Source organism: Phyllobates terribilis, unplaced genomic scaffold, assembly GCF_046119375.1.
Source record: "Phyllobates terribilis strain yellow unplaced genomic scaffold, ASM4611937v1 Scaffold_11__3_contigs__length_659146591, whole genome shotgun sequence".
In the NCBI taxonomy this organism is placed as follows: Eukaryota; Metazoa; Chordata; class Amphibia; order Anura; family Dendrobatidae; genus Phyllobates; species Phyllobates terribilis.
The window spans coordinates 51,208,813-51,352,991 of record NW_027362771.1 but is presented as its reverse complement, the minus strand read 5'-3'; the positions used below and the strand labels follow the sequence as shown (position 1 = coordinate 51,352,991).

General features: G+C 44.5%; 1 protein-coding gene across 3 annotated transcripts; it reads left to right on the top strand.

Moving 5' to 3' along the window:
* The first annotated feature begins 34,637 nt into the window (after nt 1-34,637).
* Nucleotides 34,638-131,261, top strand: AFF4 (ALF transcription elongation factor 4). 3 transcript variants are annotated; one of them, XM_073651239.1, is made up of 22 exons: nt 34,639-34,945; nt 59,425-59,514; nt 81,835-81,961; nt 88,874-89,635; nt 94,484-94,528; nt 96,113-96,199; nt 97,685-97,721; nt 97,875-97,926; nt 99,299-99,353; nt 100,857-100,894; nt 103,239-103,401; nt 106,154-107,068; nt 115,644-115,726; nt 116,418-116,643; nt 116,971-117,059; nt 117,713-117,776; nt 118,894-119,030; nt 120,470-120,541; nt 120,796-120,889; nt 121,204-121,247; nt 122,205-122,425; nt 122,542-131,261. In XM_073651239.1, the coding sequence occupies exons 3-22, from the start codon at nt 81,839-81,841 to the stop codon at nt 122,667-122,669; spliced, it is 3,435 nt and encodes a 1,144-aa protein (XP_073507340.1). In that variant the 5' UTR covers nt 34,639-34,945; nt 59,425-59,514; nt 81,835-81,838; the 3' UTR covers nt 122,670-131,261. The 3 variants fall into 3 exon arrangements, with proteins under 3 accessions (XP_073507341.1, XP_073507340.1, XP_073507342.1); XM_073651240.1 differs by lacking the exon at nt 81,835-81,961 and having other exon boundaries at nt 34,638-34,945; XM_073651241.1 differs by lacking the exons at nt 34,639-34,945; nt 59,425-59,514 and having other exon boundaries at nt 81,835-81,977.
* The last annotated feature ends 12,918 nt before the right edge of the window (nt 131,262-144,179 follow it).

Here is a 144,179-nt window from a genome sequence, read left to right as displayed (position 1 = left end):
AAGCTTGTAACACCTGCCTCTCTCTCTGTTGTTTTTACATCCAACAGATGGTATCTAAAAACATAGTAGGTATATAAAAACATGCGTGTATTCGAATGCAACATTGTGTCAAAATTTCAAAGCAATTGGTGAAGAACTTTCGGAGATTTAAGATTTAGAGCAAACGAACATTTACATTTTTATTTATATAGATCTATTTGCAGTCTGGTTTGTAGCCAAAGCTTATTATTCAGTGGACAGTGCACATATACAATCTATTTTCTTGTTTTTACTGTGATTTTATTGGTGTTCATTTACATATATCCTTTTTGTGCTGTTGATGTATACATAAAGTTTTTTGCAATTTAGCACACTTGTTGTGGGTCCTACGTGCTCTTGGGAAGGACATACTAGTGCAAAGGTATATAATTATTTATTATTTCTTAAATGTATCTTTTTTAAGTTTGCACACGTTTGACAGGGTGTGCAGCATACCTGTTTGCAGCTTTTGTGTTCTCCCACAGGCTGTCCTTTTCTGGAGGCTTTTAGAGTAGGTGTCTCTCAGTTTGTGTCTAGTTTTCCAATTCAGTCAGGAAAAAAAAAACAAGTGTGTGCAATCTCATAGCTTTTGCTGGTACTTTAAAAAGCAGCTTTTAATTTCCATAAACAAATCGCAGTAAAAACACAATATGTGAACGCAGCATGATTTTCTGCACCTATTATATAAATTAGGTTACTAGTAGTGATGAGTGAGCACTAAAATGCTCGGGTACTTGTTGTTCAAGTTGAACAAATTGGAATGCTCGAGTGCTCGATTTGAGAACGAGCCCAATGTAACTCTATGGGAAACTCGAGCATTCTTCCGCCCCACCCCCACCCCCGGAGCCTAAAAATTGTCGAAATCGATGGGAACAGTGCTGAAAAGACATGGAAACAGCATGGGGAAGACCCCTGGAAGCATTTCTGACTCCCAGGTTACTGCTGTGAACAATGTTGTCAGAGTATTACCCCACTTTTACGGACTCACAATAAAACATACAAAAACAAAACCAAAATGGATTTTCCTGGAAAAAATGTTAAAGAACATCTTTTCCAGGGTAATGACTTCTATATAAAGTAAAATAAATAAACAACAATGCTCCTCCACATCTTGGGCTATGTTCACACCTAGCGTTTTTGATGCGTTTTTGCACTTTTGCATTGCTTTCAACGATGAAAAATGCATTCACCGGTAAATATCATTTTAACATTTTATTACCTTGTCTGGCCATTTGGTGTGTGAGACATCATCAGACACATTCATACAGTACTGAAAAGACATGGGAACAGCATGGGGAAGGCCCCTGGAAGCATCTCTGACTCCAAGGGCACTGCCTAAAACCGTGGTCAGCAGAAGTTACCCTATATTACTGCACTAATAATACAGACATTTTTGGCAACGTGACAAATATTATACTCCATTTAAAATGGGCAAGGCACGTGGTAAGGGACAGGGAAGTGGACGTAATGGTGATGCTGATGGTGCACGCAGAGGCCGAGGCAGTGGGCAAGATGAAACTGTGCCTGCTGAGGGAGCACAACAAACGCCCACATCATGTTGAACTACCTTCCTGTCCCAATTTCTACTGGGCCGCGGAACACCACTCTTGAAGGCCGAGCAGTGTGAAAAGGTTGTTGGTTGGATAGCAGATAATGCTTCCAGTCAGTTTGCCACCACCACCTCCCTGTCTTCCACAGGGTCCAGTGTCAGTAGCAGTGAGTCTGGACCACATTATTATTATTACGTTAGCACCATTTATTCCATGGCGCTTTACATGTGAAAAAGAGGGTATATATCGAGTGTTAGAAGGGAGGTCACAGAGCAGGAGGTTGCAGTCGTCGAGACAGAAGATTATGAGGGCGTGCACTAGTGTTTTTGTAAATTCGTGGTTGAGGAATGTCCGGATCCGGGAGATTTCTTTTCTTGAAGTTGGCATCTTCTTCACTCTGATCCTCCTTCCTCCCACCATTCCGAGTGACCTGAGACAACTGATCCCACACTTGGACACTCTGAAGAGCTGTTTTGTTCATCTTTCCATTTATAGATTCTGGCCTCTCGCTTGGTCAGCTCAGAAGTGGAAAGAGCTTAGATATGTGGTTTGAAGGAAAGATTAGAGTCCGGGATTACCCCAAGAGCTGTTCACTTTTCCATTGATAGATAAGGGCCTCTAACCCAGCAAGCTTCAAGCAGGGCAACAGAAGCTCGCATGTAGCGATTTGAGCAGCCATGGTCACTGGAAGGTGACGGTGGGAAAGTGCAATTACTGTCGCAAGAGGTGGATAATGATGAGACACAATGGACAGAAAGTCAGGAGGAGGACCAGGGTGCGGAAGTGGAACACGAAGCGGTGGACGATGAAGTCACTGACCCAGTCTGGCAAGGGGACATGCAGAGTGAGGAAAGCAGCACACAGGGGGAGGGAGGCATAGCACCACAACAGGCAGGAACAAGCAGTGTGGCGCCACAGAAACAAGGCGGACAACTGTTCCCCGGAACACCAACATGACGGAAGTTGCCAGTACAGCTGTTAGGTCTTCCCGAGTCTGGTTCTTTTTTAAAGAATGTTGATTAGATAACCCCAAAAAAGCCATTTGCAACATCTGGCAAGTCAGCATCATCAAGAGCACTAAAACTACCAGACTGACCACCACCAGCATGCTCAGGCACATGACAGCAAAGCACCCGACTAGATGGGCCGAACGCCAAGGTCCAGAAACAGTGTCTACGAGTGACACCACTGCCTCTTCCGCTGTTGTGCATGCCCGTCAATCCCCTGTCCATGGCACTTGCGAAGATGCCTCCTGCCCTGCACCTGTCATTGCAGACTTGCAACCATCACCGTCCATGTCCTTGTCCCAGCGCAGCATTCAGTTGTCCCTGCCCCAGTCCTTGGAATGCAAGCGCAAGTATGCAGCCAACCACCCACCCACAGGCTGCTATACTAAACTGACACATTTCTGGACTGCTGCTTGCATGTGAAATGTTGCCTTTTAGGCTCGTGGAGGCGGAAACTTTCCACAATGTCATGGCAGCGGCGGCCGGGTGTCCATACTCGGTCCCCAGTCGCCACTATTTCTCCACCTTCCATAAGCACGGGTCCCAAAACATTACCTGTGCCCTCCCCAGCGCACTTAGTGGGAAGGACCGCCTAACCACAAACACGTGGACGGTACATCTCACTGACGCATTCCACTGGGTTAATATTGTGGAAGCTGGGACCCAGTGGGACTCTGGGTCAGAATACGTCTTCCCGAAGCATAGGATTGCAGGCCCTGGATCAATCAAGCTTGAAGACAGCAATGTTCACAAGGGAGACAGCAGCAGTGGTCGGTCTCCTACTCAACGAGCAAATTATTCATGATGGATCATCCATCTCCTTAGCTTTGTGTTACTTGGAATGTAAGTGCAAGAATGCAGCCAACCAACCAGACAGGCCACAATAGTAAACTGTCACATTTCTGGACTGCTTGCTTGCACTTGAAATGTTGCCTTTTAGGCTCGTGGAGGTGGAAGCTTTCCACAACCTCATGGTGGCCGCGGGCAGGTGTCCATATTCGGTCCCCAGCCACCACTATTTCTCCCGGTGTCGTCTCCGCCTTCCAGAACATTACCCATGCCCTCCACAGCGCACTTAATGAGAAGGACCGCCTAACCACAAACCCGTGGACAAGTGAATGTGGCCAGGGACGGTACAGCTCACAGATGTATTCCACTGGGTTAATATTGTGGAAGCTGGGACCCAGTGGGACCCTGGGACGGAACACGTCCTCTCGACACAGAGTATTACGGTCTACGGGTCAATGAAGCTTCAACACAATGTTCAGAATTTAGACAGCAGCAGTGGTCGGTCTCCTAGACAAAAAGAGCAAAATATTCATGATGAGGCCATCCATCTCATTAGCTTTCTGTTACTTGGAATGCAAGCGCAAATATGCAGCCAACCACCCACCCACAGGCTGCAATGCTAAACTGCCACATTTCTGGACTGCTGCTTGCACTTGAAATGTTGCCTTTTAGGCTCGTGGAGGCGGAAGCTTTCCACAACCTGATGGCAGCGGAGGCCGGGTGTCCATACTCGGTCCCCAGCCGTTACTATTTCTCCCGGTGTCGCCTCTGCCTTCCACAAACACGAGCCTCAGAACATTACCCATGCCCTCCCCAGCGCACTTAATGGGAAGGACCGCCTAACCACAAACACGTGGACAAGTGAGTGTGGCCAGGGACGGTACATCTCAGTGATGCATTCCACTGGGTTAATATTGTGGAAGCTGGGACCCAGTGGGGCTGTGGGACGGAACACGTCCTCCCAACGCAGAAGATTACAGGTCCTGGGTCAATCAGGGTTGCCCCCACATTCAACAGCTCCTGCTCCTCCTCCTTCTCTTCTCAAGCCTCCATCTCCATCACTTGATTCATTTTTTTCAGGAGATATTCCAGATTATGTACTTAAAGTTCGTGGTTGCCAATAACAATAAGCAGGACTGTATGCTTAGGCGACAAACTGCACACCGTTGCAGAGCTGTTGAAAGCTGTATCAGAGAACCTGGTGGAGGCTCTGAAGCTAGGCAAGCTCACACACGTACCATGCTTTGCCCATGTGCTCAACTTTGTGGTTCAGCGGTTTTTCAAAACCTACCTGGATCTGCCACAGCGGATTGTGAAAGTACGCCGAGTGTGTGCCCATTTCAGAATGTCAGCTACAGCTTCCGCCGCCAGGGCTTCAGCAGCATTTGCAGCTTCCAGCTCACCGACTGGTGTGCTATGTGACCACGAGCTGGAAATCAAGGTTGCAGATGTTTGGAATGATTTTGAGCAGCAGAGAGCAGTTGTTGAGTACCAGCTTCAACACACCTGTAAGATTTCATGTCAGCCTCCGCACATAAGAGTTGATGAGTGGGCATGGATGTCTGACATCTGTGCTGTCCTTCAAAACTTTGAGGACTCCACCAAGATGGTGAGTGGCGATGACGCCATAATTAGCGTCACCATCCCGCTTCTCTGTCTACTGAAACGCTCGTTGCTCACATTTAAAGAGGAGGCATTGCAGGCAGAGTCAGGAACTATACAGGGTGATGCTACTCAGCCCAGCCTCATCTCATCTCAAAGCAGATTGGGTGATAATGAGGAGGAGGAGGAAGAGAACATGGACAGTTGTCCTCTTGGTGAGAACAGGGAAGTTTTGACTGTTGGCAGTCTGGTACACATCGCTGACTTTATGTTTCGCTGACTTTACCATGACCACGTTGTACGCATTTTGGGCATTACAGAAAACTGGCACGGCACGAGAGAATTCTTGGAGACGGAGGTGTGAGGTTCTGATTAAGGAGGATGCAAGTCTTAGATCAGTTGCAGAATGGAGGGCACGGGAGGGGTGATACACAGAAATGAGAGACGAGATATAGGGCGGTGCAGAACTGTGGACAGCTTGGTGGGTGAGAGAGATGAGTTTATATTGTATTCTGTAGTGATTGTTTAACCTAACCAGTGCAATGACTGGCACAGGGCAGAGGCGTCGGTGAAGCGGCTTGATAGAAATACGACCCTGGCTGTTGCATTCAGAAGGGAATGGAGAGGAGACAGTTTGTTTAGAGGGAGACCGATTAATTAGAAGAGAGTTGCAGTAGTGAACATGAGCGACAGTAAGAGTTTTTGCAGTATCAAAGGTGAGAAACGGTCGAATTCTGGAGTTGTTTTTAAGGTGCAGGTGACATGAGCGAGTGAGTGATTTTCCACGTTTAATAAAGGAAAGTTGTGTGTCAAATATGACTCAAAAACAGCAGGCGTGCCGAGTGGGAGTTATGGTGGCACCACCTAAAGGAAATTGCAAAGTCAGGTACAGGTAGGTTAGTAAAAGTCAGGTATAGGTAGGTTAGTAGAGGGAGGAAACCGAAGGAGTTCATTTTTGGAAATATTAAGTTCAGGCTCTTGTTGAAGATAGGATTATAATAAAAAAAAACATTCCCATCTGACAACGCTGGCGGCAGAGGTCACGACTCACAGACAGTTCATTGGACAACCACGGAGTACAAGCGAGGGAGACACAAACCAGATGCGGCAGAGGCAGGGGAACGCTGTCAAAGGTCTGGGACAGTTTTCTCAGACCCTCCCAGCGCCCAGGCCCTGATACACGGGGTACTCTGACAGGGAGGGAAAGGTTTTGGAAGATGCTGAAGGACTACCTTAGCGACCGTACCAGTGTCCTCCAGACTGTTGGGTAACCAAGCTGGACATGTGGCATGAACTTTCTCTCTACGTCTTGGAGGTCCTGGCCGCTAGCGTTTTATCAGAGATAGTTTTTAGTGCCGCCGAGGGAATTATAACTGATAGGCGCATCTGCCTGTCAACTGAAAATGCTGACAGGCTGACTTATCAAAATAAACAGACTTCTCAACACCAGCAGATGATATCATCGAACATAAACTCAAATCCAGTGGTTATTTTTTTTGTGGTCTATTCCCATGCACCCATTCACACCCAGACATAGGTATACCCTTCAGGAATTGTTCTATTTTATGTCGCTCTCCTCCTTCTCCTCCACCATATCACCAGGATGACCGTGATTCAACACCCCAGGACCGGCTCCAGGTTTTTGTGGGCCCTGGGCGAAAGAGTCTCAGTGGGCCCCTTTAACACATACCATGATTCATGATGCACAGATACCGCAGAGAAATATATATACAGTACAGTCATCAAAGCAAAAGGTGGCTACTTTGAAGAACCTAGAATATAAGACATATTTTCAGTTGTTTCACACTTTTTTGTTAAGTGTATAATTCCAAATGTCTTAATTCATAGTTTTGATGCCTTCAGTGTGAATGCACAATTTTCATAGTCATGAAAATACAGAAAAATCTTTAAATGAGAAGGTGTGTCCAAACTTTTGGTCTGTACTGTATAATACAATGCCGAAGATTTTACTTCTTACATTACATGAGCGATATCTATTGTAAATTCTACAACAGCTCAGAAACCGGCGAATTCTCTCAATGCACAGTGCAGACCGGACAGTACAGTCCTCCATACAGTATTATGGGCCCCATATATTTCTCCATGCAGAATACTGGTCCCCATATAACGCTCCATACAGGATACTGGTCCCCATATAACACTTCATACAGGATACAGGTCCCTATATAACGCTCCATACAGGATACTGGCCCCCACATAATGCCCCATGCAGGATATCACCCCCCCCTTATAATGCCCCATGCAGGATGTCACCTCTTCCCCACATATAATGCCCCATGCAGGATATCACTTCTCCCCCCCATATAATGCCCCATGCAGGATGTCACCTCTCCCCCCTATATAATTCCCCATGCAGTATGTCACCTCCCCCCCATATAATGCCCCATGCAGGATGTCACCTCTCCCCCCCATATAATGCTCCATGCAAGATGTCACCTTCCCCCCCATATAATGCCCCATGCAGGATGTTACCCCCCCATAAAATGCCCCATGCAGGATGTCACCTTTCCCCCCATATAATGCCTCATGCAGGATGTTACCTCTCCTCCCATATAATGCCCCAAGCAGGATGTCACCTCTCCCCCCATATAATGCCCCATGAAGGATGTCACCCCCCATATAATGCCCCATGCAAGATGTCACCTCTCCCCCCATATAATTCCCCATGCAGGATGTCACCTCTCCCCCCCTTATAATATCCCATGCAGGATGTCACTTGTTCCCCCCATATAATGCCCCATGCAGGATGTCACTTGTCCCCCCCCCATATAATGCCCCATGCAGTATGTCACTTGTCCCCCCCCATATAATGCTCCATGCAGGATGTCACTTGTCCCCCCCCCATATAATGCTCCATGCAGGATGTCACTTGTCCCCCCACCATATAATGCCCCATGCAGGATGTCACTTGTCCCCCCCCATATAATGCCCCATGCAGGATGTCACTTGTTCCACCCCCCACCATATAATGAACCACGCCTCCATACATATATAAAAAAAAAATCAAATACTCACCTCACTTCTCACCTGCTGCCGCTGCTCCGGACCCCTCACCCACGTCTTCCCGCTCTGCGCTGCCTATGACGGCTTAGGAGAGAGCGCAGTGTAAAGATGTCACCCCGCCCTCTGACCTGAGTGGTCACATTGCAGCAGCCGCGGAAGAGACCGGAGCTGCTGCAGAGGCACGGAGAGAGGTAAGTATTGTGCCGGGGCCCTGAGCAAGCGGGAAAGGCGGGCGCTGACACTGGCACCGCACCGCTCACAGGTGCCATACTGCACCGGAGTGCCCGACGGTGAGAGGGCCCCCCCGCCTGCTCAGTGCACCGGTACTTGCCCAGGTGCGCCGGGTGCTGACGCCGGCCCTGCAACACCCACATAAGGGCTACCTCTAACATTCTGTATGTTATGCAGTATGTTCATGTATACCCCCCATGGATAAATGTAAATGTTTTTCAGTCTATGCACTTAGTGCATGGGCATTACCAGTATAGGAGACCCACTCTTTAAAGGAATTCTGTCACCCCCCTGGGATCTATCAGACCGCTAATATGGGCATACAGGCGATAGAAATATGAATCTATACTTACCTGTATGGCCCATATTAGCGGTCTGATTGCTGTGTAATAGCTTTTTATTAAATTATTTCTGTCAAGCTTCGCGTCCAGGGGGCGCCAAGAAGTGCCCGCCTACTTGCTTCGTTTACATACTCACCCCACCTCCCCTACACGTCACAGGGCCCTGTGACATGCAGGTCCCGGCCAGATCCCACGCCTGCGCAGTCTCCGCTGTACAGAAGGCACTCTTCTCTCTACCGTCTGTATAGCCTTGTGGAGCAGTGAACTTGTGTGCAGGCGCCGGTGAGTCACTCTGCCTTCTAGTGCCTGCGCATAAGTTTCCTGCTGCACCACACTACACGGACGGCAGGGAGAAGAGCGTCGTCCGTACAGGGGAAACTGCGCAGGTGCGGGATCTGGCCGGGAACTGCACATCACAGGGCCCTGTGACGTGCAGGTGAACTGGAGTGAGTACTGGAGTCTCTGGGCAATGGGGAGCCAGTGAAGGGATCTTATAGATTGCAATCTTCTAGATTGCTGGAGGCAGTCCACAGTCAGGGTTGGACAGGCCCACCAGAGAATAGGAGACTTCTCCGGTGGGCCCTGGCTTCTCCTTCAGGAGAGTTCATAGTGCAAACTTTGCAGGTCGTGAAGATGATAAAGGCCACCATCTCCTTAGCTCGCAGCTGGTACTTTTCTGTGGGAATCAGCTTGGCTCCTACCAGGCTAAAATATTTCCATTCAACTATGGCACAACGTCATGGTATTAGCAGTGCCCCCAGTAACAGTAGCTCCTTCTCAGGAATTTTATTTGGTAGACTGAGTGGCTGCCCAAATATATTAGTTTCTTACAAAGTACCTGAATATTCTGAGTGGCAGAAAACAGAAGGCCCAAAACATAATCAATTAAAAAAAAAAAAGCGTGACTGGTCCGATGGAATAATGAGGACACAGAACGCTATGGATGACCAACTCCAATATCAAAGAAGGAGAAAAACGGAGTAATATTGGTAAAACACAAATTTTTATAGAATACAATATAAAATACCTCAATAGGTAGAAAAGACACATAATATTTGGATGAAATAACATCAGAACCAAAGTGGACAGAACACCACATCTCATCCACCTGGGCCACAGGATAGTTCTTAGCATCCCCATGGATATACCTACCACCTTCCCAGGAACCAGTCGATGAGGGACTGTGGCCCTTATCAGGGTCACCAAACTTCCTGAGTCCAATAGTCCAGAGACTTGTACCCTATTTACTGACACTGAGCATGCATGAGGGCCCTCGCCATGTTGAGGAACCGTGCTGCTGGCGGGGTAGGCAAAATAGGAGCAACGCCGGCCCATGTTGCAGTCCATTGGCTCAGAGTTTATGGGACACAGGGCGGCAATATGGCCAGGGGTATGACATCTCCAACACACTATATTATGGGGCGGGACCTTGGGCAGCAACTCAGAACCCTCCTGAACTCTAGGACGCCCCCCAGGTGTGGTTCTAGTTCCCTTCTTTTGGGTGTCTGCCCCCTTTTGGGAACCCCAGTATTTAGAGGCTACGACCCCTTGTTTTCCCAACGAACTCTCAACCGCCTGGTATCTTTCCACCAACCCCACCAAGTCATCGGCATTATGGGGATCTCCCTGGGCAACCCAGGATTGCACCGAATTCGGAAGAGAGTGTATAAACCTGTCTATAACGACCTTCTCCACCATCTGTGCTGGGGAGGAAGATTCAGGTTGCAACCACTTTTGGACCAGGTCTTGGAGGTAGAACATCTGGGACCGGGGAGGTTTGTCACTGCAATAGGCCCAGTGGTGCACCCGTTGCGCCCTGACAGTCAGAGTCACTCCCAAGCGTGCCAAAATCTCAGTTTTCAGCTTGGCGTACTCTTTCGTGTCCTGCAAGGCTAAGCCATAATAGGCCTTCTGCGGCTCGCCTGTCAAATATGGCGCCAGTACCTCTGCCCACTGCTCTGGAGGCAATTTCTCCCGCTATGCCACCCTCTCAAAGACCATCAGGAACGCCTCAATGTCATCACCCGGGGTCATCTTTTGTAATACTCTTCTTACCATCTTCCTGACGTGTGAGTCATCACCTGGATTTGAGGATGTGGCGGTTGTCCAGCCACAGATCTGCTTTGCCAGGAATTCCATTTGTCTTTGCTGCTGTTGGATCTGCTGCATCAGAAGTTTATTTGTTTCCTGCTGCGGCTCTTGTTGCTGCTGTAGCATGCTCTGCTGCATGCTCTGCTGGCTCTGCTGCATGCACTGCTGGCTCTGCGGGTACTGCTGCTGGAACTGCACCTGCTGGGCCTGCTGTTGCTGAAGTTGGTGGTGCGCTTGTTGCGCCTGCAACAGATGTTTAAGCAGGTACTCCATTTTGTCCGGCGACACTTGCTGGCTTATGGCCGACTTCACCCAGGACATATACGTTTTCTTGTAGCAGTCACACTGCCGCTTGGGATCTGTGCCCGTGCTTCTAGCACCAATTGTAGGGATTTGTACTCACTGAGCCGCGTTGGAGGTAGGCACAAGTTCACACAGTGATGCAGTCCGCGGGTTCAAACAAACTGGTGGTTTACTTAGTGTCCATACACTAGTGAGGAAACAAAAGTAACAGCCTTTTCCTGGCACAAAAAGAAATAACAGAACAAAGCTCAAAATAACAAGTCCATGCTGCACGGCCTCAGCCGTTTAAACAAAGTGCCTTCCTCTGCCTGCAGCAGAGTCTGAGCAGCACATGCAAGGTCTGCTCACCTTGCCCAGCACACACAGACAGACTGAGACAGGCGCAGCTGTCTTAAGGCTGTGTGCCCACGATGCGTTTTTAAGTGTTTCCGCAGCGGCAAAAACGCTGCAGAAACGCTTAAAAAACGCATGGTAGAAGGCCTGCCATGTTCCCTAATGATAATCCGCATGTGCTGTGCACATGCTGCGGAAATTTTCGCTGCAGGTTATCATTGTGGAAAAAAACGCAGCACTACCAATTATTTTGCGGAAGTGCTGCGTTTTCGTCACCATTGACTTGCATTAGAACGCGCCAATTCCGCAAGACTGCATCTGTACTTGCGTAATTGGCGCGTTCTAATGTGCGGACGGTACCCGGGTGTGGAGGACAGGAGACTCTCCTCCACACCCAGGTACCATTAAAAGCTGTAAAAAAAAGAATAAAATAAAAAATAAAGATTATATTCACCTTTCGATGGCCCCCGGACTCCTTCTCTTCGCTTGCCTGCAGATCGCGCAGGACTGAAGGACCTGCGGTGACGTCACAGTCATGTGACGGCAGGTCCTTCAGTACAGTGTAGCGCGATCTGCCGGCAGCCAGCACAGGAGCGCACCCTACCTCAGAACCACCAGAGGAAGCCCTACAGGGATATATAAATAGGGATGGTGGAGCTAGGCAGGGAGTGACTCAGCAGGTTTCTGCAGAGAGAGAACAGTCTGGAGTCTGCTGCAGCCAGAGACAGAGAGACAGTGTGTCAGCAGGTTCTGCAAGCAGTCTAGCAGAGCAGAGAAGGAGACAGCTAGGAGCGTTGCCGACGCTCTAGAGAGCGGCAGAAGAGGCAGCCAGCTAACTGCCAGTGTGTACAGCCTAGTGAGGGCCCAGAGTAGGCCGAAGGCTAGTGGAACAGTAGTATTGGGGACAGAGGAGCTTCATAAGCTCACCCCAGAAATATACCGGACACCGGCTCCGAGTCTGCAGAGCAGTATACCCTCTGTGGAAAACAGCCGGATCTTTCCTGGAAGACTTCAGGTCTCAGGATAGCCCAGGAGCTGACCCGTAGCAGGACCAGGAGGCACGGAGGCTCCGCCATACCAGGAGCGTGCTCTTCAGCAAAAGGCCCTAACACCAAGTCAGCCGGCGCATCACAAGGACTAAGTTAAGCCTAGTTTCAGATGGGCCATAAACTACACGAAGCGGCAAGGATACAGGCGGCCCTATACCTGCTCACTGGGGAGAGACCTGCAGTGCACCCCTCAGCCTACAGTGCTCCGGGCGGTACCGCAACTCCACCAGTAAAAAGGTACTGAAGTCAAACGTGAGTGTGTCTCCCATTATTCCTTAGACCCGGCTGGGTCACCGCCATATCGTGCACCTCGTCAAACATCGCTGCCCTGAGGCCTAGCTCCACCTGTGGGGAGCTACACCATCAAAGCTGCCGTAACACCGGCCTCAGTGGACTGCTGCAGCGCTGGTGATCCTCACCAGACACCACAGGTGGCGTCACGAACTTTGACATTTCAATATCCCCTTTTTTAAGAGAGACCCCAGGGTACGGGCCAGGGAGCAGACCACTGCGACATCCCCCCCAAGACCAGGCATTAAGGCCCGGGCGCCGAGTAGTCCCCATCCCCTGGGCGCTACATCTCTCTAACAGGCGTCACGAACAGGATTGCGTGCCCGCGGCAACGGAAAGAGTTGTGCCCGTTGCCACCGGGTACTGTGCGCCTTAAGAAACTGTAAAACTCACAGTGGTGAAGCTTTTCCCGCCATTTTCTGGAGTTTCCCGCCACTGGCCGCCATCTTTCCGGTCACCGCGCGAGAAGAAGGGCGTAACTGCGGGAAAACTAGGGGGTGTAACCGCTGAAAGCGCGCAAAGTTGATGACACGCCCCACGCACTGACGCAGCGTCAGGTCCTGGCAGGAAAACCCAGCGAACGCGCTGACGTGGAACGTAAGCGACGCAAGGTCCTATCAGCAGACCGTCACCTGCGGAGCTGCGGCCTACAGAAGGAAGATAGGCCACGGTTCACTAGGGGGGCGCCAAGATGTTGCAGCAACAGCCCGACGTCACTGCCCAGGCTGACAGCCCCGATGATGTACCCGCCGCTGCGCAGGACGGAGCAGCCGCCCCATTACCAGGGCCTGTACCATTGACTTTACCGTACATTCCTGGAGCAAAGTGGCTCCCCCAGTACAGCGGCAAGCCGGACACCCTGTCTGAATTCAAACGCAAAATATGCAGCATCCTGGACATGTATTCTATGACGGGCAAAAAAGAGCTGCAGTAGTAGTGGGACAATTGACTGGTGCTGTGGAGAGGGAAGTAGAGACTTGGACGGCCGCAGACCAGGAATCAGTGTCCGTAAAAGTTACAGACTGCCTTCGAGGACCGCACTGAAGCAGACCTCCGGATGAGGTTCTACCAATGCTCTCAGAAACTGGAGGACAGCGTTCGGGACTATGCCTGCCGCTTACAAGGGGCCCTGCGGGCTCTAAAACAGGTTAGTCCAATTAGCATAACTAATGAAAGTAAAATGCTAAAAGAACAATTTGTCCGGAGGCTGAGGTCCCAAGCGGAGAGCAGGACTGTGCGTTGGTGGTCCTTGGACCATCCAGATGCTACCTTTGACACCCTTAAGGACATGGCTATCAAGGGACTGCAACCCCTGGAGACAGCAAATACGTCTATCCAGCGTTATCAGGGTGGGGCCACTCCAACGCCAGCAGCACCCACCTTTTCCCCGCTGGCTGCTGAAGCCAAAGTCCAGGCAGCGCCCCCTACTGAGCTGGACTGTCTGCGCTCAGAAATGCGCCAGCTGACCAAAAACCTGGCCACTGTAATGAGTGCCCTGCAACTACTGACGGAGCCAGAGATGGTGGGAAAGATCCTGCTAGCCGACTGCCCTGAGGATGTCCCCTGGATGAACCGGAGGAGAAGGAGGACGTCGCCACCCCGGAGGAGGACGTCGCCACCCCGGAGGAAGACAACGCCACCCCCAGGAAGGACCAACAACCAGCATCATCCTCGCCAAGAGTTCGTCTGCCACCGCTGCCAGAAGGCAGGTCACACAGTGCACCAGTGTCCTTTAAACGAGCAGACCCTGGGTCCGAGGGCCAGCACCCAGGAATAGACTCAGCAGGCCCCTCAGACTGGCACCGCAGGTTCGTGGGAGGAAGACCTTTCCTATCCATCATACTGGACGGCATTGCGATACCTGCCCTGCTGGACACCGGATCCCAGGTAACAATCATACCTGATATCCTCTATATCAAATACTGGTCCATGGACAGTCTCCAGCCCCCAAACTCAGACTTTTCAGTATACGCCTCTAACGGCCTCCCTCTTGACCTACTTGGGGTTAAGAATGTAGCAGTAAAAGTGGGGAGAGTGGAGTTAAAGGACTCATTGTAGTGAAGACTGCCCATGAGGAAAATGGACTGAATATGGTACTAGGCACTAACATTGTTGGTAACTGTTTGGAGGAGGTTGTGTTTTTACTCCAACAGCTCGCTGACGTTGCCAGACCAGGGCAGAAGAGAGCGATCCAGAAGGAGATCCGAGCCCTGATGTACCAGCAGCAAGTGAAGCTGACCGGTGGTGAGATTGGTAATGTGCGGGTAACAGACCCGATACCCATTGTAATTCCCCCAATGATTGAAATGCTTATCTGGTGTAGAGCAGCAATAGATCTTAAAGGACAGAGCTACCAGGCGGTAGTAGAACCCCTTAGCTCAGAGCACAGACCTACACTCTTAACTGCCAGGGGGGTAGTAGATGTACGCAATGGGAGGGTTCCCATCCGTCTTCTCAACTATGGGGAAGACGAGGTTAGATTACTACGTTATGCCACTATTGCCAAACTCTACACTGTAAATAATAACTCTATTCACACGGCAGAGTCCTTAACCTCCCCAGACCAAGTGGAGGATAATGACCCTACAACACAGGAGGAGGATTGGTGTCAACAGCTCCACGTTGGGACAGACACCACTCCTGCCCACCAGAAACAGGGAGTACACCGGGTGGTTCAGGAATACGAGCAGGTATTCAGCAAATACCCACTTGACTTTGGGAGGATTAAGGGGGTACAACATCACATCCCCACAGGCAACCAGCCCCCCATCAAGGAACGGTACAGGCAAATACCTAAAGCACACTACCAGAAAGCCAAGGAGATGTTGCATGACATGAAGAAGGCAGGGGTAGTAAGGGATAGTTGTAGTCCCTGGGCAGCTCCCCTAGTTCTAGTCAGGAAAAAGGATGGAAGCATGAGAATGTGTGTAGATTACAGACAAGTAAATCGCATTACACATAAAGATGCATACCCTTTACCCCGTATTGAGGAATCCCTGGCTGCCTTGAAGTCTGCAAATTACTTTTCCACCCTTGACCTCACTAGTGGGTACTGGCAAGTAGCTGTGGCTGAGAAGGATCGGGAGAAGACTGCCTTCACCACCCCGATGGGACTCTGCGAGTCCAACAGTATGCCGTTTGGACTCTACAATGCCCCCGGAACGTTCCAGAGATTGATGGAGTGCTGCCTGGGACACCGCAACTTCGAGACTGTGTTACTATACCTGGATGACGTGATTGTGTACTCCAAGACGTATGAGGACCACTTGAAGCACCTGGCGGAGGTATTTGAGTCACTGTCCCAGTATGGGATGAAGTTGAAGCCCTCCAAGTGCCACCTGCTCAAGAAGAGGGTACAGTACCTGGGACACATTGTTAGTCCAGAAGGGGTAGCACCAGACCCGGAGAAGGTCACTGCCATCCAGAAATGTCCGGAGCCGAAGAACCTCAAGGAGGTGCGTCAGTTCCTGGGACTGATAGGATACTACTGGAGGTTTGTAAAAGATTACACCAAGAGAGCAGCACCTCTGCAAGACCTCCTGGTAGGACAGTCCCCCAAAGGCAGAAATCCCCCGTTCTACTGGGGTAAAGAACAGGCTGAATCATTTCAAGAAATTAAGCAGATCTTGACAGGTGATGAGATCCTAGCCTACCCTGACTACAGCCAACCGTTCCTGCTGTATACTGATGCCAGCAATGAAGGATTGGGAGCTGTCCTAAGTCAGAAGCAGAATGGCCAGGAGAAAGTCATCGCGTATGCAAGCAGGAAGCTCCGCCCGACCGAGAGGAACCCAGAGAACTATAACAGCTTCAAGTTGGAGTTCCTGGCCTTGGTCTGGGCCATCACAGAAAGGTTCAAGCACTACCTAGCCTCCAGCAAGTTTACTGCCTACACTGACAATAACCCCTTAACTCATCTTGAAACAGCCAAGCTGGGAGCCATGGAACAACGATGGATGGCTCGGCTGTCAAACTACCAGTTCACAATTAAGTACTGGGCGGGCCGCAAGAACGCCAACGCCGATGCCCTGTCCAGGATGCCTCACCAGTCAGACACAGAAGAAGAAGTGGATGACCTGGAAGAGGTTGAACTACCTGCCTTCCACTGGAATGGGATGGCCCACGAGCTACGAGCCTCCAGGAAGCAACGTGGTAAGACGTTAAATCCCTTGCCTCACCACAGCTGGAAAGAGACCCAGGACAGCGACCCAGTTGTCAGCCGTATCAAGGAGCTGATAAACCAAGAAGGTTCATCGCTGGAGAAGGATGCGTCCCTCCAAGCAAAGCAGCTGTGGAATGAGAGAAGCCGGCTGTTTATCTACCGTGAGAAGTTGTGCCGGAGGTACGTCAATCCCAAAACCCACGAGATGGTGTGGCAGATAGTGGTCCCCAAGACGGACATCCAGATGGTGTTGGAGGCCTACCACGATCAGGCGGGGCACTTTGGCTGGAAAAAGCTAGAGACCCTGTTGAAGTGTCGATTCTACTGGGTGGGGATGCGCTGCTCCATTGAGAGGTGGTGCAGAGACTGTGGACCCTGTAGCCTCAGAAGAAAAGACTACAGCAGCCAGAAGGCACCCCTGCAACCCATCAAGACGACTCGACCCCTGGAGATCGTGGCCCTGGACCATGTCAAGCTGTCACCCAGCAGGTCAGGATACTCCTATGCCCTGACTATGGTGGATCAGTTCTCCAGGTTCCTGGTGGTCGCCCCTGTCAAAGACCTGACGGCAGAGACAGCAGCGAAGACGTTCCAAGCATACTTCTGCAGACCCCATGGATACCCTGAGCAGGTACTGACTGACCAAGGCCCGGCATTTGAGGCTGAATTGTTCAAAGAGTTCTGCCATCTGTACGGGTGTAAAAAGATCAGGACTACACCGTACCACCCCCAAACTAACGGCCTCTGTGAAAAGATGAATAACATCATCATCGATCTACTGAAGACCATACCACTAGAAGAGAGAAACCAGTGGCCAGACCTACTACCTGACCTAGTGGATCTGTATAATCACATACCAGTAAGTTCCACCAATTGCACTCCGGCATATCTCATGCGGGCAAGACCAGGGAAGTTGCCCATGGACCTGGAGCTTGGTGTGGTAGAACCTGAAGCTGATGTGACCACTGAGGACTGGGACATGACCAGACAGGAGCAGTACAGGAGAGTCCAAGCCTGTGTCGAAGACAGTCTCACTCGGGTGAGGGATAAACAAGAGGCACAATACAACAGAAGTGCACCAGCAGAACCCTTCACACCAGGAGAAGTGGTATTGAAAAGGAAGAGGAGGAACCACAAGCTTGATGACCAGTGGGAGAGAGAACCCTACACTGTGTTGAATTCAAGGTTTGACAACAGGAAGACGTGTTTGATCAGCAAAGACGGAGGGAAAACCACTGCAACAGTATCTCGGGACCACCTGAAGTCGTGTCCGGATCTGCTCAAACCCCAAGAAGAAGTGCCTCTCATCATCCAGAAGGAACCTGAAGAAGCAGTAATTCATACTGACTTAGGCGACTTCCCGGCAGATTGGCCTCAAATAGGAGGAGCGGTAATCGTCCCAGTACTCCACTTCTTCCAACAACCAGAAAACTCCCCACAGCAAGTTGAACCTGCTAATACTGAAGAAGAGCCTGCTCAACAAGGATCACCGGCGGGAGCAGAGCAGGAAGGCCCAGCAAGCGGTACACTTGCCAGTCGGTTAGGGAGGTCAAAACACACCAGCAGTCCATCTATATCTAGTATTGACCACATGGGAAATAGTGCAAACACTAGTGTCTCACGCATCCCGTTCCTGCGCAGATCAACACGCACCACACAAGGTCAAACCCCTGCTAGATATAGAATCTAAAATAGAAGCAATGATTCATGTAGATAGTTACCCCTGAGGTATTATGTATTATACTGCATATTGTATTCATGTGTGCATTTAACTTATATTTCTTCCCTTTGATTGGACAATCTAAGTGAAATGGACACTTTAACCCTAACCTGCTTATGGACAGCCCAAAGACTTTGTATTGTAAATATTTGCGCTCCCTGGAGTGCCCCTTTGAGCAACCTCTCCGGAAGAGACTTGGACTTTCTAGTTGTTCATTGCCAATTATTTATTGCATTATATATATGTATTCATTACTAACTTGTTATGCAACATTCAAGTGTCCTAACCTCCCATAAAGGGAAGCTTGTTATTTTTGTTATTACAAAATGTGCTTCAGCCCGGGAGTGCTGAGTTCAACTAGGGGGGGAATGTGACGCCCTGCTGTGCATGGAGTCACAGATCCAAGGGGGGGTGCATTTCAGGTTTTCTCCACAAGAGGCCCTCAAAGCATGCACACACCTCCACCCTACCTCAGAACCACCAGAGGGAGCTCTACAGGGATATATAAATAGGGATGGTGGAGCTAGGCAGGGAGTGACTCAGCAGGTTTCTGCAGAGAGAGAACAGTCTGGAGTCTGCTGCAGCCAGAGACAGAGAGACAGTGTGTCAGCAGGTGCTGCAAGCAGTCTAGCAGAGCAGAGAAGGAGACAGCTAGGAGCGTTGCCGACGCTCTAGAGAGCGACAGAAGAGGCAGCCAGCTAACTGCCAGTGTGTACAGCCTAGTGAGGGCCCAGAGTAGGCCGAAGGCTAGTGGAACAGTAGTATTGGGGACAGAGGAGCTTCATAAGCTCACCCCAGAAATATACCGGACACCGGCTCCGAGTCTGCAGAGCAGTATACCCTCTGTGGAAAACAGCCGGATCTTTCCTGGAAGACTTCAGGTCTCAGGATAGCCCAGGAGCTGACCCGTAGCAGGACCAGGAGGCACGGAGGCTCCGCCATACCAGGAGCGTGCTCTTCAGCAAAAGGCCCTAACACCAAGTCAGCCGGCGCATCACAAGGACTAAGGCCTAGTTTCAGACGGGCCATAAACTACACGAAGCGGCAAGGATACAGGAGGCCCTATACCTGCTCACTGGGGAGAGACCTGCAGTGCACCCCTCAGCCTACAGTGCTCCGGGCGGTACCGCAACTCCACCAGTAAAAAGGTACTGAAGCCAAACGTGAGTGTCTCTCCCATTATTCCTTAGACCCGGCTGGGTCACCGCCATATCGTCCACCTCGTCAAACATCGCTGCCCTGAGGCCTAGCTCCACCTGTGGGGAGCTACACCATCAAAGCTGCCGTAACACCGGCCTCAGTGGACTGCTGCAGCGCTGGTGATCCTCACCAGACACCACAGGTGGCGTCACGAACTTTGACATTTCAATTTCCCCTTTTTTAAGGGAGACCCCAGGGTAAGGGCCCGGGAGCCGACCACCGCGACATCCCCCCCAAGACCAGGCATTAAGGCCCGGGCGCCGAGTAGTCCCCATCCCCTGGGCGCTACATAAGTATAGGTTTATTTTTTATTTTTTGACATTCTCTCGGGTCACACTATATAAATCCATGCCGTTTGCATGGATTTATATAGTGTGACCAAGTTGTCAAGCACTTTCCAAGTGATGCTAAAATCGCTTGGAAAGCGCTTGACACCCGCATGCAGAAATACCAGTGAAGAACACTTCATTTCCGCATGTCCATGGCAGGAAAAACGCATGTACAATCCGCATGCGTTTTTTTCTGCCAAGGAGATGCAGAAACGCTCAGGAAAAAATCCTGAGCATTTCTGCATCGTGGGCACATAGCCTAAATCAGCCTTCCAAGACCTGGACTGGAGGTAAGTGAGCAGCTGTCCCCCCCCCCAGCTCTTTCAGCTGCTCGTAAAACCCGGCCCTGTAATACGGGCACATTCAATTCCTCTCAGCACTATGTGTGCTGGAGCCTGCTTCTCCGGGTCCTACATCACCGAAGCCTGGCACTTCGGGGACACATACCTCCCGTCCATGACCTGTCCGGCAGCCACCTTACAATGGGAATAGAAAGAGTGACATGCCACACAAAGTGACTATATATGTATATCTGTCGGTATAGTGGGACAAAGACTCCTTATCACCGTGCTAGCTGGGTAATACTGCAGAGAAGGAGGATGGAGCTGATGCATGGATGCTGAAAACGCCTCGACGCGAGTTTCGCCAACCAAGAGACCGACTTTATCAAGAGGCTGTAGGGCAGCATGTATAGAGGACCTTGATATACGTGATCAGACCGGTCTTGTAAGCATCACATGACTAGTCATGTGAGCGTGGCCCAACCCACCTTCCAAGTGCATGATGGCGCATGCGCCGGGCATCTGGACTCACGCCGCTGTGCGCCCGACGGACGTCAAATCTGTCGCGTATGCGCGGTACCACAGTTTGCTGATCCCGATGATGCGAGGCAGACTGGAAGACGGCCGAGGGCGTGCGCAGCCGGGCAGAACCCCGACACATGTGCACCGCACATAGAAGGAGAGGAGGGACAAAGACCGGACAAAAGTGCATCAAAACAGGCAAGAATGACAAATCAAAAGAATAAAAGTATACACATGAATCGCACATATGAAAGATTAAATAGTAAAGTCTGGTCTTGGTCCTCAAAATATGCTGGATGGTAAGGGATGGATCACAAGAAAAGAGCCGAAGCAGGGGGAAGGGAAGGATGGAAAAGGAAACCCGCAACATGCAAAGCCCTATGGTAAAAGATAAAGTAAGGAGAAAAACAAAGAAAAAGTTAAAAACAAATTAAAAAACGCGTCGAGGCGTTTCCAGCATCCATGCATCAGCTCCATCCTCCTTCTCTGCAGTATTACCCAGCCAGCATCGTGGTAAGGAGTCTTTGCCCCAACTATACCGACAGATATACGTACATATATAGCCACTTTGTTTGGCATGTCACTCTTTCTATTCCCATATAGTGGTTAAGGTTCCTTCCCACCTGTAGTATATTCTTTATGGCTGTAGACTTGCACTATTCTCTGCACTTTAGCGAGGATGACGCTGATGTTCTGTCCACTCTGGTTCTGATGTTATTTCATCCAAATATTATGTGTCTTTTCTACCTATTGAGGTATTTTATATTGTATTCAATAAAAATTTGTGTTTTACCAATATTACTCAGTTTTTCTCCTTCTTTGATATACTGAATGGCAGTAGGTGCAAGTTTCTCCAGCATGTTAGATATCAGAGGGAGAACACAGAGGACAGCACAGTGGCTCAGTGGTTAACTTAGCACTGAAGCCCTGCAGCGCTGGGGTCCTGGGTCCAAATTCCACCAAGGACAACATCTGCAAGGATTTTGTATGTTCTACCCGTGTTTGCGTGGGTTCCCCCCTCAGTAAAAAAGCATCCATAGCGTGTCCAGGAACCTTCACACAGACTTTTCTTAGCCAGGACTGCTTCTCAGCAGGGTTGGACGGGCCCACCAGAGAATCCTACAGTGGGCCCTGGCTTCTCCATCAGGAGAGTTCAATCATAGCGCAAACTTTACAGCTGCTATGGGGCTCTCTTGAGTGGGGGAGAAAGGTGGGCCCTCAGAATCAAATCCTCTGGTGCGCCCAATGTTCTTCAGTCTGACACTGCTTCTCAGTGAGAGTTGTATTTCACCACAGCCATATTTTTTAGCTCGGAGAAAGGACTGGCAGAGAGGAAAAACGTATCTACTCCGGCTGTCATTTCTCCCAGGAAGTCCTCTAATGCAGCTTGTTGAATAAGCAATGGCAGCCCATCCAACATCAGCTCACACTTCTCGGTGGTGCTTCAACACACAAAGATCTTTCTTTGGGCCTTGAATTTCATGACTACAGAGTTGCACAATGGCCTGATCTGCAATTCGGTTTTCACACAGACTTTTCTTAGCTAGGGCTGCTTCTCGGACAGAGTTGTATTTCACCACAGCCATATTCTTTAGGTCGGATGAAAGGACTGGCATACAGGGAAACCGTATCAACTCCAGCTGTCATTTCTTCGACACCAGGCTGATCATTGTCACACACGACCATACCTGGCTGTATGTTCAGCGGTGAGAGCCACAGATCGGCACGCTGTGTTACAGCTTTCAACGACTCTGCAGCGGTGTGCAGTTTGTCACCTAAGCATTAAGCATATTATCTTCAGCACAGCCTGTTGCCGCTTGGCCAAGGTAGTGCTGCAGTGCTTCCAGCTTGTGACTGATGTGGTCATTTCAGAGATGGAGGCCGAACAGGAGGAGATGCAGGAGCTGATTACATTGAGGTTACATTGGCGAGTCTGGTTTTTATACTAAAGAAAGATCCTACTGTGTTTTTATTTATGTATTTACTAGATGGTGGCCCGATTCTAAAGCATCGGGTAATCTAGCATATGTCTCCCGACCCTCCTTTATAATGCCCCATGCAGGAAGTCACATCCCCCGTATATAATACCCCATGCATATAATACCCCATGCAGGATGTCACATCCCCGGTATATAATACTCCATGCAGGATTTCACATCCCCCCCTATATGATGCCCCATGCAGGTAGTCACATCCCACTATAGTGCCCCATGCAGGATGTCACATCCCCCCTATATAATACCCCATGTAGGATGTCACCTCTCCCCCATATAATGCCCCATGAAGAATGCCTCTCCCCCATATAATGCCCCATGTAGGATGTCACCTCTCTCCCCATATAATGCCCCATGCAGGATGTCACCTCTCCCCCATATAATGGCCCATGTAGGATGTCACCTCTCTCCCCATATAATGCCCCATGCAGGATGTCACCTCTCCCCCATATAATGGCCCATGTAGGATGTCACCTCTCCCCCCATATAATGGCCCATGTAGGATGTCACCTCTCCCCCCATATAATGCCCCATGTAGGATGTCACCTCTCCCCCCATATAATGCCCCATGCAGGCTGTCACATCCCCCCTACATAATACCCCATGCAGGATGTCACCTCTCCCCCCATATAATGCCCCATGTAAGATGTCACCTCTCCCCCATATAATGACCCATGTAGAATGTCACCTCTCCCCCCATATAATGGCCCATGTAGGATGTCACCTCTCGCCCATATAATGCCCCATGTAGGATGTCACCTCTCCCCCCATATAATGGCCCATGTAGGATGTCACCTCTCCCCCCATATAATGCCCCATGTAGGATGTCACCTCTCCCCCCATATAATGCCCCATGCAGGATGTCACCTCTCCCCCCATATAATGCCCCATGCAGGCTGTCACATCCCCCCTATATAATACCCCATGCAGGATGTCACCTCTCCCCCCATATAATGCCCCATGTAGGATGTCACCTCTCCCCCCATATAATGGCCCATGTAGGATGTCACCTCTCGCCCATATAATGCCCCATGTAGGATGTCACCTCTCCCCCCATATAATGGCCCATGTAGGATGTCACCTCTCCCCCATATAATGCCCCATGTAGAATGTCACCTCTCCCCCCATATAATGGCCCATGTAGGATGTCACCTCTCGCCCATATAATGCCCCATGTAGGATGTCACCTCTCCCCCCATATAATGGCCCATGTAGGATGTCACCTCTCCCCCCATATAATGCCCCATGTAGGATGTCACCTCTCCCCCCATATAATGCCCCATGCAGGATGTCACCTCTCCCCCCATATAATGCCCCATGCAGGCTGTCACATCCCCCTTATATAATACCCCATGCAGGATGTCACCTCTCCCCCCATATAATGCCCCATGTAAGATGTCACCTCCCCCCCATATAATGCCCCATGTAGGATGTCACCTCTCCCCCCATATAATGGCCCATGTAGGATGTCACCTCTCGCCCATATAATGCCCCATGTAGGATGTCACCTCTCCCCCCATATAATACCCCATGCAGGATGTCCCATCCCCCCATAGTGCCCCATGCAGGTCCCCTATGGCCCTATAGAAAAAAAAATAAAAAATCCAATACTCACCTCCCTTCTCAGCTGCTTCTCTGGACTCCAGCGTAGCCAGCATCTTCACGCTGTGCGCTGTGATCGGTCAGGAGAGAGCGCGGTGTAAAGATGTCACCGTGCCCTCTGACCTGAGACGTCACAGAGCTGCAGCGGAAGACACAGGAGCTGCTGCGCAGGCACGGGGAGGGGTAAGTATGACGTCGGGGTCCTGATCGAGTGGGGGGAGGGACGGGAGGAGAGGAGAGGAGAGGGGAGGGGAGAGGAGGGGTAAGTATGACGCCGGATCAAGCGGGGGGAGGGACGGGAGGAGAGGACAGGGGAGGGGAGAGGAGGGGAAAGGAGGGGAGGGGCGTCACACTTGTCCTCAGGAGATGAGCGGCCGTAGCCGCTGATCTCCCGACGATAGCCGCATGTAGGTCAGCGGCGCCTGCGGTCGGGGGACTTATGCTGCGAGCAGCCGGCTGCATCGGAGCTGACCTCCGTGCCTCACATGAGCCACTAACGGAAGCCATGTTTTTCTGAAATGCCGGGTCGCTGATTGGTCCGGCCGGACCAATCAGCGACCCGGGATTTCCAGGACAGACAGACAGAAAGACAGACAGACAGAAAGACAGACAGACAGAAAGACAGACAGACGGGATAAGACAATTATATAGATAGATTTGAACCCACAACTGCAATACTTTAAATGGAATGTAATATTTGACATGCTCACAATTTCTGTATTATTACGGCATTCATATGAGATCACGTCTGATGGCCACGGTTTCAGGCAGTCACATAATAGTATGGTATTTGTCAGCGACAAAGTGTCAATTGGTTCAACAAAATACAGCTGGCTGTCTTTAAATTCAGTGAAATATTTGGCACGCTCCACAAAATTTCTGTATTATTAAGGCAGTCATATGAGATCACATCTGATGGCCACGGTTTCAGGCAGTCACATAACAGTATGGTATTTGTCAGAGACAAAGTGTCAATTGGTTCAACAAAATACAGCTGGCTGTCTTTAAATTCAGTGGAATATTTGGCACTCTCCACAAAATTTGTGTATTATTACGGCAGTCATATGGGATCATGTCTCATCAGGGGCGGACTGGCCCACCGGAGGATCAGGAAAAACCCCGGTGGGCCCCGGGTCCCTTAGACCACGCCCCCAAGCCCCACCCTCTACCCCCCTGGGCCCTGTACAGAGAACAGAGGGCCCCCCCCGGTTCGCTAATCATATCGGCAGCACTGCCGATGTGATTAGTGATGGGCCCTCTGCAGCGGCAAAGCAGGGAGAGCGATCTCCCTGCTCTGCCTGCTGCCGCAGTGCCCCTCTGCCTCCTCTGCGCAGCGCGACACTGCCAGCGTGTGCACAGGAAGTCAGTCTCAGGGCGATGACGTCATCGCCCTGGGACGGCTTCCTGTGCGCGCAGTGGAGGACGGACCCGGCGTCGCCACAGGCAGTGGCAGCAGAATCCATGGGCTCCTGTCAGGTATGTATTATTGGAGGCAGCAGAATCCATGGGCTCCTGTCAGGTATATAGTATTGGAGGCAGCAGAATCTATGGGCTCCTACCAGGTATATAGTATTGGAGGCAGCAGAATCTATGGGCTCCTGTCAGGTATATATTATTGGAGGCTGCAGAATCCATGGGCTCCTGTCAGGTATATATTATTGGAGGCAGCAGAATCCATGGGCTCCTGTCAGGTATATATTATTGGAGGCAGCAGAATCCATGGGCTCCTGTCAGGTATATAGTATTGGAGGCAGCAGAATCTATGGGCTCCTGTCAGGTATATAGTATTGGAGGCAGCAGAATCTATGGGCTCCTGTCAGGTATATAGTATTGGAGGCAGCAGAATCTATGGGCTCCTACCAGGTATATATTATTGGAGGCAGCAGAATCTATGGGCTCCTGTCAGGTATATATTATTGGAGGCAGCAGAATCTATGGGCTCCTACCAGGTATATATTATTGGAGGCAGGAGAATGTATGGGCTCCTGTCAGGTATATATTATTGGAGCCAGGAGAATCTATGGGCTCCTGTCAGGTATATAGTATTGGAGGCAGCAGAATGTATGGGCTCCTATCAGGTATATATTATTGGGGGCAGCAGAATGTATGGGCTCCTGTCAGGTATATATTATTGGGGGCAGCAGAATGTATGGGCTCCTGTCAGGTATATATTATTGGAGGCAGGAGAATGTATGGGCTCCTGTCAGGTATATAGTATTGGAGGCAACAGAATCTATGGGCTCCTGTCAGGTATATATTATTGGAGGCAGGAGAATGTATGGGCTCCTATCAGGTATATAGTATTGGAGGCAGCAGAATCTATGGGCTCCTGTCAGGTATATAGTATTGGAGGCAGCAGAATCTATGGGCTCCTGTCAGATATATATTATTTGATAATCATGCCCATTGCCCAGCTCCCGCCATAAGTTGATTGCCAGCCAGATAAAACAAGGCAGCTGGGGGCTGGGATTCGCAGCATGGTAAGGCCCAAGCGTTCTTGGCCCCCCACGCTGAAAATCGCAGCCTGCAGCCACCCCTGAAAATGGCGCATTCATCATAGCACCATTTCCAGGTGCTTTACCCGGCTCTTCCAGCGGCCCTGGTGGTAAGTGGCACCCTGGGTAATAATAGGGTTATTACCAGGCCAGCTTTGTATTATCAGCTGGTACTTAGCCCGAAATTCATGGTGTCACGCCAAATTAGACATAGCCACCATCAATTTCTAGTAAACAGGAAAAAAAAAGACAGAATTTTTTTTTTTAAATTAAAAATAAAACACATTTAGGGACTCCATCTTTAATAAAGAAAAATCCTCACTCCAGCGTAATCCATAGGTCTTCTGTCTTCAGCTCTGCTACATCTTTGCCATCAGACAAATATGTCTGCTGACAGAGATGAGCAGGCACAGAATGACACTGGACAGTGCGGCACTATGTTTCTTTTTTGTCATTTCATGCAGTGTAGAAGTCTTGGGAAAAGTGTGGATTGTGCTCTGGAAGTGATCAGTTATAGTTAACTATGTTATTTTCTGCAGAGATAAGTCCTGCATAGAAGATGTGATATATCGGTCTGCGGCAGATAAAGAACTTCACCTAGAGACATCACTGGTGAGTATGTGTATTACCTATACACACACACTGACACTATATACTGAGCTCCTGTGCATAATGTCACTGGTGACCACTATATTACCTCTACACTGACACTATACACAGAGCTCCTGTGCATAATGTCACTAGTGACCACTGTATTACCTCTACACTGACACTATATACAGAGCTCCTGTGTGTAATGTCACTGGTGATCACTGTATTACCTATACACACACACTGACACTGTATACAGAGCTCCTGTGTGTAATGTCACTGGTGATCACTGTATTACCTATACACACACACTGACACTATATACAGAGCTCCTGTGTGTAATGTCACTGGTGATCACTGTATTACCTATACACACATACTGACACTATATACAGAGCTCCTGTGCATAATGTCACTGGTGACCACTGTATTACCTCTACACTGACACTATACACAGAGCTCCTGTGTGTAATGTCACTGGTGATCACTGTATTACCTATACACACACACTGACACTATATACAGAGCTCCTGTGCATAATGTCACTGGTGATCACTGTATTACTTATACACTGACACTATATACAGAGCTCCTGCGCATAATGTCACTGGTGATCACTGTACAGTATTACCTCTACACTAACACTATACACAGAGCTCCTGTGCATAATGTCACTGATAATCTCTACATTATCTGTACACTGACTCTATATACAGAGCTTTTTTACATTTTCATTATCAGTCAGTATCTGGTGCCATTATGTGTCATGGTCATGGCATGGCATGGCGGAATTTGTCCCTTGTATGTGGTATTATTCGGACAGTCACTATGTGGTGGTAATATGTGGTCTTCTCATGCTGTGGCAGTATATATACCTTGTACTTGGTAGTATTTGATCACTATGTGGTGGTATGTGTTCTGGTCATAGTGTGGCGGTATTTCTCTCTTCTATATGGTATTATTAGTCTAGGGATGGTTGTCAGTCATTTGTTTTTTCGGATATTAAGAATGGGAACATTCTTTATTTGCAATACATATTAAATACTTGGATGTTTAACCTCTCCCTGTGTTGGGACTACTACACAGCAGCAGAGATGCACGTCAGCTCAAGACACAAAAAATAAGACGTCACACAGCCCCAGATCCAAAAAAAATGAGAACACTACGGTGCGCAGAACATGGCGTGAAAAGTGTGATTTTTTTTCAAACTTATGAATTTGTTTTCACCACTTAGATACCAGTAAAGGTATACATGTTTGGTATCTACAAACTCGTACTGACCCGAGGCATCACCCTGTCACGTCGTTTTTTCCATATAGTGAACATGGTGACTAAAAAACCCAATAAACAAACGTGTAATTGCACTTTTTTGCAATTTTACTGCACTTGGAATTTTTGTTGCCATTTCCCTGTACACTATATGGTAAAATAAATGATTGCATCTGAAAGTACAACTCGTCCCGCAAAAAAACTGTCTTTCCTGCTGCTACAGACTTTTATATGACTACAATTTACATTCTGCTGCTTATGCAAACATTTTTGCAGTTTACAAGACACTTCTTATACTTGCTTGCACCCAGGTTTCATGTGAAAGAGTGTTCTCAAAGCTGAAAATTGTAAAAAAATCGTCTGAGGTCTTCGATTGGACGGGAGCTTTTAGAGTCACTCCTTCTGTTGAACATGGAGTATGACATTTCAAGGAACTTAGACTATGATGACATTATTAATAAGTATGCAATGTCATCTTCTGTTCTGAAAAAAATCTTTTGTAATTTTGCTGCTGATTGACTGTTAGTGTGTGTTTATTTGTTGTTTTGGGCCTTTCACTAACAATTGAATGGTATTGTATTATAGAGGAGAGGAAAACGTGCAATACAAACTTCCAAAATGCTTACAGAATTCTTTAAGTTTTCCCAGTGGGCCAAGTTTGGTGCTGCTACAATGATGCTGGCTGCTGGGATGCCAGATAGATGCAGGTTCAATTTGTGGCACTTATACTTTAAGGGTATGTGCACACGATGCAGAAATGCTCAGGATTTTTTCCTGAGCGTTTCTGCATCTCTCTGGCAGGAAAAAACGCATGCGGATTGTACATGCGGTTTCCTGCCAGGGACATGCGGAAATGAAGCGGTCTTCACTTTCATTTCCGCATGCGGGTTGACAAGCGCTTCCCAAGCGATTTTAGCATCACTTGGAAAGTGCTTGTCAACTTTACACTATATAAATCCATGCAACCGGCATGGATTTATATAGTGTGTGAATGTCAAAAAATAAAAAATAAATCTATACGTTACCATCTGATGGCCCCCGGTGTCCTGCTTCATCGGTCCCGGCTGCCGGCAGTGAAGACTGTAGGACCTTCCGACGTCAGCGTCACGTGACCCGTCACATGACTCTGACGTCAGCGAAGGTCCTTCATTCAACCGCGAAGTGCGCGGGAAGCCGGCAGGACGCAGCGCGGGCCGTCAGAAGGTGAGAATATATATATTTTTTATTTTATTCTTTTTTTTTTAATGGTACCTGGGTCTGGATGAGAGTCCTCTCATCCACACCCGGGTACCATCCGCACATTAGACCGCATGAAAAGCGCATCAACATATACAGTGATGCGGATTCCATGCGGTCTAATGCAAGTCAATGGCGGCAAAAGAGCAGCGTTTCCGCAAAATTAATTCACATGCTGCGGATTTTTGACCGCAGCGTTTACGCTGCGGAAAAATCCGCATCATGGGCACAGCACATGCGGATTTCAATTGGGGAACATTGCTGCCCTTCTACCATGCGTTTTTCATGCTTTTCCGCGGCGTTTACGCAACTGCAAAAACGCCGCGGAAACGCATGAAAAACGCATCGTGTGAACTCAGCCTAAGAGAATGTACCTTGAAAGTATTTATTGTTCTGTTATGGCACTTTATCACACACTGGTGTGAATAAGATAACAGTGTTCCTCTTTTGCCAGGAGTGTTTCTTTAGTTTGTTATTTATTCATTATATTGGTTATTTATTGGTTAATAAAGTTGATTCATTTTGAAAGAGTTTGTGGACTTATGTTATTCCTATATACGGTAACTGCATGGTGCTGGTGGGCCCCAAGATTGATTTTTTCCTGGTGGGCCCCAGGTACTCCAGTCTGGCGCTGAATGTATTATACTATATGGTGGACTATGGGGAGTGCATTATACTAAATGGTGGACTATGGGCTGTGCATTATACTATATGGAGGACTATGGCATGCATTATACTATATGGAGGACTATAGTATGCATTATACTATATGGAGGACTATGGGGAGTGCATTATACTATATGGAGGACTATGGGGAGTGCATTATACTATATGGAGGACTATGGGGAGTGCATTATACTATATGGAGGACTATGGGGAGTGCATTATACTATATGGAGGACTATGGGGAGTGCATTATACTATATGGAGGACTATGGGGAGTGCATTATACTATATGGAGGACTATGGGGAGTGCATTATACTATATGGTGGACTATGGGGAGTGCATTATACTATATGGTGGACTATGGGGAGTGCATTATACTATATGGTAGACTATGGGGAGTGCATTATACTATATGGAGGACTATGGGGAGTGCATTATACTATATGGAGGACTATGGGGAGTGCATTATACTATATGGAGGACTATGGGGAGTGCATTATACTATATGGAGGACTATGGGGAGTGCATTATACTATATGGAGGACTATAGGGAGTGCATTATACTATATGGAGGACTATGGGATGCATTATACTACAACCCCTGGCAAAAATTATGGAATCACCGGGCTCAGAGGATGTTCATTCAGTTGTTTAATGTTGGTCCTGGTACGGCTGAGGTACTGACAAAAGGTAACTGTGAGAGTGTACAGTTTAAAATTAACGTAGTTTATTCGGTTGTTAAAATATTCAAATAATAATTATATAAAGACAGGTAAAGGATAGAGTCCTGAGCAGAGTAAGAGTAGATAGATCTGATGGACGTGGAGGAGATACTGGATGGAGGTCACCCGTCAGTCCAGGCTGTACTCTACTCAGGACTCTATCCTTTACCTGTTTTCATATAATTATTATTTGAATATTTTAACAACCGAATAAACTACGTTTAAAATTAACGTAGTTTATTCGGTTGTTAAAATATTCAAATAATAATTATATGAAAACAGGTAAAGGATAGAGTCCTGAGTAGAGTACAGCCTGGACTGACGGGTGACCTCCATCCAGTATCTCCTCCACGTCCATCAGATCTATCTACTCTTACTCTGCTCAGGACTCTATCCTTTACCTGTCTTTATATAATTATTATTTGAATATTTTAACAACCGAATAAACTACGTTAATTTTAAACTGTACACTCTCACAGTTACCTTTTGTCAGTACCTCAGCCATATCAGGACCAGCGCAGATACCATACATACTTACAATCTATTTCCTTTGCAGTCTTTTTGGTTTACTGCCTTTATCCGCAGCAGGTCCGGGTCGTAAATCTAACAGCGCCCCCTCCTATAACCATATTTATAAGTTGTTTAATGTTGTTGAAAAAAAGCAGATCACAGACATGGCACGAAACTAAAGTCATTTCAAATGGCAACTTTAAGGCTTTAAGAAACACTAAAAGAAATCAAGATTAAAAATGTGGTACTCAGTAAGAGTAATGTTTTTCAGACCAAGCAGAGGGAAAAAATTATGGAATCACTCAATTCTGAGGAAAAAATTATGGAATCACCCTGTAAATTTTCATTTCCAAAACTAACACCTGCATCAAATTAGATCTGCTTGTTAGTCTGCATCTAAAAAGGAGTGATCACACCTTGGAGAGCTGTTGCACCCAGTGGACTGACATGAATCATGGCTCCAACACGAGAGATGTCAATTGAAACAAAGGAGAGGATTATCAAACTCTTCAAAGAAGGTAATTCATCACGCAATGTGTCTAAAATCTGGACCAAATACAAACAACATGGGAAGGTTGTTAAAGGCAAACACACTGGTAGACAAAGGAAGACATCAAAGCGTCAAGACCGGAAACTTAAAACAATATGTCTCCAAAACAGGAAATGCAAAACAAAACAAATGAGCAACGCACGGGAGGAAAATGGAGTCAATGTCTGTGACTGAACTGTAAGAAATCACCTAAAGGAAATGGGATTTACATACAGAAAAGCGAAACATAAGCCATCATTAACACCTAAACAGAAAAAAACAAGGTTACAATGGGCTAAGGAAAAGCAATCGTGGACTGTGGATGACTGGATGAAAGTCATATTCAGTGATGAATAGCGAATCTGCATTGGGCAAGGTGATGATGCTGGAACTTTTGTTTGGTGCCGTTCCAATGAGATTTATAAAGATGACTGCATGAAGAGAACATACAAATTTCCACAGTCTTTGATGATATGGAGATGCATGTCAGGTAAAGGCACTGGGGAGATGGCTGTCATTACATCTTCAATAAATGCCCAAGTTTACGTTGACATTTTGGACAGTTTTCTTATCCCATCAATTTAAAGGATGTTTTGGGATAATGACATCATTTTTCAAGATGATAATGCATCCTGCCATAGAGCAAAAACTGTGAAAACATTCCTTGAAAGAAGACACATAAGGTCAATGTCATGGCCTGCAAATAGTCCGGCTCTCAATCCAATTGAAAATCTTTGGTGGAAGTTGAACAAAATGGTTCATGACAAGGCTCCAACCTGCAAAGCTGATCTGGCAACAGCAATAAGAGAAAGTTGGAGCCAGATTGATGAAGAGTACTGTTTGTCACTTATTAAGTCCATGCCTCAGAGACTGCAAGCTGTTATTAAAGCCAGAGGTGGTGCAACAAAATACTAGTGATGTATTGGAGTGTTCTTTTGTGTTTGTTTTTCATGATTCCATAATTTTTTCCTCAGAATTGAGTGATTCCATCATTTTTTCCCTCGGCTTGGTCTGAAAAAAAATTACCCTTACTGAGTACCACATTTTTAATCTTGATTTCTTTTAGTGTTTCTTAAAGCCCTAAAGTTGCCATTTGAAATGACTTTAGCTTTGTGCCATGTCTATGATCTGCTTTTTTTCAACAACATTAAACAACTGAATGAACATTCTCCGAGCCTGGTGATTCCACAATTTTTGCCAGGGGTTGTATATGAACTATGGGTTGCATTATACTATATGTATGGTATTGTAGAATTTACAACAGATATCACTCATGTAATGTAACAAGTCAGTGAAATCTTTGGCATTGTTCTATATATATATATTTCTCTGCGGTATCTGTGCATCATGAATCGTGGTATGTATTAAAGGGGCCCACTGAGACTCTTTCGCCGGGGGTCCATGAAAACCTGGCCCAGCCTGCCCTCCTCTGCTATGAAGATGAGTCCACAGAGACATCACGTCTGCAGTTTATGGACGTGTTTAGCCTGTTTGTTTTAATACGGTCGTATGAACTACTTGCGTTAATGTGATTTTCCACTTCCAGTAAAGTGAACCCCAAACGCTGTGTATTGTAAGCACAGGTACTCCCCCTCCCCAGCTGCTGCTCAGGTCTGAGTGTTTTAGCTGCAATGGTGATGTCACATCGACAGCATGCATCACCGCTGCAGACAATCATTGAGCTCAGCGGTTCAGGCTGTCCACCTTGTGTCGTCTCATTTTCTGCCCCCAAAACTAAAAGGTCAATAAATTAGGTGTAAACTAAAATGATGTGAATAAAACTCATCCAGCTAGGAACAAGCCTTGGTACAACTATATGCAAGAGACTTATGTCTGAAGAAATGGCGGTTACACAACACTGCTGGTCTCCTGTGAAGGCCACATACTGTAGTAACGTGTAATACATTATTCTACCAGTAGGTGGCGTACACACCACACCTCAGCTGTACCAAAAACTAAAGCAACCAAATTATCATTTAATTAAAAATGTATTATACATTTTGCATGAATACTTTTAGGATACGTTACACTACAGATAAAATAAACGGCAAAAATTCGGGACTGCTAGCTACCACCAACAAAATGGCTATGTAATAGCTACCTCTGTGTAGCCGGTCACTGCACCAGTGCGCATGCGCTCCTCCACGTAATCTGGGACGCTCGCGCCAAGGCAGAACGAGACAGCCACGCCCAAAGTAGCCAGAAGCTCCTCCCGCGGCGCGTCACGTGACTGCATGGGAGCCCCTCCCAACGGTCACTGAGAGACACCGAGACCGGGAGACGCAGAGCTACCGGAGAGAGAACGAGTGCTCGCTGACTCACACAAAGGAGACGCCCGAGATTCCGTAGAGCGCAGAGAGACATGGGCCAGGCCACAAGAGGGGCAGCCGAGGCTCGGAGCAGCCGCTAAGGACAGGCGTCCGCACAGGGGAGGAGGAGGGAGACAAGTCTGCTGTGGCAGCGGCCGGCCCAGAGGCCTCACAGGAGGTAAGCAGCTCGCCAGTCCACCGCTGCGCCCCTCCCCCAGCCCTGTGTTTATGTATTGTCATGTGTGACCCTCCTCCATGTCTGCTGCTGACCCCATCACCTCCAGCTACACATGTGTACTCTGATGTCACATGACCAGTCACTGGGATGATTGCTGCTACTGCTGCAGAACCTCTTTCGGGCAGGGTCTCCCTGATTGAACGAGCCCTTATTGTTCTCCCAGACAGCCCCTGTGAGTGAGGTGAAGGAGGCCTTCTGGGCCCTGGTGGGATTGGACTCGTCAGGCCTGGAAAGTGTTCATATGTGCCCTGAGTCCTCCAGTGCTGGATTGTCTGTGTCCACCTCCCCCAGACCCTATTTATATCAGGCTCGGCCCTGATCTCACCCTGGGAGGGGGAGGAAGAGGAGCCTGGAGCTCCTGGGCAGGCCCTGGCACTGGGGGGGGGGGCAGTAACATCTGTATAGGTGTGCCATCCTCCAGCTTCTCCTGTGCGTGCTATTAACCCTTTTGACAGGACTATGCATGAGATCACATAAGTGTGTACATAAGAGGGTCTGCAGCCCCCGCCCCTTATCTTCTCATCAAGCCCTAACGGTTCTTTTGTGATGGTAAAGTGGTCCGCTGCGGCCCCCAGCTGGGTGAATGAAGCCCCTATTACCAATGACAGGCTGGCACGGGTTGCTCTTTTCCGCCTGGCCTCCTCTTTGAAATCCATGATTTTCTACCTTTGTGTGCTCCCGGAACAACATAGCGGTGTATGCTGTGATGATCGGCCTGTGATGGGCTGAATCTCCAGTAATTGACGTCAGGGCTTTGTTCCTCCACTTCAGTCCAGTGAGCATGTCTGTGGCATCACCGATGGGGGGACTCTGCTGGAGATGCTGGCGAGCGAGTACGGATTGTATAACTGCATATCTTGTCCATCCTTTATCTTCTCGTGGCCTCTTTTTTCTGATCTTAGCTGGAGGGATTTGGGAAGGCTTCCCTTTTGTCAGTGTCAGGTGTAATAGCAGCGACACTGTAATTCATTCTCTTCTCACGTGTACCATGCCTTCATTTTATTCGGGATTCCTTTTTTTGTAGGCTTTCTGTATTAAGGAGTATCTATGATTTGTATGTTTCAGTGGAAATGTCACATTAGGAGTAGATCTCAATTCATGTGCGCTGGGTGGCATCTGTCACCCATAGGCTCCAATGTTAGAAAACGAATGGATATAATGCAGTGTTTTCTATTGGATGCCTCTGTAGCATGGGTGCACATCCCACAGCCTGGGGGCCGCATTTGGCCCTCTGCATTTCTGTGCTGGTCTCACTGTTGTCACAGATGTGTCTGGTGGCTGCTCATATGTACTTGCCGTCCTAGGGAGTAGATGAGTGTCAGGTAGCAATATAGGGATGGCGAACTATTAATGGTGCCCTGTGTGGCCATGTCTGTAGCCATGTCATCTGGGAGAGAAGTACATGAAATAGTGGCCATGCATGAGTGCTGCCATAATCAATGTAATTTATGGGAGAAGCTAAAACTCAACTGTGTCAGCGTCTCACATAATCTACGATGGAGAATCCATGCTCTCTTTCTTCCTGGCTCTTGAATGGGAGAGAAGAGGACCTCTATCCTCTTGATAGGTGGGAGTCCTAAAAAGGGAATTGGCACCTATAAGATATGTTGTGGTGATTTCTGATGGGGTTGGTACAACCTGACTTTCAGAGCAATAAAAGGTTGCGAGCCCCTTCTTCAAAGAAAGGCAGTAACATATACCAGCCAAGATCTTAGTCTATGGATCTGCCTAATGCTATGTGTAAAGAGCCTAGCTCTGCGACAAGAGACACAAATCTTCCCATAATGGCAAATAAATGCCAAAGGGAAGTGATCGGTGGGAATTACCTATACCGCCATATGTACTACTTTGACTAGTCTACGCTGCGGATTTTTCATTTTGGATGGAAAATTTGCTACTTATTATGACTAGAGTTGTGCAGTGACATTTTTTTTGTAAATGTCATCTACTCTCTGCAGAGAAAATCCAGTGTAGGCTGCCCGGCGCTGCATATTTGGCATCTGCAATTTAGCTGATATTGCGGATATTTATCATGGATTACACCCTATGCAATTCCTTTTAATTCAAGGGCCAATTTTCAGAGCTTCATTGCACTCTTGGCGTGGCAAAGGGCTCAGTGCACCATTATGCTTTCTCAGTTTGCATATAGGAGACTTCGTACCACTTCTGTTTGACAGTGCTCTCTTGCCCAGAGCGAGCGCTGCCTGAACTTGGCCCGCTTGTCTGCATATGTGCACACCTACACTGGCTGTGCACAAAATGTGGGCAAGCCCAATCTCCTCCTTGGAAGCCGGTCAGAATAGGCAGAGCAGTGCGGACTGAAAGAGCCGCAAAGTTTGAACCAATGATGAGACCAGTTTTGTTAAAAAAAAAAAAAAATCAAGCAACCTCTGTTCCTATGCCTTATCAGATGTTGTTTTTTAACCTTAAAGGCGTCTTTTTTGCTTGGGACTGTCCTTAATTGGCAATGAGCGATGTGCCACTAAGAAAAAGCAGCTCCTGCTCTGACATTCTTCTTATATTGCAAAGGCCACCATTGCAGGTGATGTGTGGCTGTCTGTACCTCTCAGGTGATCAGTGGATTTTCATGACGTTGTGTATAGATTCATATAATGGTATAGAAGACTTCCATTTTCTAAAAATAAAGTTAAACAGGTATTCTCATTTCTGACATTTTATGGATTTTTCCAGGACTTGTCATAAATGTCTGGTAAATGCGTTCCTGACTTTTGGGGGCCTCACCTATCTTAAAACAGGCAGCTTATGTCAGTGGAGAGATGGCATGTGCTTCTCTCCATTTACTTCTATGGCAGTTCCATGGCTTAGCAAGTTGCTTTGCCTTTTTTTAGAACTTCTCCAGTGGACAGAAGACCCCACAAAAGTGGTGACATTTTGCTAGAATATTCCATCACTTTCTGATTGATCAATAACGTGCTAGGTTTGGGGAATACTCCTTTAAAGAGCAATTAAACATTTTTTATATGTGTGTATACATGGGTCCGGTCTGTACAGCATGTCTGGGCAGTTGAGTCTCCATATGGTGTGCTCGGTTTCTTTGTATATACCAGTCATAATGAGCGCTCTGAGCAGGAGCCAAGATCCTGGAGCACTTGTAGGAAAAGCAAAAGAGAAGTCTGTGGCCCCGGTGACCAACTCAACTTTAGCTTGTTCTTTCCTATGCAAGGGTGTATTATAGAGAAGAGAGTGATGTGCAGGTCCAACTCCAGCACTCCTCTCACTGTGACTGCTATATAGAAAAACACTGCGCACGCTCTCTGCTTCCCCCTCCCTCACACTCATAGTTGGGAAATCCGTACTCCAGACATGGTGGACAAATCTATGTACTCGTTTAAGCACGCAAGCACCTGTTTCATCCATAAATGCTGCTAAATGGGGTAATCAACACTGCTACAAAAAGTATTCCAAGTGCATTTGTAGTTTAAATAAATAAGTTTACTCTTTTAAGGCAGTCATTTTTTATGACACTGAATGTGTTATATATATATATATATATAATATTATTATTATTACTGAGGATTTAGCATTACATTCTCTGTGACCAAGCAAGGTCTGTCAGTGTAACCTAGTAATGGTTGATCAGAGTGGTAGGACTACAGTAGCCATTGCTGTTATGAGCACCATTTACAGAGCATGAACACAGCACAAGCCGCTGAGTGGCTGCAGTGCCGTCAGTGCTCCATACAAATAATGGCAGCGGCGGAGAGTCAGGGTGAGTTAGTAAGGGCTCTTTCACACGTCAGTATCTCCGGTATGAGTGGTGATAGTTTCCACACATACCAGAGACACTGACACAGGCAGGCCCAAATGAATGGGTCTATGCACATCTCAGTGTGTTTTCATGGACCTTGTGTCCATGTGCTTCACACGGAGACAAGTCTGTTCTTTTTGCAGACACACAGTCTGCAAAACGTCCCACACGGAAGACATCCGTGTGTCATCTGTGTTGCATGTGCCGGTGCTTGGGAATCAGCGCTACAGTTAGCGCTGTCCCCAATCGCCAGGTGCTGAACGCTGCCCTCATCATGGTTCCATGCCGACGCTGCGATCAACACCAGCAGGGACCATGATGTGGGTAGTAGTGTCTGCTCCCATAGTGTCCCCACCTGTAAAAATAAGCATAAAATCCATGTACTCTCCTCTCCTAGGAGTGCCCCGCTTTAATCCATGCGACCGCTGCTACCGGGGAGAAGGAGCAGCTCCGGAGCCCGTCCTTCTCCCCGGCAGCAGCGGTTGCATGGATTACAGCGGGGGACTGCTAGGAGAGGTGAGTACATGGATTTTATTATTCTTATTTTTTGGATACAATTTCTCTGACTTCCAATTTCAACTCCCCAGCTCTGCCTCACTACTAAGCATGTACATAAAGTGCAGCACAGATTCATCTCCAATAAAAGCCTAGATCCTTAGTTATGAAATGTTCTATTCCTCATCTTTCTCAAATTCTTATGAAACATTTACAACAAATACTGTACCCTATTTATTATATATTTTAGGAGTCAGTCGGTTAATTTTTATACCTACTCTGACTCCACCAAAATGCACACCAACTCCACAGCTCTGGTTCTGACACCGTGCAGCTCCTGCACTTAAAACCCCGCAGCATTTGGCGTACAATCATGGGAGTCAGCGCTCTGTGTATTGAGTGTGCCAGATTTAACTGCACCCCCCCAGCACTGACTGACAGCCGGCTCTAATGCTGAGCCCATCAGTCAGTAGTGGGGGTGCTTTTACAGCCGCCGCTCTCTATACACTGAGCTGTGACGGAAACCGTGCTGGCACGACAGCCATGACAGAGCACCGAACGCTGGCGGGAGGAATAAAGTTAATTTCCTCCCGGCAATGGGGCTCTAAGTGCAGGTGGCGGGCAGGGTTAGACTATTAACCTGCAGATCCCCTTCATATCTGCAGGTTAATAGTGTTTTTTCACATGGTAAATTCCCTTTACGACTAACTTCACTCAGTACGGCTATATACACATATCCAGTAATCACCCGTTAAAACTGATTCGACAGCAGTCCGTTGACAAAGTTGTGCAGAACTTTTGTCCAGCTGATAAAAACTGATCTCAACTGGATCGGATTTTGTTAACATTGAAGTCTATGGGAAACAGATCCGTTAATTAGCCATCTGTTTCCTTCCATTTGAAAAGGATCCGTTATTGCTTACTGGATCCTCTTCAAATGAAAGTAAAACGGATGATTAATTAGAGGATCAATTTTCCATAGACTTCAATGTTAAAAAAACTGATCTAGTTGAAATCTTTTTTTTTTTTTTTTTTTCAGCCGACAAAAAAATGTCTGCACAACTTTTTTTGATCTGCGGATTGCTGCTGGATCTGTCCTAACATGATTACTGGACATGTAATCATAGATTCAGTGTGTGGCTGTTACCTGATCAACCAGTCTCCCTGCTGGTTTTTGCACTCGGCGCTCTCTGCCTGTTGAATGTAATACCTTATAGATGTGGTGCCGTGACCTCTGAGCCAATCTGTGGGCCACGCTTGTTTACGTGCTTCCCTATGCCGCAGCTAGTTGAAGGTATTCTACGTTTTGTCTGGGGGCCTCTTTGTTTCCGTGGGTGCTGAAATAAGGAATTCTGCTGATGCTTATTGGGTGACCACTGCATAACACCCCCCCATACCCACTTGTAGTCCGGTTGCAGCCCATGAGCCTGTATGCGCCATGATGTGTGGACAATAATCAGACAACAGTAAATACCACACGTTTATCACACACCACTCGGTACTCTAGTTTTTTTTTACTGTTGTCACAAATAATCTTTCTGAAAAAGAAAAATTGGAAAGATTTTCTTTAAGTCATGAAAAGGTAATTGCAAATTGTAAGCAAGTCCCAAAGCTTTTTGGTTTACCTTAACGTGGCTATAGAAGTGTTGTTCTTTGCAATCCAGTTTCGGACCATTTTGCCCTCCGAGTACACTAGAAGAGGTGAAGATGCCAGGACTGGAGAATCGCTGATCTGTGACCGGGGGGGGGGGGGGGGGGGGGGGTGATTACAGCAGGAAGTAGTGAGTGCAGCTCCTATTGTTCACTTCCAGTGACCTGTAAATAGGCCAGTGACCATTAAGTGGCCAGTGACACGGCACTGGATCTTACTCATCACAAGGGGGATTTCAAAGACCATGAGTCAGGTAGTGTGGAAATCTGTTGCTGGCACCTGTGGAAGTCAGCAAAGGTTATTTTGGCTGGCTCCTGAATTCAATAGTAAATCTGACCATCATTGATTACTTGTCAGCACATTGTAAAGGGGTGATTGGTGCTGCAGATGGTCAGGAGAAATGTTAAAAGCATTGCTGTAGAATTTTAGGGGGCTCTTGGTGCACATATATTTTTTTTTCTTTAAAGGGTAATTGTTCTTTCAAGTAACTTTTCAGAATAAACTTTTTTTTGTCTGTACTTGAAGAATACTTTTCCCACTTGCATACATGTTATTGGATCATTTCCCTCATTTAAAAACAAAAAAACAAACAAATATTTTGACCTGTTTTAGGATATGTTCACATCACGATATGTCCATTCATTAGTGGCTCTTTTGGGGATTAAGTCTGACACACAGCAAATTGGGTAGGTCAGCATGGTGGCTCAGTGGTTAGCACTGCAGCCTTGCAGCACTGGGGTCTTGGGTTCAAATACCACAAAGTGGTAAACCTCAGTAAGGAGTTTGTATGTTCTCCCTGTGTTTGCGTGGGTTTCCTCCGGGTTCTCCGGTTTCCTCCCACTCCAAAGACATACTGATAGGGAATTTAGATTGTGAGCCCCAATGTGAACTGTGATGAATGATGTCTGTAAAGCGCTGTGGAATTAATGGCGCTATATAAGTGAGTAAAATAAATAAATTCGGACGTGATTGAGCCATTGACTTATAATGATGGAGTCACTTGTTGATCTCAGACATCATTTTCTGCAGTATCTACCTATTTGAGGCAGATAATAAAACGTGGTTAACTGCATTTTGTTGACCGCCTCAAATAGGTGTGTACTACTGAAAAATTTGTCTGACAGATTATATTCAGGAGTTACTGTCAATGGCCCTTCAGCGCAAACGTCTGAATCTGTTTTTTCAGGGCTTCAGACCTAAGCCCCGATGGCCGACGTAGCTGCTGACGAATGGATAAAATGTGATATGAACATAGCCTTATTTGCTTCTTTTCATCCACTTTTAGATAAATTATAAAAAATATGATTTAAATTTATTCACAAATATGGAAAATTTCAAAGGGTTAACAAACTTTCAAGTACCGCTGCCTGTAAATGCTAAATTCATTTCAAAGGCATATTTCTTTATGTTGGTGAACAAGTCATTAGACATTGTCCTTTCTGCTACGTGGCCTTTCATGTTATGTGCACTCCGCTAGATCTATGGTAACTAGACCTACTGTCCTGTCTGTTCCAATCAGCAGGAAAGCTTGTAGCTAATTGCCATGTTGTGGAGAAGTGAAGAACGGTGATTTTAGGGTCTTACAGAAGCATTTTATTGGCTGTCTTTCTGTATACAGAAAGGGGTTTTCCTGAACTTTGTGTTGTACCCTCTCCCTCCCATGATCAGCTTGTAGAAGATGCCGTGGTGCTCTGGAGTTATCTTTCTTCCAACACTATACCAGAGAGTATCCAAAAAAAAACGAGAATTACTTATTACATTTTTTTTAAGTCAAGATAACATCTTGAAAACATGAATCCCCTTCAAAATACTGTCCATTAGATGATATGCCCATGTCCCAACGTTTTTTCCACTGTTTAAAACATTCTTTATATTCTTCAGAACTAATGCTGTTATGTGACTCCAGCGTGTTTTTTTTGGAATATGAATGTTTCGCATGCAGCTAGGTTGGGTGAGTAAGGGGGGTGACCCTGATTTTTTATTTATTTTTTGTCAAGTTATCACAGGGGATGAATCTCGGTGTTACACCGATGATCCTGAAACAAAGCAGCAGTCCAGCCACTGGAAGACAGCTTCATCGCCCAGACCCAAAAAAAGCATGGCAAGTGAAATCAAATTTGAAGTCCATGTTGGTTTATTTTTTCGACATCAAAGGAGTCGTTCAGATTGAATTTGTTCCTCAGGGCCCCACAGTGATCCAACATTATTATCTGCAAATGCTGAAGTGAGTGCGTGAGGCAGTGAGGAAAAAAAAACGCCTGAATTCTGGCGATCAGGGGTCTGGCATCTTCATCATGACAATGCGCCTGCCCACACAGCGTTGAAAATCAACCGGTTTTGGGTGAAAAACTGCATAATGACTGTTTTTCCACCCCCCTTACTCGCCTAACCTAGCCCCCTGTGACTTCTTATTCCCAAGAATGAAGAAAAACCTAAAGGGAAAGCGTTTTCAGGACGTAGAAGAGGTTAAGAAAAAATAGTCGGAGGCACTTAACAGCATTAGTTCAGAAGAATATAAAAAATGTTTTGAACAGTGGAAAAAAACGTTGGGACAAGGGCATATCATCTAATGGACAGTGTTTTGAAGAGGATTAATGTTTTCGAGGTGTTGTTTTTATATGTTTATTCGTTTCGTACCCAGGGCAGTAACTGTTCTCTACAACATATGCAACACCGGTTTGCTTTATATTTTCAGAGCAGCCTTTATTGCCACACTGGATCACTATTAGTGACCACAGCTATTGAGTCTTATGCTAGAATACAGAAGTCATTTTGTCTGTTGCCACCTATAAGAGCATGCAGTGCCTTTTTTTTCTCTCTGAATAATCTATAGAAACGTAACAAGCACCTCTGGCCCAACAATGCAGGCTCATGTAAATCTGGGATAATCCCCTCCAACAATCTTAAATGTCTGCAAGAAAGGCACTAAAACTGTTCTCATTGACTTTGTCTACTAGGATGCAATTGCTCCTGCCCTTGTGGCCTATAAGTAATGGTGGGAGATGCAGCTGTAAGTGTGCGTGTTCAAGTAGCTTTGATGCTTAGCCAACTGGTTCGCACTCGCTCCCAACTTTGTCTTCCACTATCACACTTAAAGGGCTTGAGTATTGCACCAAGACAGAACCTTATCATCCATCTATAGTCTTGGTGATAAGTATCTGATCGCTGGGTCCCCGACTGCTGCATATGAAATTAGAAGATGTTTGTCATTTGTAGTTATTACTTTGGTTATCGGTGCTATTGTCTTTCTCCCTTGAGGCCATAGACAGTTTAATAAAGCTCATGTGTTTTGTATTTGTATATAAATATATAATGGTAGCCCTATAAAAGGTTGTCCTATGCTCTCATCAGGAACAAACTTCCCTGCTTCCTGATTGACCGTTCAAACCAGCGGCATGGTTTCACTGTTGTCCCGAGCTGTGTGCCCTTTTGGTGCTGCCAGCAGAGGCATCCTTGCCTCTACAGCATCAGGAAGGCAGTGGCAGGAAAGATTGTAATTAAGCTTGTAATCGCTGCATCTAGCAAAGAGCTTGTAAGTGCTTCGCTCCTTGCCTAGGAGTCTGGGCACCACTGGTAACCTAGTTAACGAGCAATAAACAAAACCTAAACATCTCTCCATTTTTGAGACGGGAGAGTAAATTGGACATTTGCTTGTTTTTACAAGAACTTTGCAGTTTTGCCAAATTACAATGATGAGACACCCCTGTAAGGTTCAGCTTTTTTATTTCTAGATGTTTGTTTCACTATGGTTGGTTTTTGTTAGCTGTTTTATAGTTGTGATAGATGAGACCTTTTAGGGTTTGGCATCTATGAGAAAGATATTGTATCTCGTGTCACATGCACACTACTATGCATACAGTCAGCCTACATACACCCTCCTGTGTGATTAACCATATTGAAATGTCTCTTCTAGTGCTGGGAAATTTCCATGGCTGGGCTGTGTAGGCAGTGTTTTCCAGGAGATTCGGGGCATAGGTTTGTGCTAATTTGGTTTTGTCCAGCTGTTCTTGTACCTTGTACATGTAGTCCGATCTGCAGACCACATGTATAGAGAAGGGGAAGCTGAGCAGAATGTCTTTGCCAGAGAAGAGTCTGTATAAAGTTGTGTTTTATTAAGTGAAATTGCTGGTGTTTGTATGTATGCGAGTCCTTGGGGGTGGTCCTAGGCTACAAGTGATACATACAATATAATACAACTTTATGCAGAATCTTCTCTAGAAAAGCTACACTACCCACAAAAAGTTAGGGATATTTGGCCTTTGGGTGAAATTTTTGGAAAACATAAAAAGCTCATGCTACAGTGATATTTTATCATGACAGTAGGGCATTCAAGTAGAAGCTATGAAATCACCATTGCATATCTCAAACAATTTATTGATAGAAAAGCCAAGAACAGTAGTGGGTATACCCCCCAAAAAATGTCAATGTCGCAATAACTTGTGGACTTGAGCATCAGTTACAGCTTGACAACGACATCTCATGCAGTTCAAAAGTCGAGTTATTGTCTGCTGAGACATGGCATCCCACTCTTCTTGAAGGGTGGCCCTCAGCTCATTCAGGTTCTGGGGTACAAAGTTACGAACCTCTACACTGCGACTCTCTTGATTCAATAGGTTTTCTATGGGATTCAAGTCTGGAGAAAGTGCAGGCCACTCCATTTGAGGTACCTCAGTCTCCAGCAGCTGTTCCCTAATGATGCGACCTTGATGTGATGGAGCATTGTTGTCCATGAAGATGAAATTAGGCCTGTGTTGATCATGCAGAGCCACAATTACTGGGGCTTGTCACTGTACCATTCACAAAGTGTAGGGGAGTTCTGTATTGACTAGACACAGCTGCTCCACTAGGCTACACAGACGGCAGGAAGAAGAGCGCCTGCCGTACAGGGTAAATTGCGCAGGATCCAGCCGGGAACTGCACATCACAGGGCCCAGTGACGTGCAGGGGGGGGGGGGGTATGGAAATGAAGCTAATAGGCGGAGATTTCTGTGCGTTCCCCGGATGGGAAGCTTGCCAAAACTAATTAAATGAAAAGCTCTTACAAAGCAACTAGACCTCTAATATGGGCCATACAGGTAAGTATAGATTTACATTTACATCACCTGTATGCCCATATTAGAGGTCTGATATCTCCCAGGGGTGACAGATTCCCTTTAAGCTACTTTTTAGAAAACAGCAAGTTGTGCAGAAATTACTGAAACATTAAACAGTTGGACATGTGTATTCAAAAGGTTAGTGAGGGTCACATTAAGTTCACCTGAAAAGATTAGAGTGTATTTGGGGATAATGCTGAAATTTCACCCGAAATCCAAATATCCCTAATTTTTGTGAGAAGTGTATGCATCATTCTGCTCAGCTTCACCTCTATAAATGCGGTCTACAGATCAGATACAATTTTCTGACAGGTTGTCTTTAACCCCTTCCCGACATGGCGATTTTCGTTTTTTTTCTTTGGTTTTTTTTTTTTTTTGCACTTTAATTTTTTTCCTCCCCTCTTCAAAGAACTGTTAAGATCAATGGGCTGGACATATATCTCCCTTAGAATTTCCCTCTATAACTTATTTTAAATGAAAGGGGTCATTACTAGTGGGAGACGTGTAGATCAGAAGAGCAGACTGTCGGTCATTGTATGTCTCATACTGGTAACTCCCCTTTTCATTTAAAATAAGCTCTGGAGGCAGATTCTCAGGGAGATCAGTATCCGACCCAAAGACCTTAACAGATCATTTAAATATGGATTTCTCTGGAAGCACCTTGATATCTGCGATCCAGATATCAGGAAGGCTGATCCTACTGACAGCTTCTCTATAAAGTGAATCTGTCACTTGATTCATGCTGCACAAACCACGGGCAGCATGAATCGGAGCCTGGCTGCACAACGGCATCTTCATGTTTTTATCGGAAACGTTCCGTTATACTTGGAAGAGCCGCCCTGGATCTAAAAGGAGAGACTACTAACCCAGTGAAGCCCAGGACTGTCTTTTCAGCCCCCTTCCAGATGATTAAAGAAGTTGTCCAGTACTTTTTTCAATTGCCCCAATATATTTAGCATGCGTCCATAAGTGTTTTTGTAATTACCTTTTAGTTGTATATATTGCCTGTGAGCGGGGCTATCACTGGCCGCTCACAGGCATCACGTGACCCCTGGCGGCAGCCGGCTTTTTTTTTCGCTAATGTCACGTCAAGTGAGGCGTGACATCAGTGACTTGGTGGATGCTGGGTTGTGGGCGGGCTTACCCCACCCACAACCCATCACTCAAAGTTTAACACAGCACTGTGTCACACCTGGCTGCAGCCGCAACTTCACGTGACAGCGGATGTCAGAGCCGACTGCAGCTGGGGATCATGTGATGCCTGTGAGCGAAAAGTGATAGCGCCACTCACAGGCAATACATAAAACTAAAGGTAATTACAAAAACACTTTTTTTTTTTTTTTTTATTATTATATACAACTTTTGTCCACCATTCTGAGCTGTCTAAGAATAACTTTTCCATGCTGCAAAACAACTTAAGACCCACCAGAGGGGTTACAGCAGGACTTCTAATGAAATTATATGCTTTTACCTCTGTAGCGATGTTGGGGTGAATATGATTTATTCTGCAATGTTTTATTCTTAGTTGTAATTTTGCTTTCTGGAGCGATAGTTCAGTTTTGTAGTATATAAAAGAAAAGCGTGGGTTACCCCAGTGAAAATTGTAGCAGACAGCCCTGTGCTGTTACTAAGTTGGGGGCGTGTATGTTTGCCATGGTGAATGAGCGCATGTTAGCCGACTTTGCCTAATTTCTCCCCTCCTGGCCTGTTGTAAAGAACCATTCCATTTCTGATAATACTGCAATTCTAGGGCAACTCTACGCTCGCACTATGCAGGGTGTGCTGACAGTATCAGACGTAAGGACTCTCCTTAGCATGGTAACGAACAGCTGTCATCTTGATCATAAATTTCAAGGCAAAATTGTAAGCTGACAGGTCTTGTATACTAGCCAAGATTCAGCAGGTAAAATAAGTATTGTCAGTCTGTTCAGTGTATAGCAGTGGTGGCGAACCTATGGCAGTATGCCAGATGGGGCACTCAGAGCCCCCCCCTGTAGGCATGCATGCCAGGCCCACCACCGCCACACCCACGAGTATTTTGCAAGTCTCCTGTGATGTCTGCTTCAGCTCCAGGTTTGCCGTGTTGGCACTTTGTTATAAATAAGTGGGTTTTGGGTTGCTGTTTTGGCACCCAGTCTCTAAAAGGTTTGCCATCACTGGTGTATAGTGTATTTGCGGTGGAGCAATATGGATGTAGCTACATGTGCGTATGAAGGGATTGTTGTGTTTTGTGTGCGTTCTAGATTCTATGATGGCAGTATTATGGTAAGCATCAACACAAGACAAACAATGGATCTACATTCCTGGTATTCACATTCCTGAAAAACTTTTTTGCTTAATTTGACTTGTTAGCGTAAAACCACTCGTGCGGCTGGATCAAAATCATGTAGCCATTGGTCACCATGTTGTGCGGAATTTCCGCTGCTTGTGACCAGCTGCACTGTATAGTCTCAGTGATTGACTGCAGTTCTTTTGACATGTCACTGTTGCAGCCGAACAACAGAGACCGGGGCACTGTCCGAGACACAGAGCAGAACCTGGGAAGGCATAAGCAAGCTGTCTGTTTTCTTACAATTAGCTCTGTGTCTGTGGGAAAATGTTTTTTTGAAAAGGGGCAAATCCTTTCAGTGCATGTACTTGGGGCTAAAAAGTTTTGCTATTGGGTTTCATTAGAAAATGTTGCACCATTTTCTTTTTATAGCCTCTTAGTAGCACTCTATTGCTGACTGCAGAAAGAACTGAGAATCTTTCAGTGATCTGTCTGATAGTTTTTTTTCTTTTTGTCTTTCTTTTTCAATAATAATAATAATAAATTATTTATTATTATTGTTTATTGGCCTCTCCCAGGCCGACCAGGCTCTGCTTCACTGGAGCTAGTGAAGGGGCCTCTCAGCATGTTAGGGGTGTGAGCGAGTGTGGTGCCTCGTCAGTGACTGAGTGGGCCACCTCTTCTCACTCCCTGGTGCCTTCCTGGACTCGTGTGGGTATCTGTGTAGAACTGTACCAACCTGACCTTGCGCGTCCTCGAGGGGGTGCTGAACGTCACGTTGGTGCAAAGGGCAGATCTGTATGACTTGCTCCGCCTGACGTAATTGTGACGTGGCGGGGTTTGGACCCATCACAAGTGGTGGCAGCGGTGGGATTCTGCGGGGTCTTTCTGTTGCCATTTCTTCACATTTTCTAGGCACCTCTTTGCTGCTTTGTGACCACAGACCATAACCAAGTTGAATGTGCAGGGAAAAAAACATGTTATAGCCAAACTGTGCAAAACTTTTAAAATATTTATATTTGAGAGTCCTCAGTGGTTGATACCTTTTTAGTGGCTAACTGAAAAGATTGTAACAAATTGCAAGCTTTCGAGTACACATAGTATAGTGCTATACTATGCCTGATGAAAAGGCCTGAGTAGTCTCGAAAGCTTGCAATTTGTTACCATCTTTTCAGTTAGCCATTAAAAGGTATCAACCACCGAGGACTCTCAAATAGAAAAATATTTATATCTACTGGCTAACAAAGATAGATAGATAGATATATATAAATATTTTTTTTTTCCCTGTATCAAAAGTTTTAATGAACCTCAATTAAAAAAAATGATTTTTTTGGCCCAAAAATATGTTTTAAGTACACACAAAAAATGTCTATTTCATCCTGTGCCAAAGGCTAGCTTCACAAGTGGCAAAAGGCAAGCTGGCTGCAGGTCACCTGGCTAAAACTCTGGTCAAGTCCCCATAGTAATATATTAGGCTGTCGAGTTTGGTTCAGGAAGCCACTGACCGATCTGAAAATCACGGCCCATACACAAAGCACAAAACTCAAGTGTGTGAAACCAGCCTTAATGGGTTGCCAACTTGCAGTGTCTGAAGAGTGTCCACTTCTTGGCAGTGTCCTGCAGATCTCTACTACCAGAAAGTTGTTCTTCAGTTTAGACCTATTTTAAAGATCTTTTCATATGCCTTAATGTTGGTACAGTTTAATTAAATTAGTGATGCGTACCAAGTAAACATTAGCCGACTAAGGTGTGAAATTGAACAATGCCTGAGCAACTCGGGCATATATTTATAACAATGTTATCTAAAAATAATTGTACTCCATTGTTTCTTAGCCCAATAATGAGTTTCTAGACATCATAAGACAACCAAAGAGGTGAAGAGCTGACAAGTTTTCCATGCCTTGACTCTTGAGAATTGTCCTGGGTAATGGAGTGCTATTGTTTTTACTATAGCAAGTATGTGTTCACTGTAAACACTGAAGCCCTAAATTACTGAAAGGTGACTTGCATGTCTTATTATCATGGAGAGAGACCTTTGTTTGGTTTGGAAGCTGTCCTCAGAAAATGATCGATTGTTCAGATCAGTTTTTTTTTGTGTGCCAATTGCTTTATAAACTCACATGTAATTGTGTATGTGGAGATATACAGGGTTGTCCAAAAGTAGGTGGACAGAAAGAGTAATAAGGTTATGAAGGGGGAGATTTATCAAACATGGTGTAAAGTGAAACTGGCTCAGTTGCCCTTAGCAACCAATCAGATTCCACTTTTCATTCCTCACAGACTTTGGAAAATGAAAGGTGGAATCTGATTGGTTGCTAAGGGCAACTGAGCCAGTTTCACAGATCTAGTTTTCACAGATGGATCTCCCCCAAATCTGTTTTCTTTTCATTAACACATAATGGCAAATAATTTAAATACAGATAAAAAAAAAAATGGATTTTAACAGCGTATTGGAAATCTCAAAATGCTGAAACCGTTACAGCAAATTGGGTTGAAACATTTGGTACTCAAGCCCCAAAGAGACAAACCATTTACCACATTCGTGACAAATTCAATGCCACTGGCTCAATCCTTAATGCTCCAAAAACTGGTCGACCCAAAACAGTCTGTACAGAAGATAACTTGTTGCTGAAACATTTGTTCAGAGTCCATCAGAAGAGCCTCTTTGGAATTGGGAATTTCACGAGCTTCTATCATGCGAATCCTGAAATCTATTGGGTGGAAAGCTTATCGTCCACGTCTAATTCATGGTTTATTGGAGGATGATCCAGACAGGCGGCTGCAATTTAGTGAGATTATGCTTAATGAAATTGAAGAAAATCCAGTAATTTTAGATAACAACATTATGTGGAGTGATGAAGCTTCTTTCAAATTATCGGCCATATTAACAGACATAATTGTATTTACTGGTATAATGAGAACATGCATTTAACATTAGATCAACAACTAAATGAGCCTGGTGTGAATGTTTGGGGTGGTATTTCAAGTTTTGGTGTTTTAGGACCAATATTTTTTGATGGAACAGTCACAGGAGATAAGTATCTTGATAATTCCAATGAATCAAGTTGTTCCCCAGTTACAGCAACAGCCTAATTCAAATGACCTTTATTTCCAACAAGATGGGGACCCTCCACATTATTCCAGTGTAGTCCGCGAGTATCTCCATGAAACATTTCCTAATAAATGGATTGGCCGAAGAGGCCTATTTGATTGGCCGGCACTTTCACCAGACTTGACACCATTGGATTTTTTCTTTTGGGGAGTACTCAAGGACAAAGTTTATAGTCGAAAACCAAAAAGTATCAGTGATTTGAAAAATTACATAAGAGATGCATTTCAAGAATTTAATACCCAAATAGACTTGTGCAAAAAAGTTTGTCAAAGCGTAAGAGGCGACTTCAAAGCTGTGCAAATTGTAATGGAAAACAGTTTGTGCACCTGCAGTGATATAATTTAAGGGCTTTTGTATTATTTTTCAGAATAAAATTTAATTGTCCAATGTTATGCTTGTGTTAGTAAATATAATTTTATATATAGATCAAAATAAATATTTTCTGGCCACCTACTTTTGGACCACCGTGTGTAATGTATGTGTGTGTGTGTGTGTGTGTATGTATATGTGTATATATATATATATATATATATATATATATATATATATATATATATATATATATATATATATATATATATATATATATATATAATCAAAAGTTTGGATACACCTTCTCATTTAAAGATTTTTCTGTACTTTCATGACTATGAAAATTGTACATTCACACTGAAGGCATCAAAACTATGAATTAACACACATGGAATTATACACTTAACAAAAAAGCGTGAAACAACTGAAAATATGTCTTATATTCTAGGTTCTTCAAAGTAGCCACCTTTTGCTTTGACTGCTTTGCACACTCTTGGCATTCTCTTGATGAGCTTCAAGAGGTAGTCACAGGAAATGGTTTTCACTTCACAGGTGTGCCCTGTCAGGTTTAATAAGTGGGATTCCTTGCCTTATAAATGGGGTTGGGACCATCAGTTGTGTTGTGCAGAAGTCTGGTGGATACACAGCTGGTAGTCCTTCTGAATAGACTGTTAGCTGCTTTTTTTTTTGCCATAATACAATTTCTAAGTAAAGAAAAACGAGTGGCCATCATTACGTTAAGAAATGAAGGTCAGTCAGTCCGAAAAATTGGAAAAACTTTGAAAGTGTTTTTGCAACTGCACTTGGGGACAATCAAGTGCTACAAAGAAACTGGCTCGCATGAGGACTGCCCCAGGAAAGGAAGACCAAGAGTCACCTCTGCTTCTGAGGATAAGTTTATCCGAGTCACCAGCCTCAGAAATCACAGGTTAACAGCAGCTCAGATTAGAGACCAGGTCAATGCCACACAGAGTTCTAGCAGCAGACACATCTCTACAACAACTGTTAAGAGGAGACTTTGTGCAGCAGGCCTTCATGGTAAAATAGCTGCTAGGAAACCACTGCTAAGGACAGGCAACAAGCAGAAGAGACTTGTTTGGGCTAAAGAACACAAGAAATGGACATTAGACCAGTGGAAATCTGTGCTTTGGTCTGATGAGTCCAAATTTGAGATCTTTGGTTCCAACCACCGTGTCTTTGTGTGACGCAGAAAAGGTGAACGGATGGACTCTACATGCCTGGTTCCCACCGTGAAGCATGGAGGAGGAGGTGTGATGGTGTGGGGGTGCTTTGCTGGGGACACTGTTGGGGATTTATTCAAAATTGAAGGCATACTGAACCAGCATGGCTACCACAGCATCTTGCAGCGGCATGCTATTCCATCGGGTTTGCGTTTAGTTGGACCATCATTTATTTTTCAACAGGACCTCCCGGCTGTGTAAGGGCTATTTGACAAAGAGGGAGAGTGATGGGGTGCTACGCCAGATGACCTGGCCTCCACAGCCACCAGACCTGAACCCAATCGAGATGGTTTGGGGTGAGCTGGACCGCAGAGTGAAGGCAAAAGGGCCAACAAGTGCTAAGCATCTCTGGGAACTCCTTCAAGATTGTTGGAAGACCATTTCCGGTGACTACCTCTTGAAGCTCATCAAGAGAATACCAAGAGTGTGCAAAGCAGTCATCAAAGCAAAAGGTGGCTACTTTGAAGAACCTAGAATATAAGACATATTTTCAGTTGTTTCACACTTTTTTGTTAAGTATATAATTCCGCATGTGTTAATTCATAGTTTTGATGCCTTCAGTGTGAATGTACAATTTTCATAGTCATGAAAATACAGAAAAAAGCTTTAAATGGGGTGTGTCCAAACTTTTGGTCTGTACTGTATGTGTTTGTATATATAGTTAAATATACACTGTGTATATGTACAGTTGTGTTGTTTCTATAGTTACTGAAGTACAATTATAATCATTTCTTGTGTTTCTAAACTTTAATTGCCAAGTACATCAAGATTCAATATTTACAGCTTTGACCCTTATTTTTCGCCCTGCCATGCTGAATATCTGTTTCTTAGCCAAATCCTGACTGATGACAACCCATTCTTGTCTAATCAGTGCTTGGCGATTATCACAATTTGTGCTTGTTTGCCCACCTGCTTTTTGAGAATTGACCACAGGTTCTCAATGGTATTGAGGTCTGGGGAGTTTCTTAGCCATGGACCCAAGCTTTCAATGTTTTGTTCAGCCACTTAGTTATAACTTTTGCCTTGTGACGTGGCCCATCATGTTGGGAAAAGGTTTGTTCATCACCAAATTACTCCTGGATCAATGGAACAAGTTGCCTTTCTTTAGATACCATTCTTTATTCATGGCATTTAAATGACCTAATGATAGGTCATCCATACATGAACGATAGGGGTCTGGCCCCCTGCGCTCCCTACTTATCGCCTCTAATGTACAGAGTGGAGTCACGCAGCTTTTGTGCCACAGGCCACTTCTGACTACTGCAGATCCACTCCTATTTGCTTCAATAGAGCACCACTTTAGACCTAGTGGCTGTACTTTTAGCCCAACTAGTAAAATCCATTTAGATATTTGGTTATTAGACCCCACTCTAGTCTTAAGGAGGAGCTCCTGTTTCCACGCACCTCACTAGAGACTAACTGTGAGAGATCCACTTACGGACCCATACAGTGAACATTTGTGTTGTCTGCATGCTAAACTATGTGGGGAAAGTGCTAATCTAAGAAGTGCTGTGTGCTGCATACCACCTAGAATATATGTAGTGATTGCCGACTCCTGAGGATGTTACTTCTAGCATCACTTACGGCAGGGCTGGACAGACTGCTCACTTTTCTTTTTTTCGTGTCGTGTGATAAACTTGCACTGATGTAACCTCACACAGCACGTAGCCAGGGCTTTATAGTCCTATTTTATAGTTCTTAGTCATGACTCGGTTATAAAGTCATGCACCATAACTGCTTCATTCATCCTAATGGAATCAGAAGCACGAGTACACAAGCTTTATCGCTTTTCACAGACTTCGTCACCTCTTATTGGAATTATTATTATCGGCAAATGTTGGTAACCTTAGCTTTCACCCTCTAGAGCAGTCAGTATAGCTTTGTGCAGAAAATGGCATTTCATTCTGTCCCTAATCCCCTTTCCTCCCATAGGGCTACATTATGTGGTCCAAATAGTGTGTAAATCCCCTCGTAATGTGTAAATCGATGCATAAACCAAAGCCCACTACTCAAACACTGGTAGTATTAGGGGTTCTACTAAGGAGCCCATTGCAGAGAATGTCTTTTTCCACCCCTGCTGGCATGCAATCCTAAATTAGTAGTATTTAACAAATCTAGCAGCAAAATACAGTTTTTGTGGTGATGTCTTTTGGCTTAACAGAAGCGATTTGTTCTATTTCCATAGATAATTTATTATGGTTATTAGAATAAGTCCTAAAATAATAGTAAATATCTGCCTGTTAAATCCCTAATGTTCCTGCGCCACCAATCTGGTGCTCTGCTTACTTAACTTCAGCGATACTGTGCTGTTTACACATGTGACCTCTGCAGTCAATCACCTGTCCCAGCGGTGTGCGGCTCCGGAATAGAGGGATTTACCATGTGAGTCCTAACCACCCCTCCCCCCCTTCTAGCGTGCTTATTGTCTGAGTCAGTTTTTCATTGTATTCTGGGTTCCCATGGACCTTTCTGTGGAATTTTTCCTGCGCACTGACACTAATAGTATTTCCATGCTGATAAAGTTAATCATCCTAACATTCCTATCCAAAAAGCTTGTTGCCAAAGTGATGATGCTCCTATGAATAGTGGCTTGTGGGGTGCTTTAAATCAAGCATCAGGAAATCCTCCATCATTGTCTTATCTGGTCACACTACCTGGAATGTGTATATACATCTGTTCTTGGAAACCATCCTAGAGCAAAAATGTGTGCATGTACGGCTCCATAGGACATGTTAGTTCCCCTAGAAAACTGAGGCTTTTTCATCTGAGCTCAGATTTAGGCTTGCTGGTAGTTTTGAGACAGGGAGGTGCAGCCAGAACTGTATCCTGTCAACTCCAGGAAACACAGGAATGTTTATGTGGCTTGTCCCAGGCAGGCTGCCGAGCACTGGTCGGGTGGGCTTCATTCCAACATGAACTGGAATTGCTGCCCTTTATTTTCATAGCTAGAAGCAGTTTTGTTTTATGGTGAAGTGTCATCTCTACAGAAACCAAACGTTAGGTTCTCCCCCATAGTTAGCCTTCCTGCACTCGAGTCTTCCAGAATGGCATTTACAAGTGGTGAGATGGCTCGGTTATCATTTATTAGCGTTCATTTATACATCTGTTCCAGGCATGTTTCCATGATGTCAGCACATTACTGGGGTTCTGAATTTTCCAGTGATTAGGTCATACTTTTAGGCTGTATTCGCCCAGTGTTTTGACAGTTAATCTTGCAGTCTTCCTAATTTTTGTTTTTCTTCTTCCTATAAACGCTGGGGCTAGATGTAATTTTAGGGTCTTATCCAAATTTTAAAAATCTATGGAAAGCTTTTTTTTTTTTTCCCCCTTCATAAGTTATAAGGTCGGTGACATTTTTTTCACAAAGCAACACCCCTGGGCTTTGGCAGTTTTTTACTGTTTTTTTTTTTTTTTTTTTTTTTTTTTTTTTTTTTTTTTAAATTAAGGTTTCTCTACATTAGTTTAATGAGGTTTTCCGTATCTCTTAAACTTTTATGTATGCTTTGCTTTCAGCGTGACAAAAAAGTATATACAATCCCCTCTGTTCCTCTGCCCCTCCAGGTGTTCCTAGTTTTTTTTTATGTATTATCTAGTTTTCTCATAAAGATTTTGCTGGGTAAGGTTATGTTCACATGTTGCGTTTTTCCAGCTTTTTTTTTTAATGCAATTTCCGCAGCCTTTTACAGTACCAGCAAAATTTCAGAAATCTCATTTACACACTTTGACAAAACAGTGAGGAAAAAAACAAAGAGCTGCTTTTTTGCAAAATGCAAATGTCACTTCTTTCAGCTTTTTTTTTTTTTTTTTTTTTTTTTTTTTTTGCATTTTTGCAGCATTTTTCACCTGTTGAAAGCAATGAGTAGTGCAAAAACTCTGAAAGAACGCAGGTAAACTTTATCAGCATGCGCAAGAGACAAATGACAGTGATAAAACCGCAGTAAAAAGCAAAAACTCAGCAAAACTTGCTTTTTTGACGTTGCTTCTTTACTGCCAAGAGAGCAGGTTTTGCCTGCAGAAAAAAATGCATCAAAAACGCAACGTGTGCACACAGCCTTAGTTTGTGTGCACACGTTGCGTTTTTGCAGTGTTTTTTCTGCACAGATTTGTCACGAAACCTGAAGGGTTTCCTGATGCCAGAAAAGTAAATGAGAAACCTGACGTCTCATGCGCACGCTGCTTATTTTTGACTTGCACATATAAATCTGCAGCATGTCAATTCTTTCAACAATTTTGCTGCAGATTTCACCCATACTAATGAGTGGGGAAAAATCTGCACCAAAAACACTTGTATTTTACACTGCGTTTTTCCCCACCAAGAGATGCATAAATTTCTGCACTAAATACCTAATGTGTGCACATACCCTAATTGCACCCCTTTTCTTGGCTCCCTCCCATCCTCTGTACTTTTGCAGTAGTTCTTGAAGACATTCCGTGACACTCTCATGAATGATGTGGTTGGAAAGAGGTGCTTCATTACATGCTTAGGTTCTTCTCTTCAGGTCAGGACGGGAGGGAGCAGGAGGGACCTCTGCAGGCTTTCTGCTATGGGTAAACAAGTGCACTGTGTTCTCAAAGTTTTCACAGAGAAATCTTCTGATGGCTAAACAGGTCTCGGTGGCTCTTGTATAGAATGCCATCTGAAAATAACTTATTGTCATAAAATCAAGATTTTTTGATGGTTTGTTGGCCATTACATGCCGATCAGTGGGGTCTGGGTCCTGAAACAAGTTACTGAAAAGGCTGTTCAGAAGCAGTTGCCTGAACAAACGGTAGTGCTGAGCATGTGAACAGGCGGTGTACTGGTGCAAGAGAAGGTCTATGGACTTACACCGCTCTGTGCACGCATTCATGCAGGAGCTCTATGGAAGTGAGCAATTCTGCATGGTCTTTTGCACAATTGGTGAGGGGGTCAGAACCCGCACCCCCACTAATCTGCAGGACATTTAACAGCCAAAAACTTCAGTTGTTGAGTTGTGAAGTTAACTACTAAAATAGGGCAGCTTGCCCGCTAAAAAACTGATGCGATTTAGTAGTGTAAGTGGACTAGGTTTCTATACCTTTTTCCTGTAACAATTTTGTGTACTTGAAATATTTAAAAAATAAATAATTTTTTTACACGTAGCACATGCCTTCTTCAAATCTCCTCAAAAGTCAGTTACCATCGCAGCCTTCTCCATATTGTATAAACTTTGAGCCGGAGCACTGCATACTCTGATTTCATTCTGTATCTTGTAATCATGTTACGGGCAAGGACATATCTGACGTTATTTAGCTTCCTGAAGGAAAAAGGAAGGGCTTATTTGTGCTACTTGCGTTTATTAAAAATTAGATTCTTATGATAACTGCCGGTTGTCCATGAGCTCTGCTACAAGTAGATAGACAAGATGTCATATCTCCTACACACTGCATGCGTAAAATAGAGGCAGACCTCCTCCCCTATCTCACTGAATCACACTCTCAGGAGCCGCAGCATGGAGGACATCACACACCAGTACAGAGCAATGTAGCTGTGAATCCAGCTATAGGAGATGGATTCAATAGAAACTGTAGCTTGTGTTTTGGTGTTAATCTTTCTCCCCCCTACTCACTTTTCCATATTTTTCTATTCCCTGCAGTATGTAGCCTAATCTGCCTTTGCATGGATATTGTAGATGACGTATATCCTGTTATGCTAAGATCCATGGAGAAGGGGGGAGAAGTGGGCTAGAAAGTCAAGGAGGCATAACAAAGGTTCTTATTTGTAGTGTTGCTTTTCAGACAAAAAGGCAAATGATAGGGAGATTGCACTATTGCCATCAATAACACAGAAACTGAAGCAGAAAATGCCAGGTCCTATACCCAGCCTTTCCTATACCCGGCTACCTTGTCACATGACCCCTCCCATAGCTGTTATTTCGGAACATGTGGAAATTTCATTAAATTTTCATGTGCCAAATATCAGGAGGGAAGGGTATTATGTGTAACCCAATTGAAACTTGAGCTGCAGCACTGTAAATACCTGTGTGCAGCTTTATCATGGACCTTTACCCCTCTATAGATTGTTACATAGAACTGGCATGTCTCATAGTAGAAATAGTGTGCTCCGTGCTTAGTGAAAATTATATTTAAAGGGAACCTCACAGCAGATTCATGCCGACCGACCCATGCGTAGCTTGAATCAGACACTGGACATGCTGTTTCAGAGAATACATAGTTTTTAAAGCCGGTGAGGAATGATGCGACTCTGATGACTAGTCCAAGGCTTCCCCCGCCTCATTCTCCTACTTTGCCACAACTTACAACAGCCTGGATTTTGCACTGGTACTATGTGACTTATGAGTCGCTACAAGCATACTGTAATGATAATGGTGTAACATCGATTATGATGGTTTGTGTTTTTGTCTGTTTGTCCTTACAAAAAAACAAACAAACCCCAAACTATCCAATACTACAGTCTTGTATGCCTTCAAAACTTGCGTTCTTTTTTTCTCCCATTAGGTTCAAGTGTAGGAAGACACAAACTCTTAAGAAGCATGGTTGAAGCACAGGCCTTCATTCTGCACACAGACGGAGCGGTGGTGATAACTGGTAAAGCCCTATATATTTCTCTCTGCTCGCTCCTCTCATTTCTTCTCTCTTCTTATATACAACCAAGTTCCTAATAGAGCCCATTACATGGCATGCTATTGAGCTGTTCTGTTTACTGTGCTGGTCATCACTGTATGGTTAATGCTTATTAGGTATGAGAAACCTTCTATAACTGTGGCAATGCTGGAACCTGCTGGTCTCTATAAAAAAGCAAATAAATACTGTCTTTACTTGTATTTCAAGCCAGGTAGCACATAGGTATTCCTATAAAAAAGAATAAACAACTGTTAAACACTACTCAAGAAACCAAACATTTAGTGAGCGCATGCTCATGATATGCCAGTCTTGATGAAGTGGAAGAGGCGCCAAATTCATTAAAGGGCACACACCACTTAATGAATTCAGCGCCTTTTCTGAGTGACGTATGACACATGCAAAATTCTACTCCATCCAGTGATTAGAATAGCATTTCTGCCCAAAAAAAGTCGCCACTTTTCATGAATTGGACAAGTGTATGGGACTACGCTCTGGCTTTGTCCATTTCGATTGAGTTGATCCAAAGTGGTGTGAAAATACCAAGTCACAGATTTTTTCGCGCAACTCCACAAACTTTATGCACAACAAAGTTTTTTGTGGTGTAAAAGCTTTGATGAATTGGCCCCTTAATTTATGGATTTCTGTTACAAGGTAGACAGTGTACATGAGACAAAATCCCTGCTCCTGATATGACAACGTCCATTAAATTATAAACGCCATCTACAGGGTGATCTGCTCTGGGTACTGGCCATATGCGAAGTTGTAAAGAAAGACATTTATGATACCTAGCAATAAAGGGATGCAGTGGCCAGAGAGATGGATGAGTACATTGTATGTGTTTGGTTTAAGAATGAGAATATATGAGATGTAGAGAAATGACAGAGTAATTGGATGTTGATGAACGGGATGGAGGTTATTTTAATATATTTTCAGCAAATCTTGGACAAATCCCTAGCAAAATCCACATGTTATATCCAGATTTTGTTGCTGATTTGTTTGCAGATTTTACCTCCATACTTTACAAAACATTTCATATCGTAAAATCTGCTGTGGAAGTCTTTCCTGCACATAAAATGTGTGCTGCTGTTGTAAATTTCTGAATTTAGTGCTTTTTTTTCCCCCCTCTGTATGTAAATGGGTTTTAAAATGACAAAAAAAAAACCCAGAAAACAAAACTTGTGTATACTGGGAGCTGGTGTTAGTGTCTGCCGGTATGTTCTGGTCGGAGGTGGGCAGGCTGAGCTGCTGCTTGCAGTGCAGGTCACAGAGAAGTGGATGGTGACTACAGATGGATATCAGACCTCTGTAGAAATGCTACATTAATATCTTTCCAGGAAACCTTTCCCAGCGCTCCCTCTAACAGTGTACAGTATAGCGTTCTTTGTAGCTGCAGATGACAACCAAAAGGAAGTTACAAATCCACAGCTAGTCAGCAGGTTTACATTATCCAGCTGTGTTTAAAGGATGATGGTCAATATCCAGCTTACAGCATATCGCCTGCCCTCATGTAAAGCATGGATATTATTCTTCATATCGGATACAAGTAGATTTAAATGCACATACACATGTATATTCACCCGTAGATTTCACAGCGAGTTGTGATGCTGCAGGAAGTGGTAAGGTGTTCTGCAGAAGTGCAGCTATGGTCTTCCGTTTACTTTTCCTAACTCCTGTGTCTAGAAGTCATTTACATAAGCAAACCATTTTAAGGCCTAATTTACAAAAGCTCTCCCATTCAGCAGGAAGTGGGAGGATAGTGGTAATCCTTTCAGTAGCTTCTCCAGACATGCCATTTAGGTATTCAAAAGGGGAAGAAATTAGCTTTAAAAACCACACTCTTCACTTCAGGCCATTATGAATGTATCTTCTGCATCATTGTGCGTCGTTAAAGGGAACCTGTCACGTCCTAGCTACTATCTACACTGCCCCCATAGCGTTGTTAGTGATGCAATGTGCATCACTAACCAGCTTTTTTTCATTTAAAATTGGTGGTGTTATAATGATTTTATAATCTTTGATATACTTTATCATACCTGCTTGTTCAGTCATAGGGGGGTGTGACCCTCACATTCAGTCACTGCTGGCGCTGTCCATGCATTGGAATATTGCTCCCGGCAAGCGCTATTATTGTGGGGCACATGCAAATTTGTACATGTCAGGCCGCTGGTCCCATGTCTGCGCAGTGCGGCTGTGTAGTTCACTGCACATGCGCTATGACGCTCTATTCCCCGCACGTGCGCAGTGAGGCTGTGTGATTACCAGCTTCACTGCGCATGCGCTATGTTCCCGAGCGTGCGCAGTGAGGCTGTGTGATTACCAGCTTCACTGCGCATGCGCTATGTTCCCGAGCGTGCGCAGTGAGGCTGTGTGATTACAAGCTTCACTGCGCATGCGCTATGTTCCCAAGCGTGCGCAGTGAGGCTGTGTGATTACCAGCTTCACTGCGCATGCGCTATGTTCCCGAGCGTGCGCAGTGAGGCTGTGTAGTTCGCAGCTTTACTGCGCATGTTATATGACGCTCTATTCCCCGCACATGCACACTGAGGAAATCCCCCACAAGTGACCCCATTTTGGAAACTACATGCCTCAAGGATTTTAGCTATAACAGTGAGCATTTTGAACCCACAGGTACTACACAGAATTTGACATTAGGTCGTCATATTGAATATGTCATCATATTGTCGTGATTTTTTTTTTCTTAAAAAAAAAAACCCTAAGCCCGAACCCTATCACAGTGATCAAAAGTCAGCAAACAATAAGAAAAATTCCTGCGGTTGCTGGGTGCAGGCATATCTCAGCCATTTTACTTCAGAAGAAAGGAGGGCCAGGGGATTGTGGCTCCTGTACTAAGGTACCGTGGGGTACACCATTTCTCTCTCCTATCACATCTAAAACCATATCAGAGGAGAGAGAAATGATTTTTAAACCAGATTACATTTTTTTTTAATGTGATGACCGTTATTCATTGAATAAAAATAGTCGCGTGATCGGGGACTGTAAAAACTGGCCCCGATCGTGTTCTCCAGGGTCTCAGCTACCCCTGTTACCACAAATCCTGGAGATTTTACGACTCTGGGGTAGTGGGGCTATTACTTTTCCTGATGAGGGAATACGGCCCATCCCTTAGCGGCCACCGGTTTTATGCGTATTGGCGGTCGTCAAGGGGTTAAAGGGCAACTCCTGCTTAATCATTTCAGTGCCCCATATAACATGAAAACAGTTGATCTTCACCTCCAACACCCGTTTTCCTGTGATGTCGGCACTATTCTTGGTGGTTCGCATAAAATTGTTGTCATGTGACCGGCCAAGAATATCACCAACATGTAAGGAACGGTGTAGGTGCGTCAGGTGGGTATCACTTGTTTTTATTTGTTTATAGGGCACTGCAGTGATTAAAGGGGTTGTCCACTACTATTTAAAATATGCCAAAGCGTTTTTATGATGAAAAGCAACTTCTTCATAATTACCTCAATCTGCCTGTGAGCGGCGCTATCACTGGCCACTCACAGGCATCATGTGACCCCCGTCTATTGAGGCGTGACTCGGCGCTGGGGTCCCCGCGGTGACGCGCTTTCCCAGTGAATGGGGAGAGGGAGAGCCCACAACCCACCATCCACCGTGGAACCAGGAAGATCATGACCCCCGGCTGCTGCCAGCACTTGTCGTGACATTAGCGGATGTCAGAGCCGGCTGCAGCCGGGGGTCACGTGATGCCTGTGAGCGACCAGTGATCGCGCCGCTCACAGGCAGAAAAACGCAGAGGGAGGTAGTTACAAAGAAGCTGCTTTCATCATAAAAACACTTTGGCATATTTTAAATAGTAGTGGACAACCCCTTTAAGCAGGGGTTTCCAATATTGCATAACCCCTTTTTTAAATGATTTTTTTTCATCCTTTACAATCTCTATGTAATACTGTACATATATTGCAGAATGAGTTAACAGGGAATCTGTCAGTGAACTTGTTCTTCTCTCATTTCTAAGCTGATTTTTGACCAAATCAGAGTTTTTAAATTTCAACTGTCCATGAATCTGCTTATTAGCTTGGGAAGAGATACAATTGTTTCTCGCGAAATTCGAATATCATCAAAAAGTTAATTTATTTCAGTTCTTCAATACAAAAAGTGAAACTCATATATTATATAGAGTCATTACAAACAGAGTGATCTATTTCAAGTGTTTATTTCTGTTAATGTTGATGACTATGGCTTACAGCCAATGAAAACACAAAAGTCATTTTCTCAGTAAATTAGAATAATTAGCAAAAAAACACCTGCAAAGGCTTCCGATGCGTTTAAAAAGGTCCCTTAGGGCCCCGTCACACTAAGCGATGCAGCAGCGATCCCGACAACGATACGACCTGTCAGGGATCGTTGCTGCATCGCTAATACATCGCTGGTGAGCTGTCAAACAGGCAGGCTCACCAGCGATCAGGGGAGCAGCGATATCGTGGAAAGAATCGTTCCACGATGTCCTGCTCCCGTTACCAGCCTGCTGCAAGCAGGAGCAGGCTGGTAACTATGGTAAACATCGGGTTACTAAGTGCGCGTGTGCCCCTAGTAACCCGCTGTTTACCATGGATACCACTCTGCTACGGTGCGCGGGAGCCTCCGCGCACCGTAGCAGAGTGGTATCCATGGTAAACAGCGGGTTACTAAGTGCGCGCGTGCCCCTAGTAACCCGATGTTCACCATAGTTACCAGCCAGATCGTTGGTCCCGCTGGTCACACACAGCGATGTGTGCTGGCCAGCGGGAGGCCAACGACCAAAAAATGGTCCAGGACACTTTGCAATGATCAGCGACCTCACAGCAGGGGCCTGATCGTTGCAAAGTGTCACACACAGCGACATCGCTGGTGAGGTCGCTGGTGAGTCACCAAAACCGTGACTCAGCAGCGATATCGCTATGTGAGACGGGGGCTTTAGTCTGTTTCAGTAGGCTCCACAATCATGTGGAAGATTCCGGACTTGACAGATGTCCAGAAGACAGTCATTGACACAAGGAGGGCAAGTCACAAAATGTCATTGCTAAAGAAGCTGGCTGTTCAAAGAATGCTGTATCCAAGCATATTAATGGAAAGTGGAAAGAAAAAGTGTAGTAGAAAAAGGTGCACAAGCAACCGGGATAACTGCAGCCTGGAAATGATTGTTAAGAAAAGGCCATTCAAAAATTTGTGGGAGATTCACAAGGAGTGGACTGCTGCTGGAGTCATTGCTTCAAGAGCCACCACACACAGACGTATCCAGGACATGGGCTACAAGTGTCGCATTCCTTGTGTCAGGCCACTCATGACCAATAGACAACGCCAGAAGCGTCTTACCGGGGCCAAAGAGAAAAAGACCTGGGCTGTTGCTCAGTGGTCCAAGGTGTTGTTTTCTGATGAAAGTAAATTTTGTATTTCATTTGGAAATCAAGGTCCCAGAGTCTGGAGGAAGAGTGGAGAGGCCACAATCCAAGCTGCTTGAGGTCTAGTGTGAAGTTTCCACAATCAGTGATGGTTTGGGGAGCCATGTCATCTGCTGGTGTAGGTCCACTGTGTTTTATCAAGACGAAAGTCAGCGCAGCCATCTACCAGGAAATTTTAGAGCACTTCATGCTTCCCTCTGCCGACAAGCTTTTTGGAGATGGAAATTTCATTCTCCAGCAGGACTTGGCACCTGTCCACACTGCCAAAAGTACCAATACCTGGTTTAAAATCAACAGTATCACTGTGCTTGATTTGCCAGCAAACTCGCCTGACCTTAACCCCATAGAGAATCTATGGAGTATTGTCAAGAGGAATATGAGACACCAAACCCAACAATGTAGTCTATTATTTGTTTTATTTTTTATTTTTAGCCCAAATTGCATGTATATAAAGGGAATCTCTCAGCAGGATTTAACTCCCTAAACTGTTTATGCAATACTTTTATATGGCTGATGGTTCCTCCCTTACTGAGAAATTAGTGTTTGAATTGATATGCAAATGTGGCTGAAGAACTATGGTAGATCCAAAGCCTCTGTGACTCCAGCTCGATTTCCCACTCAGTGCCGCCGCCTCCTACTTGATTGACAGCCTGTATGCTGTGTGACTTCAGGCAAAAGCTCCTTCAGTGGAGCAGTAGGAACCAGGGCTGGGTAGGGAGTAGAGCTGGAGTGACAGAGGCTTCAGATTCTTCTTCAGCCTCATTTGCATATCAATTCAAACAGTGATTTCTCAGTAACTTGAACAGACTTGCTAGAGGCCGGAACAACTCCCTTAAAAACACTAGGTATGTCTATGCATTTACAATATTTGGGTTAGTACAAATTATAAACTCCCCCTTGACTAAAAATACTCCTCAAAAATGCGAAGAGGAGTATTTATATCCTTTTGTAAAAGCATAACCTCTGATCATGTAAGGGTATTGCTGGACTTGTCTTTGAAATAGCTCCACGTGCATATAAATAGTTTGGGGGGGGGGGGGGGGGAGTGGAATTGTGCTGACAGATTCCCTTAAAGAGTAACTGTCATTTTATTTTTTATTTCCAAAAGCAGTAGTATACATGAAAATATGAAATGTTTGTAAAATGTCTTATCAGAGGAATCTGGGTTTGGTAGTCAGGGAGGGACACTTGGAATGGTACTCCCCCCGTGGCTGCATGCTATAAATGTCAGAGATTGACAGCAGCAGTTAAGGAGTTAACGGCACCACATGGAGCTCAACTACACTGGCTGCTGTTAAAGGCTAATGATCTTTAAATACCAGTTATTAGGTGCCAAGAAATAATACAGGCCCAGCTTCTGAGCCTGCTTGAAAGTCAGGAACCAGACATATGACGTAATAGTACGTGGCATGTGAGGAAGGAGTTTAATCTCAATTGGGTAGAAGCTAGAAAATCTGTATTCCGTGATGAGATGAGTTGCAGCTTATAATATTCTATGTATAGAGGAGGGAAGATCTAAAGGCAGACACACATTCTGCTGCACATTCACCTGAAGCTACAGTTACACTTAAAAGGGAACCTGTCAGTAAGAATTTCCCGAGGAATCCATAGGTATTGCCTAATTTGGCCGGGTAATTAATTTCCAAGGAAGCCTATTCCATTGCCATGTTTGTGGTCTGTTGCTCTGAAATGTGGTTTATTCACATGCCGATCAGGCTTGCAAGTGGACTAGTGGGTATATTGGTGTACATGCAATGCTCTGCTCCCCTTTATTTTTCTCTCTGCCGTTGCTATCCCCTGCTTCTTGATTGACATGCTCTGCTGCATGGCATCACACCTGCTGTCAATCAGGAAGTGGAAGTTGGCTCCAATTGGAAGAAGCAAAGAGGGGTTGTGGACTGTCTGCAAGTGCACCAATTAGCCCACCAACGCACTTGCAAGCCCTAATTTGCATGTGCATAAAACACGAACTTCTGCATAACACAGCACCACATGGCGACAATAGGATTTAATGTGCTGACGTAGCCCCTCCTGCGTACTGCAGTTTTAGGAAGTATCTTATTGGCAGGTTCCCTTTAAGTAAATGGCTTGGACGTCCTTTTTTAAGAAAGCTAAAAGGAAAAGCAGTGTGCATAAGCTGTGAAATAAGCTGGTAGAACGCATTAAAGAGTTAATAACGCTGCATCAGCACATGACCATTATTACTTCCTGCTCAGCTAGGATGAGAAGGCAAACATTGTATGGATTATCCTTTGTTTAGTCAATAACCAAGTACATGTGACAGCAAGGAATGCTGCAGCTAATGGACCAGATGACATTTCTATTCTTTTTTTTTCCAGCAACTTCCAAAGTTTTTGTAGGTTAACAATCTTATCCAGACAATGCCTTAAGTTGTGAAAATTCTAACACATATCCTCTTGTCGTATGCCTAGCCATCTCACGTTATGGGAGATTTAGAGAGGATTATGTTGCCTTGTCTCCTCTGTAGCCTTTTTTTTCTCTAGAAAAACTCAACTGCTGTTTTTTAAAAGCCATTTTTTGATCGAAAGCTAGCAGTGGATCCAGCAGGAGCAGGAAGGAGAATTAGAAGTTCTTCCTTAATAATTCCTATTCCTTTGAATCCATTTTTATTTTCATTTAAATTTTGAACAAAAGTTAGAAGTCGCAGCCCTTTTTTTTTTTTTTTGGGTGCGGAAAATTTGCGATGTTTCACAGTTGTACCAACGTGGATGTGATTTCTTGAAAACTCATGCCCACTAGACATTTACAGGCACTACGGAACATCGCCTTTTTTATGTATTTATTCATCCTACATTTTTATGAGGAGCTTGAAAAACAGACATGTAAAATTACAATTGCAGTTTAGCAAGTCCATAATTGCAGCATTTCTGCACGAAAGAAAAGCTTTAAACAATGTTGTATCAACTTTGCACCAAAACTGCGTCTAAAGTAAAATGCATCAGAAAAACAACAAAGGGCAGTAAGCAAAGCAGATTGCTGTGCGTTTTTGTGTGGATGCTTACGGATGCATGTGGGGGATAAAAACGCAGCATTTCAACACTCGGGAAAATGGCTTAAAAGGGAAAAATTGCTTTATTACCAATAGTCCACCATTTAAAAGGAAATCTTTGCAGCAGGTTTTTGGTATGGAAACTGAGAACCGCATGATGTAGGAGCAGAGAGCCTGATTCCATTAATGTATCACTTATTGGGGTTCTTGATGCAGTTTTGATAGAATCACTGTTTTCTCTTGTAGATGTAGTAGTGGTCAGAATGCATGAACTGTGTATAACCCCGCCACACACACACACACCTACCTGATTGGCAGCTTCCTATGTACACTGTACATTGTCATCAAGCTGGCAGTCAGTTGTGGGGGCTGGGTTGCACACAACATCTATGGTCTGATACGTCAAGTCTTTTACACCAGAATGGCATAAAAAGCTTAGAAAAGTCGGGGAAAAAATAAAACTGCGATAAAAATTTTGTGACTTTTGACAGGCTCACACCACTTTCACCTAGCTCCGAGTGTGGGAGGGAGGGGGGGGAGGGCATGATGCATTAGTTATGCCACAAATATTACTCAAGCAGTGACTGGAGTAGGATTTGTGGTGAAGCGCACACTGAAGTATACGCCACTCGTCTGCTGCTCCTGATTCATGATGAGGCATACGTCATTGGGAATGTCTGACCCCAGCACATCATCTCATAAAGACTGGCGTGAACGTCTGTATTGGGGAATCAGTCTGCAGTGATAATCTCCGGTTTATAAAACACTGATTGTATTGAAACGGCACACAGTCCAGTAAGTGACACCTCGCTGGAATCAGGCTTTCTGCCCCTCCCTCATGCTCCTCTCAGATTAAATAGCAAAAGCCTGCTGACAGATTCCCCTTAACTGTTTACCCCCTTTTACTGTGTCATGGTGCGACAATGATGTCCCTGGTGTTGCATCGCTTGTTTGCATGCCGTGGTGCACAATCTCTGTAATGCTATCTATCATAGACCTTGCTGCAGGAGCTCTGCTGGATTAACAGGGTGCAGCTTCTTACTCACTGCTTTAAATGAAAATCTGTCTTAGAGGGCCTATATATTATACAAAAAAATGTGACTGTTCACATCTATATCAACCCACTGTTAAAATGTCATACAGATGGACCCCATTGACATTGATTGTGGAGGCTGTAATTTTTACTGCAAAAATTCTGATACAGGCAGAAATTGACGATGGAAGTTGTGACTAGTTGTCAGGTCACTAGTGTATGAGGGGTCCATTTGTGGAAATGACTGCATTTCCTACAGGGAATCCATAGAGAACTGTTTTTCTCTGCTATATTACGTTTTATCATAAGACACATTTTGGAGTGATTTTTTTTGTCTGGCAGAAAATATGGATTCACGTTGCGAAAAGAGCTCTTTTTACAGCTCGTATCCCCTTACAGAGGGGTTTTGATGCAGTGTTGTAGTGGATGCACTATGCTGATTAGTTCTGGAAACTGAAGATAATGCTGCTGTAGACAGAATTGATAGTACAGTTTGATTAGCATCCTGTTTCCATTAGGAAAGGAAGTTGCTTTGCTGCGGTACATGAAGTTTGGTTAATCATTGCAGCTATTAAAGGATGGCTGGTGCTCAGTGCTACCATGTTTACACGCATGGCCACAAAAAGGTGGTTTGAACCATGTTCCAGACTGTGAAAACATATAAAGGGGTGTGAACGTAGCCCAAAAATTCTTTCTGTAGAACCTTCCACAATGCACTGTGTAGGTTAGGCCCACGTGTGCATTTGGAGTCTGTCTCACATTTGACAGAAATAATAACTTTCCATTCTGCACTATATTGTCCACTAACAAAGACATCTTCTAATGCCTGTGCCCGGCCTGGCGCAGACTGGCTGGCTTCGGCTACCTTTACACGGCCGTTTTTTTGTTTTTGTTTTTTTTATTCATGCGTTGCCCATTTTATTGACCCAAAGAGTGTAATGGAACCATACATGCATACAGTTGTGGCCAAAAGTTTTGAGACTGATACATATTTTGGTTTTCACAAAGTTTGCTAAAGATCATTCTATGGTTGCTAAAGTATAATTTTAAGCATTTCAGAAGTTGTTTTTTTTTTAACATTTAAAGATTCAATATTTACAGTGTTGACCCTTATTTTTCAAGATTTCTCCAGTTCACCTAGCCATGCAGAATATCAGGCTCTGGGCCAAATCCTGACTGATGACAACCCATTCTTTGATAATCTCCAAGCACTGATTAGACAAGTTTGTGTTTTTGTTTGTCCTTCCCTTTTGGAGGACTGACCACAGGTTCTTAATGGGATTTAGATCTGGGGTGTTTACCATCTATGAATTGAAAATGTCTATTATCTCTTTTGCATTGTGACTTGTTGCTCCATCAAGCTGGAATAAACATTCTGTTCATCACCGAATTGCTCCTGGATTGTTGGGAGAAGTTGCTTTCTGAGGATGGTTAGATACCATTCATTATTTCTGGCAGATATCTTAGGCAAAATTTGTGAGTGAGCCCCCTCCCTTGGATGAAAAGCAACCTCACTTGGTTTTTGTAGCTCGTTATAAAATATATAACTCTTATATACACAAATCTAAAGGTGTGAACTTCCATACATGTTGGTATGAAAAGCTGTCAAGTTTATGGCCTGCATTGGAAGGGGGAATTTAAAAAAAAAAAAAAAATGTAAAAATAAGCCCCACGTATCACAATAAAAAGATGCAAAAAATGTTTTAATTTATCCTTATCCAAGCAAGTGTTTACGTGGGTTTCCTCCAGGTTCTCCGGTTTCCTCCCACGCTCCAAAGACCTAGGGAATCTAGATTGTGAGCCCCGATGGGGACAGCGATGATTATGTGTGTAAAGCGCTGCGGAATATGTTAGTTCAATATAAAAAGAAATATTAAGATAAAATTACAAATTAGTTTTTTTAAACCGCATGCACAAAAAAAGCAAACGTGCCTGGTCAGTAACTTAAAAGTAAAAGATTAATCCCAAACCTTGACTTCTGATTTACTCCCAATCTGGGTACAGCCAGGTATGTTTAGTCTGACCAAAGACCGGGAAACACCTGACTAGTCCAGAGAACCTTCAGCTGGGTTCTCCCCGCCCCGCTCCATTTGGTTGACAGCTCTATCCTGTGTGTGCACATGGGGAGAAGCCATCCGCAGATGTCATCAGACTCGTCTCTGCTCTTCCTAGAGTTCCCAAACAACAGCTTTTCGAATAGTCTTCCCTGAAATATCACAGCTTTTCAGAGCGAACAAAACATATCTGGTTGCAATTTCGCAAACCATGACCAGTTTTCTTTAACTCAAAAGTAGTATTAGAAATTCAGTTTATAAAATATATAAGCTCTTGTAGCGATGTGTAATATAAAACAATGCATGTGGAGATAGGATCAGTTTGTGTGAAATGTGAGCATGAAATTACCAGAAACGTATGCTAGGAATCCTTGGCATGTATGTTCTGTGTATGTAGGACAGGGCCTGGATGTTTTTCCTCTGGCCATTACAGCAGTGTACTGGGGATAAGCAGCTTGGATGTTAACTTTTCTACATAGTGCTTTGCTCGGCAGTTTTAGAACTTGTTTCAGATCAGGTTAGGGGCTGTCCATAGGTTCAGAAACACACTCCCGAACACTATGGGTTCCTTCTGAATCCCTGAAAAATGGTATTCCTGATGGAACAATTAAAGCATAACCGTCATTTTAATTTTTATGGCATAAATCAATAGGACACATGAAAATAAGCAACTTTGTAATATATCTTATCAGGGAAATTTGCTTCTTTCTCTGCCAGAATTGATCAAAATTCTCAATTCTGAGGTAAAATCTGTAGTCAATGAAGACAGACTGAGATGGCGGGTGCCATTGGCAAAGCTTTTCCCTCTCCTATCTACATAGATGGCAGGTGCTACTGATAAGATTCTATCTCAGTAATGGGACAGTCTGTCTTCACTGAATACACATTTTACCTCAGAACTGAGAATTTTGATAATGAGTAATGACTGATAAATTTTGGCAGAGAAAGCAGCAATTTTTTCTGAAAAGACATATTACAAAGTTGCTTATTTACATGTGACTTATGAAATAAAAATGACGGTTACGCTTTAAATATAGTCAGATGTAGTAACATGGTTGTATGCCCTGAGGGAGTAATGAAACCTATAAAAATGACATGCAACCCACAAATGGCAAAAACAATTTAATACATTTATTAATACATAAAATCAAGACTAGACACAGTAAAAAGTTAAACGATAAAAACTGCACAAAAGTTCTACATAAAATACATCATGTGGGGATAAAGTAAAGCAAATCATAAATTGCATAATTTCTCGAAGTGATGTAAACAAATACTCAAATATATTGCACAGCTGAAAAGTCAGAAGTCCAGTAAAGTAATCAGCCGATTCCTTGTGTGTATATGTATGTATGTATGTATGTATGTATAATTTATTTTTTTATTTATTGTGAGGCAGTGACTGGGATCATATACGAGGGACATTATATATCCCCCAGAATGTGTACAGAGACCTATTAAATCCATTGGAGTGCATTGCAGTCACAGACACAGCTGCGGCTGCAATGCGGGAATGAAGGTGAGCATTGACCTGGTCAGGCTATCTGGCTAAGGCAGACTAGTAAAACCTGGCAGGGCCTTCATTTCTTGGAGGAGGCTACAGGAAGGCAGTGGGGCGGCCTCCTCCCTCCAACCCGGGTTTTCCAGTGGCTCTTGCCACAGGTCCTTTAACCCCTTACTGGCCCGGTCCAGTGGGGGCTCCGGCGCTGAGCCTGCTGATTATTACAGCTGACATGTGCCCGCAACAGCCGCGGGTGGAATCGCGATTCACTCACGGCTGTTAACATGTTAAATGCCGCTGTCAATCTCTGACAGCGGCATTTAACATCGCCGCGCCGGAAGTGCGGCATTAGCCCCGCCCATCAGTGACCCCGTCTCATGATCGCGGGTCACCGATGGGTGGTCATGACAACCCTGGGTCATTCGCAGACCCCAGTGGTTGTCATGTAAAATTACTATGAGCGCCACCTAGTGGTCGGAGCTCATAGTACAGGAGCATTTTTGCTACATCACGTTTAAAAGTACAACTCGTCCTGCAAAAAATAAGCCCTCACATGGCCATATTGACCAAAAAATAAAAACACTATGGCTCTGGTAACAAGGGGAGCAAAAAACGAAAATGCAAAAACGCAAAATCCCAAGGTCGCGAAGGGGTTAAAAAACCCTGCATTAAGAATTAGGGTTGTTCTGTGTTGGAACGTAGCAGGAAAGCTTGGCGGGCCTGTGTCTAGCTGAACCTTCGCCTGGGAAGGCTCTGCACCTGTCAGACTCTGAGCGGCCTGGCGCGGCCGTTGCCCACGGCAACCGTTGTTTAAAGACTCATGTTAACCCGGCTGCGAACCGGAGGACTTTTCTGTTTACCCGTGAGTTGTTGAATAAAGCTGTTAATGTTGGACTTTCTTGGGTCACTGCCTCAGTTACTGCTCGGTGTGAACACTGCCGCCTTAAAAAAAAAAAAAAAAAAAAAATATAGAGAGATATATATAGATATATAAAATCTCTATATAGATCAATAAAACATCAGGAGATACTAGAAGAAAACTGCAGTTAATGCAACAAAGCATATTATGGTAAATACAAACCCCCACAGCATGCAAGAACCAACGCACGTTTAGCTGGTTGCTTTGACGAGGGAATCCTCCATATTCATGATCTCTGTATAGTCCCGTCCCCAACACTGATTGGTAGATTTCTGTGTACACTCTGCATAGGCAAAAAGCTGTCACTCAGTGGGGGTGGGTGGGGTTATACAAAGTGCAGCATTCAAACAACTGGTAGTTCTGCAGCCAATAAACCGTGATATCAAAAGCGTAAGAAGTAGCCCCGTAAGTGAAACCGCTGGAATTTGAGTCTCTGCCCCTATATCATGCTGCTCTCAAAAACCTGCTGAAGGATTTCCTTTTAAGCATAATTTTTGTGAGGAGAAAACCCCTTTAAAATGGCACCAGTGGTCATAATTATTTTTGTTGGTGGGAGCATCATGTAAACCTGATAACAACATAATGGGCTTCTTGTAGAACATAAGAGTGGGAAGGAGTGTGTAATACAAAGTAAGGTGTTGTATCGTAAATCCCTCAAAATAAGGTTGTCAGGATTTCTTGAAATGTCACCATGTGCATTTGGTCATCCAGCCTCCAAAGGGTGCTGACCTGACACAGGCCGACAGCCTCATACACAAGAATAAGGGAAACTCCACTTCCTAATAGAGGGTCTCTCCACTCTCCTGATATGTGTGTTTCGAGGTCATGGAAATTGAGGAGTCTGAGGCTTACTGACTCCGCAGCCCTGGTGCCCAGTGTGTGAATTTTGTTTCTACAGTAGATGCCACCGTGCTCTCTTTGCCACTCATATAAAACATAAACTTATGTTGATATTGATTCTAAAATTTTTACCCATACATTGTTAGAACCTGACAAGAAACCTTGGGACAAAATGTAATTTATTACTTGCACCTGCTAGTCAGAGATTAAAATGGCTTTTGTAGGTGTTCCACATTTATACATAGTATCAATTAGGCTCTCAAAATAGCAGTTGGCACAAATCCCCTAGTTGGCCGGCTAGAGCGGTCAAAAGAGCAGAGGTTCATGCAATCCCATATGGTACTTAGTGATTAATTTATGTTACCACAAACCTAACACTGGTGGGTTTTTCATTTTCTAATCTGTTAGTTTTCAGTACACTTCTTATATCCATTCCTCACAGTTTTAGATCTTTGCTTGCAGTCGTTAAATAAAAACGCTTATTGTTAATTTCCAGGAGATAAAAATCTATCTTGGTCATGTAATAGATGCTGAGGTGATCAGCATCTCTTTTCCTAACCTGCTCATTTTATATTTGTTCTGACTTTTTATTAAATGGCAATTAAAACAGAGATGTATGTGAAGAAATCTTCTGTATGTCCCAGGACCTGTCCTTTTGCACAAGCTTTGCATTACTCAATGTTACAGGTGAATGTAAGAAACTTTGTAATATCTTATCAGAGAAATCCATTTCTCTCCCCACTTATCATACACTTCTTCCCCTTCTGAAGTCCTCGTGAGCTCTGAAAAACTGCTTAAATTTGTAGACCAAACGGACTGCAGGTGTCATGTCACACAGCGCATTTATACTCTATGGAGAGGGGAGGACGGAGAAAACAGTCAGGGAGACAGAAACATGGCACCTAGCTCTCTAACCATATATAATCTCCTTCATGCTTCTGCAGGTTATACCCAAATGCTAGATAAAAAGAGCAAGAATCCCTTTGTTTGCTGTGCATAGGAGAGCTCATAGGGTCATAGCAGTTTCTCCTATCCCCAAGCTCCCAGTGGACTGTAAATGAATAGCAATCTATCAGCAGGTTTTTGCTGTGTAGTATGAGAGCCTGATTCCAGGCATGTGTCACTTACTAGGCTGTGTGTTGTAATTTCAATATAATGAGTGTTTGTTTTAATAGCAGGAGATTATTACTACAGGCCTAGATGTCTCTGTGCCTGGCAGCCAGGCTAATCTGTGTAACCCACCACTGATTGGTAGCCTTGATCTGTGGTGGAATACTGATGACATACTCTTTTTTTAATTCCAATTGATAGTTTGTACAGAAAAGCTCGTATCGAACACAGCATATCCTTATTCTTTCAATCTTTGTGGCATTGTGTTCCCCGCAGGACTGTGAAGTCTATGTCCATTTTGGTGGAGTTGGTATAAAATGGACAGACTCCAACTCCTAAAATATATAATAATTGGGTACAGTAGTTCATTGCAGAATGTGCTGTAAATGTTTTCATAAGAATTTAGGAAAGTTAAGAAATATCCTATAAACATCTGTTCTATTCCTGATCTAAGGATCTAGGCCAGTGGTTGCGAACTTATGGCATGCGTGCAAGAGGGGGGCACTCGCTCGCCATTTCCTCAGCACCGCCACCAATCTCCTGTCCTCAGCCCGCTTGCTACCCACCTCTCAGTTATATGGTTGGCGTGCACACTGTAGTAGAATCGAGGTGCTGGTGAAGCATGGGGCATCCACGGTATCAGAGTAATTCACCACACACTCTTAAGTCTATTTCAATGTGATAGTTTATTACACAAATAGTGTGTGACTCAAGCACAGATATCAACAAAGGAGCAGGGAAATATACGACTAAACATTTTAACGTTTGACCCTAGTCTATGAAGAAGACCCATAGTCTCTTAATTTACAGTGGTGGCTGGACGCTCCTGTGCCTTCATATGCGTCCAAAAATATGTGGGTTTTGGATTGCAGTTTGGGCACTCTGTCTCTAAAAGGTTCGCTATCACTCATCTAGGCTTTTAGATGAGATGAATCTGTGCTGCACTTTTATGTACATGCTCAGTAGTGAGGCAGTGAGATGAATCTGTGCTGCACTTTATGTACACGCTCAGTAGTGAGGCAGTGAGATGAATCTGTGCTGCACTTTATGTACACGCTCAGTAGTGAGGCAGTGAGATGAATCTGTGCTGCACTTTATGTACACGCTCAGTAGTGAGATGAATCTGTGCTGCACTTTATGTACACGCTCAGTAGTGAGGCAGTGAGATGAATCTGTGCTGCACTTTATGTACACGCTCAGTAGTGAGGCAGTGAGATGAATCTGTGCTGCACTTTATATACACGCTCAGTAGTGAGATGAATCTGTGCTGCACTTTATGTACATGCTCAGTAGTGAGGCAGTGAGATGAATCTGTGCTGCACTTTATGTACACGCTCAGTAGTGAGGCAGTGAGATGAATCTGTGCTGCACTTTATGTACATGCTCAGTAGTGAGGCAGTGAGATGAATCTGTGCTGCACTTTATGTACATGCCCAGTAGTGAGGCCGTGAGATGAATCTGTGCTGCACTTTATGTACATGCTCAGTAGTGAGGCAGTGAGATGAATCTGTGCTGCGCTTTATGTACACGCTCAGTAGTGAGATGAATCTGTGCTGCACTTTATGTACACGCTCAGTAGTGAGGCAGGGCTGTGGAGTCAGGTAAATTGAGGAATAGGAGGTTTGGCTTACCCACTCCACAGCCCTGGTTCACTGTTGACAAAGTGAAACTACTGCAGTGAGATGAAAAAAAAAAATAATTATATATATATATATATATATATATATATATATTTATATATACTTAACAAAAACGTGTGAAACAACTGAAAATATGTCTTACTAGATGGTGGCCTGATTCTAACGCATCGGGTATTCTAGAATATGTATGCTGCCGACCCGGCGCAATCAGCAGAGCGGTGTTTAAATTTGGCGCCAATTTCGCTGATTGGTCACGGCCGACGGCCGCGACCAATCAGCGAATCGTATTAGTGAGGACCGGGGAGCGGCGCTGCCTGTGCGGGTACTTCCGCTGCGAGCAGCCGGGAGATGAGCGGCTGCTCGCAGCAGAAGTATCCCGACCATCGCCGCCGCTCTCCGGTCCTCCCTTCACACTAGCTAGCGCCGGTCATCTCCCAGCTGCATCGCCGCTGACCTCCATGCGGCAGATGAGCCGCTAACGGCCGCCATCTTTTTGTGAAATCCCGCGTCACTGATTGGCCGCGGCCGGACCAATCAGCGACGCGTGATTTCCTCGACAGAAGGACAGACAGACGGGATAAGACGAATATATATATATATATATTTTTTTTTATTTATTAATTAGATATTCTAGGTTCTTCAAAGTAGCCACCTTTTGATTTGATGACTGCTTTGCACACTCTTGGCATTCTCTTGATGAGCTTCAAGAGGTAGTCACCGGAAATGGTCTTCCAACAATCTTGAAGGAGTTCCCAGAGACGCTTAGCACTTGTTGGTCCTTTTGCCTTCACTCTGCGGTCCAGCTCACCCCAAACTATCTCGATTCGGTTCAGGTCTGGTGACTGTGGAGGCCAAGTCATCTGGCATAGCACCCCAGCATTCTCCCTCTTGGTCAAAAAGCCCTTAGGCTGAGTTCACACGATGCGTTTTTAATGCGTTTCCGCGGCGTTTTTGCAGCTGCGGAAACGCATTAAAAACGCATGGTAGAAGGGCAGCAATGTTCCCCAATTGAAATCCGCATGTGCTGTGCCCATGATGCGGATTTTTCCGCAGCGTAAACGCTGCGCTCAAAAATCCGCAGCATGTCAATTAATTTTGCGGAAACGCTGCTTTTTTGGCGCCATTGACTTGCGTTAGACCGCATGGAATCCGCATCACTGTATATGTTGATGCGCTTTTCATGCGGTCTAATGTGCGGATGGTACCCGGGTGTGGAGGAGAGGACTCTCATCCAGACCCAGGTACCATTAAAAAACAAAGTTTAAACACCTTCTGACGGCAGGCGCAGCGCTCCTGCTTGGTTCCCGGCACTTCGGGGTTGAATGAAGAAGGACCTTCGCTGACGTCAGAGTCATGTGACGGGTCACGTGACGCTGACGTCGGCAGGTCCTAAAGTCTTCACTGTCGGCAGCCGGGACCGAGCGAAGCAGGACACCGGGGGCCATCAGAGGGTAAAGTATATATTTATTTTTTATTTTTTGACATTCACACACTATATAAATCCATGCCGGTTGCATGGATTTATGTAGTGTGAAGTTGACAAGCACTTTCCAAGTGATGCTAAAATCGCTTGGAAAGCTCTTGTCAACCCGCATGCGGAAATGAAAGTGAAGAACGCTTCACATCCGCATGTCCCTGGCAGGAAACCGCATGTACAATCCGCATGCGTTTTTTCCTGCCAGGGAGATGCAGAAATGCTCAGGAAAAAATCCTGAGCATTTCTGCATCGTGTGCACATACCCTTTCACAGCCTGGAGGTGTGTTTGGGGTCATTGTCCTGTTAAAAAATAAATGATGGTCCAACTAAACGCAAACCGGATGGAATAGCATGCCGCTGCAAGATGCTGTGGTAGCCATGCTGGTTCAGTATGCCTTCAATTTTGAATAAAACCCCAACAGTGTCACCAGCAAAGCACCCCCACACCATCACACCTCCTCCTCCATGCTTCACGGTGGGAACCAGGTATGTAGAGTCCAGATCTCAAATTTGGACTCATGAGACCAAAGCACAGATTTCCACTGGTCTAATTTCCATTCCTTGTGTTCTTTAGCCCAAACAAGTCTCTTCTGCTTGTTGCCTGTCCTTAGCAGTGGTTTCCTAGCAGCTATTTTACCATGAAGGCCTGCTGCACAAAGTCTCCTCTTAACAGTTGTTGAAGAGATGTCTTCTTGCCATAATACAAATTCTATCAGCTGTGTATCCACCAGACTTCTGCACAACACAACTGATGGTCCCAACCCCATTTATAAGACAAGAAATCCCACTTATTAAACCTGACAGGGCACACCTGTGAAGTGAAAACCATTTCCGGTGACTACCTCTTGAAGCTCATCAAGAGAATGCCAAGAGTGTGCAAAGCAGTCATCAAAGCAAAAGGTGGCTACTTTGAAGAACCTAGAATATAAGACATATTTTCAGTTGCTTCACACTTTTTTGTTAAGTGTATAATTCCACATGTGTTAATTCATAGTTTTGATGCCTTCAGTGTGAATGTACAATTTTCATAGTCATGAAAATACAGAAAAATCTTTAAATGAGGTGTGTCCAAACTTTTGGTCTGTACTGTATGTATGTATGTATGTATATATATATATATATATATATATATATATATATATATATATATATATATATATATATATATATATATATATATAAAATATAATATCATTTTTTATTTATTTTTTTTTTTTTTGTCATACATACACATTGCTCATTTCATGCAGCAGTGACTATGTATTACACAGAAAGTGGCTCCACACCCCTGTAATTATGTGTTGCACTCCATACGTCTGAGCTGGTAATTTAGTTGGCTGTCATTCAGGTTTGAAGAAACATGATCTTGGTCATGTGTAATGTTGCATAATACAATACAGTCACGTGCTGTTACAATGTGCAATACATGCAGTCTATTAATACAGATGACATGGTCCTGCTGACAGAGCTGGCACAGTGAAACTAATAACATATTGTCGTGGCTGTGCCCAATATTGCCACTCTGCACCTCCATACCACACAAGTGAATGGATCTTAAATGTAATACCAGGCACGAGCACTACCAAATGTAAGGACATGTGTCTGATAAACAATAAAAAGGCCAGAACACTTCTGCCCCCTCAGTTAACTGTTTGTAGTGCCATAGTCACACCACCCCCCAGAATAGGTTATAAATATTAATAGATTTATTATACTCGCTTATATAGCATTATTAATTCCACAGCGCTTTATAGACATCATCACTGTCCCCATCGGGGCTCACAATCTAAATTCCCTACCAGTATGTCTTTGGAGTGTGGGGAGAAATGGAGGAAACCCACACAAACATGGGGAGAACATAAAAACTCCTTGCAGATGTTGTCCTCCAAAGCAATAGTGCTAACAACTGAGTCACCGTAAAAAAATCTTGAATCTGTCGGCAGGATTTCACCTCCTAAACTATTTATATGTGCAAGTAGCTCTTTCATTGACAAGTACAACAATACCTTTTCATGGCCAATCTTTTCTCTATTTCTGTGAAATCGACTTTTGAATTTATATGCAAATGGATATGGTAGATCTGAAGCCTCAGTCACTCCTGCTCTATTCCCTGCCAATGGCACAACCTCCTGCATGACTGTCGGCCTCTATACTGTGTGACTTCAGGCAAAGGAGCAGTCAGTCAAGTAGGAGGAGTTGGCACTGGGTGAGAAATAGAGCTGGAGTGCCAGAGGTTTTAAATCTACAGCCTCATTTGTCTTCCAATTTAAACACCGGTTTCTCAGTAACTGAAGAACGGGCTGGACTTGTCTTTAGAATAGTTTGGGATGTGAAATCCTTACTACAGATTCCTTTCAATGTCCATATAACCACAGCTAGCAGCCCTTATTCACCCCTTCCACATACACGCTTGGCTGAGCGTGCATGTGTTTTTAATGGGTAGAGTGGAGTAAACCCCTACTTCTAGATACCTCTGGTGATGGTTCTTTTCCCCGAATGAAAGCAAGTGTTTGTATAGTGTTGTAGTTCAGCGCGTCCAATGCTTTTCTCCCTTGACATCAGCTGTCAGAGCACCCATCCAAGTGTTTACACTTGCCATCATTTCTAGATGTTCTTTTTAGTTGGCTAAGTTCACACAATTTTTTTTTTTTAAATGTTGTATTTTCAGCCAGAAAAATCATATGGCGTCTAATTAGAGGACCAAATACCGTTTCCTATGTTAAGAAATGCATTGTATCTGCAAGAATCAGATGCCATATGGTTGGTGTGTGTGAAAAAAAGATGTAATCTGAGCTGGCTTGATAAATAGCATTTGTCCGAGCGCCTATTTATTCATGAGCTGAAAATCCGTGACCATAGCCTAATGACATAACGCTGTTTATTCGGGGGACTCCTTCCTCGCTGTCGCGTCTCCTCTTCTGGTTGGGTTGTACTATTGACTGACTGGAAAGAAATGCTTGATGCTGGTGGAATGCAAGAGTGTCCTGTCATAAACTGGTTATATGGCTTTTTCTTTATCCTTACTCATCTTTCATCCTTAGCAACATCCATACACAAGTGCATGTTTATCTCAGTTACAGGCATTACATAATGTCAATTATTATTTCATCCTTCAGGAACACGGGCATCGCTCCCTCCTCATACATGTATCTTTAGTCTGTGCAGTGTCAAAGGATTCCCTTCTGCTTTGGGTTGAATACAATCCCATGACCATAACCAAGATTGGTTTCTATTGTGGACGCAATAGCACAGTTATCTGTCAAAATGTTGACTCTGTATACGTCTTTCTTTGTAGCAATATGAACCGTGAAGAACGGAACGTGCTGCGTATGAAAGAAAGGGAAAGGCGAAATCAAGAAATCCAGCAGGGCGAAGAGGCCTTTCCATCTACCTCTCCTCTCTTTGCTGAACCTTATAAAGTTGTAAGTGTGCTACACGGTAATGATATTTCTGCTTTCCCAGTGCAAGTCTCATCTGTTGCCTGCTTGTCTTTCTGCAGTGGGCTGCTTGTATGAAGTGCCATAGCCCTCTAGGAGGCACAGCTTCCATACCGTGCAGTAATGGAGTCCACATTGGTTTCATTGCTCGGCACGTGTCCTGCCTTGCCAATGTAATGTTCGGTAATTAATGTATATGCTAAACTGGACTGATGAGCTCATTGCTTCCGGATTAATCACCAATCATCATTTGTTTCTTACACTCAACTTTTAACCCTTTAAGCACCAGGGAATTTTCTTGTTTTCCCTTCTTTTGATTTTTCCTTGCTTTCTCACAAGTCATAACTTTTTTTTTTCCATAGATATGTGGGCTTGTTTATTTATTTTTGCAGGATAAGTTATAGTTTTGAATGACCCCACTCATTTTGCCATGTAATGGACTGAAAAACTGGAAATTGTTTTATGGGTGTTGCTTTATTTATTTTTTAACAGGGTTTAGCATAAGAGTTAATTTCTAGAATTTTGATAGATTTTTACAGCTGTTGCAATATAAAATATTTTTGTGTTTTAAACCTTTCCTACTTTTATTTTAACAAAGGTAAAGGGGGTGGTTTGATTTTTTTTTTTTTTTTTTTTTTTTATACCTGCGATCGTCTTATTGCTTGTTCTACAATATATAGGAGAATCATGTTTTCCTATGGGAACACTTCGGCACAAACATAGCCGGCATCTACTGTATGTGAAATGGTCTCAGCTCCTGAGCACCCCCACTCTTGTGGACCCCTACCCAGGATGTTTATTCACATCTTTGTTCGGGAAGGCTTCATTCACATATTCAGTATTTGGTCAGTATTTTCCATCAGTGGGTGATAAATATAGAATTGGTGAGGTGTTTCCATTATACCTTTTCTCTGATTGTTCCTCTCCTGGTTTTGGCTTACAAATACTGATATAAAATACTGACCCAGTACTGAACATGGCCTTATTCCCATTTGATAGTGATGACATATGAAGTTAATCAGTAGGGATCTAATTTCTGGGATTCTCACAGTTCCTGAGAATGAAGGGATCAGCTGTGGTGTAGTGCTGCGCCCTTCAGTAAGCTGGCCATTATGGCCATCTTCAAATAGCCTTCCATTATCCTTCATGTGGGATAACTTTCCTATTTTCTAATACAAACACATTTTATCATCTAGTGCTTGGCTCTTTCATGACCAAGAGATTTTGTAGAATTAATGAAATGGTTTAAGTGAGTAAAATAAGTGAATAACTGTTGGAGGGCTTGTTTTTTTGGGGGATAAGATACAGTTTTGGGAATATTGCTTTTTGTTTTACCATATGTTGTAAAAAAATGGGAAAGAATATTCAAAGCAGGGTTAAATAGAGAGGGAATAAAAAACAAAACGCAATTTCGCCTATCAGTTATATTTTTACGGCTTTCATTTTTCTGTAAAAATGACTCGGTAATAAGATTCTCCAGGTCAGTATGATTACAGCGAAGCCAAAATTATTTGTTGTTTTGTTTTTAAGTACTAGAAGTTAGAAAAAAAATTGAGAACTTTGTACAAATAAAACCCACTTTCTGAGACACTTTATTTTCTGAGACCGATAACTTCCATTTTTTCTTTGATAGACCTGTGTGAGGGCTTGTTTTTTGCATGCCAAGCTGATGTTTTTTAGGGAAGTGGCATAACAAAAAAAATGGAATTCTGGCAGAGTTTAAAGTATGGTTTAAATACTGTAATTTTTTAAATATTTTCATTTGACTTTTACAGACACAGCCTAGTAAGTGACACATCTGTGGAATTCGGGCCTCTTCCTCTACATCATAATGATGGATTCTTAAAATAAAATAAAAAAGGCGCCAGTTTGACCTTTGAAATTTACGTTCCCCCTATGAAACACAACCAACTGACTTGGTTTTGAAGGCTTTGCATCAGCAGGCCCCCAATTACTATGGGGACCCATTGGCACCACTTAATAATGTTGCAGAAGACTGATGGGAGCCAGTGCTCTAGCGCACAATCAACCAAGCAATTTAAATGCTGCTGTTTGTGATTGGCAGCATCATCTAAATGGTTAAACAGCAGCGACTGTAGTTAGTACATTAAGGGTATGTGCACATAGGTTTTTTGAGTCTTTATTTTATTTATTTTTTTACATCCTTATCCCAAAATGGAGCCGCAGGTCGGATGTCCGACAATTCATTCCCTATGGGGTTGTCGGAAAATAGCCAAGCGCATCACTTGTCAGCCCCATAGGGAATAAATGGAGCGGTGGTGGAGTATATGCACTTACTGATCCATTCTAAAAGGAATGTTGGTGCCCTGGCATACTGATCAGTGAATTTCCCAGCAGTCAGACCATTCCCAATCAATAAGTTATCAGTAACCTGTGGATAATTAAGTTGCTGTCAACAGACAACCCTTTTAATGTTCATTAGAGGATTCTTTATTTTTTCTTTTAAAAATGTAATCTACTGACCTAGGCATTATCAGAGGATAGGTTTGGAAATAAAAGATTTTGCTTCAGGATCCTCTCACACAAATACCAGAATATTCACAAGAATGAAGAGGTTTACATGAGTGGAGAAATAGATCTGCCTTCTTCCTGAAAAAGTGCAACACTGAAAAAAAAATGCTAGTTTAAAAGGAACCTATCATAATGTAAATGCAGGGGGAGCTGAGCTGCTCAATATATACATGCACTCTTCTACATGGATAGCTGTCAGTCACTGATCGGATCACCTACTGCACCGAAACTCTCAGAATGAGCAGAGGATTAAATTATTAAATCACAGGTTATACTGAATCTTTTCTCACACAACTATGTATCAATCTGAGATCTCTGTGCTCTAAAACATGGGGCCTGCAGATTGGACTTCATGGTGACACGTTCCCTTTAACTTAATAGTACGTCCTACTTTGTGTGCGGGTGTATGGAGCGGGCTCGTCATTGGACTAACATCAGTGACCGGAGCAAGCTCTTATTGCTGCTGTTTATTCATTTCAATGCTGTTGTCAACCACTAACAGCTGCATTTAAATGGACATGTTCTCGGTGCACTTGTGTATGACAGCGGAGTACCGATGGGTTAGCAGTGCTGCCAGGGGCTGCTGAAGACCTTTGTCGCTGCCTTCTTGGTCTTCCTATGTAGCTTATTTTTCAATTGCCGCATATCCCTAAAGAAATGCAATAAGAAAAGAACAAAACATTGTATTCACCCCAAAATGATATAAAAAAAAAGTGGCATGTAAAAAAACAAGCCTTAAAGTATCCTTCAGGCCTAGTCAGCTTATAATAAACACTTGACTATTGCTTGGGAAGGGCTCTCTCCATAAGCCTCCAAAACAAAGTCCAAATAATGAGCTGAAGCATACATTTCTATTCAGTGCTTATTTAGATATTTATCTCCATCAAACAGATGAGTTTTCATCATAATATCATATATAAAACATCCACCAATTTAATCACCATTGTGAAATCTTCGTTGAGGTTCCTTGGCTCAGAACATTAAGCCACAGAGCTGGCAGTCGTCTCTATGTTGGGATTAAGCATCCACTGCTCTGACAAGAGAAGGGGTGTTTCCCGAAACGTCGCAACAGCTGTGGATGCATAATTCCAACGTCAAGGCGTCTCTGCCAGCTCTGTGGCTTAATGTTGTGAGCCAAGGAACCTCAGTGAAGATTTCACAACGGGGATTATATCCGTGGATAGATTATTTGTGATATTTTCTGTTGAAAATAAATCTGTTTGATGGACATAAATCTCTTTAATGCTTATTTATATATTTGTGTGTGCTCCAGTTCATTTTCACAGTTCCATTAACTGAAAGAGAAAGTGACGGGTCTCTGGTTAAAGGCGGCACAAATCTAATATTTGAATGTTTATTTGTTTTTGAAGCAAAGTATTGAATTTTTTTCTAACCACTGAGTTATTTAAAAAAAAAACACAGAACAAACTCACAATTTTGGTGTTGCAATAATCGCGCTGACCTGGAGAAACTTATTGACAAGTCATTTTTACAGCAAAATGAACACTGTAAAAACAAAGCCCAAAAATATTGTGGAATTGCATTTTTTTTTTTCTCCTGTATTATTATTATTATTATTATTATTTATATTTATTTATTTTTACCCCAATTTTCATTATATTATATGATAAAATAAATGGTGTCACAACTTATCCTGCTAAAACAAGCCCGAATTTGTCTAGGAAAATGGAAAAATAAACTTATGGCTCTGGACATTTATTGGAAAAAAAATGAAAGCCTGAAAAGAAAAATTGGTAATGGTGGGAAGGCGTTAATTTCTTAACCCCTGACAATCCTTTGTAGATCAAAATGAATGTCCTTTAAATCCGTAGCCTAATATTAATCCTTTGTAGTTTCTGTTCCTTTTTTCCGCTAAACTTCCATCCTGAGAGTAGATTTCTTGTGCAATCATCTGACCTGAAATGCAGCGGTAAGAAAACTAAATTCCTAACTTCTCAGCTCTGCCATGCACACACTCTGCCTGGTGCTGTTTGCTGAGTCCTGCATTTTACCTATGTGACAGCAGATTTTCTGAACATCCTGTTTCTGGTGGGATGGTAAGAATTCCCGGCAGTCTCCCTGCTCTGCTGTTATATCACTGCCATCTATTTATGTAGGGGCTGGTAATATATAGAAACTTTCTTTTTGCGCGTTAGAAGGCTTGTGAGCAATAAACATACTGTGATGTACACTTGCACTTTTACCTTTCAACCTCTTCCTTCTCTTGGAACATCGGTTCTCTGCTTAGGTTTTTTTTTTTCCTTCTCTATTCGAGAAGAAAACGTCCTCCTAACATTTAGGTCTTCACCGCAGAGGTTCCTTCTCTCTTATATTTATTTGCATGTGGGGTTTGTGTCAGAATGGATTCACTATTGGGTTACCTGAAAGTGTTACTTTAAGTCAATGTGAAAGTATATTTGGCTGTTTTGTGTGCTTGAAGTAGAGTAATCGTATGTACTATTTAGTTGCCATTTTGAGTTAAAAGGAATCTGCCACCTTATTTTGTTACCCCATCTGAGAGCAGCATGATGTAGGGGTAGAGACCCTTCCGGTGCTTTCACATTGAGCTTATCTTCACGTTTGGAGCTTGCTTCCGAATTCCCCCCGCATAACTGGGTTCGGATGCATGCGCCGATCGGGCCATATGCTATAATGGTGCCGGCAGAGCGAATGTGCCCTCTGCCATGCATGATTTTTGGGCATATATGCCTTCTAGAGACGGACAGAGTCTACTACAGCTAGTGTCTGCCTCCAGTATGTGTACACGCCTGAAAATAATGCAAGGCAGAGCACATGTTTGTTCTGCCGGCACCATTATAATCGAAGGCCCCGTCAGTGCATATGCCCGAATCCCATTTTGCGGGGGGTTTGGACATGAGCCCTGACGGAGCCACTGGAGTAGTGCCTGAACGCAGTGTGAAAGCACCCTTATTCCAGTGATGTATTACTTACTGCGCAGCTTGCTGCACTTTTAATAAAATCCCTGTTTTATCTGCTGCAGATCTACCAGATCTCCAAATGCTGAGCTCTGTGTAACCGCACCCATACCGCTGACAGCTTACTGTGCATAGGCAAAAATCTACCACATGACTGCAGGTTTACTAGTCCATTAGAAATAACCTACTGATGAAACCGTAATTTTATCAAAACTACAGCACAGTGAGTGGCATCCCTGGAATCAGGATCTTTGCTACTATATCATGCTGCTCTCAGATTAGGTGGTAAACGCTTGTATTCAGATGCCTTTTTTAATAGATTTTCATGGCCACTTAAAATGGATATTACTATTGCTGGCTTTAAGAATGAAGATCTTCTATGTGAACCAGTGCTTTCCTGATCATCTCCGTTACTCATCATGGGCCGGAAGTTGTGTACTTCCTCATGTTAGTGTGTCTGCCTCTTTCTCCCTCCCCCCTCCTGTGACGACACATCACTGTTCATGTGGTGAGCGAGATTTGGCTTTCCTCCATAGTATGTAAGCTGTGAGTCGAGCCCCATTTACCTTGTGGTTGCAGGAGGCAGCCAGTGCACCAAGATATTTGCTGCTATTGAGGTCTGTGTAAGTGATTATTAATGTCTGCAACAAAATAGAAGTGGTTTACTAAGGTCTTAAGTTATTTGTATGCAGTGCTGTAAACGTGCCTCTGAAGGTGCAAATGTGTTCTGGGGCACTCTGCACCATAGAAAGGGCTCTAATGCTGCGATGGCATGAGCATAGCGGCACCTATCAGATTTACTACGTTTAAAGCTGTTTTCCCGTTTAGGAAGTCTCTGTATACAGTTTTAAAAACAAACCCTCTCTTTTACTCGTCTTTCCTGGGTCCAGCGCTGACTTTCTGCCTCTGCTCTGTCTGATATTGTCTGCAGTGCTGACGTCGCCTCTATACGTTGTGCCAGTCGGCCAGTGGCTCGTGCCTTCTACTTGGAAAGCGCTGCTGTGCTCAGTTATTGGCTGCAGCGCTGTTGATGTGATGTCAACACTGCAGACAGTACCAGACACTGGGAGCCAAGGAACACTGGTCTTCACATAAAAACCCTTTGGGACCACATTTACTTGGCCATAATATGGTTGTGAATGGCATAGAGCAAGATGAAAGCTGGTCAGTTGGTGCACAACTCCAGTCCTCGGGGGCCACCAACAGTGCATGTTTTCAGGATTCCCTTGGCATACCTGGCTGTAATGGTGTTGCCAAGCTCTGATTCATGCTGCACATGATTTGAGCAGCATCAATTCCCTTTAGATACAGCATTTCTTTATGCCTCTTTTGTTATTTCTTGATACTATTATCCATGTATTTGTGTTGAGTTTTGTGGAATTCCTATTAGTATTTCACACCAGCCTTTCTTTCTGTACCTCTGTTTCAGGCAAGTAAGGAAGATAAATTATCAAACCGAATCAAGATTACTCTGGGAAACTACGATGAAATGAAGGATATGATAACTGACCCACCGTTATCACTTGGAATTTCAAAGCACACTGTCCCTCCTCCTCCTCCTCCATCGGAGGAGAAGTCCGGACAAGGCTTCTATGCTGACCAGAGGCATAGTGCTTCACACCAGAGCAGCAAATGGACTCCTGTGGGGCCTGCACCAAGCACTTCTTCTCAGTTCCAGAAACGGTCCTCATCAAGTACACAAGGAGGGCATAGCAGGAGCAGCAGTGGCAGCAGCAGTCAAAGGCATGATAGGGAGTCCTATAGCAGTAGCCGAAAAAAGGGGCAACACGGCTCTGAACACTCGAAAACACGCTCAATCAGCCCGGCAAAGCAGTCTGCTTTAAATTCTAGTCATTCCCGTTCTCATGGGATTGATCACCACAGCAAAGATCGTCCACGCTCAAAATCTCCAAGAGACCCAGATGCTAATTGGGACTCCCCTTCTCGAGGACCGTCTTTCTCAAGTGGACAGCACTCCACACAAGCATTTCCACCATCTTTAATGTCCAAGTCTAGCTCAATGTTGCAGAAACCTACGGCTTATGTACGGCCTATGGATGGGCCTGAATCTATGGAACCAAAATTATCCACTGAACACTATAGCAGCCAGTCTCAAGGCAATAGCATGAGTGAACTGAAGTCCTCTAAAGCACACTTAACGAAACTGAAGATCCCTTCTCAGCCGCTAGATGTAAGTCACTTTTCCCCTACACTCTGAAATACACAGGGTATATCAAAATAACGTGGATTTTGTCAGGATTTAGGCGATTCCTTATCTAAATTGAGGCAAACTCGACAACTGTTCAACTTGCACTACTTTTGTATTAATTATCAGCCCAATTCAAATGTCTGGTATAAAAAAACAGCAGCACACAATAGTGATCGCATGTTTTATAAAAAGAAAAAAAATTGTGAAGCCAAATTATATTTTTATATTTTACCATAAATTACACTAGGCTGAAAGGATTGCATGACGGAAGCCTTTAGAAAGTAACCTGTTTTTATTGAGCAGTCTTTGCAAAGTTAATTTCTCTAATGTACTTAATTACCTTTTATATCGCTTTCTTTTCTCCCAAACTCCATATTGAAAGTGCTGTTTCAACTGCCTCCTTTATTCACCTAAAGAAGCTGTTTTGCCTAGCAAACATCTGCACTCCAGTGTGAACTTCTCTGCTCCCTTCCCCCATGCTGAAACACACTCAAAGGCAGCACATGGGGGAGGGGGGAGCTTGGGCGAGAACGGGCTAGAGCAGGGGAGCTTGGGCGAGAGCGGGGGGAGCTCGGGCAAGGGTACAAATATTTGCTAGTCCTGTAGTTTATAATAGCTATTCTGAGTACATGAACAAGACAGTTGAAACAGCCCTTGTATTGTGGAAGAAAAGGAAGCAATATAAGGTAATGGAGTTAATTGCAAAGAATGCATATCTTTGTAAATACTAATCAGTAAATGACCTTCAGTCAATCGCACAAAAATACTAGCACTGTTAGTTGTGGCACATGTAGTCGACACCACGTCTCGTAATGAACTGAGTAGGGAGGGGCGCCCAAGCTAGGAAGCTAGACACTAACTATACCATCCTATATATGGGTCATCAATTGTTAGACAGCCCCCTAATATATAATAACACAGGAGTAAGATCCCATGCTCCCTCTAGTGGCAGCTGTTGAATTCCCCTCCATTCAGCCTCTCCCACTCCCAAAGGAAAAAAAATTTAAATGACCTACCTCCCAACATCTGGTCACAATAGCAAAACACACGCAAAATGAGGACAGACTACAGTGTTTATAAAGTGAAGTTGGCACAGGTGTAAAATGCTGATTAACAACCACACACACCATCCATAGTGGGGTGAATGCTCTGTATTATAGATGCACACGGATAAGGCTTATATAGTGTGCCAGTCACACAGCTACGTGTAGTGCACTATGCCGTCTTACAGCCTGCTGGAAATACCCCTAATATTAGATCAGGCAGGCTGCCCAGCACTATATAAGTGCACCTCATAGGGACAGACACCACAATTTCACCCAAGACTACAGGGATTGCAACCTACACAGAAAAAAAAATACATGAGGTATTAGTTGATGTTTTAACACAAATATTCTAGCTTGCAAATCACAGCTTATAATTTTCTTGGCAGTCCTTGCACTAAAATTAAAAGCAATTCACTGAATGGGACATCAAGGCCCCCCCAAAAAACAGAGAGTAAATACGCCTTTAAGACACAAACTGGATGCAATCTACTGCTACTAGAGAGAAAGCCTCATAGATAAAAGGCCATACTTGCCAATAGCTGGTCACCATACAGATATAGTGCAGGATGCAGACAGGCCCCAGTGATACAAGGTGGAGGCAGCACAGGTGTAAACTACTGATGAACAACCCCTCACCCGTCCCATAGATGATAGGCCCCAGTGATAGAAGGTAGAGGCAGCACAGGTGTAAACTACTGATGAACAACCCCTCACCCGTCCCATAGATGATAGGCCCCAGTGATACAAGGTGGAGGCAGCACAGGTGTAAACTACTGATGAACAACCCCTCACCCGTCCCATAGATGATAGGCCCCAGTAATAGAAGGTGGAGGCAGCACAGGTGTAAACTACTGATGAACAACCCCTCACCTGTCCCATAGATGATAGGCCCCAGTGATACAAGGTGGAGGCAGCACAGGTGTAAACTACTGATGAACAACCCCTCACCCGTCCCATAGATGATAGGCCCCAATGATAGAAGGTAGAGGCAGCACAGGTGTAAACTACTGATGAACAACCCCTCACCCGTCCCATAGATGATAGGCCCCAGTGATACAAGGTGGAGGCAGCACAGGTGTAAACTACTGATGAACAACCCCTCACCCGTCCCATAGATGATAGGCCCCAGTAATAGAAGGTGGAGGCAGCACAGGTGTAAACTACTGATGAACAACCCCTCACCCGTCCCATGGATGATAGGCCCCAGTAATACAAGGTGGAGGCAGCACAGGTGTAAACTACTGATGAACAACCCCTCACACGTCCCATGGATGATAGGCCTCAGTGATAGAAGGTGGAGGCAGCACAGGTGTAAACTACTGATGAGCAACCCCTCACCCGTCCCATGGATGATAGGTCCCAGTGATAGAAGGTGGAGGCAGCACAGGTGTAAACTACTGATGAACAACCCCTCACCTGTCCCATGGATGATAGGCCCTAGTGATACAAGGTGGAGACAGCACAGGTGTAAACTACTGATGAACAACCCGTCCCATGGATGATAGGCCCCAGTGATGGAAGGTGGAGGCAGCACAGGTGTAAACTACTGATGAACAACCCCTCACCTGTCCCATGGATGATAGGCCTCAGTGATAGAAGGTGGAGGCAGCACAGGTGTAAACTACTGATGAACAACCCCTCACCCGTCCCATAGATGATAGGCCCCAGTGATAGAAGGTAGAGGCAGCACAGGTGTAAACCACTGATGAACAACCCCTCTCCCGTCCCATAGATGATAGGCCCCAGTGATACAAGGTGGAGGCAGCTCAGGTGTAAACCACTGATGAACAACCCCTCACCTGTCCCATGGATGATAGGCCCTAGTGATGCAAGGTGGAGACAGCACGGGTGTAAACTACTGATGAACAACCCGTCCCATGGATGATAGGCCCCAGTGATAGAAGGTGGAGGCAGCACAGGTGTAAACTACTGATGAACAACCCCTCACCCGTCCCATGGCTGATAGGCCCCAGTGATAGAAGGTGGAGGCAGCACAGGTGTAAACTACTGATGAACAACCCCTCACCCGTCCCATAGATGATAGGCCCCAGTGATAGAAGGTGGAGGCAGCACAGGTGTAAACTACTGATGAACAACCCCTCACCCGTCCCATAGATGATAGGCCCCAGTGATAGAAGGTGGAGGCAGCACAGGTGTAAACTACTGATGAACAACCCCTCACCCGTCCCATGGCTGATAGGCCCCAGTGATAGAAGGTGGAGGCAGCACAGGTGTAAACTACTGATGAACAACCCCTCACCCGTCCCATAGATGATAGGCCCCAGTGATAGAAGGTGGAGGCAGCACAGGTGTAAACTACTGATGAACAACCCCTCACCCGTCCCATGGATGATAGGCCCCAGTGATAGAAAGTGGAGGCAGCACAGGTGTAAACTACTGATGAACAACCCCTCACCCGTCCCATGGATGATAGGCCCCAGTGATAGAAGGTGGAGGCAGCATAGGTGTAAACTACTGATGAACAACCCCTCACCCGTCCCATGGATGATAGGCCCCAGTGATACAAAGTGGAGGCTACACATCATCCATGGGACGGGTGAGGGGTTGTTCAGTTTTTTTTTGTTTTTGTTTTTTTTTCTCAAACAGAGTCTGCCCGAGGAAAAAATTGCAATGTCAGACTGCACTCTAATGACATCTGATTGCAGTCCGATTTCCATGGACTGACCGAGTGGAGAAGATAAAAAAAAAAATGTTTATCCATCTTCACCTCATCCAAGAGAATTGGATCATACTTTGATCAGCTTGTGATTTGTATAATTGAAATGAGCGAATATATGCTTGTGTGACCCTAGCCTTAAAGGGAGCCTGTCAGCCGAGTCATGCTGCCTAAACCACGGACAGCATGAATCAGAGCCTGGATGGATGCATTATTGCACACATGTATGTTTTTCTCTGAAATTAAATTTAGAGAGATTGTTTAGAAGATCCGACCACTGACTATTGCCAGAGATGAGATTGGTCCGGTGCCATCATTGGCTGCTGTTCCAAGTGATTGACAGGTCTCTCACTAAGTACACACAGAAGAAACCTGTCCATCACCGGAAGCAGTGCAGGGAAAAGCTGCCTAGGAACTGCAGCGGACTAGTGTCTTCTCTGGCTATGGTTCCTTGCCGGATCTTCTGTCTAAAATAGCTCTGAAATGCCGATGCGTTTTGGAGAAAAACATGCCTGGTAGTGATCGTCAGCCGTGCTCTGATTCACGCTGCCTGCGAATTGGGCAGCATGAATCCAGTGACAGGTTCTTTTTAATGTTTAGGTCAAACGGTCATTTTTACAAAACCATCCATGACTGAGAAGCCTAGAAAGCATTGTTATTGACTGGAAATGAGCAATGTAACCAGCACAACCCCATAGGTGTGATCACCACCGGAAGACAGGGTTATTTACAAATGTTTCTTTGCACAAAGCTGGCCAAAGGTTGCAGGGCCATTGCACACGTCATTGTCACAAAGTTTCCCCTTTATATTACTCATGGTGAATCAACTGGACGTGAGCTAATAATGTTGTATTGGTAAGGCTGGTGATATTAGGAATATGCTCTTAATGCATTAGTTTTCCTGGGGATCTTCTCCACCTCCTTTTTACACTGCATTCCCAATAGACCGGTGTAAATGTAAAGCTTTGTTTTATGGTCTCGCACATGTGTGGCCTTATCTGTAACTTACACAATGTCTCAGCAGCACAAATGTCGCCAAAAAACAGATATTGGCATTGTTAATTTCCTTGATGAGGATTTTCAGCAACTGTGACTTTTGTGTTTCAGGCCTCGGCTTCTGGTGATGTCAGCTGTGTGGATGAAATTCTAAAAGTAAGTGTTTTTTTTTTTTTTTTTAAGGGATTATATAGGTTTTATTAGCTTTATGTAAATCTAGGAAAAGAGTATTCTTCCAATGTGTCCATCATTTGAGACAATGGCCGTAATGTCCTTAAACTGCTTATCATTACATGGCCTGTGACTCTGTCCACAGGCTGAGCCATAATTGGCTTTGGTAGTCATGTGATAATGAACATTGTGTTGCTGCCCAGAGAGACTAGGCCGCAGTGCTATAAAGGTTGTTGTTTTTTTTTTGCTTTAATATAAATTTCTTGACTTTAGTCGGACCTGTCACCAGGTCAAATGTGGCCTCAGGAGAGCAGCTGGAATATAAGGAGCTAAAACTGGACACACTTGACTGGTGACACGTCTGTGAAGGAGTTTCCCCCTTTCAAAGATTTTTGTTGTTTTTTTTCTTTCCAAAGGCAAAAAAACATGCAGCTACTTGCCCTTTTTTTCACCCTTTGTACATTGGTAATATTGTGTCCTTTCTCTGAGCCAGAAGTGAGTGACCTCTGAACAGCTGAATGGCTGTCTGGTTAAAGGGGTTTTCTTTCACGAGACCATTTTTGGCTTCAGCTTTTCAGTTTCTACTAATTTTTGTCAGTTATTCCTTTAAAAGAAAAACGCACCTATTTTCTGAGTAGGGGAGATGGGGTTGCAGCTGTATGCCCCATAGCAATTGTAAGTAATCCCAAAGTGTACACACACAATCCTGGCCGTTGCCTCTGCTGGCGCCACAGTGTTGGCTTCATGCTGTATTCCTGTTCTAGGAGACAGTCTCCACACTTGGCTTCTCTTTCGTTGCCATTTGTGAGCTGGCATCTTGGTTTCTATTACTAATGAGAGGTATATAGCTCCTCACAAGATATCTTCCAGTAGACTTTATCATAGAATCATAGAATGGTAGAGTTGGAAGGGACCTCCTGGGTCATCTGGTCCAACCCCCTGCTCAAAGCAGGATTCACTAAATCATCTCAGACAGATGTCTGTCCAGCCTCTGTTTGAAGACGTCCATTGAAGGGGAACTCACCACCTCTCGTGGCAGCCTGTTCCACTCATTAATCACCCTAACTGTCATCTTCTCTGCTGTCTCTTGCGAATGACATCTCTGTCAATCTACAGTGCTACTTCACCTTTCTAGTCCTATTGATTCTGGAAAACTCCCTATGGTATTTTATACCCTCTCCTCTTCAGATTTTGGGAAAGAGGAATTTCTTAGTTCTCATCAGAAAATACGTCATTCAAAGTTTATAATCGTATTGCCAATGAAAAGTTTACTTTAAGACCGAAATATATCTACATTACCTTGATCCAATAATTGGAGGGTTCTTAAAATGATGCACTTTCAACCAAATTAGAAAGACCGTCCAGTGTGCCATATGCCGGAGTCGGTGCATAGAGATGCCGTCGTCTTGTAGGCGGGTGTGTTCTTTCCACATTTCTAGAGTAATAGTGTAAGACAGAAAGCCGGATCATTACACTATGTACCGTGAAATGCTCTTCAGCTCCTATAAAGGTTTTACTATTACCACTTGGATATTGCTTTCTATAACATATCTTCTTCTTTGATTATAGGAGATGACCCACTCATGGCCTCCCCCTCTGACTGCAATTCATACCCCATGCAAAACTGAGCCTTCAAAATTTCCATTCCCTACAAAGGTTAGTTTTTATATGCCTGTCTTTTGCTTTCATCTGTTCTGTGTGTTTTACGTAGGTCATTTATAATTGTGTTGCACAAATAACCTAGAGAATTTGTGTGTGGTACGAGATAAATACAAGGAACTTGATTACTTCTGGTAGAGCGTCATAACTTACCTGTCCTTAGTATACATTCAGTAATGAGTGAAGTAACGTTATTAGTACTTTTTGGATTGCAGAGGTAGCTTTATATATCGTATATAATTTGTTCTAGATGGTAGCCATGCCAGGTGTGAGGCAGTGACGGGGATCGTATACGAGGGACGTTATATATCCACCAGAATGTGTACAGAGACCTATTAAATCCATTGGAGTGCATTGCAGTCACAGACACACCTGCGGCTGCAATGCAGGAATGAAGGTGAGCAATCACCTGGTCAGACTACCTGGCTAAGGCTGACTAGTAAAACCCGGCAGGGCCTTCATTTCTTGGAGGAGGCTACAGGAAAGCAGTGGGGCGGCCTCCTCCCTCCAACCCGGGTTTTCCAGTGGCTCTTGCCACAGGTCCTTTAAAAACCCGGCATTAAGGATTAGTGTTTTTCAATGTTGGGACCTGCTAGGAACGTAGCAGGAAATCTTGGCAGGTCTGTGTCTAGCTGAACCTACGCCTGGGAAGGCTCTGCACCCGTCAGGCTCTGTGCTTCATGGCATGGCCGTTGCCCATGGCAACCGTTGTTGTGGGCTTATGTTAATCCGGCTGCGAACCGGAGGACTTTCTGTTTAACCGTGAGTTGCTGAATAAAAGCTGTTTATGTTGGACTTGCTTGGGTCACTGCCTCAGTTACTGCACGGCGTGAACACTGCCGCCTTACACAGGCTATATTTAAATGGGTTGTCCAGGCTAGTCAAGTTATGGCCTATCCATAGGATAGGTGATGGCTTGCCGCTCTGAAGGATCCAACAGCTGGGACCCAGACAAATCAGCAGATTGGGGAATTTTTATACCAGACTGGGCACTTTTATCCCCATTAGAAAATGGCTCAGCAGGTTCGACGCCTGACCACTGCTACATTCATTTATACATTTATATTTCCTGAAGAGGTGCACACTTCTTCATAAACCTTGATGAGCTAAGCCAGAAATCTTACTCCAGTCAGGTACTAGAGTAAAATTTCTGATGTATGTAACGCCACAGCTCGTCATGAATTAGATCAGCTTTGGTGTCATGCCCCCCATCCCAACCTAGCTTCACCCATTGTGATGTAGCTGGGAGAAACTGGTGTGAATACACCAAAAGTCGCAAAATTTTGGCACAACTCAGAATTGTGCCAAAATTTAGCGACTTTTCTACGCTTTTATGACTCTTTTGGTGTAAAAGCAAAGAATTGAGGGGTTATGTGTTGAGTGATATACATATATTGGAAAGAGAATAAAGTTGCTTAAAGTAAAAAAAATAAAAATAAAAATGGAATATTCTGTATTTTTTATATATTTTATTTCTTTTAGGACTCACAGCAGTCAAACTTTTCCACCTCTGATCAGAGTATGTATATTCTACCTGTGATGGTAAAAGTAATGCTTCCCCACAGTATTATGCAGAGCTTTAATGTATACATTAACTGATTGATATTTATAGATAGAGAGATGGATATGTATATATAATGTATGCTCACAGTTATCATGTTGTATTCAACAGAAAGATACAATAATGCATCAGCAAAAGCATCTAATGGCCATCCACCAAAATCGTAAGTTGCATCATCTTTCGAAGACTTTGTGTTCTAGTGATTGGGGCGAACACCTTTCCATGTTTCCTGTTTGCATAGAGGAATACTGTGTCTGTAGAGAACATAACTGGAATAAAAGCCTACGCTATTGTGATAGCTTGTTGTCCAGTACAGGATTATATGCTGAAGTATAAATAGCATGCGGGGAGTTTTCCTAATACCACTAAGCCAGCAGCAGCCCTCTATCCTTAAAGAACATCTCATGATCCGCATTTGTATCCATGTTTTGGGTCCCTGATTTGTCCAAGAGCAGATCACACCTCTTTAACCCCTTGTCATTGTATGACTTGTATATCCATCTGTCAGAGTGTGTGGAGTATGGTCAGGAGCTAAGCATGCTTCACTTAGGCCTGGTGCTGGCTGTATTATACAGCTGGCATCTGCCTCTAACAGCAGCGATCAAATCTAGCTCCAATTATTGCTTAACCCCTCAAGTGTCGCTAGCAATCGCTGACCACAGCATTTAAGTGGCGGCGAGTTTCTTCGGCTGCTAACTTGGTATTCTTGTGATGCCTAGCCTCAGGCTGAGCTTCATAGGAACTGTGATGTGTCCTATATAGTGCAATACTGAGGTATTATATATAGAACAAGCAGTCATCTGATTGCAGGTTCAGTAGCAGAATTGTGGAGGGGAGGTTGATTTGCCTCACTTTAAAATGTTATTTTTTTCTAATTTTTCACTACATTATATGATATGAAGTCTGCCATTCAAAACTATAACCTCTGCTTCATACAGCTATGTCAATAGAAAAATAAGAAAAGTTATGACTCTTGGAAGAAGGCTAGGGGAAAAAATGAAAGAACAATCAAATTTAAAACACAATGGGTCAGATTTATTTTTACTATGTAATTCTTAGACTATGCAAACTTAATAGACCTAAAATGTGCCAAGTTTATCACAGTAGTTTTTAATGTTTGATAAACTTTGATGGATCCTTAGATTGTATAGTGTAAAATTACACTACCTATTGGCTTGGGTTTCTCCAAAATGTTATATCTGCTTGCTGTGCCCACTTTCCATTTAGCCACACCCCTTTTAGCAAGGCCACACCTACTTGTTGGATAAGGAACACAAAATGCCTGAAACACATAGTAAATATGGGATAAGTCATCAATGACTGCACAGATTGCAGCGGGATTCTTGGGCACAGAGATCTGTAAAATGCACACTAAAAATCGGGTTTATCTGTCATTTTTCTTTACGCTTTTATAAAACTGTGGGTCCTCTTAAACCCCTTATATTACACTTATATGATGATGGCTCTGTCAGCTGAAAACCTAACATGTAGCTTCTGTTTAGTTTTGTGTCCATTAATTCCTGTCTGTTTTACAGCATGCTGAAGGAGGACTTAAAGCTGAGCAGCAGTGAAGATAGTGATGGCGATCAGGTACCTTTACCAGCACCCTTTTTTATTTTTTTTTCTCTTATTCAGCAGTGCTTTACAGGGAATCTGTCAACATGTTTTGCCACCTAATCTGAGAGCAGCATAATGTAGGGACAGTCTCTGATTTACTGGGCTGATTTAGTATAGTTTTGATAAAATCACCATTTTATCAGCAGGAGATTATAATTAGAGGACTAGTAAATCTGTTATCATGTAGTGTGATATCATGAGCTTTATATAACCCTGCCACACTCACCACAGATTGGCAACTTTCTGCCTATGCACAGTATACACAGCTGTCATTAGGTAGAGTGTATGGGGTTATACAGAGATCAGCATTCAGAGAACTACTAGATCTGTAGCAGATAGAACACTAATTTTATCAAAATGACAGCAAGAAACTCTGTATGTAATACATTATTGGAATCAGGGTCTCTGCCCATACATTTTCCTGCTCTCAGATGAGGTAGCAAAAACCTGGTGACTGATTCTCTTTAGGAGTGGGTATTTTATGTCCGGGGGCATTATTCTAGCTAACACTGCATAGTATCTGTAGGAGCAGGAGGTAGAGTGCCCCATACTGGTTGCAATGTTATTCTATGAAGACACAGGTTTTGTACTTACCTGTGATGTATACGGATTAGTTTATTTTTGGGCTGATTTTATTATTTAGATTGGGTTTGGGCTTATTTACCAGACCACAAGTCAGAATTCACAGACATGATAGTTCCTCAAAGGGGTTGTCCTCTAGAAAACGTTATGCCGTATGCTGTGATTGTTTTTTAAAAAAAAACAAATTGTGTATTTCTTAACCTCCCCGGGTCCATCGCCAGCTCCATGCTGCTACCATGATCTTTGCTGTTTAGCTGCTGTGTTAAAGTCCAATTGAATGCGGAGCTGGCGCTGGATCTTGGCACGGTATGTAGTACTTCATTTTTGTTTTTTATAACTATTGCAGCAAATAACATAACATTTTCTAAAAGAGTTCAACCCCTTTAAGACTTAAACACACTATTTGCAGCCATTATCTGGTACTGAGCAGGGAACCCGAATAATACATCAGTTACCTTTATTGATTGGGTTTTTCCAAAACTATTTTTAAACCCATCAGAGAAATGGAATTTTAGGTTTTCCCAGTGGCCTTATACAGAAACCAGCTCTATTTTGTGGGTTTTGGACCTTTCCGATGACCTGATAACCCCTGTACCTGTGGTAGATGGCATCTTACGATTTATTTGGTATCAGTTGTGACATAATTACATGTACTACAGTATCTCCACCTATTGACACGTGAGCATCATCGTGCCTGATTGTTGCTCATTTCATTATATATACTTATTTCTGTATAATGAAGCAAGATTTTACCGGAAACATTCACGAGGCTGGGCGTATAGCTGCGTCGTGTGTGCCCACTCTGCTGCCCAGCAATGGGCAATGCTATTTAGACGTGCCTGATGTGATCCTAGTACTGCTGTGAGTTCACGTTGGTTCTTTATTTTATTTCAGGACTGTGATAAGACTGTACCAACCAACACACCAGGAAGGTAAGTGTGCAAAGTATTAGGAATTCATCATGGGAATGATGTCCATGGTGGTTACCCTTTATGCCTTAAGTCACAGGTCCCCAACCTGTAGCTCAAGAGCCACATGTGGCTCGTGGGCCCGTGATGTGTGGCACGCGGCTGTCTGCCAGCTTGATGCATTTGCACCAGGTCTAGCAAACAGCCATGAAGAGCAGATCTCTAGATGGTGACTTTTGTGTGTAGCCCTGCACAGAAGAAGATCTGAATGGGGGTAAGAGGGGAAACCCAGGAGCCTGGCATACTGCCTTGGGGTGATTTCAATGGAAAAGCTTTGGCTGTCATTATACTGATAATAGGGGACTCTGGGTGTCAGTGTAAGAGGGGCAGGAGCTGAATGTGGCTCACAACCTTCTCTTAGAGCTGAATGTGGCTCGTGACCCTCTCTTAGAGCTGAATGTGGCTCGTGACCCTCTCTCTTAGAGCTGAATGTGGCTCGTGACCCTCTCTCTTAGAGCTGAATGTGGCTCGTGACCCTCTCTTAGAGCTGAATGTGGCTCGTGACCCTCTCTTAGAGCTGAATGTGGCTCGTGACCCTCTCTTAGAGCTGAATGTGGCTCGTGACCCTCTCTTAGAGCTGAATGTGGCTCGTGACCCTCTCTTAGAGATGAATGTGGCTCGTGACCCTCTCTTAGAGATGAATGTGGCTCGTGACCCTCTCTTAGAGATGAATGTGGCTCGTGACCCTCTCTTAGAGATGAATGTGGCTCGTGACCCTCTCTTAGAGATGAATGTGGCTCGTGACCCTCTCTTAGAGCTGAATGTGGCTCGTGACCCTCTCTTAGAGCTGAATGTGGCTCGTGACCCTCTCTTAGAGCTGAATGTGGCTCGTGACCCTCTCTTAGAGCTGAATGTGGCTCGTGACCCTCTCTTAGAGATGAATGTGGCTCGTGACCCTCTCTTAGAGATGAATGTGGCTCGTGACCCTCTCTTAGAGATGAATGTGGCTCGTGACCCTCTCTTAGAGATGAATGTGGCTCGTGACCCTCTCTTAGAGCTGAATGTGGCTCGTGACCCTCTCTTAGAGCTGAATGTGGCTCGTGACCCTCTCTTAGAGATGAATGTGGCTCGTGACCCTCTCTTAGAGATGAATGTGGCTCGTGACCCTCTCTTAGAGCTGAATGTGGCTCGTGACCCTCTTAGAGATGAATGTGGCTCGCGACCCTTTCTTAGAGCTGAATGTGGCTCGCGACCCTTTCTTAGAGCTGAATGTGGCTCGCGACCCTCTCTTAGAGCTGAATGTGGCTCGCGACCCTTTCTTAGACTTGAATGTGGCTCGCGACCCTTTCTTAGAGTTGAATGTGGCTCGCGACCCTTTCTTAGAGTTGAATGTGGCTCGCGACCCTTTCTTAGAGTTGAATGTGGCTCGCGACCCTTTCTTAGAGTTGAATGTGGCTCGCGACCCTTTCTTAGAGTTGAATGTGGCTCGCGACCCTTTCTTAGAGTTGAATGTGGCTCGTGACCCTCTTAGAGTTGAATGTGGCTCGTGACCCTCTCTTAGAGATGAATGTGGCTCGTGACCCTCTCTTAGAGTTGAATGTGGCTCGTGACCCTCTCTCTTAGAGTTGAATGTGGCTCGCGACCCTTTCTTAGAGATGAATGTGGCTCGTGACCCTCTCTTAGAGCTGATTGTGGCTCGTGACCCTTTCTTAGAGCTGAATGTGGCTTTTAAGGTCAGAAAGGTTGGGGACCTCTGCCTTAAGGGATACTAATTGCTCTTACTTACGGTACTTTACCAACACATATTCACCTTTTTTACAGCATGTACATGTAGTCATCAGGATACGTGTGTTGAAAAAATATTACTGAAGCTGCCTACATTGAAATGAGTGAGCAGCTAGGAGAAAGGTTGACACTATGAGTAATATACACCAGATAGCCACAGGGAATTCAGATGGGGATATTTGTGTATAATTTGCCATCTTATTAACTGGATGACAAACCGGTTCTATAATGTCTCCATTTAAGTGGCTGCCAATTTCCTGTCCCCACAAGGAAGAGAAGCTCTGGATTGTAAACTGCAGCTATAGCAGATGATATACTGAGATGGCTTGGCTGCTGGCCTGTACACCTCTTTTTTTAAAATAATTTTTTGGAATGGATCCTTGTACAAAAGAGGCCATATTTCTGTTCTCCACTGTACAATGGACAGTTATGTGACATGAAATCATCTCTGGGACAGTTGTGCAGTCCTCTTAATATAAAGTAAAGAGCATTTACTTACATGTGTAATGTTATGTTACAACCAAGGAAAACATGAACATTCCTATGATTTTTTTTTTATTATTATTATTATGTCTTTTTTTAGTAACTCTGAGCCATCACAGCCCAACAGTGAAGGAGCGGAGAACTCCAGGGATGATTCAAGCAGTCACACTGGATCGGAGAGCAGCTCCGGATCAGATTCTGAAAGTGAAAGCAGCTCCAGTGATAGTGAGGCTAATGAACCCTCCCGCAGTGCCTCTCCAGAGGTAAAAAATCAAGTCGATGGTCCCGTACTGGTACACAGCGAATGATTATAGATTTAGCTCACATAAGGAAATTCTGCCCTGCATAAGTCTATAGCTTTATGGTGAAGAACAAAAACATGTTAACCTCCAGTTTATTAAATGTGCCAAGAAAACCTTTTCTAACTGAACTTGGACATGCAACTGCTCAAACAGGTCTATAGAAATCTTGTCTTTACTTTCATGTGCTGTCAGATTGTTCATCTTGTTACCTTGTCACTAAGATCAGGTGGAAATTGTGGTCACAAAAAGGGTATATGGCTATTGGCTTGCAAAGGAATCTAGTAACCGTAGTCTTCTCTGCATGACTGCACACTTCTGTGGTCAGGGACCTGTTTCTTAATTCAGTCCTTTCTATCACCGCCTGCTAAATTAGTTAACACTCTTCTCTTCACCTCCCTCCAGCTAATGACCAGGCATTTGCGGCCTATTCAGTCATACAGTGGGTACGGAAAGTATTCAGACCCCTTTTAAATTTTTCACTCTGTTTCATTTTAGAATTTACCAAATGGCTGTAAATTTATTATTTTTTTCTCATTAAAGTACGCTCTGCACCACATCTTGACTGAAAAAAAAAACAGAAATGTAGAAATTTTTGCAAATTTATTAAAAAAGAAAAACTTAAATATCACATGGTCATAAGTATTCAGACCCTTTGCTCAGACACTCATATTTAAGTCACATGCTGTCCATTTCCTTGTGATCCTCCTTGAGATGGTTCTACTCCTTCATTGGAGTCCAGCTGTGTTTAATTAAACTGATAGGACTTGATTTGGAAAGGCACACACCTGTCTATATAAGACCTCAAAGCTCATAGTGCATGTCAGACCAAATGAGAATCATGAGCTCAAAGGAACTGCCCAAGGAGCTGAGAGACAGAATTGTGGCAAGGCACCGATCTGGCCAAGGTTCCTAAGAGCACAGTGGCCTCCATAATGCTTAAATGGAAGAAGTTTGGGACCACCAGAAGTCTTCCTAGACCTGGCCGTCCAGCCAAACTGCGCAATCGTGGGAGAAAAACCTTGGTGAGAGCGGTAAAGAAGCACCCCAAGATCACTGTGGCTGAGCTCCAGAGATGCAGTAGGGAGATGGGAGAAAGTTCCACAAAAGTCAACTGTCAATGCAGCCCTCCACCAGTCGGGCCTTTGTGGCAGAGTGTCCTGACGGAAGCCTCTCCTCAGTAGAAAACATATGAAAGCCTGCAGAGTTTGCTCAAAAACACATGAAGGACTCCCAGACTATAAGAAATCAGATTCTTTGGTCTGATGAGACGAAGATAGAACTTTTTGGTGATAATTCTAAGCGGTATGTGTGGAGAAAACCAGGCATTGCCCATAACCTGCCCAATACAATCCCAACAGTGAAACATGGTGGCAGCATCATGCTATGGGGGTGTTTTTCAGCTACAGGGACAGGACGACTGGTTGCAATTGAAGGAAACATGAATGCGGCCAAGTACAGAGATATCCTGGATGAAAACCTCTTCCAGAGTGCTCTGGACCTCAGACTTGGCCGAAGGTTCACCTTCCAACAAGACAATGACCCTAAGCACACAGCTAAAATAACAAAGGAGTGGCTTCAGAACAACTGTGACCATTCTTGACTGGCCCAGCCAGAGCCCTGACCTAAACCCAATTGAGCATCTCTGGAGAGACCTGAAAATGGCTGTCCACCAACATTCACCATCCAACCTGACGGAACTGGAGAGGATCTGCAAGTAAGAATGGCAGAGGATCCCCAAATCCAGGTGTGAAAAACTTGTTGCATCATTCCCAAGAAGACTTGTTGCTGTACTAGCTCAAAAGGGTGCATCTACTCAATACTGAGCAAAGAGTCTGAATACTTATGACCATGTGATATTTCAGTTTTTTCTTTTTTTAAAAAATTTGAAAAAAAAAACAAACAGAAATGTAGAAATGTTTGCAGTCAAGATGGGGTGCAGAGTGTACTTTGAGAAAAAAAATGAACTTTTTAGAATTTACCAAATGGCTGCAATGAAACAAAGAGTGAAAAATGTAAAGGGGTCTGAATACTTTCCGTACCCACTGTAAATGTAATATCGCTGTTCAGTTTATTAGCTGATCTTGGAAGGCACAATACCAATTGAGCAAAAAGTCCAACCTTGCAGTTAACAGGATGCTTTCATGACCCAGGGTCAGGTGCTCAGGTCTATCTTGAGGGTACATCTACTTGGGCTGAATATGCGGAAAAGTTTCTGCCACAGATTTAAGTGCAGAAAATCTGTTGTGTGTTTTGTGGAATCTCATCCACACAATCCAGAGAAATGTCTGCTGCGGATTGACATCTGCAGCAAGTCCTGCAGATTTCACCCTTTCTAATGAGAAGAGTAAAGTGTGCAGTAAGTGTTCTGATATCTGTGTGGGCGAACCCTTAAACGTCTTAATCTGTCAAGTGATATAACAATTTGGGAACCACTGGATTACTGATGGACAGGAGGTCTTTATATGTTTCTCATCTCTGCAACACTTTTTGCCTGTAATGTGTTCATTTAGGCTCCTTTATTTGCATTTCTGGGCAACTCTTTGAATGCATTTAGTACTTAATAGTGATTTATATAAACTGACTGACCCAAAAGTCTTTGCTTTATTTCTGTTTTCTGTTTGTTTTTATTTTGGACATTTCCTTTTGCATGTTTGTGCTGGACTCTGCCACTTTAAGGAGTCTTTTGCTGATCACATATTTCTTTCCTTTTAAGCCCGAGCCTCCACCATCAAATAAATGGCAATTGGACAATTGGCTTAATAAAGTTAATCCGCATAAAGTCTCTCCTGCGTCTTCAGTAGAAAGTAATATTCCATCCTCACAAGGTTATAAAAAGGATGTTCAAGAGCAGGTACCCGGAGCAAATTATACAGAAACAAGTGGGCCCAAGGAGTCTAATAACTCTACCCCAGTGAGAGACTCCAAGACAGCCCAAAAAGGGTCAGAGGGCAGTCGGGGGAGGCAAAAGTCACCAGCTCAAAGTGAAAGTACATCTCAGAGAAGAAATGTTGGTAAAAAACAACCAAAAAAACTTGAAAAGACAACTGTCGAGGCTCCGCGGCGAGAACTCAAAATTGAAAGTGTAACAACAGCAGAAACAACCACCAATCTGCCTGCTAACCGCCATAAAGCAGCCACAAAAGGGTCCAGAAAGCCCAGTATCAAAAAAGAACCCAAGTCATCGCCACGGCCTGCAGCAGAAAGAAGAAAGTACAACAAGAGCTCTAGTAAACCCACTCAAAAATCCAAGGAGTTTATTGACACTGATACCTCATCTTCTGATTCTGATGAAAATGAAAGCCTTCCGCCTTCATCCCAAACCCCCAAATATTCTGAGAGCAATAGGACTCCTCCGGCTAAACCCTCCGTTGAGGAGGAAGATACTGTTTTTCGGCAACGATTGTTCTCTCCTATGGAAGAGAAAGAGCTTCTTTCCCCTTTAAGTGAACCCGAGGACAGATACCCGCTTATTGTTAAAATTGACTTAAGCCTGTTATCACGGATACCAGGGAGGCCTTTTAAAGAGACTGAACCACCAAAGGTGGAAAAGACTGCAACAGAGAAACATCCAAAAGAAACTCAAAAACAGACAGAAAAACCTTCCAGCAAGGGAAAGCGGAAACACAAGGTTAGTCCTGAGACCATTGTACATTACTGCACATTTTGCTGTATTTCTTTCATTCTCTGACATCACTTTTGTGCTACGATGATGAATTTCAATGTTTGTTGCTCTGGGTTGGGGTCATAGGGTAGGGTTTTAGTTTCCAAAATGGGGTCAGTTGTGGGGGAGTTTCTGCTGTTTAGGCACCTTAGCGGACCTGCAAATGTGACATGGTGCCCGCAATCTATTTCAGACAATTTGTGTTCCAAAATTCAAATATTGCTCCTTCCGTTCTGAGTCCTGCCATTTGTCCAAACAGAACTTTTTGACTACATGTTGGGTATCGCTGCGCTCGAAAGAAAGTGGGTAACAAACTGTGGGGTCCACTTTTTGGCGTTGCCTTTTGCAAAAGTGAAAAAATTGGGGCTAAAGCAACATTTTTGGGGCGTTTCCAATATATAGGCCCCTCAAGGGCCATTGAAATCTGAATAGGTCCCTAAAGAAACATGTTTTGTACGTTTGTAATAATGGTAAATGTTTGTTGAAATGTTTTGCGTTTATTTTAAAAAATATCAGAAATTTGCCAATTTTTTAAAAAAATAAATAAAAAAAATTTGCGTTTTCAAACTTTGACTATCCCTTTAATACAGATAGTCAAACCACACTAAACATTAGTAAATAGCATTTCCCTCATGTCTGCCTTACAGCAGCTCTATGTGTAAAATGTTTTGTTGGCATTTTATAAAGTTTAAAAATGTAACAGTAATTTTTCATTTTTTCAAGGAAATGTACAAAAGTTATTTTTATAGGGACCTGTTCAGTTTTGAAGTGACTTTGAGGAACCCATATATTGGAAACCACCCAAAAGTGATGCCATTTTAAAAACTGCACCCCTCAACGTACTAAAAATTGCTTTCAGGTAGTTCATTAACCCTTCAGGTGCTTTTCAGAAATTAATACAAAGTGGCATGACAGGAATGAAAAAGTTTATTTTTACCACCTAAATTATAGGCGGCAGACTAGGCCGTTATTTGGCCATAAACTGCCATGGCAAGCATCAGGACTACACATTCAGGATTTCAGGGTGCCGATGGGGTTAAAGAGGGAGCCCCCACACTCTGTTAACGATTTAGATTCTGTAGTCACTATTGACAGCAGCATCTAAATGGTTAAATGGCCATGGTCGCCAACACTAATCATGGCTGATGCAGCAGGGTGTCAGCTATAGTGTATAACTGACCGCTACAGGATTGTCAACCTTGGGGAATGCTATTATCTTATATCTTAGGTTAGTAAAAAGACGTATTGGTGGTCATTAGGAGTTAAGGATATAAAGATTCAAAGTTTGAAAATTGGGATTTTTTTAAATTCTTTCAAACTTTTCACCAAAATTGCAATATTTTCACAAATAAGCGCCAGTCATATTGAACAAATGTTACCACTATCATGAAGTACAGTAGGTCACAAAAAAAACAAATCTCAGAATCAGGGGGATCCGTTGAAGCGTTCCAGAGTTATTACCTCATAAAGTGACACTGGTCAGAATTGTAAAATTTGACCTGTTCATTAAGGTCAAAATTAGCTCTGTCACTAAGGGGTTAAAAGACTTGCAGAGTTAAGTGTAAGAGAGGAATGGTCTTTACTACCTAAATCTAAGTTTTTCCAATTACCATGTATGGACCGTGATGCATGAACTAACCGCGGGTCTCTTGATCTGAACTCTATTGTCAAGGGGCTTATATGAGGCTGTCAAGTTCAGGTCAGGAGACCTGCTGCCAGCCTATACAGTCCAAAGACTGTGACATAAACTGAACTTAAAAATCTATGTGAAAGACAAGATGAAGTTTTGGCTTCCCTATCTGTGTATATTGGCCTCTGCTTTTGAGGAACAGACCCTTGTCGCTGATGATTTACTCGGTGTTGCCTACAGTTCTCCCTATTGTCACCTTCTGGGTCACAGCTGAAACCTGTGTTGGCCTAGACATCTTGACCACCGTTCGTTCAGGATTTGGCATGCTGCCTAGAGAATTCTGCAGCAGCCATAAACTGCAGCTTTCTCGTGCCTGTGTTTCTTTATCGCTTCATTGGGGGACACAGGACCATAGGGTGTATGCTGTTGTCGCTAGGAGGTTGACACTAGGCAAAAAAAGAAAATAGCTCCTCCTCCGCAGTATACACCCGCCTACAGGCACCAAGCTCACCAGTTTAAGCTTAGTGTCTGTAGGAGGTAGACCTGGATCCTAACTGATCCAACCCTGTTGTGTTTTATTAATCCTTGTTCTTTATTTTTCAGATACAGCTCTTCAGGGTTAACAGGGAACACTGCGTCCCTGTTATCTCCATTCTCAAGCGACCGAGAGAGCAGTGTGGCATTCCCCACATCGCCCACTCTCGGACCCGCTGGGCCGGACCTATCCCCTGTCACCACCAGGGGGTCTCAGGGTGATTCCCGGTGGCCAGTCCTTGCCTATTCCCCACCCCAGCCCCCTCCTCGGAGCGGCCTGGGAGGGAGACAATGGTCACTGCGGTGACCTTCCCCCAGATTCTGGGGTCGACACAGTCTCCTGCACTGTCCAGCACCGGTCAGTGCGGGAAGGAAGGAGAGGAAGAAGAGGTATCAGGACCTCAAGCAAAGGTACAATCCCTCCCACTCCTGCTGCCTTACAGCTGCAGCCCCCCAGGCCCAGAACACTGGATATGGACAACAACAGCTTACTTACAGCAGTGCTTCCCTGGCCACGCCCCCTCTCATCACATCTCCATGGCGTACCCTGCGATATGGCGTTCCCCTCAGCCCCACCCCCCTCTTTTTTTGCGCGGCAAATCTGCCCGCGCTTCCTCAATCGGGGGGGGGTGTCTCGGGTGGGTGTTCGTTTTACCAGCGGGTATACGCCCCATCCTCAATTGATTGGCCGAGGAGCATTGTGATGCGTCCGGCACGCCCACATTTCTCCCGGGGACCTATCAGCGGCTGGTTTTCTAAGCCTGCCCCCATTGTTTCCACCTATCAGAGCCTCGGCTCCCCCAAGTCACTCAGGACAGCAGGCTCTGCTCCTGCCCCGCCCCTTTACGCTGTTCTCTGTTTCTGGCTCTGCCTTCCAGCTTCAGCACCGCACCTCCTACAGCGGCTCCCTTCAGCTTAGCTCCGGAGTTTCCAACGGGGTATACTAGACTGTGGATATTCCTGGAGTGGGTAGGGTCTGCCCTGGCACCGACACACACCTTTCCTGCCCACAGGCTCCCTCCTCTACAGTATTTCTGGTTAGGCACATATGCCCAAACCCAGCGAGTTTTCTGTCTGTCCCGCTCACACAGTCACATACTACGCCTTTGCTCTTTGCAGTGGCCCGCGGGTCTGACAACTGCTTTCTGCTCGACCTGCAAGCCTCCCACCATGCTGGCTCCCCAAGATCCCCCGACCGCCCTGGAAGAAGTAACTCTCCCTCTTCCGGAGTGGGCTGTTGCTATGTCCCAGTCTGTCTCTGACCTCACCAACGTATCTCAATCTCTGGTTCAGGTCCTAGAACGCTTGCCTATACTATCCATGGCCACCAGTGCTCCGAACGTTCCCACGGATGATTCGCGGGCACCCCTGCCCCTTCCTCCCAAGGGCAGACTGAGAGCACGTTCTCAGAAACGGACTCGCACAAGTTCGTCTTCCAGCTCTCCAGACTCCAAAATGCTCCCTGTATCTCACACCTCTTCCCCAGAGGTCGCCCTGGGATCTGACTCGGCATCAGATTCTGACTCTGGATCCGACACGGACCAATATTCTAAAATCCAGGACATGGTTGACAGCCTTATATCGGCCGTCAATCAGACCCTGCATGTTAAAGAGGACGAGAGCCCTTCTCAGGACTACTCCGTTTCCTTCAAGAGAATTAAGCGCCCAGCTCGCACCTTTTCTAATCATACAGAATTTGACGGTGTCTTTCAGAAACAGTGGGAGCATCCAGAAAAGCGCTTCACCGGAAAGAAACAGACATGTTATACCCGTTTAATCACGATCTTGTCAGTAAATGGATGGAGTCCCCATCGGTGGATCCTCCTGTCTCTCGGCCAAGACTGTGCTGTCTCTTCCAGGACAGTTCCTCCCTCAAGGACACTGCGGATAGACAGGTTGAGGCCTTGGCTAAGTCAGCCTTTGAGGCTGCTGGCACCTCCCTGTGTCCTTCCTTCGCCTCAACTTGGGTATCAAAGGCAGTCTCCGCATGGGCCAAACAGCTTAGGCGAGAGAGACGTAAGCCTACCTTTAGGCCCACTCCCAACTGGCGCCCAAAGGGTCGCTCTTCTAAGCCCTCTGGATCCCGATCACGATCCAACAGATTTTCCTCAGCATGACGGGTCACTCCCACCTGGGACTTCTCCCAGGGTGGGCGGCCGTCTACTTCTGTTCCGATACTCTTGGGTCTCGGCAATAGAAGACGCCTGGGTCAAGGAGATTGTGACCTCCGGCTACAAGATCGAATTCAACGCCATGCCAGGAACACGATTTCTCAGGTCCCGACCCCCTCATCCATCTCTGCTTCCCGGTTTCCTTCAGGCCATCGCCTCCCTTCTGCGCTTAGGAGTCATAGTTCCAGTCCCCCTTCAGGAAAGGTTTTCCAGTTTTTACTCCAATCTTTTCGTTGTTCCAAAGAAGGACGGCTCACTACCTCCGATCCTGCACCTCAAACAACTAAACCGACAGTTACGCGTCCGGCACTTCAGAATGGAGTCCCTCAGGTCTGTAATCGCCTCAATGGAAGTCGAGGAATATCTATGTTCAGTGGAAATTCAGGATGCGTATCTTCACATCCCAATCTGCACACCACATCAGAAGTTCTTTCGATTTGCCTTCCAGAACGCACACTATCAGTTAACTTCTCTCCCCTTCGGGCTTGCCTCCGCCCCGAGGGTTTTCATGAAGGTAATGGCGACTGTCATGGCCATTCTAAGAGCCAGGGGGATTGCAATTATCCCCTACCTCGACGACCTATTGATCAAGGATCCCATGTTCAGGAACTGTCTCCACAGTCTCCAGATCACCTTGAACACGCTCTCTCGGTTAGGCTGGCTGATCAATACAAACAAATCCTCCCTGGTCCCATCTCAGTGCTTAACCTTTCTAGGGATGCAGTTCGACACGACCCATGCCCGGGTCCTTCTCCCGAGGGAAAAGATAAACCCTCTCCGTCGGGGAATCCACCACCTTTCCAACCCAAGTCCACACTCTCTTCGCCTATGCATGAGTGTCTTGGGAAAAATGGTGGCAGCTATGGAAGCAGTGCCTTTTGCCCAGTTCCATACCCGGCCTCTTCAACTGGCCCTTCTGTCGGCATGGGACAAGAACCCGTCGTCTCTAGATCGACGCATCAGGTTACCTCTTCATGTGAGAAGGTCATTAACATGGTGGACTCGCCCTTCTTCCTTCAGACCCGGGAGGTCATTCCTACCGCTTATCTGGCAGGTGGTCACGACCGATGCCAGCCTCATCGGTTGGGGGGCAGTCTTCCTTCACCACACGGTGCAGGGCCGGTGGAGTCCCCACAAAGTCTCCCTACCGATCAACATCTTGGAGATAAGGGCAATTTACCTGGCGTTGCGTCACTGGCAGGATATTCTTGCAGGGTTCCCGGTCTGCATACAATCGGACAACGCCATGGCTGTGGCGTACATAAACCGTCAGGGAGGAACGCGCAGCAAGTCCGTCTTGAAAGAGGTGGCAAGAGTGCTAGTTTGGGCCGAGAACACCGTTCCGACAATCTCAGCAGTGTACATTCCGGGGGTCGACAATTGGGCGTCCGACTTCCTCAGTCGACATGGCCTTGCCTCAGGAGAATGGTCTCTCCATCCCGAGGTGTTCCATCAGATTTGCTTACGATGGGGCACGCCGGACGTCGACCTCATGGCGTCTCGGTTAAACCACAAGGTTCCATCCTTTGTAGCCCGGTCCCGCGATCCTCTTGCGATCGCTCAAGACGCGCTAGTCATATCATGGTCTCGGTTCCAGCTGCCATATCTTTTTGCCCCCCTCTACCATTGATCCCTCGAGTCGTCAAAAAGATCAAGACACAAGGAGTACCGGTAATTCTAGTAGCCCCGGATTGGCCCAGACGAGTCTGGTACGCAGATCTAGTAAACCTGCTCGTTGACTCCCCCTGGAGACTACCAGACCGTCCGGACCTTCTCTCTCAGGGGCCTATTCTTCATCAGAGTTCTCGTTCTCTGAACTTAAAGAGGCCGCAGTCTTGAGGAAGGAGGGTTTTGCAGACAACGTCATCCAGACCCTAATTAGTGCCGGAAAACCCGCAACCTCACGCATATACCACAGAACCTGGAGAGCCTTTTTTCGTCACTACAAGAAAGATCTACTAGCTCCCATTTTCTTTACCGGTCATTTTGGCCTTTCTTCAGTCTGGTCTGGAAGCGGGACTCTAAGCACTCTCAAAGGCCAAGCCTTGTCCATTCTGTTCCAATTTAACTTGGCTTCCCGTCCTCAGGTCAAGACGTTTATACAAGGGGTGGCTCACCTGGCGCCGCCTTATCGCCCCCCGGTGGATCAATGGGACCTTAATATGGTCCTAAGAGTCCTCCAACAGCCCCCGTTTGAACCCATTCAGGACCTCTCAGCCTCTCTTCTCTCCTGGAAGGTGGCTTTTCTGGTGGCCGTTACCTCTATTAGGAGGGTTGCAGAGCTCACAGCCCTCTCATGTTGGTCACCCTTTCTGGTCTTCCATCAAGACAAGGTAGTGCTCAGGCCGGTGCCTTCCTTTTTGCTGAAAGTAGTCTCCTCTTTCCACAGCTATGAGGACATTGTTTTGCCTTCCTTCTGTCTGGCCCCAGTGCACCCACGGGAGAAATCCCTACACAAACTGGATCTGGTCAGAGCCTTACGTGTGTACCTTTCTAGAACGGCCTCCCTCCTGCATTCGGACTCCCTGTTTGTCATCCCTGAAGGGCGTCGCAGGGGCCTTCCTGCTTCCAAGTCAACCGTCGCCCGTTGGATGCGTTCGACCATTTTGGAGGCATATCGCATCTCTGACAAACCTCCCCCTCCGGGGGTAAGGGCTTACTCCACCCGGGCGGTGGGGGCCTCTTGGGCTGTTCGCCATCAGGCTTCAGCTTCTCAGATCTGTAAGGCCACAACCTGGTCTTCACTCCTCAAGGTTTTACAAAGTCCATACTTATTCCTCGGCTGATGCCAGTCTTGGACAGAAGGTTCTGCAGGCGGCGGTTGCCAGCAGTCAGACCTAATCTGTGGCTATCTTTTGTTCTCCCACCATAGGGACTACTTTTGGATGTCCCATGGTCCTGTGTCCCCCAATGAAGCGATAAAGAAAGAGATTTTTGGTACTCACCGTAAAATCTTTCTTGGAGCCTTCATTGGGGGACACAGCACCCTCCCTGATTTTGGGCATATGTCCAGTTGGCCCTGTTGGGCATCTAATTTAGTTTTCACGGTTGTGCCCCATTGGGTATTGCATAGTTGGTCATTTATGTTCCTCCTACTGCTTTAGCCACTAACTGGTGAGCTTGGTGCCTGTAGGCGGGTGTATAGTGCTAAGGAGGAGCTATTTTCTTTTTTGCCTAGTGTCAACCTCCTAGCGACAATAGCATACACCCTATGGTCCTGTGTCCCCCAATGAAGGCTCCAAGAAAGATTTTACGGTGAGTACCAAAAATCTCTCTTTAGTGGTCAAGTTGTCGAGTCCAACACAAGCATCTGCTGCAGCCTACCAGAAGACAGTGGACATTTCTGAAATGGCGGCATCCAGAGTATTTATACTTGGTGCTTGTAGAGCTGTAGATCACCATGTGACTGGCCAAAGGCTGAGTCTCACTTTAAATGAGTTCTACACAATTTCTCCTTTTGAAATGATGTACTTGAGTCGTGAGCCAAGGGACGTGTTTACCGTCAGGTGACAGGTGATATTTTCTTGAAAGTAAATATAACAAAATTGCCAAAATGTATTGCTCTGATTTATTAATATATTTACTGTATATTAATTTCACACAGTAAAATGTAAAAAACAAAACCCATTAGAAATGGTTTTCAAATGCTGACCCTGTGGAATATAATTGTAAAGGTTACTCTTCATGTGCTGGAATGAGGAATGGAATAAGGGCCAAGTGAAATGTGGCTATAACTTTTCAGGACGAGCTTTTTTGGTTACAGTTGCATGGGCTGACACGCAGCATAGCACCCCTGTCCAACAGTGGTATAGGGCCACTAGCACTTTAATAGATCGCCAAGAGCGCCCAACCTTATATCCGTAATTATGAGATCTGGCACAATCTAATATATAGTACAGAGCTGCTTTTAGGTTACCTGCTGGGTCCTTTTACATGTATAGCATATTGTTCCCTGTATAATTTTATAGGAACATAAAAGGTTAGTTTCAAGTCAGTTTGTCTGTGCATAGTCCCCAGGTCACATGGTGGTAAATGGAGAAGGATGTTGCTGCTTCCATAGTATCCCCAGCGGAAGCATAACATTTACTTTACTGCAGCTGGCAGATCTGGAAAAGACATGGCCAAATTGTCAATTTAAATTTTTCGATCAAGAAATCCAAACTATTTTAACTGTATTTTAGATAATTTCTGTGCATATTTCTTTCAGAATGATGAAGAGGTCAGGAATAATGAAAGCAAGAAACAGAAACTGGAGGAGAAGTCATCAAGCCACAAGACGTCCAGCAGAGAGTGAGTTAATCACCAGTCTGTCAGTGGTGGTACATAGGGGGAAAGGTTCTGATTGTCCCAGCAAGTGATTCTTATTAAATGAAACAAGTTTGAACTTTAAAGTATCACTTATATTTAGTACATGTAAGGCCATATTCACATTTAAAGCCTGCACGTGGCATACACGCCAGTAGAATGTTTGTGCTTCTACACCAAATGTATTCATAAAGCTCCGTTTACTAGTCTGAGGCCAAAAAGTGTATTTTCATTGGGTCTGTATACATCAATATGCCTTTTTACCCTATAGAATGGTGCAATAGACAACATTATTTTATTTGAAGGTAAAGCCAAGTATGTAATAGAAGTTTATGGGCCATGTATACCATTTTTTATGTCTTTAAGTGTGATGTAAATAGAGCCTTAGGGGACCTCTATTGCCTGCAGGGATGTAGGATGAACACTTGTAAGATATTTCTATTATCTATCATTGCTTGTGAACAGACATTTAGGTGTTCATTATTGAAATGAATGGCCTACAGTTGTCAAACTACTATCAAAATTGATATTTGATATTCTATCAAAACATTTTTGCCCAAAAATAATCAATCATGAAATATTTTCAGGATTGTAGTGTGTAAATCCATTCCTGTTCAGCAACTCTTTGTAGCATCATGAAGATTAGTTTTAGTTATTGTATATACTATCATTTCAGTTCAACCAAACCAAATCCAGTAAAAGAAAAAGATGCGCTTCCCTCTCCTGCTCCACCCGCTCTCCAAAAAGATTCAAAGAGTGAGCGGAAGAGAACCGTCAGCTCATCGTCATCCCTGAAGTCAGGCAGTAGTGGCAGCACTAAAGATGGCAGCAGCAAAAGTAATTCTTCTGCCAAACAAAGAAAGACTGAAGGGAAGTCCTCCAACACTACAAAGGAACCCAAGGTAAAGGAGTCAACGTCATCTTGGGCAATTTGTGTTCTGAGCATTATTATCATATTAGAGTGGTTGTTCATGACTTACATATTGGGGACCTATACTTGGGATAGGCCATCAATATTAGATTGATGGGGTGCCAACACTTTGCACCATCCGCTTACGTCTGTTCAGATAGAAGCTGTAGGGAGGCGGAACAGCACAGTGCCTTACACGGCTTAGTGGTAGCTCTCATTCACTGCCAATCATCTCCTATTCATTTGAAATAGGAGCCAATGTGTAGTACCTTGTAGTGGAGATCTGCTCTAATACTAATGGAGAAATTTTACTTTCTAGGAGAAAGCCTCAAGTAATTCTGCTACGGTTGCCTTTATACCACCAATTGATAACAAATCCCGAAGAGCAAAGCTGACTTTTGAAGACAGGTAATGGAAATGTTTTGTGGTTTTTGCTAGTTTTTAAATTAAATGTTGGAAGTGGAAATCGTGATGTGGAATACTGATACATGAAACTACTTTCACTAAGCATCAATGTTACTATGTAGTGTTAAGGCCCCCATTCACATTACACAATGTATAGGGGCCTCCCAACAGTTTGTTGGGGGGTTAAGGATTCGGCATGTCTTGGTTACAGACTGCTGCTCTTTTTCTGTTATTGACAATAACGTCTATATGAAAGTCTCTCTCATAGAGACCACCGGAGCATTCGGAGAGTTAGAGCTCCTGAGTATGGAGGAGAGATGTTTCAGCCAGATTACTAAATTACAGATTCTTACTAGTTTCATTGAAAGAAAAAAAAATATCATTGTTTTTTTTATTACAGATGAGTTGTCTTGTTAAAATGATCATTGGTTAATAGTTACCAGAGTGTTTTTTTTTTTTTTTTTTTGTTACATGAGCATCTAAAATGAGTATCTACTGTAATATAGTAATAAAAGCAGTATTGCATTTTAAAAGGGTGATCTCATTGTGAAATGTTACGACATCTCACAAGGCTATGCCAGAACATAGCCTTGTGACCTCTCATGATTTGGACTATTTTATATATTTTATCCCATGGTTTTGTCTTCTCCTCCCAGGAATCATTCGGCTGACCATTATTTACAAGAAGCAAAGAAGCTCAAGCACAATGCGGATGCTTTGGTAAAATATTGGTGTAGTGATGATACAATCTTCATATGTAAACTGTACATAAGTGCAGAAATGCCAACCTTCTACAGATCTGCTGAGTAGGAAGAGGGAGCAGCCAAGATAGGAGAAAGGTGTAGTGCCCTATGAGTGTAGGCAACTGTAAAACAGTACCCCTTATGTATTTAATGGCCAAAAAGCTTTAAACGGGTTATCCAGAACTTTAGGGTTTAGCTATTGAGCTGAGCACTTACTGGCAGGTAGTTACTAACGTGCCTGTTCTGCCCAGTGACAATGTGTTCCCGCTCAGGTGGGGATTCTCCGGCTTCATTTGACCTCACCTCAGTAGAACAGCTATTTACTTCTGGTCTGCTCTGTCACTGGGACGTCACTGACACCATGCTGATTGACAGTCGGCTACCCACTGGTCGGCCATGTTCACACGTTCAGTATTTGTAAGAATTAACCAGGAGTGGAACAATCAGAGGAAAAGTATTATAGAAAAATGTCACCACTTCTGTATTTATCACCCACTCCAGTATTTGGTCAGTATTTTACATCAGTATTTGTAAGCCAAAATCAGAAGTCTGTGAACGAGGTCTTAGAGAGTGGGGAGCTGGCTGTCAATAAATATGCCATTGGCAGTGACGCTCCGACAACAGAAGAGATGAAGCTGCTCAGTCAGAAGCAGGAGAATCACGGGCAGTAGCGGACTTTGACCACTCTGCGCTAGAAGAGATCGTCACAAGGCAAAACGAGCTAGCAGTTATCCAGTACCAGCTGGTAAGTTCTAGCCCAATATCTAAAAAACCTCAGTCCAAAATAACACCTTTACATTAAACCCCTTTAAGATGCCCTTTGGTTGTGAACATCCTTCTGATTCATACAAGGCGTTTTCTATCTTCATGTGCACACTCGGCACTATTTTATAATGTACAATGCTTCTGTAGAGCTGTGTGTGGATCATAAGTTACTATAAGGTATGGATGCGCATAAGCTGCACGCCTTTTGCAGATTTTCATCTGTGTACTTTAATGACTTATTCTCATATAGAAAGTGTATCCATAATTTCCCTGTTATGTAACATGGGAGCAATTGCTTCTTGCCTTTAACTGAGGTTCTCTTTCTGTAGTCTGACAGATTTGAGAAGGCTGTGTACTATCTTGATGCTGTTGTTTCCTTCATCGAGTGTGGGAATGCATTGGAGAAAAGCGTGCAAGAGTCAAAATCTCCCTTTCCTATGTACTCTGAGACTGTGGAGCTAATTAAGTAAGTGTTGGGCTTTGTTAATTCACTTTCTGGTCATGATTTCTGTACTTTTTATACCTGCATTGATGGCAATTATTGTTGACTGCAAAAAATATGAAAAAATTGAGACTAAAGTATTATCGCCTTATACAGTGATCACATTTGCCATGTGCTGTTAGATCCTTTTTTGCCCAGTGGTTATCCAACTATTTAAAATGAATGACTTTGGATAAGCCATAAGTATTGATTAGTTGGGGTCCACCTCTCAACACCTCAGCTGATTAAATATTTGAAGGTCCCTTCATAAAAGTTGTTGTATACTACAACTTAATCTCATAGACCACCTTAAACAGGCTGTACACATTTCATAAATCTTGTGCACAAAAATTGCAGCAGATGGGATTAAAGGGAATCTGTCACCCCTGGGAGATATCAGACCTCTACTATGGGCATGCAGGTGATAGAAAAGCAAATCTATACATACCTGTATGGCCCATAGCAGAGGTCTGATTGCAGAGAAATGAGGTTCTATCAACTGTTTTGCACAGACTTGGCGTCCCCTGGACTCCAAGATGCGAAGAAATCCCCGCCGATCTGTTTATTAATCCCCGAAATCTCCGCCTATATGCTTATTTACCATATCCCCCCCCCTCCCCTGCAGGTCACAGGGCCCTGTGACGTGCACTGGTCTCCCTCATTTCCCGAGCATGTGCAAAGCGCCGCTCACATAGAGCACACTTTGTTCCCTCCCGGCCCAGTTTTTCTGTGCACTGCGCCTCAGGGTTCTATTGCGTGGGCACCTCAGTAACGAGTCAGTAACTCCCCAACGCCTGCGTAATAGAACCCTGCGGCGCAGTGCACAGACAAACTGGGCTGGGAGGGAACAAAGTGTGCTCTATGTGAGCGGCGCTTTGCACATGCTCGGGAAATGAGGGAGACCAGTGCACGTCACAGGGCCCTGTGACGTGCAGGGGAGGGGGGGGGGATATGGTAAATAAGCACAGGCCGGGAATAAGTCTGTGCAAAACAGAGGTGATAAAAACACATTTCTCTGCAATCAAACCTCTACTATGGCCATACAGGTAAGTTTAGATTTACTTTTCTATACCCTGTATGCCCATAGTAGAGGTCTGCTATCTCCCAGGGGTGACAGATTCCCTTTAATTTTGATTTGAACATGTCCGATCAGGTTTACCTATGGTTACATTAGCCAATAGATGATGAAGTCATCGGAGAGGTGTTGGCCAAATCATGGAGATTTCTGATGTATAGCCAGCATTTCCTCTGCCAGTTTTGATCTTTTCTGTAGATTATTCAGATTTATGTGGTCACTATATATTCTTTAGAAGAGTTAGTGAACCGATATCCGTTATAAAATATGAATAATTGGATATGATGTTCCCATAACTTAGAGATCTATATCTAAACCACTTGCTGACAGACCTGCTATTGCTCCTTAGGTATACCATGAAGCTGAAAAGTTCTTCTGCACCAGATGCTACAGCAGCTGATAAAAGACTGGGTGTTCTTTGGTAGGTACAGAAAACATTTTGGAGATTGGAATTCATGCCTTAATGAAATGTTCTCATTCACATGGTGTAGAAGAATAGTCTTGTTGCTCCTTTCTGCTCTACTTTCCACTTTATATCAATCTCACCAGGGACTGAATTCCCCCGGGTCAGTGTATAAGTGAGACTTATATTTTCTGTGGATTTTCTTTATGTCCATGTAACGATTACGTGCAGACATATGTTACATTAATGCTATCTACTTGTGTTGTCTTCAGTCTCCGATGTCAGTCCCTCCTGTACTTGAGATTGTTTAAACTGAAGAAAGAGAGTGCACTGAAGTATTCCAAAACCTTAACGGAGCACCTAAAAGTAAGTCACTAAAATACATATTCCCTTCTAGGCTGTTGTCATCATTACCAGTAGTTAGTACAGGCGGTATTGTGCCAACTGGTTTTATTCTGGTAGCTTATGTGTAGTACCAGCTATAAGGTTGTGATATTGAAAAAGTCCCTTTCTAGGGACGAAACGTTGCCACCCTTGACATGATGGGTCAATGAAAGCACATTGAATTGGAATCTTTGGAGTTTGGTGTTACCTGTGAGGCTTTGCACTATAGATAGATAGAGCTGGTAATGAAACTTTTTTAACACTTGGTACATTAAATACTTCCTTTATCTTTACAGAATTCGTACAATAATTCACAAGCGCCGTCGCCGGGTATGGGAAGGTAAGAAATTCTGTGTTTAATTCCAGACTATACACAGCAGGGCTCATGACTGGTTTCCGCTATGTACACATACATAACCTGCAATAAGCATTTTGCTTTATTGGAGATGAGGTAAGAGTACATCCTCTAAGGTTTGGGATCAGACATTCCAGCATACCCAGTGCAGCAGTTTTTGTATGAATTTATTTACATTTTGGCGCTTTTGGGCTTTTCTCCTCCTTCCTCTTTCAAGAGGCTTCATTAATAGCATTTTGGGGTAGATGCACTATTTTGATCACTTCTTATTGTACTTTTAGGAAAGTGTGGTTCTTGGGGAGGGGGCGAGGGAAGTTCTGGCATTTTCGTTTTTGATTTTTTTTATTTTTTGGGGGGGGGGGGGGGGGTTACTATACGTGTTAACCTGAAATCGGTAGACTGCGTTTATACAGAGGCGACTGTGATCGTGATTAACTTGTACATATACATAAATGACCCATATGAAATATGTTTCATGTAAAGCACCCTCAAAAAACAAGAGGACTTTCCCTCAGTTTGGGATAAAAGAAGCAAGGCTTCTTTACCATGTGAACCATTAGTTAAGTGAATGGGCTCTGGCAGGGAGTATGCATATCGCATACATTACCGCCTCAGAAACCAGCGAATCCTCGCAACGCATTGTGCGTGCGCTGGGGGGGATCCTGAAGTCTGCAGTCACATAGCTTGACTGCAGACTTATCATCTTAGGCCAGACAATCCGTTTACTGACTAAATGGAGGCCAAAAACTACTCCTGCCTTCATCTGAAAATGTTTCATGTGCATGTCAAGAGATTTTCCAGCATGCTCAGTAAATGTAGAAAAAGAACAAAAATGTGATGTGTACAAACTTTAAGGTCTTTATATGTCCATGTGCCCTTGTGATCAATATTGTCTTATCATTAGATTGACACCTTGCATTATTTCTGTCTCTCTATAAACAGTAAGTCCGTCAGCATGCCTTCTCCAGTGTCTCCAAAGTTGTCCCCTGGTAGTTCCAACAACTATACCTCCAATGTGTCCAGTTCATCGGGTGGCACTTCGTCAGTAACTATTCCACAGAGGATTCATCAGATGGCTGCCAGCTATGTCCAGGTCACATCCAATTTTCTTTATGCCACTGAGATTTGGGACCAAGCTGAACAGCTTTGTAAAGAGCAAGGTGGTAGGTCTTTAATGTATTGAGCATACAGATCCATGCAGTCCTCTTCATGCATGTGACTGTCATTCTTCTAGTAATGGTCTCATTTCTGAAACCCTTGTTTTGTTCTCCCCCCTCAGAGTTTTTTACAGAACTGGATAAAGTCATGGGCCCTTTGATCTTCAACTCGAGCACCATGACAGAACTGGTACGCTATACCCGTCAAGGCCTCCATTGGTTACGCTTAGATGCCGGTTTGAAACATTAAGGACCCGAATAATGAAGCTTGGAGTATTTTCTTGCTGCCTCTACATTTTTCCACAACACTGTGTCCTGTTTAGAAGGAAGACTGCCATAACATACCGTCTGGTTGGCGCTGAGGACGAGCGGCTCCGCACAACTTTGTTTCAGCCATATCCATCTACACTTTCCTGATAGTCTTTGCTAAGAGACACGATGAAGCTTCACTTTTTATTTAAGAAAAGAAACGTATTTAAACTATTTTCCTAGCATTATGAATGTTATTTTTTTTCCATCATTTTACAGAGGAATCAATATTCCTGGTATCATGCACGATAACTTTTTAAACCTATTTATTTTATAAAGCTTAATGCAAATATAAAAACTATGGGCAGGCTGTGCCCTTCCCTCGTCTATGGTCAAACCTTCATCAGTGTTGGGGGTCATTTGGTCCCCACCTGTAGTCTGTAGTAAGTTCAACAGACCACACTGCTACCTTTTCTGATAGCTGTGGTGTGTCATGGAGTTGGACGGAGTAAGTGTTTGACCTCTTAAATCATGTCTTTCAGCAGTGAAGGGGATTGTGCAGTTTTTACTATATCACCTATATCAGAGTAGCCTTCCAAGTACTTTATATGATACAACATATGCATTTCTTGTTTTTATATGGTTTGTGGGCTTTTACTTTGTACTGTCTTTCCGTGTTGAGAAGAGAATGAAGAGCAGTGCATTTTAGTGTAGCGATAGGTACTTTTCATACTTGGTATACAACGGCTGTGAAAGAATGTTGAGATAAAAACCAGACCCGGAGCACGTCCATCCAATATAAGAGAGATTCTAGAGACTATATATAGAAATATATGAGAATATAGAAGTATTATTGAGTGGGTGAAGGACTGAAGCTCTCCACCACATGAGGAAAACACTATTTTACAATCAGTAGGATACATAGCTTGTATGAAATGCAATCTTCAGATTGGGTGAACAGGGTATGAATTATTATACAGAATATAATCGCATATGATGGAACCATGCCAGGCCTTTAGTATTGAATCAATATCTCGTATTTCCCAGTATTGTCCGTGTTGCAGAGTGTTTGGATCTACAGAAGTGTAGCTGGTTTTTCAGCCGATGACAGGGAAACGCATTGTGTAACATGAAGCAAGGCTTCTCTGTATTTAGCCCATAAAATGGGAATCTGTTGAGGTCTGCAATTCCCTAGTAAAATATACCTACACATTCTTTCTAGCCCTGGTGCCAAGGAATTTAAAGGTCTCCTTATTGGTGGAAATGCCAAGTTAGACTCCAAATTTGTTTTTATATAGAAGAAAAGATGTTCTACATTGTATGACGTGGATGCAAAATTCTCAATGTGTTAAGTGTTTGCTCATCAGAAGGGAAGGCTTGTGGAGTTCTTCCCAGTAGAATGCACCAGTGGTGGATGGGCGTATGGATCAAGCAGAAAGTCATTTTTATATTGATCATTTTAGCTTTAACTTAACATTCAGGAATCAGGTCTATTGATTGGGGGTGTTCATCATAGCCAGCTCTAAGGAGATTACTTTTAAAGGGGCTGCTAATTTAGAAAGATGTTAGGCTTCTCCTTACTAGCACTGCTTTAGGTGATTGACGTTGTAGCACTGCTGAGTGCAAGCTGTTGTCTTTACATATGATTTGACATACTGTATGTGTCCTTGGATTGAGTGAATGGCCTACTTCCCGCAATAGTGTAACTGTTCTGCATGACCAGTAATGGTTGACTGTGGTCATCTTCTGAACCTAGGATTATGTTTAGCCATGGGGATTGACAGTAATGGTTGCCAGGGTTAATTATCTCCAATACAAATTTAATATTAAGACTTTAAATTATGAACTTGCTATACACTGTAACTGCTGGTATTATTGCACATGTGACACCGACACATTGCTGTCACTTCCCAATATAAATAACACGCTCTTTTCTAGAAGAGGCATAACTTGATTATTCTAAAAAGAAAAAAAAATACCCTTGCCATATACTGGTTTCTTCACATACTGTTCCTAATGAGCCACCCTAGTTGTTCCTTTACATAGGGCTTGTTCAATATTAGGAAAACATAGTTGCCTTCTTCCCAAAAAGCTAAATCCCTGTCTAAAAGCTGAATTTGGTATTGCAGCTTTGCTCTATACACTTTATTGGGGGCTGAGATACAATACTAGACACTAAGTATTGCAACCATATTTTCTAATCCTGGAAAACCATACTCAATCCTGTAATGGTCCAGAGGGCTGAATGGGTTGTGGTGATAATGGTCCAGAGGGCTGAATGGGTTGTGGTGGTAATGGTCCAGAGGGCTGAATGGGTTGTGGTGGTAATGGTCCAGAGGGCTGAATGGGTTGTGGTGGTAATGGTCCAGAGGGCTGAATGGGTTGTGGTGGTAATGGTCCAGAGGGCTGAATGGGTTGTGGTGGTAATGGTCCGGAAGGCTGAATGGGTTGTGGTGGTAATGGTCCAGAAGGCTGAATGGGTTGTGGTGGTAATGGTCCGAAGGCTGAGAGGATCTGCTTTTTTTTGTCCAGGGAAAAGAGAAGTCATTGTTGTCTAAGGCAGTGTCTAATAATGTTAATGGTCCCCATTTACACTGTAATCCTTTACAAAGCCTGTGGCTAGATGTGGTGCTATATGTGGAATACACAAGCAGATCCATATACCAGACTATACCTAGAGACTGGGGGTCTCCTGTTACCATTGGTGTTTTTGCATGATCATTCCCCTTCCTTCAAACCACACTTGAAGAACTGAATTTCTGGACCATAAAACTGCGTGTAGGGGAGTGAGGCCCAATTATTTTATGTATTCGCTATACATACATTGCAGGTAGGATTCCTCCTTAATGACATATTTGTCATTACCCTGCCATCACCCAGGCTTCTTGCTCGGAGTATATTTGCTTTACCATGTCTTCCTCGCCACCCCCAATCTGTAAATGAAATCTTTAGGCGTTGGTTTTGCAGCAGGGATGTTGATTACTTTGTGGCACTTTACAAAAACAGTCAATGAAAATCTATTTTGAAGTAACCCAAAATGTAAATTGGCACCAGTGTTTAGTGGGTGATTGTTAGGATAATGGGTCACAAATCTGCTTCAGTTTCATAGGGCATGTGCAACCATCGGTGAATGCTCCCCATGATATAGTTTGTGACGCCTTGGTTGCTGGCTTAGCGGGAATCTGGTGTGGACACAGACTGTATTGCTTATTTCACAGTGTTTTCTTCATTTTACCTCACTTATCAGGTGACTCTTCTCTTTGGGAGGGCTGCTATCAAAGTGCTTTCATCCAAAGTATCCCAAGAAGGTGCATCTTGTGGTGCCCACACATACATCCTTGTTCTGTTCACAGCAGGCTTTCCTTCTTCCTCATAAATACCAGTGATGGATGTCTACATATTAATCATTTGTGTGGGCCCTTTATAGATGGGAGTGAAGCAGTGGCTGTGTATTTAGCCTTATGCCACGGTCTCCTCTGTGCCTTACCTCAGTATCTTTTCTAGAACTAGGACTGTTAGCGAGAGCCGTCTATAATGCGTCATTGGCGATTCCTGTATTATGTGAACAGTATAGGGGAAATTCACCATATGACTGCGACTGTTCGGGTCTATTTCCCATTGTCTAGTTACATCCCAGTGTTCTAGTGAGAGAAGGAAAATGTGTGGCTTTCTCTGGGTCATATGAAGGAAGCAGAAAAGAAAAATGCACTCCAAGTAACATTAAAAAACGGGCCGTTCTGTAAGTACATCTTGTGTTAGTAACATGAGACACCTTGATTTGTAGCATGACTGAGACCATCTCTGTATTGTCATAAGGGAAAGCCATATTTACCAATCAGTGTATGATAGCTGCCTCAGAGAAATGGCAATCATTAGCCATTTGTAAAAGGGAATCTTTTGCAATGTAATCCGAGGGCACCATGATGTAGAAGTGGAGTCTGATTACAGGGATGTCACTTACTAGGCTGTGTTTTCCTTTTTCAATACAATCAGTGTTTTATCAGCAGAAGATTATCACTACAGGACAACTGGCCTGTGCCTTCTAGTCCAACCATGTCCCCACCACTTTCTGTCACTTTACAATGTACTGAGTGTCTTCCTCATACTCAAAAATGATGCACGGCGGAGCGCATACATCCAAATCCCGTTCTGTGGGAGCAAGGGATGTATGCCCCGATTGGGGCGATAGAGCGTGTACCTAACGCAATTTGAAAACATTCTCCTAAACAGCTCAACAACTGAGCTCTGCTAGATCTGCAGAAGAGAAAATATTGCTGGAATCAGGGTCTCTGTCTCTACTTCATGCTGCTGTCAGATTACATTGCAAAAACCTGCTAACAGATACCCTTTAATAAAAAAAAATAAATAAAATCATGTAATGAATGACTATGATGGATTATATCCCTGATCCAGAATTCCTCCCTTTTATTAGACAGTATTGTGCCATCAGCAATATTCATGTTTTTCCATTTCCTGCTCTTGCAACAGTTTAATCCAGTACTACTCAGATTAGGATTTTGCTGCCCATAACTGCTATTCTGCAGGGTGCCACTTAGAAAATGGTTATCTAACCCCATACAAGAGGCATCACCGTAGTATTGTAATTGTGAGGACGCCATCTGCCTCCTACTTGCTGCTTCCTTCCCCTCTCAGTAGGTAGTGGCACCCTCTCTACCAGCACCCGGTTGACTCTGTGTGCATCTTTACCCTGAGGCGGTGTCTTGTGCCAATTGAAAAGCTTAGCTGCTCCATTTGTGGAGAAATGATCCATTATTTGACCATTGAAAATAGATTATTTTTTACATGAGCAAATGACATTCTTATGAAATCATGACACATTGAATTATACAGATTTATTTTGCTATCATAACATAGTCCTATTTAGTCAGATGTACAGATTGAGAATAATGTGAAGTAACTGAAGCGCATGTATGGAATTATCTCCAGAATAGCTATACTGTAAGCCTCGAATAGAAGTGACAAAATGCCCCTCCTGTATAGTGGAACACATGGCACCTTTCCCGTATGTCAGACATATATAGTAGAAGGGGAACCACTGCTAGAGGACACATTATTGTAAAATAATATTTGTTGTAATTTTTATAGAAATGTCATTCTTCCAGGTTTTTCAGATCATTGGCTTGAAATCTGGGCTAAGACTACAAAGCATTTACTTAGGTGGGCGATCCAGCTCAAACTAAATTCACAAGTGATGTTGGGACAGAAGCCTACAAAGTACACTAAGGACATGACATGCTTACAAATGTTCTATGAGGTCTCAACATCACTACTTGGTTCTTGCTGTAGTACGCAGTGTGTAGTACTTGTTTAATATGGTTGTAGGGTTTTGTCGATGATTTTCCTTTCTAGAGGTAGCGTTCAACCAGCCATATCATTATTTATTCACATGGCAGGAATACGGCGGCGTCTTCTCCCCGTTCCTGCAGATTAATATTCAAGTGCAATGTTCTCCTTGTAGATTACAGCTAAATTGCTGTTTTTGTTCGTATTTTTTTTTCTTGATAAATAAATGTATTTATAATTGTCCATACACATGGAAGGATACCAATATAGCTTCATACATACTCTGTGGGCAAAGGGGTTTTTAATGGTATGTGTCCTGCATCAATAACATGCTACCTGCAGTTCTTTCTATTTTGCAAGTTGTAATTTATTTCTGCTAGATACAGATTTTAGTTGGATTGTATACAAAGATGATTATGGACAGGTCTGAGAAATGCTGAGACTTGTGCAGTACTTTTTATAGCTTTCCCTCTTGGCAGTGTTAAGAGATATATATTCACAAATACTATTATACTAATGAAAGAAAAGGCGGAACTTGGGCTACGTTCACACTTCCATTCGGACACTGTTTTGTTATGAGACTATTTGAATTAATGTCCAAAACTGATTAATATCATAACCGATGCGGAGTAGAAATAGTGCCCCCCCATTTATTATAGGTTCTCTTATTTGTCCGTTTTTAAAACTGAAGTAAAAGTTCTTCATGCAGAACTTTTTCTTTTGCTCTATAAACGGACACAAAATGGAACCCAGATGGATTCCAGAATAGTCAATGGGGTCCCTCTGAGCATGCCGTGTGTATATATATATATGTATATGTGTATGTGTGTATATATATATATATATATATATATATGTGTATGTGTATATATATATATATATATATATATATATATATATATATGTGTATATATATATATATATATATATATATATATATATATATGTGTGTATATATATATATGTGTGTGTGTATATATATATATATATATATATATATATATATATGTGTGTGTGTGTGTGTGTGTGTGTGTGTATATATATATATATGTGTGTATATATATATATATATATATATGTGTGTATATATATATATGTGTATATATATATATATATATATATATATATATATATATATATATATATATATATATATGATTAGGTAGACTCTATCTGGTCTTGGAAAGTGGAATTCCTTGATGATTCTGTCAGTCATTCTGTTACACATTCACAAATTGCAGAACACTGGTTTACGCTCACATAACTTACTGCTCATCTTGTCATAAGCTCTTCACATCGATAACATATATTCTGCACTGTCCTTGCACAGGAGTTTTGTGCTGCAGTTTTTGGAAGCATTTTCGTACAATAAGTCACGTGTATGATCATGTCTTCCATTTCACTGAAAGACTTTGATGTTAATAGTTGACTCATTTGCAGTATTAAGCAATTGTATTTACCTTCTCTGCTCTATGTATGCTGTCATTTTTCCAGCTTGGTTGTCCTAAACCTGAACTTCTAGTTCACCTGTTGCTTGACCACATTAAAATTGCAGTTCTGTAGTCCATCCACATTGCTGGATGCAACCATCATGAGAATGAAGCCTGACTGCCATTCTTGCCCATTTAAAGAAACATTTATTTTTTATATCGCATCATGTTTTGATATGGTAGGTCAGATGATTACAATGTTAAAAACTTAAGAATGAACCATCAATGTGACCACCTACCACTAATGACTGACATGTCAGACTTGTGTGATCATTGCTTAAGAATTGGCGGTCTTCATTTTCTGCATATGTAAGGTCATGTTCACACTTCCATTTGTACATTCTGTTTTGTTTAGAGTTGAGGAACAGACAAATGGAATTAATATGCTAAACTCGTCTGTTGCATACCTTATAGAAATAGAAGCAACAGGTCCTCATTGATTATCTGGTCCATTAGGGTTACGACATGGTTCAGTTATCAAAACTGATACGTCACGGAAGCCCATAATCAATGCTGTTCCTCTGCTTCTGTTTGCATCAGTTTTGTACGGATCCATTTTGGACAAGGATTTTGATTCTGATCCATTTTGAGGAACAAAGTGCCTGAATGAAAGTGTGAACATAGTCTAAGATGGACATCAAGAACTCTAAGGTTCTGTTCAATTCTGCACAAACAGCATGACAGAGCAGAAAAAAAGGTTTGAATCTAACCTAAAATACAGAAATACTACTTATGTAAGACCTCAATGCACCTTATAAAATAATTGGAAGACCCCGTATGTAGATGCTTCACTTTATAACATCATTTTACTAGTGCGATTTTATGTTTACTGTAAGGTATTTTTGACATTCAGGCCTACAAGACCTTGTGCCCCAGTGTTATTTCTGGTAGCAATATTGTTTCAGGATTTTTTGGGGTCTTCTATGTTGACGTGTATTGCAGCTTCTCATTTGAAGGCATTCTCAGTTCTAATGTATTTGCCACCCATTTTTACAACATGATTCGCCTCCATACAGACACTCGGCTCCCCTTCCGCTTGACGCCAACATTAAGTATTGCAGTTGAGTAATGTAGGACACGATGCATAAAATGCCGGACTTCTCTTGGTGACACTCAGACGTGTGATCTGCTTCTACTTCCTGAACGTGTTCTAATATGTATTTTAGAATGTTTCCCATTTCAAGTCTAATCAGGGCTTTGGAATGTGTCTGTATTTATTAAAAAAGATCATTTTTATTGTTAAGATGTAGTATACATATTTTTATTTAGTAATTAATTTTTACCACTGGAAATTACATTTATTTAGAAAGGTACTCCAGATGAAAAAAAAAGCTTTTATTATTATTAATCAAAATTTTGTACTGTGCTTCAATCCAAAATGTGTCATTTTTTTAACCAAATCTTTAATTAAAAATGTTTATTTGTTGCAATACATTTTTAAATGACAAAATGTACTTTATGCTCTCAAATTTTCAATTTCTATGCGAGTTTGAGCTTTTCACTTCACAAAGCTGTAATGTTAAGCAAAGTTTTTCTCTCCCACACCTGTATAGTATATGTATTTTGTGGTTTTTGAGAATATAGGAAGTTTAGAGTGTCCGAAGCATAAGTTTTAATGTGTATTTTTAAACAAATGTATGGCAATTCAAATACTTGGAGAAAAGGGTATTGCATTTCAATTTGTAAAAAAAAATAAAAATAAAAACCTTTTTAATTGTCATTAAAATGCTTTGTAAAATGCAAACTGTAACTGGAGAAACTACATTTAATAAATATCATAGATTTTCTGTATTGAACAATTTGTCTCTTTCATGGTGGTTTTGTGGCAATGCCAGTACTGAACTGGTTCTTCTACCTTCTTTCACCAATGACGGCAGCAGTGGGAGATGGTCCCACCACTACAGATGGACAGGAAGCCTAGCTCAAATTGAAGCACACACCCATGTATTTAGGATAATAGTTTTTGCCCCTGAATCATGAAGGACAGCAGTAGTCTGTGGTGCAACCAGACATTGAGGAGGAACCCAGCCAGGCTATACCCTTTTTGATATGGGTTATTTTGCTTCATGTGCTCTGGTTATGAAATTGTTGCTTGTAAATGGGGATAGAAGAAGGTGATGAAGTCTGGAAAGGCAAGAAAAGTCGTCATCGTGGCTTAATTTAAATAAGCAAACTGACACAAGATCTGGAGAGACCAGCTAAAACCCAGTTCATGCTCCTGGTTTGGAGTCGAGAATGGGCTTGCAGCATGCTCTAATTCTGGTGAGGGAGAAATCGATGGATGAAGGCTTATTTGTCCACTACTTTCACATTGATTCCCTATCCGTATCACTTGTAGGTGGAGTTGTAAGTTGTTAAGTCTCAGGCAATACTCCTAGTTAGAATTGACAAATCTGTATTTCAGCAGCAGAAGGGAAGGAAGGGAGACACAGATCCATTACTAGTGGGTAGGCGGAGCCCCACAGGATAGTTCACCTCAGATTAGAAAAAGTGACGACCGGCCCCTCCAGCTTAGGCTCCTCCTACTCCCATGTCCTTCAGTCTAAAATTTGAGGTCGCAGAGGATAGTCGCTGCCTTTGCAGCTCCTCAGAAGAATTTTTTATTTTATAATTTCCGGAGACCTGGACTCCCCGTGGTCTAGAGGTCTCAGGGGGTCTCGGCGCTGCTGGGACCCCTGACCCTCCCCTGGCAGATCTGTGTACCCCCTAAGGAGGTCCCCGCTGAAGCCTGCCGGCCCCGGGGGATACAGGGCGCTCCCTGGCGGAGACGCACACCGCTTCTGTGGGGTCCCTGCGCGCTCCGCCGTGGGGGGGGGCAAAGGACCACGGCGCCACACATCTCTGGGGGTCCCTGTGGCGCTCAGCTGGGTAAGTGCTCTCAGGGTCTGAGTGCTTCAGCGGCTGCGGCGGCAGCCGCTGTTACTGTACAAGTGGTAACTGCTGTTTTGTTCTTGCAGGAAGGATATCTCCACTGCATACGGCGTTTGTGTTAGCAGGGGAGCAGGGACGGAGGAGCCGCGGGCTACGTTAGTATGCGGCGGCAGGGGGCGTGGCTTCGCGCCTCTCTGCTGCCTGTCATCTTGGCCTCAGGCAGGAAGCGCCCGGAAAGCGCGCGCTGGAGCTGTCCCAGCCCCTTCTTCTTCCGGGTCCTTCTGCCGGCGTCCATTACCACGTGCAGCGCCTCCTGCTCCCTGCTCCCCGCTCTCTACACCACCAGACCGGGAAGAGCAGTCACCGCGGCCAGCTGGTAAGTCACTTCTGCCTTTCAAGGCAGAAGATTCCTTTTTCTCACTTTTGCAGCGCAGAGCACCTTACTGCTGGCCTGTTAAGGCAGACAGGGTGTGCTATATCCGGCGCTGCTACCTCTCTGCTGAGGAGGCTCTGGGACTCCCACACCTCTGTCCTTTTAAGGCAAAGGTGTATTGCGTGGTCAGCTGCATTAACCCCTTCTGAACGGGGTCTGGCCTCATCAGGGCAGTTAACCCTTTCTGGATGTGCATGCTTCTGAGTGCATCACCCTAGTCTGTTAGGTTAACTTTTGCTCTGCAGGCAGCTGGGGTAGCTCTTCTCCCTCTAAGGAGGAGCTTTAACCCTTCAGTGCTTGGTGTTTTTTTGCGTAGGAACAGGCTGTGGTAGCGGAATCACACATCCTCGGTTACTGTACCCATTGTAAGGGGTTATTACCGCCTTATCCGCGACGCTCGCAACTGTGTGGGGGCATGTCGGATCAGGGACCAGGGGGCGCGGACCTCTCTCCCGGTCCGCTTCAGGATCGGTCACGCGCTTCTGATATGCCGGGGTCTTCGACGGCGTCAGGTTCGACACCGGTCGGGGGTCTCAGTGATGTTAAAGTGGAGGCGCTCACTCGCTCCATTGACAGTCTGTCTGACCTTCTGGGTCATTGGGTATCAGCTAAGTCCCAACCGACGTCACGAGGCAAGAAGCGCCACAGGCCTGTGGTGGCGCTGTCTCCTCCGCGCAGTGCGTCGGAGGCTTCGGAATCACCGACAGACTCTGCTGGTGAGATCTCCGATTCTGATGAAGAGGATCGGCAGGGTCGCTCTGCTTCGCTTTCGGGCCGCGTGGACGCTTTTATTGGGGCTATGCGGGAAGCGTTACAGCTGTCTGAAGAGGTGACGAGGCGCCCTGGCTAGTCGGCCCGGCTGTATCAGGAGTCGCGTCGGGCTCGTTCAACGCTGCCGGCGCACGATGAAATTAACGAGGCGGTGGAGAAAGAACGCCTGTGTCTGGATAAACGCTTCCAGGGGATGTGGTTTTTTGATGCCCTGTATCCCTGTTCCACGGAGACTATCGCTAATTGGGTCCCCTCTCCTAAAGTGGACGTGCCATTGTCTCAGCTGAGCAAATCCTCTTTGCTTCCTGTTAAAGGGAAGGCGAGTCTACAGGATCCGCTGGACAGAAGGACTGAGTTAGCGGCGAAGTCCATCTACGAGGCCGCGGGTCATCGATTCCGAGCGGCCTTGGGGGCCATGTGGGCTGGTGAGGCTTCTCGGCAGTGGTTGGATCAGCTGCGGACGGCGTGGCATGATGGGACTCCGCTGTCTGAGGTGGAAAGGCTCTTCCAGCTGTTGGAAGAGGCGGCCCGATATGGCAGGGACGCAGTGCTGGATACTACTTTGGTTCTGTCCAGGGCTCAATCCTCGGCCGTCAGTCAGGAGAGCACTGTGGCTTAAACAGTGGACTGGGGACGCAGTATCCAAACAAGGTTTGCTGAGTCTGGCGTACAAGGGCGGTCAGCTTTTTGGTTCGGACCTCACGGAGCTGATTGCTAAGGCCAAGGATACGGCTTTGCCGCAGCGGAAAGCAGCGGCTTCTACGTCTGGCAAGTCAAGTGCCGGTAGTGGCCTTTCGGCCCAGGGGGGCGGTTCAGTCAGCCCTCTTGGAGATCGGGTCGTCCCTCGTCTTCCGAAAAGAAGACCACCCAGAAATCCCGTACACCCTGGAAACAACATTTCCGTCTGGACAAAAGGGAGGTTGACAAAAAGCCCGCTAAAGCGGACTGACGCCAGGAACCCTCTCGAGGGCTCTCGGTGGGAGGTCGTCTGCTACAATTCGGGTCGATTTGGGCGTCCCACGTATCGGACGCCTGGGTGACGCGGATTATGTCGGCAGGCTATTTCATCGTTTCATTCTCGACCCCCGGACAGGTTTAGTCAGTCACGCATCCCGTCCGAGCCCAAGCTGGCTGCCGCACTGCTGCGGGAGGTCGACTCTCTTCTGCAGCAGGGTGTGGTGGTTCCGGTTCCGCCGGAGGACGGGGAAGGGGGTTTTACTCCAACCTTTTTGTGGTCCCCAAAAAGGAGGACAAGTTTCGCCCCATTCTGGACCTCAAAGAATTGAATTTTCATGTCCGGACCCGGAAATTCCGTATGGAGTCTCTTCGCTCTGTCGTGGCGGCCCTGTCGCAGTACGATTTCTTGGAGTCTATCGACATCCGTGACGCCTATTTGCATGTCCCTATCGGCAGGGCTCACCAGCGCTTCCTGCGTTTCGCCATAGGTCAGGCCCATTACCAGTTTGTGGCCCTTCCATTCAGGTTGGCCTTGGCGCCCAGGGTTTTTACAAAGATTCTGGCGCCGCTCATGGCGCTCCTTCGAAGGCAAGGAGTTACGATTCTCCCCTACCTGGACGACCTGTTAATTGTGTCGCCCACAGCGGAGGAGGCGGTGACAGCTCATGATCTCTCCCTTCAGCACCTGGAGGACTTCGGGTGGCTGGTCAATTGGAAGAAGTCGTCATTGGAGCCGTCGCAGTCAATCCTGTTCTTGGGGATGCATTTCGACACGGTACGGGCAGTGGTGTCCCTGCCTCCGGACAAACAAGCGAACCTTCGTCACCATGTCCAGGCTATGAGGTTGGCGATGGCGATGTCCATTCGGAAGTGTATGCGCCTTCTGGTTCTGATGGTGGCGGCAATGGAAGCGGTACCGTTTGCACAATTTCATTCTCGGGGTCTCCAAGATCTTATTCTGACCCGTTGGGATCGATCACCGGCTTCGCTGGATCGCTGTGTCGGTATCTCCCACAGGGTGCGAGAGTCTCTTGGATGGTGGTTACGTCCGGAGGCTTTATCCCTGGGGAAATCCTTCCTCCTCCCACGGTGGTCGGTCATTACCACCGATGCCAGCCTGACTGGCTGGGGGGGGGGTTTGGAACGATCTCTGGGTTCAGGGGGTCTGGTCGTCAGAGGAGTCGTCTCTGCCGATCAACATCCTGGAGTTGAAAGCGATATTTCTCTGCCTCCGACAATGGACGGTCCCTTTGAGCGGTCTGCCGGTCCGGATTCAGACGGACAATGCGACAGCTGTCGCGTATATCAACCATCAGGGCGGGACGAGGAGTTCCAGACTCATGATGGAGGTCTCTCGGATCCTGGTATGGGCCGAGTCCAGGGTTCCAGCCATCTCCGCGATTCACATCCCAGGAGTGCTGAATATCACGGCAGACTTCCTCAGTAGCGAGCAGGTGGATCCCGGAGAATGGAGTCTTCATCCGGAAGTTTTTGCACTGCTGTGCTCCCGTTGGGGGACTCCCCAAGTGGACTTGATGGCATCCAGGCTGAACGCCAGGATTCCGACGTTCATGTCCAGGTACAGGGACCCGGAGGCTGTGGCGGTAGATGCTCTAGTGGCCCCGTGGGACCAGTTCGAGCTGATCTACGTGTTTCCGCCGGTATCCTTACTTCCTCTGGTGATCCGGCGGATCAAACTCGAACGAATTTCGGCGATTTTGGTGGCGCCGGATTGGCCGCAGAGGGCATGGTATTCAACGCTGGTGTCTCTTCTGGCGGCGCCTCCGTTTCCACTGCCTCTTCGCCCGGACCTGTTAACCCAAGGGCCCATTCGCCATCCGGACCTGAAGTCACTTCGTTTGACGGCGTGGCACTTGAGACCAAGATCTTGACCCGTCGTGGGTTTTCGGCCGAGGTCATTGCCACCTTGCGGGCGGCCAGAGGTCCAGCTACGACTAGGATTTATCACAGAACTTGGGAGGCCTTCTATTCATGGTGTTCTGGATTGTCAAGGAACCCGAGGGTTTTTTCCATTCCCAATTTCTTGGCTTTTCTGCAATGTGGTTTGGCCAAGGGTCTGGCGGTTGGTACCTTGCCGGGGTCAGGTATCTGCACTATCCGTGCTTTTTCGGAAGGCTATTGCCTCGCGCAAGGATGTGCGTTCGTTTTTTCGCGGGGTTGCACGTCAGTTTCCGCCTCGGAGGGCGTTTGTGGCTCCTTGGCGGCTCAATCTAGTTTTGGAGGCTCTTCAGCATGGGCCGTTTGAGCCTATGGATTCAGCTACGCTTTACTTGCTTTCTTGGAAGGTGGCCTTCCTGGTGGCGGTCACCTCCTTGAGAAGGGTTTCTGAGTTGGCGGCACGGTCTTGCTCGCCCCCTTTTCTAGAGTTCCACTCGGATCGCGTGGTGCTTCGTACCCGTTGCGATTTTCTGCCTAAAGTGGTGTCGCGTTTCCACGTCAATCAGGACATCGTGTTGCCCTCCCTCTGTCCGAAACCGAAGAGTCCAAAGGAGCGGGCCTTGCACTCGTTCGATTTGGTGCGGGCTTTGAAGTTCTATCTTACAATCACGCAAGGGTTTCGGAAGTCGGACTCTCTTTTTGTGATTCCTGCTGGTGGTCAGCGGGCTTCCAAGGACACTATAGCTCGGTGGATATGTTCGGCTATCCTGGAGGCGTACCGGCTCAAGGGCGAGCCTTGTCCAGTTAAGGTTCGAGCTCATTCCACGAGAGCTGTTGGTTCGTCGTGGGCTTTTTTCCGTCAGGGGGCCTCAGCAGCGCAGCTCTGCCGGGCGGCTACCTGGCGCTCCGTTCACACTTTTACTAAATTTTATAAAGTGGACGTGAGTGCTTGCGCCGATGCGGCCTTGGGACGCAGGGTCATGCAGGCGGCGGTGGTTTAGGTTATTTCTTTATCTCGTTTTTGGCGCTTGTTGCATGCTTGCCTAAGTTGTTGGGGTGTTGGCGATTCTGCCACTGTTTCCCACCCTTGAGTTCTGGACTGCTTTGGGACATCCCACTAGTAATGGATCTGTGTCTCCCTTCCTTCCCTTCTGCTGCTGAAAGACGGATTTTGGTAAGACCTTACCTGTAAAATCCTTTTCAGCGAAGGAAGGAAGGGAGACACAGCACCCTCCCATGGCAGAAGTGTATTATTGTTTTCCAGATGCGGCGCGACTCCTCTCTGATGGCGGTCATCTGGGCTGGAGTCGGCGCGCTAGGGCTCTGTTCCAGCATTGCCAGCTCATCGCAGTTGTCAGGTCCAGTGAGTAGTGCCTGGGACTGTGTGTTTTTTCTGTTATATGCATAACCTGTTCTCTCGCATTTCTGAATTTTCGGAAGGGGTTGTGTTGTTCCGCTGGTGTTGTCTGCTCTTCCTTAGCTTGTGTACGGACTGAAGGACATGGGAGTAGGAGGAGCCTAAGCTGGAGGGGCCGGTCGTCACTTTTTCTAATCTGAGGTGAACTATCCTGTGGGGCTCCGCCTACCCACTAGTAATGGATCTGTGTCTCCCTTCCTTCCTTCGCTGAAAAGGATTTTACAGGTAAGGTCTTACCAAAATCCGTCTAAAGTCTGGTAATATGAGCAAAGTTTCAATCAGTGCTCTTAAATGGATTGCTAAGATGTTCATGTATATATTGTGGGTGAAATAAGTATTGAACATGTCACCAATTTTCTAAGTAAATACAGTACTGCTCACCATTATTGGCAACCCTTCATTTTTTCATAGCCTGTACAATATCTTCAGAAATAAATGGAAATGTACCAAAGTTATAGTCTCAGGATTTTTTAGTTGTCCAAAGTAATCCAACAATAAAACATTATTTTTCTACTTCCTTGTTGCAATTTCAATGAAGAAACAGAATAAGCAGCATGTGCAGCAATAAAGACACCCCTAATTAATACTTTGTTGCACACCCTTTGGCATTGCTGACAGCCTCCGAACGTTTCTTGTAGCCATCTATAAGCTTCTAGTATTTCTCAGCTGGAATTTTCTCCCACTCTTCCTTTGCAGTTTGTTCAAGCTCCTGAATGTTTACAGGGTTCTTTTTCCCATTGGTAGATTTCAGCTCACCCGAAAGATTTTCAATGGGATTGGGGTCAGGACTCATTGTGGGCCATTTTAAAACAGTCCATTTTTTTATTTTTCAACCATTCCTGTGTACTTTGTGTGCTTTGGGTCATTTTCTTGCTGGAGGATCCATGATCTTCGACTGAAACCAAGTTTTCTTACAATGGGTAGGACATTTCGCTCTAAAATCTCATGATAATTCTGATTTCATGATTCTTGTGATATGGTCAAGGCTTCCAGTACCAGACGCAGCAAAGCAAGCCCCACAGCATTATGGATCCTCCACCATACTTAACTGTTGGTATGGTGTTCTGTTCCTTATAAGCTTCATTGTGCCATCCGAAAACAAACTGTTGCTTTGCATTGCCGAAAAGCTCTTTGTATTTCATCTGTCCACAGAACATTTTCCCTGAAGGTTTGTGGTTTGTCAAGGTACTCTTTGGCAAAGATCAGTTGTTCCTTTTTATGTCTTTTCTTCAGCAATGGTTTCTTCCTTGTCCTTCGCCCATAAAGCTCTGCTTGGTTTAGTGTGTTTATGGAACTTGTTGAAACCATGACCCCAGATTGTTCCAGGTTGGCCTTCAGGTCTTTGTTTGACGGGGTGGTTTTTGCACCATTCGCACCAACCTTCGAAGACCTCTATAGTCAATTTTCCTTTTCCCCCCATGTTTAGGGAGGTTCTTGATGGTTCCATGCTTGACAAACTTCTTAATAACATTGCGCACTGGTGAAACTGGGATACCAAGGTCTTTTGAAGATGGCCTTGTACCCTTTGGAAGTCTTGTGTTTGCTAATAGCAGTTCTGATGTCCTCAGACAGCTCCTTTGTCTTCACCATTGTGACAAAGGAACAGAGCCTACCATGTGGCTTTTTAAAACACTGAAGTCATCATTCATTGGCTAATTCATGTCACATTGGCACCGACAATCGCAGGAGAATCTTTTTTTTTTTTTTTTTTATTTATTTTTTTTTTTTTGTCACAGGCGAGTCAAAACGTTTTTCCGTACTAAATTTATGTAAAGGGTGTCAATACCAGTGTCACAGTAAGCTTTTTTTAATTTAAAAATTTTAATTTTTTTTATATTTTCAATTTTTAAACACTAGGTGGAACAGCTGCAGAAATTTGCCATGAGAACCTAATGTACTTCTAGTTTACATTTTGACTGCTGTCCTAGTGTCTGATGTCACACCTCCCCTCTAATCTGGGCATTTGCAAAAAGATAAAGGAAAATAAAGTTTAGGATCACAGTACAAAGCCATTTTGTTGATGACTGAAAGTGATACTGAGATGTGGACAGTGTCACCGAGTACGGCTGGCATCGCCGATTTTGTTGGTGCTGTGCCGCTCACTGTATCACACTGGATAGGATTAGACAAACAGCTCGGAAGACTGTCGCACATAATAAGATTTCATATACGGACTGTATCACACATGATAGATGGGATTAGATATACAGCTCAGCTGACTGTATAACACAATGATTGGATACATGGGCTACATCACACATGCTACGAGTAGATACATGGCTCAGCAGACTGTCATGTGATGGGATTAGATACATGGCTTTGCTCAGTTAGTGTAAAGCCTCATTCACTGGTCCCTGTTTTAGACATCTCAATGAGGCTTTATTTTGACATGGCAGAGCCGAGTTAGTGTTCAGAGTACAATAGTGTGATGATTATGCTACTCTGCAGTAAACACTGCAGTGACAGCGGTAGTGGGCACAGGTCGGCAGCCTGACATTGCACTACTAATACCAGGCTACCACACTGTTTTCACTGCTAGAAGAAGTTACGTCTTCAGTCCTACTCTGAGAGTTGAGAGCGGAACTGAGGCGATGACTTCTTCCAACAGTGAGAACCGCTCAGTAGCATGGAACTAGTAGTGCATGTCAGGCTGCCGCCCTGTGCCCACCGCCGCTGTCCTTTACCTCCTGTCACTGCTTGCTAGTGAACACTGAGCCTGGGTCCCTCTGTAAGCAGGTCACTGGATGCAACACTGGGACAAGGCGGAAGTAACTGGCTTAACTATCCTGACTGTGATTACGGGAAGGGGGTGTTTGGAAAAAAGGGTGAGGCTTGAGTAACAGGATATGTGCAGGGTACAATATCCTATAATATTACGGTTATTATCAACGCACTGTAATTCTTGCAGCACTGTGTTTTATATATATATATATATATATATATATATATATATATATATATATATATATATATATATATATATATATATATATATATATATATATATATATATATACACATACACATATATACATACACTGCTCGGAAAAATAAAGGGAACACTAAAATAACACATCCTAGATCTCAATGAATGAAATATTCTCATTGAATACTTAGTTCTGTACAAAGTTGAATGTGCTGACAACAAAACCACACAAAAATCATCAATGGAAATCAAATTTATTAACCAATGGAGGCCCGGATTTGGAGTCGCCCCCAAAATTAAAGTGGAAAAACACTACAGGCTGATCCAACTTTGATTTAATGTCCTTAGAACAAGTCAAAAATAAGGCTCATTATTGTGTGTGGCCTCCACGTGGCTGTATGACCTTCCTACAACGCCTGGGCATGCTCCTGATGAGGTTGCAGATGGTCTCCTGTGGGATCTCCTCCCAGACCTGGACTAAAGCATCCGCCAACTCATGGACAGTCTGTGGTGCAATGTGACGTTGGTGGGTGGTGCAACGGTTGGTGGATTGAGCGAGACATGATGTCCCAGATGTGCTCAATCGGATTCAGGTCTTGGGAACGGGCGGGCGGGCCAGTCCATGGCTTCAATGCCTTCATCTTGCAGGAACTGCTGACACACTCCAGCCACATGAGGTCTGGCATTGTCCTGCATTAGGAGGAACCCAGGGCCAACTGCACCAGCATATGTTCTCACAAGGGGTCTGAGGATCTCATCTCTGTACCTAATGGCAGTCAGGATACCTCTGGCGAGCACATGGAGGGCTGTGCGGCCCTCCAAAGAAATGCAACCCCACACCATTACTGACCCACTGTCAAACCGGTCATGCTGAAGGATGTTGCAGGCAGCAGATCACTCTCACGTCTGTCACATGTGCTCTGTGTGAACCTGCTTTCATCTGTGAAGAGCACAGGGCGCCAGTGGCGACTTTGCCAATCCTGGTGTTCTGTGACAAATGCAATGCGTCCTGCACGGTGTTGGGCTGTGAGCACAACCCCCATCTGTGGACGTCGGGCTCTCATACCACCCTCATGGAGTCGGTTTCTAACCGTTTGTGCAGACACATGCACATTTGTGGCCTGCTGGAGGTCATTTTGCAGGGCACTGGCAGTGCTCCTCCTGTTCCTCCTTGCACAAAGGCAGAGGTAGCGGTCCTGCTGCTGGGTTGTTGCCCTTCTACGGCCCCCTCCACGTCTCCTGGTGTATTGGCCTGTCTCCTGGTAGCGCCTCCAGCTTCTGGACACTACGCTGACAGACACAGCAAACCTTCTTGCCACAGCTCGCATTGATTTGCCATCCTGGATGAGCTGCACTACCTGAGCAACTTCTGTGGGTTGTAGAGTCCGTCTCATGCTACCACGAGTGTGAAAGTACAAACAACATTCAAAAGTGACCAAAACATCAGCCAGAAAGCATTGATACTGAGATGTGGTCTGTGGTCCCCACCTGCAGAACCACTCCTTTATTGAGGGTGTCTTGATAATTGCCAATAATTTCCATCTATTGTCTATTCCATTTGCACAACAGCATGTGAAATTGATTGTCAATCAGTGTTGCTTCCTCAGTGGACAGTTTGATTTCACAGAAGTTTGATTTTCTTGGAGTTATATTCTTTTTAAGTGTTCCCTTTATTTTTTTTGAGCAGTGTATTTAGTTTCTAATGAGAACAATGTTCACCGTAGCGAGTATTCCTCTCTAACAATCCCCTATATCTTTCAGGCTCTAGCAGTCAATCAATGCTCTCTGGACCTCCCACACTCAAATAGGCTCCCACTCCATCTAGAAACTACAAGAAATGGAGTAACCATCAACCATCAGGATAAGTAAAATGATAGAACTTTATTTGAAGAATTCTATAAAAACACATATATAATCACAATAAAACATGATCGAGGTCCATCGTAACAGAGGAAACATGGAAAACATGTAGGGGAGAACACGGATATGTGGGCAATATTCATAAAGTGCCATAAGGGAGTATCCAATACAATTAAATAGCAATTCCAACAGACCCCCTTGCCATAAAACAGTCCATACAAAGTGCAACATATAAAGGATTATTGCTCACCCGTAATGGTCCAAAACCGCAGAAGGTCCTCACAGTACAACCGCTGACGCGCGTTTCACATACCTGCTTTATCAAAGGGGTCTGTTGCACTACCCCAGACTTTCTCTTGTACCGTACGTCAATGTCGGAAGTAATGGCCTGGTTCACTCACACCTCCTGGTCACTGACACAGACGTTCACTTCTGGATTAGGATCGCCACCAGATCTTCAGGGCTTGACATGCAACGGATGTCTGTAGAGTCTGGACTTGACTGGCGCAGTCCGGTCTCTGTATCTTGACTGGCGCAAGGCTGGGCCTCATGTTTTGACCGGCGTGGTCTGGATCTCACTCAGGGGCACACAGCTGCCTGCCGGTCTGGTGCATCCTGGTATCTCAGCCGTGATGAAATCCCTGCTTCTCTCTCTGGCGCCAAATTCCCTCCCTCCTTGGCACTCTAGCCTTTTATATCGGGGAACTGCATCATAGATTTCACTTGATCTGATGTTCCATCTAAACTGGCAGTCAGTGAGTCATTGACAGGTCTCATGCACTGCAGTACAGAAGTACAAGACCAGCAATAAAAGTAAAAAAATATATATCTCCCACAGTGGGACTAAGTGTAAAAATAAAATAAGTAAAGCAAAAAAAAGCGCAAACGAATCACGAAAAGCAGTTTCAACACTAAAATTGCAGCCTTTGTGATAAAACAAAAAGTAGTACACATAACTGGTATTGCCACTTCCAGAACAACCCAATCTATAAAACTGGAATGTTATTTATTCCGTACGGCAAGCTTTGTAAAAAAAATTAATCATGCAAAAAATGTGGCTTTTTCATCATACTGACACACAAAAAATGTAATAAAAAAACAATCAAAAAGTCACATGTAAAAAAAAAAAATGGTATAAATGAAAACTCCAAACTGTCCCGCAATAACAAGCCCTAATATGGCTCATTCGGGGGGAAAAAAAGTTACAGCTTTCAGAGCATGCAAAAACAAATAGATTTTTGTAAAATATTGTTATTAGTCTGTAAAAGCAGCAAAGCATAAAAACTATATAAATCTGGTATCGCTGTAATTGTACTAATCCAACAAACAAATCTGTCTCTTAAATGTTATAAAGTTTTGTGAATCACCTGTAGGTTAACAATGCTCAGTATACACCTAGATGAATTCTGTGAGTGGCCCAGTTTCCAAAATGGGGTCACTTGTGCGGGGTTTGTGCTGTTTTCGCATGTCAGGGGCTCTGCAAATGCAACATGCGACAATCTATTCCAGACAAATTTGTGCTCCAAAGATCAAATAGCACTCTTTCATTTCCGAGCTCTGCCATGTGCCCAAACAGCAGTTTT

What these genes read in the sequence shown, in the direction of transcription:
- AFF4 (XM_073651239.1), top strand. Translation starts at nt 81,839, where the DNA reads ATGAACCGTGAAGAACGGAACGTGCTGCGTATGAAAGAAAGGGAAAGG. An exon ending in CACAAGACGTCCAGCAGAGA is followed by an intron (nt 115,727 to 116,417) that starts GTGAGTTAATCA and finishes CTATCATTTCAG; the next exon opens with TTCAACCAAACCAAATCCAG. An exon ending in ACACTACAAAGGAACCCAAG is followed by an intron (nt 116,644 to 116,970) that starts GTAAAGGAGTCA and finishes TTTACTTTCTAG; the next exon opens with GAGAAAGCCTCAAGTAATTC.